Here is a 144,179-nt window from a genome sequence, read left to right on the forward strand (position 1 = left end):
ACTTTTACCTTACGAAAGGCGAATATAACGAACAGTGATCAATCTTATAACTCCTAAAAGCAATACAAAATAAATAGTTGGGCAAACACGGGCCACTGGAAACACCAGAGGTGGGATCAGGTGCCTAGGAGGAGTAAGCATCCTCTGTCGACCGGTCACACCCGCCATGAGCCCTATATCCTGATCAGGTAAACGGAGTTATCCGTAGTCAAAATCAGTGTGCCAACAGGCAATTGGGTCCACATCATATTCGCAGAAAACTTTACTGTGTTCCATTGAGAGTTTTACATACGTTATTTGAAGAAACCAAACCTAGTATATACTTGAAATTTTTAACACCAGAATATAGACTGAATTCTATGATCATGTATGTTGCCAACCACATGCTATTTAAACCATCACGAGTCATGGATGATATTCCTTCCGAACCCTGTCGCCAGTTCCTTAAGCTCAAATTTAGAAACAAAGGAATAGGTGCTGTCAACATTATACGTCATAAAAGAGTTCAGTCTTGTATTCCAACATATTTAAGTTCAAACGTACACCCTGTATTTCTTACAAATGTTTTTCTACTATTGCATCCAAACTTTTTAATTATGAACACACTTTGCAGTGCCTAGATATAGAGCATCTTATGCTTAATCCACCTACGTGTTCTTGTTCTTTGTCTTCGTTCAACTATAGTCCAGCTAAACATGTCATTACTGGTGATGTTGATATAGTTGAGACTGAGAGTGAGAACCTGAAATCACTTATTTAAAAGGTCCTAAATACAGAGAACCTCTGTCTTTCAATTGGCAACAGAACTTCATCTCTATCATGAATTCTGTCGAAGATTATGCCAGACGATGGGATAAATATGAACAGAACTTGATACTTTTTTTCAGAATGGATTAAAAGTATAAGAGGAATATTAAAATCCCGCAGTAGGTACCATTTATCGTTCTGTGTTTAGTAAACCAGAAGTAATAAAAAAATTAGATAGGTTACATGAGGAATATGTTTTGGTTCCAGCTGACAAAGCTTGTAACAAACTTGTCTTTGTGTTTAAGGCTCATTATTACAACTATATTTTAAACAAACTTGGTATTAATTCCACATTTCGTAATCGTACTTATACTCCAACTGCTCTTTGGAAAGATGACATTCTTCTTCAATGGGATGGATGAATAGGAGTTTCCGTACCGATACTGGAATTTCACAAAATCCCTTACAAAGAAAGGTACATTGCTGGATCGAGTAAATGTTCTACCAAGCCCCTATCTTTGCTCCTCACGAAAATATTAAAATCTGTGAAGGAAATACTTCAAACGTACTGTGGCACAACATATGCCAGAAGTGGTTTAATTTAAATGTGGATTCTAAAAAAATTCTAAAGAACTGTTAGTAAATTTGAAATCGCAAAACTTTTCTCAAATCAACATCAAAACGTATGACTTCTCAACACTTTACACCACCATTCCTCACGATAAATTAAAGACTAGTTTTTTTTTTTTTTTTGGTTTTTTTTTTACATCATAGACAGTTGCTTCCAACATATTCATTTCCTCTGTTCATCAGACATTCTGAAAGATTTACTGTTACCACTACTTAACTCCATACTTTATTCAAATAACTGACCTCTAATGCATGAACGGTGAAAATAACGAACGGTGATCATTCTCATAATGTATATTTATTCATTTATTTAATGTAACTAAGAAATGATTATGTCTATTTATAATAATAATTAGTATATTAACAGTTATTTTAAGGTAAGAAACCGTAAGTGGAAAGAACTTGTGTTCAGATCGTTTGTATATTATGCGCTTATACCATAAGATATGTTCAAATCAGGCTATTGCGTCTTCAACAAAAATGGAATTAGGAAATATTCGTATCTTGTGATCAGTCATCCAAAAATTACGTTGTTAAATACCACACAAGTACTCTGAAGTTGATACAAAAACATGTTGACGTTCCTCATTGACAATATCTTCGTAGTCTTTGGTGATCATTTCTTCCAAAACTCTGTTGGAATTCCCATTGACACAAATTGTGCCCCTTTGTTAGCTGACCTGTTTTTATATTCTTTCGAAGCAGAGCTTACTCGTGAAGATAGAAATTCTCTAGCAGTGGCCTTCAACTCGACATTTAGATATATCGGCGAGGTTTTATATAATAGAAGTAATCATTTTCACTCTTATGTGAATTCGAACACTGTTCGTTATCTTCACCTTTCATCCATGTAAACTGGAAATAAAAACACCACCAAGTCCTCTTTATCTGCCTTGTATTTGGATATTTTATTGCAAATGGACATTAACGGCAAACTAAAAACTCAACGTTATGATAAACGGGATGATTTCAGCTTCTCCATCGTCAACTTGCTATACTTATGTAGGAATATTCCATTATCACCTGCATATGGATATTCTTGGGATCCGGGTTAGAATAGGTCCTCAGTACCCCCTTGCTTGTTTGTAAGAGACGACTAAATGGGGCGGTCCTTCGGATTAAAGCACGAATGCTGAGGTTCCGTGTCATAACAAGTGTGGCACGATACAGATCTTTCCCTGCTCAATGGCCATAAGTGTCAATCATAGAACTAAATTTTGCAGCCCTTCACCGGCAATAGTGACGTCTCCATATGAGTGAAAAACTCTCGAGAAGGACGTTAAACAATATACAATCAATCTCCTGCCGGTGGTGTTTATATCTCTCAACTAATTCGACACAAAAGAGCTTGTTCTGCGTATGATTAGTTTTAAATTGAGACAAGCTCTTTACAAACAAGTTGATATTACAGGAGTTTCAACAATCTCGTTTAAAGTCAGCATTTCGCATATTCTATGGTTGTTATAAGGATCTAATTTGTCAATACAAACCTAACTTTGGGTGAAATGCGGTTTGACGTGTTTCATACCGATTGTTAGGTCGTTCGTGGCACACTGATTTTGACTACGAATTACTCCGTTTACCCAGTTAAGATATAGGGCTCACGGCGGGTGTGACCGGTTGACAGGGGATATTTACTCCTCCTAGGCACCCGATCCCACCTCTGGTATGTCCAGGAGTCCCTGTTTGTTCAACTCTTTATTTTGTATCCCTTGTGGGAGTTATGAGATTGATCACTGTTCGTTGTCTTTACCTTTCATCAATAAGTTTATATTGTAGGCCCACAGTAAATCACGGACGCCTTTCTAAAACCATAACATATAATCGCCCGCCTCCTCGCGGCTGATAACAAAATAGAGAGTTGGGCAAACAGGGACCCCTGGATACAACAGAGGTAGGATCAAGTGAGCATCACCTGCCGACCGGTCACATTCGCTGTGAGCCCGATAAGGTAAGTCGTACGTTGAATTAAATTTACCACTAAGAATCATTGTTTAGGAATACAAAAATCCAGAACAATACGTACAATACACAAATGTAATGATATGATTTGAAAACTCAAGGCCGAACGAAGTTATATGAGTTGCTGGGTTTTTTTTTTAAAAAGACAGTTCTAAATAGATGAAAAAATTCAATAATGGTCGTACGATTTAGAATCACTAGGTCGATACTCAAGGCGGAAACGAAATAAACTGAGATGCACGTTGAATGTTTTAGAAGACAAATTTACGTGTGAGAATCTGGAACAATACAGTCAAGGTACAATTTAAAAACTCGAGATCGACATCCACGGCCGAAACGAAAGAACATAAGTTCATAAGTTGTACATTCAATTATATTATATTATGCATTAAATAAATTCAATTGAGGCGAGTCAAACGACAAAGAACAATGGCAAACAAATGAAGTGTTTACATGTATCACTGTTCGTTATCTTCATACTGTGTGTGTCGCGATCATGGCTGGCCCCGCTCCCGCGTTACAAATAATGAACATCTCAACGCTAATCTTGTATTGTAAGCATATGATAAAATACATCAACTGTTACATAGTAAACACGTGTTGAACACAAGATGGCGAACTCTGAACTACTTTATTAAATCATTGCGCAAGGTAATTAGGCTACATATTAATATCGTGTTACAGAAACCAATTAAATTAGCTCTTACAAATCCGGATAAAGATTTAACATCTACTGCGTAGGGATTTTGGATTCGACCCCTTGTTAGTGGTGAGTGTAGTTCCACGATTCTATTAATAGCAAGGAGCTACGACATGTAAACCGTATACTCACTAGTTTTCTCTGTGTCGTTTTTTATTAGACGAAAAGAGAACTCTCTGAATCTTGAAATTCTTATTGAGAGCTAAAACATATGAAACAACAAAAAACGGAGCAATTGATAAATCTTTACCAAATTGCACATTTATTTTCTCTTGGGTAACGATATAACTACTGATTTTAACGGAAGGGAAAACCAAGTCTTAAAGTACATACGTGTTTACATCTCATAAGCAATCAACAATTCATTTCCTAATTACACGTGTTCTAGAAAGTATGGGTGACCTCTGCTTCCAAAAGTAAGACTCGGAATTGCTCTTTGTAGTCTAAAAGGCGCCCGAACTGGATTTATTTTACATGCATCACTTACTTTAGCCACACGGTGCATGGTAAGTGATTTATTCGAGTCATTATATATCATTTATCGACATTTCCTTAACCTTGACTTACATTCTTTGAATGATTGTAAATAGCTGTTAGCTAATAGAACGTACTTTAGCATTTGACTGCGATTATTTGTAATTCAACACACGTGACCCGAGGCGTCCATTACACTGAGTAGTGCCTTTGTGATAACTCTATTTATTTTGAATTGATATTTTCTTTATCTGTGAATAACTTATTGAAAATGAAATGGGCTATATAATGTTCAATCTTTGATTCATTTTTTTTAAAATTTGTAGTTTGCTTCCGCATCATCAAGGAAAACCTTTAAAAGCAAATTTTGGGAAAATTATCAACTAGTGTCAAACTTGGACAATTTGGGGATGTTCAATACCTTTGACCCCTGCTGTGTTGGAAAGCGATGCGCAGAATAGTCATCAATTTTCATTCATACATCAAAACATATGACTTTTTAACACTTTACACGATACTTCTTGGGGATCCGGGTTAGAATAGATCCTCAGTACCCCCTTGCTTGTCGTAAGAGTCGACTAAATGGGGTGGTCCTTTGGATGACACTGCAAAAACCGAGGTCCCGTGTCACAGCAGCTGTTGCACGAAAAAGATCCCTCCCTGCTCAAAGACCATAAGCGCCGAGCATAGGCCTAAATTTTGCAGCCCTTCACCGGTAATGGTGATGTCTTCATGAGTGAAAAATTCTCAAGGAGGACTTCAAACAATATTCAATACATATATATCCATCCATCCTTCTTCACGATAAGTTAAAGACTAGACTTTTTGACCTCAGAGAAATATTCAGATCTAGTGATCAGTCATTCAAATATTATTTTGTTAAACACCACTTTGGTTCTACGCACATTAAGTACTCTGAAGTTGATATCAAAAAGATGCTGGGGTTTCTCAATGACAATTTCTCCGTAGTCTTTGGTGATCAGGTCTTCAAACAGTTTGTTGGAATTCCCATGGGTACGAATTGTGTCCCTTTATTAGCCTTCTGAGGTAGAATGTATTGAAAAGCTTCTACATGAGAAGGAAAATCTTGCTCTGGCTTTCAACTCGACATTTAGATATATTGACAACGTTTTATCTATTAACGATTATTATTTTCATTCATACATGTATGTCGATTCGATAAATCTCGGTGAATTCGAAAAGACACCACAGAGTCTTTCACATCTGCTTCGCACGTAACGACTAACTAATAGCTCAACTTTATGACAAATAGGATGTTTTCATCCTTAATCTTTCATGGAAAATTAACGATGGAGAAGCTGAAATCATCCCGTTTGTCATAAAGTTGAGTTGGTACTTTGCCGTTAATATCTACTTTCAATAATTTATCTAAGCACGAAGTAATTAGTGTACAATTTCTCCTTAACAAGGTCATATACTTCATTAGAGTTCATATGTACATGTATCTGGAAATTATCAAGAAAAGGGTGAAGGTAACGAACAGTAATCAATCAAAAAATTAATAATTACGTTTATCTAATCAAGATATAAAGCTCATAGTGGGTGTCACTGGTCCACAGGGAATGCTTACTCCTCCTAGGCAACTGACCCCACCTCTGGTATATCCAGTGGTCCGTGTTTACCCAACTCTTTATTTTGTATTGATTATAGGAGTTATGAGATTGATTACTGTTCATTATCTTCACATTTTCATAATAAAGAATATAGAATTGACACGGACCCTAGGAAGCACCAGAGGTGGCATCAGGTGTCTAGAAGGAGTAAGCCTCCCCTGTCGATCAGCCACACTGTGAGTTAGTTATCTTATCCTTTAATTGGCGGATTCCGTAGTAAAAATTAGTAAGTAAAGAACGATATAACCTTTGGTATGAAACACTTTTTGGGACCTAATGATTGGTTATAAATGCAAATGAGATTATTCTAATCACCATATGGATGCGAAATGCTGACTTTGAAGGAGACTGTTGAAACCTCTTTGATATCAACTTATTTGTAAGCAGTCTGCCTCGGTTTAGAAATGGATGATGCACAGAAATTGCCCTTGCGTATCGAATCAGTTGAGAGACATGGACACCATATGCAGGCAAAGAAGGTCCCAGAAAGACTTGTGCCTTGTGCCAATCAGGTTATTCTCTATGAATAAAATATTATCTTGATCATTATTGTTATTATTGAATATTACTGCATCTCGTTTGCCCAAAATATGACTTATTACAAGCAGTTTGTCATTATATCAACGTCGATGTTCAGTAAAATATCAAATTGATGGAGTCTCTGAGTACAAAATGATTTTAAAATACACCTATACTGTTATGTTAGATCAAAGTTTATTATGCCATGGAATATCATAATTATGCTTACCAGTTTCATCTAAAGAAAACATTTATTTGACGTCAGAGTGCAATGCAATGATTCTTCTCTACTATAAATTGCTTCTCTTCAAAGTACATTGTGCTGAACTATTCAAAGTGGATTGTTACACTTAATATTGTGGTCCATCACTGCGACTAAATATACATGTAACCAAATTTAAGGTGATTTTGTCAAAAGATAAATGGCTGTACTATAAGAGTAAGGAGAACTTTATAAACACATAAAAGTCAAAATTGTGATCAAAAGAATGACAAGTATGACGTAATATGACATAATATATCAAAACTGCGGAGGCCTGTGTTGTATTAGGCATTCGGTGTTTTGCTAAGTCATTCGAAGTGTGATTCGGTGTTAATGAAAGATGAAGATAAGAACAATGACCTCATATCAAGAACATTACCCTTTCCATTTTTCTCAGTGTTTTCAGAAAATATCCGTTATATGTACAAATTGTCTCGAGATGAAAAACGACTGGATTGCTTCGTGTAACTATACCGTATTTCTAGGTCACCAGAGTAAAGTCATGTGACCTATTGTAATTGGTTGTCGTCCGTCGTCGTGCGTTAACAATTGGACATTTTAAAGTTCTTGATAAACTCCTGCACCCAGGGCCATAGGGGCGGGGCAAAAACTGTCAAAAATTGACCAATTTTCAAAAATCTTCTCTACAACCGCACATGTGTAAGGAAAGCTAATTCATAGCGATGAAGAACATGCGGGAAGGCCTCTACCAAAATTGTCAATTTCATGATCCCCAGGGTAGGGGTTCTGACTCCAGGGCGGAGCCAAACTTAGTATATAGTGTTTCTATGTAAAACACTTGCATCTTCTTTCATGCTATTGATACTTAAATGAAACTAAATGGATATTTAGAAAGAGTTGGTATTTCTTTACCAAAATTGTAAATTTCATGATCCTAGAGTCTAGGGTAAAGATTTGGTTTCAGGGTGGTGTCAAAATTATTATAATAATTTGAAGGACTTCTTAAAGTTTGCTGATACCGTATTAAATCTAAATGCATATTTAGGAATAGCAGAAAAGGATGTACAAAAGAATGGTGAATTTCACAACCCATGGTTTTGACTCTAGGATATGAGTCCAAATTAGTCATATCGTTTACTGTTAATACACATGTTATATAGTGTAAAGCCTTTTATCATTGTATGCACTTTTGAGGGCATTGAAGTTTTCAGAACACGTCTTGTTTTATACTGTTGCTGAATATTAGAATTTAGCTTTGATATTCAGAACAGCAATTTTTTCTAGATTCCATAGCCCTTGGGAGTAGTGATACTTTTAACTAGTACTCAGGTGATCGATACTATCTGTGGGCCTCTTGTTTAAATCAATCAACAATTGTCGAAAGCTTATAGGTATATGTGCTGTATCAAACCGTATTTTGTTCAGTGTTAAAACCAGACCCAAATTTTGTCAGTATGATTTATTGATTTAATATTGTTTAACGTCCCTCTCGAGAATCTTTCACTCATATGGAAACGACACCATTACCGGTGAAGGAATGCAAAATTTAGGCCTATGATCCGCGCTTACGGCCTTTGAGCAGGGAGGGGTCTTTATCGTGCCACACCTACTATGACACGGGGCCTCGTTGAGAGATAAATGTGCGCATCGAGAGCATCAAGTCAATTAAAGCGATCAATTCAATTGTGGATATGTTGAATTGAAGATACCTTTCATTATATACATGTAGTTGCTTTCTCTAAAAGAATTATTCAATTAATGATATCATTAATTCAATCAATAAGATAGTAATAATTGAATTATTGCGCACATTAATTGAATTAATGTGCGCATTAATGAAATTGTAGCTCATCATTTGAATTGTACAATTGTTGATATCATCCCTCCATTTGAAGACAACAATTCCATTATAACGCTCATCAATTCAGCAGAAAAATTACTGCTATCATCGATTCAATTTTAAATGTTCGCAATAATTCAGAATTGAAGATAACATTAATCAATCGAAAATATATCTAACTCAAATAAATTAACATCTTCAAATAATATAGAGCTATCTTCAATTATTTGAGGTTATATTAATTTGGCTCTCCCTACAAGTATAATACTTTTGTAAATATGTTGTAAATAGGTTTTCAAAAAATAATCCACCGATTTGTTGGTCATTTTTCGTAAATTTCGACCCAAAGGCAGTGGTGCCCCTACAAGAATACTATTGTAAATTGTTCTGAAGATTGCAACTGATCAAAATACCCCCCCTTCCAAAGTACTGCTGTGAAAAAATGTTGAGGCCAAAATCCGTGTCAAAATCGATGAGTGAATGGGATAATTGCTGTTTAAGCCAACTTTGAAGGTTAATTTCAGCCTTGTACATGTAGATAATAAATCATAGGTTTGAAATAAAAATATGAAATATTCATATACAAATACGACAGAAAATAACTTAAAGAAACTCAATATAACTGACTTTTCCCGGAAAACTGTTCTCTCCTATATAGGTCTTTTCGTTCGTTAAAATGAATCGATTATTTCTTAGATATAACCTTCATTATCAAAACGTCACCGAATATTGTTCCTCTGGATGCATCAAATATCAGAATACAACATGAAATAATTGGGAGAGGGCCTACATAGGCTATGCCTGTTGCCCAATCCTGTTGAGTTTCTCAATAAAATAATGTTTAATGAGCCACAGGCCGAGTTCTGAGAGGTAATAACTCTATCTGAATCCATGGCGACATTTACACAACAAAAACAACGAACAATTGTCTAAAATCTTACCTGTACCAAATTAGTATCTATAATTTTCATTTTAAAGTTAGGTGGAAATAAAAAATAAATTAATAAAGAGTACAATAATACGGATATACATTTCGTGGGCAATCAACAATTTATTTCGTAGTATCACGTGTTCTAGCAATATGGATGACCCCCGTCTTCAGAGATTTGTCCTGAGCAGCCTAAATGGCGCCTGGACTGGTTTTTCTACGCATAACCTACCACAACCGCGCGGTAATCGACATTTCTTTAGCCTTGACTCACATTCCTTAAATTACTGTAAATAGCTTTAGCTACTAGAATGTACTTCAACGTTTGACAATAAATATGCTACGATTACTAGTAAATTCAACACACGTTTCCTCGAGGTCTTCAATATAACGACAAGTGTCTTCTTGATCCTATATCAAAGACATTTATCATCGGGAGTTTTTTCTGTGAAATATACATAAAACTACAGGAATAGAAAAAGTCAAATTCGATCATAAAACACAGAAATGACGCGCGTTATATAGTGTCCATTCTTTATATAATGCATCATTATTTTATTCCATCTCATACTCGAAAGTTTAAAGTACATTTTCACAAAATCATAAATCATCGCTGAGCCTGACGAAACAAGGATATGCAGCGGTTATGAACTCTTTTCTGTTCCACTCCCCTTTAGCACAAAAACGTTATACACCTTTCTTTGTATATTTTAACAAAAACTTTTCTCAATTCATTGTGCATAGTAAAAACTTAATAAACTAGTATGTATTCAATTATTTCCTATATCAAAGAAATTGTAAAACAAATCAATTCAAACCGAATAATTCTTCGTTCCTGTTTAATCAACAGAAATTAGAAGTCCCCCCCCCCCTTTCACGTCACTTTCCCCATCATCCATTGGCTTTTACAATGAGCAGAATAAAAACTGAAGATATTGTTATCCATATCTCAAAAATCAACTAATCAAGCCAACACTCGTAATAGCATTATGACGTCATAATGAGTCGTATAATATCAGTTTTTAATAAAACCATACATCAGTAAATACTATTTCCACACAATCATTCGTAAACACAATATCACAAGACTTTCAGTAATATCGCAGCATCTCCTGAGGCCGGGTTACCCTGGTTTAGTGTTAGGAAAAGGAACATTGTTATTTTTATTCAGAAAAGAATGGAGATCGGTCTCTTTATTCTTCTCCAATTCGGAGTCCACAACGTTTTCAAACTTTTCCCTTTCCTTTTTTAACCTGAAATAATAGATAAATAAATAAATCTTATTAGTTAACTTTCATCACATTCTTTCGTTCAGGTGAGACCTAATTTGCCTTTCCGATCAGAATTCTAGGAAAACTACCACAGCACGTGACACACACATATCTGAGTGGGAGAACCCATCAGACATTGGGTGGAAAGGTCAAACGATGATGTCAATCTCATGTCAGGGTCGCACGCATCACAACGAACAGGAAAGAGATATATCATATTACTTACATAAAAAAAACTAAATGTATGTCTCTAAAGAATCCGACATGTTAATTAGCCCCCTCCCACATTAACTATTTAAAACTGCATCTTGACCTACATAAGGTATCCTCTAACGTACTATATACATAATACTTCTACAGTCACCGAATCTCGACCTTCAGTATCTAATTCAATTCTATAAGAAATATAATTTATAGTCAGAACAAAAAAGCAACATTAATTTCAATGTTATGACCAAACGACTCAAATGATGAAAATAACATATGCAACATGGCTATCCTGTGATGAATATATAACTCTGAATATCTTAAAAAGTAAGAAACAAAGCTACGTCCATTCAGATGATCGTTTGATATGAACTTCTAAACCCTGAATATAGTTTTAAAGTACTTAATTAAAAATAGGTTTAACTACTTTATAACAAATTGGTAACTTAAACTATATGTAGCTACTACACTGAAAATAGGTTTAATGTCTAGTTTGAAAACGGGTTTAATAGCTACACTGGAAATCGTTTTAAATTTCTATCCTGAAATTATATACTATCACCGAGTAATTCAAACATAGAATTTGTTTTTACAGGTATTCTTTGCTAAATCCTTTTTTTTTTCTCAATCAATTTAACTACGTCACTGTTTTAACATTTTGAACCATAACAAATATGAGATACATGGTACGTTTTTCATTAATTAAACTCGTAGTAGAATGCTATATTGCATATTGCATGTTGGTAAATTTTTGTGCAGAAGCGATGAGAAAATATTTGAAAAAATTTGATCTCTTTTCAAATTTGCATTCTGCCATTTTATTAATTTAGGATTAAAATGAGTAAATCTAAATTTCGCTTAATTTCTAATTCGATTATCAATTCAGGGTGAGGGCATAAAATGAAACTGGGGTCAAAAATTTCCCCAGAATGCAGTTTGCCTTCTCAGAAGGAATGAAAAGGTGCAGACTAAAAATTTCCCCCAAAAAGTTTGTCTTCTTAAAAAATATGAAAATGCGTGAAGCAAATGACTCAAATCTGATGCAATGCATTTCATTAAAAGGAACAAAGTGTCCCAAGAAAGAGAACAGAGAACATTAATTTATGATTAACATCAATAGGATTTTTTTGTAACAAATAGTAACAATTAAGTTTATTGATGTAAAAAAAAAAGTAATAAAAATTCATGGAGTTCGTGGCCTTCCATTTTTTTCAAATCAGTGATTATTACATTTCTGCTTAAATAAACATGTATGCCCAATCATGTATTGAAACATCTAGGAAAAATATTCAATTTCTTGGAAATTTGGGCATCATATTTAGATAATTTCCATTAATTAGAAGCCAAAGCATAATTGAAGACCAGTGAGTTAATTAATAAATGATAAAATTATTGTTTGTATGAATTAAAACCAAACATTTTCATGTAGAAGATACAGAATAGCTGTAGTGAGTATGTTGCAAACTGCACTAGAAAAATGAAGCCAGTCTGACTTTGATAAAATCATGAACCTGACAATACCAGACGTTAAACACAACAAGGACTGAGAGCCACCTTAATTTCCTAAAACTAGTACAATATAACAACACCCACAATTCTTCCAGCAGCCAAACACAACAAGGACTGAGAGCCACCTTAATTTCCTAAAACTTGTGCAATATAATGACTCCCACAATTCCTCCAGCAGCCAAACAAAACCAAGTTAAACGCATAAAACACCGAACTTGACGGTAATTGTTTTGGAAACAAGACAGACCGATAATTGTGACACATTACGATCATTTAACAGGCCTCATCTACATATTAAACAGATCACTGGGTGCAGTTTCTTTGTGGAATGTTCACACTGGAGCTAATCAAACAGAAGATCTGCAAGACCGGGCTCCTATTAGTATGTGCACGGGGAGAAGCCAGTCAGGTTTCCAAATTTTCCGATTTTTGGACATAAACCACAGTTAAAGGTGACCTGTCTTTTTCAAAGTAATCCATATATACATGTGGTGGGATGAATAGGTCATCCTTCGACTGACAGAATTTACTTAATTAATTACCTTCTTCAAATTGTGTACCGAAACACTCCTGAATTTAATAAACAGAAATGAAATTTACATGCTGCTAGGAGATTTGGTTCCGCAGGTCGTGAGTTCAACCCCGAGTAGGGGCGGAAGTGGGTATCCAAATAAAGTGAAATTTTCTGTGCTTTATATTAAATATTTCTTCACTTAGGGCAGTTAAGTTCATTTAAGAGTTCATTGCTATTTCCGTGCTTTATATAATATATTTCAAATGCAATGTGTATCATGTATGATCCTCTTTTAAAAATGTACGTTAAATAACTGTATCCCATTTCCATCCTTTATGACCGTGTAGCGTGTAACAGCGTGGCGAGAATTCCATCGTCATCGAAAACAAGTTTATAAGATTTGCCTAGATGGTCGAGCGGTCAAGCTCGCTGGTTACATGCTGCTAGGAGATTTGGTTCCGTACGTCGTGAGTTCAACTCCGATAGGGGCGGAAGTGGGTATCCAAATTTTCTGTGCTTGATATTAAATATTTCTTCACTTAGGGCAGTTATGTTCATTTAAGAGTTCATTGCTATTTCCGTGATATATACTGTATATAAATAAAGGAATGTTACTATAAAAAGCCCCCTGCCTTCAAATTTAAAATTGTTCAACAGAAGGTACTACAGTTATATAAATTTGGAAAATATTAGGGAAAACATTTTTATGGGACAATGGGTTCAAAATTAAGAGCAGAAATCAATCTGACTAAAGTACAGACCTATATTATTATATATATAATAATATAGGTCTGTACTTTAGTCAGATTGGAGCAGAAATATAATATATTATCAGAATATTATCTTCCCTATTATCATTGTATATCATATATCATACTATAGCTTTTATTACATGTATTACTGACGATTTCATACAGAAAATTGTATTAATGTTACAATGTTGCTAATCCATATAGTCTTTTTTTTTTTATTATGTCTGGCTTTATATGTCAACATATCATTGTATATAATTTATGTACATACATTAAACTTATGAACTGTATGGTTCTTGGTTATAATACAATACTACTATTGAAGACTTAGTAGATAAGCACTAACATGATTTTAGTGTTATATATTTTAGTGTTATATATAAACACAATGTTAACCTCAAGGTGTTTGTCTCCAGTTTTGACTTTGTATAAATTGTAGTGAAATAATAGTTACAACTGTGTTATATGTAAAATAGTTTTCCTTACTCAAATGTACAAAGTAAATTTTACTATAATCATATAGTGCACATGCATATCATCTTATATAAAATGCTAAATAACGATCTCATAATTTCTGTAAACATAATACATTTTAAAATAGCTCAATCAACACGAAACAGGGTTTCACGTTGCATTACGGATGTGTTTATTATTTAGCCAATAAAATGTAATACCGTAAACTTGATATTCACCTATGATTATAGTATTTCCAATTGTTTCTTAATCCAAAAAAAAAAAATTAAAAAAAAATTCAACATCAGATTTCAAGATTGTGGCACTTCCCTTGAGATTCAATCCTTATATACATTATAGTATAGTTTTAAAGTATGACGAAGTCGCCATTCATGCATGTCGAACATGAAATTGCAAGAGCTAATTAATTTATGATAATAAATAAATAAAAGCAAGAATTTTAAGAAACGAGATTCGTTTAGAAAATTAAAATACATGTATACTGGGTATATCAATTCCTAGTGAATAAATGGAATTTATAGCCTTTAGATCACTAATACAAAACATGAATGCGTCTCAGATTATGCATTAGTTGTTTAATCGTACCGTTTTTTAATCAGTGGACCAATAATTAATTTTCTGGAAAAAGGTAAATGTTTATGATATTTAGTGAGTAAGTCAATGAATAAATAAAACAACGTCTCGACCGTGTGGATTATTGTGTCTATCAAGTGATATTATTTTTGTTTCAACAATCCTTCGTAAAAACACGAATTCCACGGTCACACAGAAATAAATCACCCTCCCCTGATGGATCTCGTTGTCAATGTCACTTGCAGTGACTTTTTCTAACAGCAGGTAATCAAGTCATGACACATAAAAATTAAAACATTTCAGGAAGTTTCAACAAAGACCATAAATCAGATCGGTGTACTATTTTAGACTCTCCGAAAATCCTGATGTAAAAACGGGGCATCAAGAATGTCATAAAAATTTGTTTACACCTAAAACTATACAGTTGTGTCTAAATTAGCCGGTTCTTGTCTGCCAATGGCTACTCAAATACAACAATGATTGATTATATCTACCTTCACCTTACTGAACAAGTTCAACTCATACCAATATACATGTCATCATGATCTGCTGATTGGAGGAACCATTTTATGATCTTCCAAATATGTTCAACTGGAGACAATAATGACCCACCATAATTATGCATTTACAGTCCTCAGTACATGTGCGTAATCAACTAGTCTGCATCAAATCAGATCTTTAATGTAATCATTCACGGTGCCAAGCTCTGGAGTCTGAAATTCACGTCTTTAACCTATGAACTGTAATTGTAATAATCATGCAAAAATGACAAAGTTAATTGCATGTATTAGCAAATAGGAATTGGGTGTTTATATTTCTAACTTTGTTTTTAATCCCCTTTTTAAATCTGTGACCTTGTGGGATTATACCAATTTTCAAAAAGTGTAACTTAACAAACTTTGTGACCACTTCTTAATGTTTGTATATTACTGATATAAAAAAGTATTAATATACATGTAAATGTTTAAGCCATTGTCCAATTATAATATGTTTATCATACACAAATGTTAAATCATTGAGATTTTTGAATTAAAATACACAAAAACCTTTAAAAGTATAAAATAAGGTTGATAAAATTTTTAAACATCAGCAGTCATTTTACGGTTAAGTTAGCTACAATGAATGTTAAATATGTAAAAACATGGCTATAAAAATCTGTTGCTTTTCAGCCGATTCGTTGAATTTAAATAAACATGGGATTGAAAACCCATACATGTAACACAAATGACAATCAATTAACAAAAATTCTATTACATTTATTACCAAAGTTAGAAAATGCTCAGACATACAGACTTTAGAAATCTTACAGAACCAATAGTCAAAATTTTACGTGAGTCAAACCCGGTAAAAATGACATCTACATTTGGTGTTACCACAGATTTCTGTGAAATGGATCAGAATTTTTATCTTGGAGCTCATTGGGACAAGGAAAAGTCATTTCTAGAATTGAGTCAGTGTGGTTAAGATTAAAATTTATTGTCAGTAGAAGTAATTTTGAAATTCTATGTCCCCAATGCCCCTTAGATCCAAACACTCAAAACGTTATTATATAATTGCGTATATTATTTGAAATGTATTAAATCTTTCAAAATATATTGGATGATGAGACAAATGACACTGGTCTTTTATTGGATGATGAGACAAATGACACTGGTCTTTTAGAAAAAAGAATCCTAAGGTCTCAAACTAAACAAATGGCTATGTTAACTGGGGGGAAAATATGGGACCTACATTGTATTTCAAAGCACAACGCGAACAGTATCATGAAAGGAGTAGCTTTTAAAACTGTGGGAGGAGTTAGATGTACCCTCCAAATGACAATAAATTTTCAAAAAAAGGAGAAAAACTCCTGCAAGAGACGTCAAAATGGACCAAATCTGCAACATGATCTAGAGTGATCCACAAAGAAGATATACAGTAAATGTAATAATAATAATAATAATGATTAGTTTTATATAACGCCTTTTCCAGCGTATGCTGCTCAAAGCGCTTTACAATAATCAATGTACATTATTACCCGGCAGACCTTATATCAATCTAGAACTTTCTCAGCCTCCTAGGAAGCATACAGTGCAAGCTGCCATTACAAGCCCTAGAGCACTAACATTCTAACAATATCTTTCACTGTCTATAGCCAGGTACCCCTTTTACACTTGGGTGGAGTGAGGAAATTCATGTAAAGTGCCTTTCCCAAGGACACAACGTCACACAACGTGTGACAGAATAGAAACAGAAAACCCCTAATGAGTGGATGAATGGATGGAAAGATGGGCGATTGGATGGAAAGATTGACAGACATCACTCTTTCTGCTAAACAATAAAGTAAATAAATAAATACTAGTAAATTAATACAAACCAAAGCTTCAAACAAATTGTTCAATTACTTTCACTTAATTAGTTAAATATGCAAGGAATCTTAATTCTGTCATAAGAACCTACATGTCTGAGCCAAACAAATTTTATAATCCAATACACAACTAAAATGTTTATTTCAATATGAAACCATTCATATTAATCTCAACATTACCCAGGTAAGCACAGATTGTATCCATTCACATTAATCTCAACATTACTCAGGTAAGCACAGAAGGCAACTATTCATATTAATCTCAACATTACCCAGGTAAGCACAGATTGCAACCATTCATATTAATCTCAACATTACCTAGGTAAGCACAGAAGACAACTATTCATATTAATCTCAACATTACCCAGGTAAGCACAGAAGGCAACTATTCATATTAATCTCAACATTACCCAGGTAAGCACAGATTGCAACCATTCATATTAATCTCAACATTCCCCAGGTAAGCACGGAAGGCAACCATTCACATTAATCTCAACATTACCCAGGTAAGCAGAGAAGGCAACCATTCATATTAATCTCAACATTACCCAGGTAAGCACAGACTGCATCCATTCATAAATCACAATTGCCTTCTGGGTGATACTGTGTCGGGATGGTAATTACTTCCCTAACGTATGCCCTCTGTGTAGTGATGGTAATTACTTCCCTAATGAATGTCCTCTATGTACTGATGGTAATTACTTCTCTAATGAATCCCCTCTGTGTAGTGATGGTAATTACTTCCCTAATGAATCCCCTCTGTGTAGTGATGGTAATTACTTCCCTAGCAGAAAATTTTATGTCAAGTTTAGTTTTATTTGAATAAGATTCTGAAGATGCAAACCCTCTTTTTCCACATCACTTTCTAAGGAAATGGTTTATCTAAATCTAACAGCATTTCCCAACAGGATTATCTTATTACAGAAGAGGATAATGTGAACTAGCTTTCCATGGCACCAAAGGCACTTTATTGATGGGTTATCTATCATAATGCATGGAATTGTGTGTGGGGGTAGACATTAATCTTGAAGCAAATATTAAATCAAGGTCAGAGTTAAAGAGATGAACATAATTCAAACAAATATGCATGCAGAGTAAACTGTCATAATGATTGGTAGATTCTGCTGACATCATTAAAGGTTTTTTTAGTCCTCAGGAAATTTCAACTAGTTTGAAAATTCCAACATGATAGTGTTAATTATATGTAATACAGTTTACAACCACATTAACTACTTTCAGTGTAAGATAGAAAGTTAACACAAAGTTCTGTTCCACTACGTCATGGTAAATCAGTAGGTTTATATTCCACGCATCAGCACTTACCTCTCTATCTTTCTCAGTTCAACATCATCCACAGGCATAGCTAAACCACTTTCAAAATTTACAAAATTAAAAGTTTTAGTTTAAACAATATTTATTCAAATTATTTACGAATAAATATTGTTTAAACTAAACCACTTTCAATTTTGTAAATTGTATCTGTATTCCATCTTCAATTACTTACCACTTAAATCTCTGCTGTTTTACTTCCTCTATTCCATTACTTGCCATTATAATCTTCACTGATTTACTTCCTCTACTCCATTACTTACCATTCTAACCTTCACTGTTTTACTTCCTCTATTCCATTACTTACCACTGTAACCTTCACTGTTTACTTCCTCTATTCCATTACTTACCACTCTAATCTTCACTGTTTTACTTCCTCTATTTCATTACTTACCACTCTAACCTTCACTGTTTTACTTCCGCTATTCCATTACTTACCACTCTAATCTTCACTGATTTACTTCCTCTACTCCATTACTTACCATTCTAACCTTCACTGTTTTACTTCCTCTATTCCATTACTTACCATTCTAACCTTCACTGTTTACTTCCTCCATTACTTAACATTATAACCTTCGCAGTTTTACTTCCTCCAATACATACCACTCTAATCTTCACTGTTTTACTTCCTCTACTCAATTACTTACCACTCTAATCTTCACTGTTTTACTTCCTCTATTCCATTACTTACCATTCTAACCTTCACTATTTTACTTCCTCTATTCCATTACTACCACTCTAACCTTCACTGTTTTACTTCCTCTATTCCATTACTTACCACTGTAACCTTCACTGTTTACTTCCTCTATTCCATTACTTACCACTCTAATCTTCACTGTTTTACTTCCTCTATTTCATTACTTACCATTCTAACCTTCACTGTTTTACTTCCTCTACTCCATTACTTACCATTCTAACTTTCACTGTTTACTTCCTCCATTACTTAACATTATAACCTTCGCAGTTTTACTTCCTCCAATACTTACCACTCTAATCTTCACTGTTTTACTTCCTCTATTCCATTTACTAACCACTCTAATCTTCACTGTTTTACTTCCTCCATTACTTACCACTCTAATCTTCACTGTTTTACTTCCTCCATTACTTACCACTCTAATCTTCACTGTTTTACTTCCTCCATTACTTACCACTCTAATCTTCACTGTTTTACTTCCTCCATTACTTACCACTCTAATCTTCACTGTTTTACTTCCTCCATTACTTACCACTCTAATCTTCAGTTTTACTTCCTCCATTACTAACCTCTCTAATCTTCACTGTTTTACTTCCTCCATTACTTACCACTCTAACCTTCACTGTTTTACATCCTCCATTCAATTACTTACCACTCTAATCTTTGCTGTTTCGCCTCCTCCAATTCCTTCAGCCGATCATTGCTCTTTGCATCTGATAAATCCATACGAGCTTTCACCCACCTTAAAGTCAGATAATAAAAACCGTTACTTCTTTAATACTGCAGAGTTACTTATTTTTATGGGGTAAGATTTTTGTGGTTTGAGGAAAATAGAAAATGACTATAGAGTTGTTATCATAGTTCAGTTTCACTTGGTTAGATGGAGTATTTGAAATTGTCATGTCACTAAAACCAACAAAAATCATACTCCCACTAAATGAATAATTTTACAGTGGATAAAAAGAGATAAAATTAATGCTTCTACAGCAGAAAAAAAGAGATAAAATTAATGATTCTACAGCGGATAAAAAGAGATCAAATTTAAGATTTTACAGCAGATAGAAAAAGATAAAATTAATGATTTACAGCAAAGATTTTAGAGCGGATAAAGAATAAAATCCACTACACATATATTACACAACTTGTTTGTTTTCTTCCAAACGATTCAAAAACATTTAAATTTGATTATCTGAGTAAATAATTTTATTTTCTCTTGCTAATAAATAGAATGAATCAAAGGTCCCCTCCCCCTTCCTTTTATACATACTTATATCGAGCTATCTGTAAACCGATCCCCAGTGATATGGCCAATACGATGGCTTGTTTTGCCGTGAAGAAACGGAAGGGGTCTGGTACATTGGGAGAATGTGGACTCCCCATTCCATACTCCTTATAATACCAGGATCGGAACTGCTGGTCCTCCTCCTTGGTTCTCTGCCTAAAATTGAATATCATTGTAATCTGTACTGTACATAATCAAATGAAGAAAGATAACTCTTATATACAAATTGATATACACCATAAAATAAAAGTTTATACTTTTTAATAGATTTGATTTAATAAGAGAAATTCAAAATTCATGAAGTTAAATGTCATTGTGACATGCATGTAAAAGTTTCAGAAAATAAATTAATACTTCCAGCAAAAGACCTAAATTTCTTTAAAATATTTCTACATTTGTATTATTATCCACCTTTTCTTAATCTACAACCATATCACTCCAATACTAAGAGAACTACGCTGGCTACCTGTGCAGTATAGGACACAATATAAGATACTTACTTATACTTACAAAGCCTTACATGATGAGTGCCCAATTTATATCAAACGATTACTAGAGGTATATAAGCCTACCCGAAATCTTAGGTCTATAAAACAATCAGTCACTCTAGTTGTTCCAAAAAGTTGAACCGTTACGTACAGGGATGGGTGTTTCAGAACAATAGCTCCAAAACTGTGGAATGCCCTTCCAGAACATGTAAGGGACTGTAGAACACTGTGCATTCAAGAAGTCACTGAAAACACATTTTTTCCATTAAGTTTTCCAGGACTAGTTTCTATCATTTAAGTCATTCGTGTTTGCTGTTTCAGTGTATTAAGATTATCTTGTCTGTTTTGACTGTGTGTTTTAGTTTTCGAGTACCATATTGTGATGTTTTATATATATATATATAAAAAAAATTCTATGTTTTAATGTATTATAACTGAGACATTATATACGTGTGTGCATTTCATTATTATCATTATTTTAATACGCCCTGAAACTGATGTTTATTCTTATCTTGCATATTTATGGTATCTTGTGTTTTCATGTTTTATATGTACAATCAGGATAGGTACAGCTACGGACTGTTTACATGTGATAACACCTTTTATATCATTGCTTTTTAATGTTTTATTTACTTTCTATGTATTATGTGTATAACATTCTGTTGTAAGGTATTAAATATGCATTGTAAAGCACTTTGAGCGTACATAGTGTATGAAAAGGGTGCTATATAACTATGGTATTATTATTTATTACTATCTATCACTCCACACCAACTAGCCAAACAAAAGAAAAGATCACATGCTATACCCTCACCAGTAGTGTTTGTCTCTCCACGTCTCGTTTGCTTGTCGCCTCTCCTCTCGCTTTTTCTGTCCAGCTTGGTCTGGTCCATACTTCAGTTTCAAGTCATAGTCTCTTCTACTGAAAGGTTTACTTAGTGTTGTGAAGGCCTCGTTAACAGCTATAAACTTTTCATGAGCATTAATTTCTGAGGAAGTGTCTGGGTGATACTAAAAATCAAATAAAAACTATGATAAGAAAGAACTCCTATACTTCTGCATCTTCCCATAAGACATAAAACATTTGTCACTATGTATCCAGTAGTGTAGGGCATTCCATTTCCCAATTCTACAGTGTTAGGAAACTTTTAATTTAAAAGTCAGTTGTGACCTTGAACATGGACATATGGCCTTGAGTCAAAGTCATGATACACGTATGAACTTATTGCAAAAAAGCATGTAAAAACTGTGAGCCAGATGAATAAAAAATCACCGTCGTTCACAGTGACCTTGATTGTATGACTCTGAATGAAGGTCAACACACAATAGCTTGCAATATGGAACATTTCCTCTCAGGCAAAGAAGTTATGGCCAGAACAAGGCATCACGGTAGTTTTTTTTTTTTTTTTGCGTTTCATTTATGTTAAAAGACTCATATAAAATGGACAAGTTCTAACACCTGAATGATAAACGTATCTAACTGGCAATACTATGTATATATTCATCACTTTACTAAAACATATCATTTTGTTTATTAATGTTTCCCTGATAATAAGCACAAACCACAATGAGTTTCTGTTGCTATTGGAAACAATGATATTTACTTTTTTGGACAGTCTTTTATATGCTGCTTTAATTTCTTCATCTGTAGCTTCCTGGCTCACCTCCAGAATCTGGTAATATGTCTTGTTTTTTGAAAAAAATCTAAAAATTGAACAAAACAAACATAGTTATGAACCTAGTGATTTAAATTCATGTTATGGTGCTCCAAGCTCCATCAATTCAATCAAAACTCTAGAAAAAAAGTTGACCTTTGTGAGGCAATATTCAGGCCTGGTGATAATCCACATTTCCAACACAGCTGGTTGACCCTGCGATACAACATAATAGGTACCATTCTCTGTGGTCAGTTAGTGTCCATAGTGTACTTCTGCTGGTCACATGGTTAAGGCCACTGTCGAATATTAGGAGTGATACTTAAAAGTCAACATGGATTCACAAATTTTCTAATCTACTACTGTATACCTTTGTAATCTTAATACGCAATATCCAAGTTACTCAATAATTATTTCCCTTTGTGGAACTCTTATGCACGACAAGACGCACATGTTTTCGTATTGAGGCGGTGGATATAAATGCTTATCGCTGCATTCATATATTGCTTAAAGGATAATTGCCAGATGTCATGTAACCATCCGAACTGCAGGGACACACAGATTTAGTAAGTTTATGAGTATTTGCTAATAAAATAGCTAAAACAAAAATCGATAATCACCATCTTTCTTTGTTAAAAGTATCACTCTTGTAGAACAGGAAATAAATGATAATTTCATATTTAATTTAATGGCCAAATTTAAACAAATTATTATTGATATGATCAGTTTAATGTATACCAACGGCTGATATAAACAAAATTTACACTTTCATAACTTTTATCTTTTATAAATTGGTTATTTACATAGCCAGATTATACTATATGTATACATATTGTACCCACCCAAGCGTTGAAGAGAATACTGAACGTACCCCCATCACGACAGAACTGATATCACGGGAACTGCGCATTAATTCTCTCTCTCTCTATACACTGTATATATATTAATTTTATATATATTCATGCAATTCTGAATGCATGCTGATATATCAATAATCAGAAATCAAAAACAAACTCAAATAGCATCTGCACAATTATTTTTTCACATAATACTAATGGTTGGTGGGCAATGCACATGCTACCCACAAATGTAAATTAATGTTATATACAAATAACGTACTGCAAAATGTGTAAGCTTGTTTAACATCTTGTACAATTGATGGAGTAGGGGTCATTTATGTGGGAGGCAACTGGAATATGTGCATGTTCAAGCATCATCAGACCATCCTCCCACACACTACAACTGTAAACCACGAGGATCGCACTCATGTCACAGTGGCGAGAAATCATTGTGAAATCTATATTCTAACTGGAAACTCTAGGTTTCATGTACCACAGAATCAATGTATTACTAGTTCTTCCTACATGAATATTTTATGAACAGTGCAATGTGTACCCATATATCTGGTTGGGAACACTTCCTCTATACCGAGATATTCTCTCTAAAATGTGATTATCCCTCTTTAGTGAGAAAGTAAACATTTACCAAAATTTTAGTGTCTTTATTGAAAATAATCGCAAATTCCGTGCAATGCTGAATAAGTGCGACACACACTGAGCATAACGCGAATTGTCTAAAAATTGACAACACAGTCAAGAAATTTCATATCAATGTTGCTGCATAAGAGAGAAGGAGGGCAGTCTGAAATCCAATGCACATCATGAGTGTTTTTGTTTTGATTGATATATTTGCAGAAGTATCAGACATTTTAGCACTTTTTCTTCTTTTCACGTGAAACACGAAGAGATGTACTCCACGGGTGTTTTTCTTGGTTGTATGAGATATACGTGCTCTCGCTAGACAGGTTGGGAACACTTCCCCTATAGCGAGATATTCTCTCTAAAACGCGATTATCCCTCTTTAGCGAGAGAGTAAACATTACCATAAACAGGTGTTTTGGCGTCTTTATTGAAAATAATGGCAAATCCCGTGCAACGCCGAATAAGTGCGACACATACTCAACATGACGAGAATTGTTTCTATGAAATTGACAACATAGTCAAGAAATTGCATATCAAAGTTGCTGCGTAAGAGGGAAGCAGTCTGAAATCAAATACACATTGTGAGTGTTTTTGTTTTGATTAGTATCAGACATTTTAGCACTTTTTCTTCTTGTACTCCACGGGTGGTTTTTCTCTGTTGTACTAGATATATTTACTCTCGCTAGAGAGGGATAATCGCGTTTTAGAGAGAATATCTCGCTATAGAGGAGGTGTTCCCAACCTGCTACAGAGAGATAATTGCGTTTTTACGGGGAAGTGTTCCCAACCTGTATATTGCAAATCTTGTCTTGTCAAACCTAAGTTTAACATAGGTAGTGACTGCTCCAACGCAGAGGGACTAACATAATCTGACATAGAAGTCATCCTTACAAAAACAGATCTTGTGTCAGTGATAGGAAAAAATGCAATGTGTGGCACTTTAAGTGACCTAGGCCTAGTTCTTACAGAAAAACCCCCAAACAAACAAAAAAACTAAAACAAAAACATAACTACATTGCTCGATATTTTTCTTAGTCTCGGATACATTACCAGTTTGATCTGAAATGTCACTTATGATGATGTAACATAGGATTGCAAGCTGTCAGGAGTATTTTTGAGTATTTTGTTATGTAAAAATTAAACCGGAAACACGACAGAGCACCTAAACTGCAGGCGGCAACAGATTTACGATGTTAGTATTTTTTTACGTATGGAAAACAAAATGGAGTGATATACAAAAAGCAATTTTTGTCTATTGTAATATTAGAACTTATTACAATATAGACAAAAAATGCTTTATTATTTCGATTTTATTAAACCGGAAAATGTTATGTTGACTTTGAATTTTAGTTTCACATTGTTTACAAATGGCTGAATGTTTTGGGAAGCGGGCTGGGTTTAGTAAATACTGACCAAATTAACGCGTTAAGATGGGGAAAGAGCTTGGTCCTTTGGCAAAGCATCAAAAGGAGGTTGATGGACAAAAGAAACTGGTAAGTGAGAATCGCATATATTTTTGATTGGCGTGCACATGTGCACACATGTATTTTATATGTGCTCAAACTTGTTAATGAAATTTCAAGATAGATTTCAAAAGTACTTCATGGTTGTTCTGTTCTCATATACATGTGGGTGGGGGGGGGGGGGGTGATTTCGTAGGTACCTTCATACCACAAATACAATGGAAATTAAACATTGGGCTGTAACAATTAATGGTTTTACGGCAGATAAAGGGAGAATCTACATGCATGTTTCTTGCATTTACAGATATAAACTATAGTAATACCACCAAAAAGAACATCCATAACTACCACATTTTCTGCATATAATTCAACACGTATCTAAATGTAACCTGCTATGACTATACTCCAAAAATAACCCCAGAACATCTCCAAATTACCTCAGGTCAGCATTGACTCTTAGTTGCAGCTGTGTGGAAGCGAGACTTAAACTGAAAAAGAAGTAGCACCTCTTAGATTTCTGTATCTTAGTAGCTGCTATTGGAATATAAAGTGATATTGCTATTAAGCAGGCAATGAAATTAAGGGGAAATGCTTGCTAAATGTGAGTTAAAAAATCACAAGTGATTGCAACTTTTTGCGAGTGAAAAAAACCCCAGTCTTTTTTCCGGATTTCCTCGGTTTATTGGCTGTACTTTGAAATTTACAATAATTTTGTCTTGTGCATAGAAACGCTTTACAGAATGAATATACAAGCATTGAAAAAGTAAACATGGATTGAATAAATAACTAAGGGCAAGGTCATCTCTGTCAGTCCTACTTCAAGCACACTTCGGGCATCTCAGTGACGTCTGATTTAAATAGCAAGCATGTTGATTTCGTCCCTGTCTACATGAACCAACACATGACAGTGTTAGTGTCACTGTTTCACGCAGTGTCCTTCTATACTCTATAGTCAAACACTTCGAGTTCGCGGGTTTTTTTTTTCAACTAGAATTTTTTAGATGAAACTTCCAAAAGTTTTGAACATATAGTTTGAAATGGCACAAACAGAGTTCAAGATTTCAAACCACATGATGTTGTAAATAGGTAGTAGATCTCTGGTCAACGAGTGCACAATGTATGATGTCTTATAATTCATTAAATTTTAAATGAAAGAATTTTCAATCTTATTTTTATTATTGCACTTTAAAGAAGATTTTAAAAGATTTTCCCTATATTTTGATATAGAGACATGCTTGTTTTCTTAAATTCCTGTAAAACAGCAATCGATTGAAAAATGCTAGTAAAAGCTCAATTTTGCTATTTGGAAAATAATCCACCAGCTAAAATTTGCTAGTAGTGAAAAAAGTTAATTTCGATCCCTGTATTAAGGTCTCTGGGGACCTTTCAAAACAATATCACAGCGTGAATGTCTTTCAAAGTGGCTCACTGTTGAACAAGTTTCCATGTGATTGACTGCTGATCAGATGTAGCTGCAGATTCGATTTACAAAAGGTATGCGGCAATAATGCCCAAGCCTGCATAGATAAATACGTGTACATGTAAATTTCCAGGGGGTGGGGGTATATTGAATGTCTCTTCTTGCACGACGTTATGAAAGTATAAGTCTATATTCACCAATATAATGATTGAATGTGATAAGTCCTCGTGTACAGTGTTGGCATTGAATTAAGATTTCAGGTGATTTTTTTCTTTGAAGACCCATACCAAACATGCATTATAGTTCTTTTGGTAATCAAATTGAATGTTTAGATGATTATGTGTAATTCGTATATTATTTGCAAATTTTAGTTTTTTTAAATTTATAATTTAAGTAAGATGAATTGCTATTTTCTTTTGTTTCAGATTGAAAAACAAGTAAAGGACAGTACAAAGTTGTTAGGAAATTCTAAATTGAAAAATAATGAAGAAAAACTTAAAGAGCAGTTTAAAGGGTAAGAATGATGTAACGGTTGCTATTCAATATGTCATTGACAGAGGCTATAGATGAACAGTTTGATTTTTATTGTAGCTAGCATTCAATTTAAGTTCAGTTACTGTACCTAATTCCACCAGTATTTGCATGACACAGTGCAATATATGCTCAAACCAACCCATTTATGATTAATGCATGTTGGTAATGTTGAAAACAGCATTTTACTAGAAGCAGTTTCTGACTCATAATGAGCAGTTTCTTGATTGTAATGTGAGTATCATTTAAGATTATGTAGATGTTTTACTAATTCATATCAATCAGCATAGATTATAGATTGAATTTCATGTAAATCAAGTAAAAATGAATTTTCCAGGTGTTATGAAACAAAAGTAAAAGTAGAGGAATTTCTGGAGGCAGCCAATGAATTAGATGAAGTGAGTATTCAAACGAATTGTCAGCAGGCATTCGGATGATTTAAATCATGTGATAAATTCTATTTTATGCAGTAATGCTGTTGGAAAGTCTGAAAAACTCCAGTATAATGCCAAAGTCTCCCAAGTTCATATACACAAAAAACAAGAAGAAAAAAAAAACCCACCATACCATGTTCACACTTTGATAGAATATTGTAGAGATATGAATGAACTCCTATAGGATGGTGCTGTAGAGAATGGAAGTGTCAATCTAAAGCTTCATGATAAACAAACCGAGATAGACCTGAGTATTATGGATTTTACTTGTATGGTCGATAAGAAAAAGAACCACAGTTCAAACAAGAAGGAACTTTTTATATATTAGTTATAATTGTATTTACATTGAAAATAAGATGGTACATGCACTGGATAATTTCAGCTTTTCTTTCAAACTTGACAGGCAAATGAACCTTCAAAAGTCAAAGGTTTCGATAACAAAAAGAAAGCTGAGATAACAAGACTTGAGAAATGGCAGGTATGTACAAATGTGATGGCATAATCTATTGTTATATAAAGGTCTGCGTGGCCATACATGTATGTAAAGAAATTGGGAAAACAAATTTATTTTTGTCCTGGTTACCATGGATACATGTCATTTTGCAGACACAGCTAGATACACAGATGAAGAAACTTTTACCCGATGAAAAAGGAGAGGAGTACCTCAAGTAAGTGTAGCCAGAAGTAATGTGTGAGGGTCAGTCAAGACGTAAAGTTCAGCTTTCAAAGTACATGACGATAAATTGAGGGTATGAACTGCCGCAATACTTCCTGAAGCGCTGACTCTAGGGCCTCTTGAAAAGTATGCCAATGTGAAGCATTGCAATTCATACCCCCATGCATTTTCAAAAAGAAAATTTATATCTTATATTTACATTCTACTTTTTTTTCTGTCAGAATTCTCAGCTGTTAAAATAGACATACATGTAATACTATATTTATTAGTTATTCAGTACATCATGATGATTGCTTTGCCATAACAAGTTACAGATCGATTTTGAAGTTTTCCTGGTCTAGTCTTTGTACCTGAATAGTAGTTGATTTTCAAGCATTTCTATCTTGGTTTCCCAATCTTCCCTTTTACCATAACCTTGGTCTCATAATGAACTTCGAATATTGTTACAGTCCAATAATTTTTGCCTCCAGTAGGGGACTATGTATTGCTATGCAATACTCTCAGAATGCTTGTTAAGATTCATGTGTGCACTGTTCACAACTGCGACACATTTATTCATGAGGAAATTGATATCTTTACAATCAAAGGAAAAAACTTTGGAAATATAAATATTTAGGTATAATCTTTACTCATTACAACCCACACTTTTAAATCTACACAAAATAACTACCATAAAGCCGTAAGCCAGGCGAGCTTGTTGGAGCAGCCGGCGTTTATTATGTAACGCCATACAAATGCACATATATACATACAATGCTATATTTTATAAACGACACTAACTTGTACGGTATTGTGAAACGAAAACATGAAGTACTGCTTTGTTTAAAATTTTAAACCCCCATCACTGACGTTAAAAACCGCCCAGGAAAAACCATAGATGGTTAACTATGGAAACCTGTGTCCGCACAAGTGTAAATAATGTCTCTGGGGCAATGCCGGACGAGCATTTAAGCAGTATTTTAGTAATAAACATTGAAAAATGATAGTAATATGAGGTAATCTTTGAAAATTTTATATTTAAAAAATAAAGCTCGATCGCCTCGTGTGAAGCGTTGACTTAGAATGACCAAACACGAGACTATTACTCGAATTCACTACAATTCTATTGGCCTTCCTATGGCCCCGCCTACTTTTTGGCGCGTTGATACGTTTCTATCATACAATATTTTCCCGCTATTCTACGAAACGCGGGAAAAATCTAGTATAATCTTTACTCATTACAACCCACACTTTTAAATCTACACAAAATAACTACCATAAAGCCGTAAGCCAGGCGAGCTTAGAATTTAAGTCGTCCAAAAGTTAGATATGAAAAGCAAAATATAAATCAAAATGAATAATCTTTCACAAACATGAAAATAATGAACTACTGATGTTACAATCCCAGATTTTTTAAAACTGACATCCGATTTTCAATACTGACTTTGATATAACCGTCTTTTGAGGAATCTGAAATCCAACGTCCGTGCTTTTTCCAAATTCTGTCATTTACGTTAGAGTTCGCAGCGGTGGTAGCTCCGCCAGAACGCAAAGAATGCAGACCAATATTGACATTGCCCATAACTGATTTAAGTTTTGAAACCAGACACTCCCTTGTACGAGTATAACTTAATTTTTTGTTTTTGTTGATCAATTTTGTTCCTTCCTTTGATCTGAACAATGGTTTGAATAGAAAATCGTGTGAAGCAGAATCGATGGATCCTAGTTCGAAATATCGTTCTGTCATTTTAACAGGACAAGCTGCTGTAGTACCTCGCGCTATCAATACTTCGTTCCCTTGTCTGTACTGGTCGGTCTTACTTTTCCTAATGAACACTTTCATGTGGTCCGTGAATACGATATTGGAACAGGCCAGAGAATTGAGCTCGTCGAAACGCAAAAACCCGGCGAAAGAAATCAAAATCATGGACAAATCCCGTATATCGGCGAGATTTCTACTTCGTTTGTAAATATTGCACAAAGTAATGATATCACTTGTTGAGACACGGTCCTTTTTTATAACTCTAGGTTTGTTGTGTCGTTTTGAACTGTCCAATAGGCTTTTGATAAATGGATGAATTGTAGGATCCGAGTATCCAAGAATAGAGTGAGCCCATTTAATGGAATAAATTGAACTCGAAACAACGTGATAAGAAGATCCAATGTTCAAAAGATGTGTAATATATAAAGATATATGCACAGGGTTGGCTGGAATAGATTGCTTATTTTTGTTTTTAATAAACTTGCACCACTTGCTAAATGACGACATATATTTTTTACACGTTTTAACACTTTTTGATTTTATGAGAAATTCACATAGTTTCTTTGCTAAGAGGGCGTTGTTTGAGTTGTCCAGGGTAATTCCAGTGGCGCTCACAATGTCCTCTATGTTCTTCTCCAATCTTAACTCTGAAAATAAATACATTAACGAAAATAAGCCTTTAGTCAAATTCTAATCGTACTGTTACCATATCGAAGATGTTGGAACTCCCAAATATTCCGTTTTCTCCCTTGCCCTTTTGGGTAATATAAGACGTAAAATACTTTTTGTCTTTAACGCCATTCTCCCATGTATCTCCCTTTTTAAGCATTGGCCAAAAAGGTGCAGATTTCCACAACGGAGTAACTAAACTTCCTCTCCCCCTGTCTGATATGAGTTTATTTATTGTTTTACAAATAAGTCTAGGTGGAGGTACTAGCCAGTTATTGTCCTCTCCCCAAAATTGCTTAAAAGCGTCTACCCCACTGGTGTTAGGACACCACCATCTTGAATTAAATTTAATACACTTGGTATTATAATCTGTTGCGAACCTGTCGCATGTGTGAGGCCCCCATAGAGTATCCATTTCTTTGAAAATGTGATTTTTGATTCCCCAGTCATCACTATCGTAACATCTACTCAACGTATCCGCATGGACATTTTTATTTCTTGGTACCCAAACACAGTTAAGTGCGACGTTGCTGTGAGAACATTTCTTATGAATTTCTTGTGCAATCCTATGCAAATGAGGCTTTCTACTGCCCACCTCTAATATTCTACTGACATTTTTACTGTCTGTGTGCCAATCTACACTTTCGCCGTGAATACTTTCTCCTATAGTATTCAATGATCTATTAACAGATTCTAGTTCTCTCCAAGTAGAACTCTCACAAGATTCCTCACTTGTCCACAATCCTATAACTTTTGAATTATCATGGCCTTCTATAAATGCACCGTACCCAGTATCTGATGCATCGCTATAGACGTTCAAGTTCGAGTTACTCTTGCGAACTCGAATATGATCTGAATTAAGGCTCGACAGATTTTCTCTCCAAAATTTCAATTCCTCTACTGACCCTGAATTAAACTCAATATAAGAGTGCCAACTAAATCTTGACAAAATATCTTGATACAAACACCTTGTGTAAAAATTTACCACATGTCCTACCGCGGCTTCCATAGATATAAGCTGACCTGTGATGCTAGCAATAGCCCTAACGTGGAACCTGTTTTGACCAGTTTGAATTAGTTTTAAAACATTTTTTATACAATTCATTACCTTCTCAATTCACTCAAAAGTAACTTTCAAATTACCTGTCTCTGTATTCCACTCTAAACCCAACCAAACAACTTTTTGTTTTGGATGCCATTCACACTTAGATTCAGCAATCACAAAACCCAATTCAGAAAGATCCTTTCTTACAAGTCTACTAATAGACTCTGCTTCTGAAAAACTATTAGATCCTGCCAAACCATCATCCAAATACATGATCACTTGTAATCCTAAACTCCTCCAATACTGAACAACTTTTCTCAAAACTTTTGTAAAAATAAAGGCTGCCGAGGAAATGCCAAAAGGTAAAACATTAAACACGTAATATTTTTTCTGACCATCATGCTCCCAATGAAAACCCAAATATTTTCTGTGTTCTTCAAAAAATTTTATATGTTGATATGCAGACTTAAGGTCGAAACTAAACAAAAAATATCCTATATCAAAAAGTTCCCGAGCAGTTCTAGTATCTTCCAACCGAAATACAAAATCATGAATGAACTTATTGATGTGTCTGCAATCTAAGACTAAGCGTGGTTTACCTGATTTATTGAAAGCCACGGTCAATGGATTGACCACAAAGGGAATGTGAGTTACCTGTGTTATGCAAACTTTCTGAAGAAGCTTTTGAATTTCTGGGTAAACAATACTCACATTGTCTCTGGCAGATTTGTTGTTGTTAAAAAACTCACTTGATGGAACGTGCTTAAATGGAATTCTGTAACCATGCTCTATAATACTCAAGACATAATTGTCCGTACAAATGCCCTTCCATTTCGACAAATGCATTTTCAAACATAAATATGGACTGACATTTTCAGTATCGTGAACATTTTCAGAAACTATAAACTGACTATTTGTTGTATCAGCTTTAACAGAATTGCTATTGTAATGAACTTTAGCATTTTCATCTATAATACTAGTACTTATCTTTACTAGCGTTTCCTTGTTACAGTCCCGTGCCCGATGCCCCGGGAACCCGCACTTGAAACAGGTCCCTGGCTTCTTGTTGCTGTCACTTTTGTTTGACTTCTCAGATGTTGATTTGTCAGGAGTTGTATAAGGTGCGAATCTGCGTTGAAATCTGGCTTTTTGAGCTCGTTCTTCCTTCAACTTCTTTTCCGCGCGCATCTCTGCTTTAAATATTCTTTTCTCGTCTTCCTCGTCCGATGCGAGCTCGTGTTGAGTATATTCTTGTACGGTTCTCCAACCATTTTTTGACGAGTCAGCAAGTTTTACTAGCTTTTGTCTATCGTCTATAAGCTCTATACCTTCCGTAATGCTTTGGAAAGCGGCCTCGGCTTCACCGTCGTTGATGTGGGTGTTGGCCTGTACCATTTTATCTCTCACGGTGTTGTTAAACTTGAACTGTGCCTCGTTGCCTTTTCTTTTAAAAACGAAAGTCTTATCGGAAGCCGCTTGAATTTTGCACATTTGTTGTTCGTGTTGTTGTTTTTGTTGCTTCGAGATTTTCACCTCCAAAGAAGCCAATTTGGAATCTATAACATCTGAGACTCTAGATAACAATATATCCATTTGTTGGGACTCCATTTTGCTGCTCCAAAAATAAAGCTCGAGCGCCTCGTGTGAAGCGTTGACTTAGAATGACCAAACACGAGACTATTACTCGAATTCACTACAATTCTATTGGCCTTCATATGGCCCCGCCTACTTTTTGGCGCGTTGATACGTTTCTATCATACAATATTTTCCCACTATTCTACAAAATGCGGGAAAAATCTATTATGTATGTATTTCAAAGTCATGAAGTTATACATGTATCTGAACATATTTGATTTTCTTTTCCTGGCTTTTTTATACCAGATTAGTCTTGTGTACAACTATTCACCATAAGACATTAAAATGGTTAAAATCATATCGTGCTATTTGTAACATTGTGTTGTAATGCATCAAAGTTTGTGGCACTTCCCTTAGTGAAAACATCTTGAATGGGAGGTAAAACAACTTATGTACAAACAAGCAAAATTCATATCAACTACTGTATCAAAATCATGCTTTGATGTATGATTCAATCCATTGCATACATTTGATTTTATTGGAATTTTACTATTAAGTCTGTGCATATTATTATTGCAGAGAATTGAAGGGTGAAGATGAGGATGAAGATGATGAAGAGGAAGGAGAAGAGGAAGAGGAGAGTGAGGAAGAGGGTGAAGAGGAAGAGGGTGAAGAAGAGGAGGAGGAGGAAGAAAGTGAAAAACAAGGTCAGTTACTTTTCCATCAGATCAAGACATTGAAACAAATTTCAGTTTTGAAAATTCTTGAGAGTATAAACTGTGACGCTTCACGCTGATATACTTCATGTTATCATTTCATGAACAGTATTCCAATGAGAGACATTGCAGTCTAGGGGTTTTCCTACCATTTTCACACTGGGTCCAGGGTCTTTAGAATTGGGAAAATTCCTGTAAGACTGTTATCATATGTTTAAGTGTGTTCATAAAAATATATGCAGATTCAAAGGAAAAGAAAGAGGAACGAACAGAAACAGAGGGAAAGAAAAAGATAGAAGAGGAGGAAGAAGAAGGTGAGGAGGAGGAGGAGGAAGAGGAGGAGGAAGAAGAAGAAGATACCATGAAAACAGAGAGGTACAAGGATTTTTAGGAAATGCAATGGATAATGGAGTCTGGTATGTAAATTTAGTGTGAACAACTTTTTTGTATGTATTTCTTTCTTTCTATCTTTACTAAATAATAGTAAACCTAAAGCCAAGGCAAAAAAGGTGGAGGAGGAAGAGGATGAAGAAGAGGAGGAGGAAGATGAAGAGGGGGAAGAGGAGGAGGAAGATGGAAGTGAAGAAGAGGAAGATGAAGAGGAAGATGATGAAGAAACAAAGAAAAAGGAAATGGAGAATGAAATGGATTTAACAACTGTTGAAGTTAGTACAAGTAAATGATATACATACAATGTACATGATATACTATTACTTGCAGTCAGTTTGGGACATAATACGGAGCCATCCAGGGTGTGAAATGGAAATTCACATTGGGACACAACTTCTTCTCCGTGTTGTGTCCCAAATTGATTATGTAACGAATTTATCCTGCGGATGACCATACAAAATTTGTTAAGATTTGAGCAACATCTTTGATAAATATTATTCAATTATCAAATTGAATTCCATATATTAAATGTATTACATTGAAAAATCCTATTGTCACAATATCAAAACATCGCAGTTAAAATATGAATAATAACATTGAATGAATAAATCATGTGTGTTGAACCTGAATACAGACATACATTGAAAGCTATGGTACATGCTGTCAGACCAATATACACGTACCCTTGCATGGAGATTTGGGGCGTCATATGATTCGTAAGTGACATTGCAGTTGCCAAACTTTTTTGAACGGAGATGGCGTATTGAAATTTTCAGAGCGTGATGTGATTTGTTAGTTACATCACAGTCGTGAAACTAATACACCCTCGGTACGGAGACGCAATATAAAAATTTCAGGGCATCATGTGATTAGCCAGTCAATTATCTACAAATTTGTCTAAAGAGGGATAAAAATTAATATACATGTACATATATTGTACATGATACACAAAGTAATATACATACACTGTACATGATATACTTATATGCATTTGTCTAGTAACAAACGTTTTCAACATTACAGAAACATGTTTAGCTTTTGGAAAAGGCTAGAAAATCAGACCGTGCCTTTTATTTCTTTGGTCTCTCAGCTGATCAAAGAAAGTTGTCAAGTACAATAATGGGCTTATCTTTCTTAGATCAGCATAATTTCTCCCCAAATTTCTGTCTGAATCTTTGAGTATGCCCTGTTTCAGTAGATATCTATATATAATTAGCCTGAGGGCAGACTGATAAAAACTCTTGTGTTTTGTTGTAGGGCCTGCAGTTTGAGGGACTGTATGATGATTAGCCTGAAGGCTGACTGATAAAAACTCTTGTTTTGTTGTAGGGCCTGCAGTTTGAGGGACTGTATGATGATTAGCCTGAAGGCTGACTGATAAAAACTCTTGTGTTTTGTTGTAGGGCCTGCAGTTTGAGGGACTGTATGATGATTAGCCTGAAGGCTGACTGATAAAAACTCTTGTGTTTTGTTGTAGGGCCTGCAGTTTGAGGGACTGTATGATTATGAAGGAAGAGAAGAAGGGGATCTATCCTTCAAAGAGGGAGAGATTTTAACCATTATCAACACAAGGTGTGTCATGTAATGTCGTTGTTACTTTCAAAATCTGGAGAACTTTATTTTGCATTTAATAACAGTTTTCTGAAGTTGTTTGATGTTTTGTTTCCGGAGAGCAATATGACACTTGGTTACAACTGAAATGGAAGTGATTGTTTTTCTTGCAGAGAGGATGGCTGGTGGGAAGCAGAGAATAAAGATGGCAAAAGAGGAACTGTACCGAAAACATTCTTAAAGGTGCGCTTTATTAAATTTGTAACAGTACAAAATTTTAACATTTTGAGTCATAGTGATTTTGTTATTGTGTAAGTCTTTCATTCTTAAATGTTTTAAAAAGTTTACTGTAAGTTCAATGAAAAATAGCTTACATTTAGGATTTTAAAATGCTTTGTGATTCCCTGTAACACTTTAGGAAATTAGAATTATAAGAGCATGTAGTACAGTATGGTACCGGTAGTTATTTCTGTTGTAGATGCACAATAAATATAAACACGTACAGAAGGATGACGGTAAGTAGATATTCATGGAGTCTGATGTTTTTATGTTTAATTAAAGTATTATTATACCTCAGTGTGAGACTTCTATGCAACATGTAATCTAATTGGTTTAGACAGTCACGTGCCAGGGATGACAAAACTTCATATCTCCCTCTCAAACATCATATCTCCCCATCACATTTCACCCCTTCGGCAGCCTCGTGCATTTTCCATAAATTTTACGGCAAGGTAGACGTAGTTTGTTGTGACGTCACAATAAGTCCGAGTCGTTGTACTTGCATAGTTCGTAAAGCACAAAATATGCAGGTCTCTGATACACAGTTAAATTGCCTGCTTTTGGTTGGTACAAAAATAAGCAAGTAAATCAGCATTCAAGGAGAATGGAAATACAAAAACTGGTTATCATATCACTGTATTTCGTTGTGTGTACCTTCTAATACGTTGTCGGCGCGGTGTTTCCGTTAGGGCAATCTCAGCTACATAAAATGTATAGATGAACAGACTCTAATTTCAAATGCATTTTTGTAGTCTTGCTTTGTTTCAGTATAATAAACAATTTATTGCATGAATGTTTTGGAGATATGAAGATTTATTCACCCAAGAAAAATCATATTGCCGGAGGGGAATGTGATTTTTCTTAGGTGTATAAATCTTCATTTCTTCCTCACTATCATGTAATAAATGTATTATATTAGCCCTAAATCTGATTTTGTTTTAAAAATGCGCTATTATAATAGTTTTTCATGTAACTTTTATCATAGTCATGTCATTGATAAAATTAAAACTTAAGTTTAAGATTTTATCAAAATAAAGATTTCGGTTAAATTGAATATAAAGCATTATAAAGAAAACAATTTTTGTACGGGAAGACAATATAATTGTGCTTCTTTCAAAGCCTCTGGATAGGTTTTCTAACACAAATATTAATAACAAAAGTTTATAAACCTTATTTTTTTAAAGTTCATAATTCATATTGAAATAGTAAATAACAATTTTGCAACAAAAATTTTTAACACCAAAATGACAGGTAGAATTGTTTGAAAAAAGACTTATGGCTTGTGTCAGTTATTTCCCCCTGTTTAGATCACCATTACTCCTTAATTTCGAACAAACAAACTAGGTGTATGATTATAAAAAGTATAATGTCCTCTGCCTTAATTTTGAAATTCATGGGACATACATCTTTTGAAATGAGTCTGTGTTCATTAGATTACTGCAAGACGATGCATGTGTATTCTGATATTTTACACATCAATGTCCCAGAATGTATGATTCATATACTGCAATTGTCATGTGTTCATTTTAAAGAAGAGGAAGATGAAAAGGAGGAGGAGGAGGAGGAAGATGAAGAGAAAACAGAAACCAAGAGCAGGTAACTCATACTACTCAGTAAGAATAAAAAAAAAATCTAATGATGTAGTTTAGCAATGATTTTGATAATGTATGCAATTTTTTTTATTCCAATGTAATGGTGTAAAAAAAAAAAAAGAAAAAAAAAGTATGATATGAGTGATGTTCATTTAAACATATTATGTTGTAATATAATCTTGACTGTAACAATGGGTTTGGACACAGGTTTTTAAACTTTGACTGGAAGTTGTGTACCATAAATGCTGTATATTAATTTGATATAATGTATTTTTAAAGACCATATCAAACTTTTTTGTGTATTTCAGCCCCAGGAAAGGATGGGGAAGCATTAAGAAAGCTTTAGGAGAGGTTGGTGAAAGTTAAATCTGATTTATTTATAGCTGGTCTTTAGCTGCATTAATGAATTTATTGATATATGAAATTAACTGGACTACATAATACATGCATGTACATCTGTTTGTTATGTTATTAACCAGATATTTTTATGTGCCTAGCTTGACCGTGAGTTAGTAAGTAACATGGACACTTGTGTCATATAAAAAAAACCACATGGTGATCATGCATTGAAACTGCTTTAGTAGAGTCTTATACATTCACAGTCATTGATAGGGATATGAGTTACATGACACAAAGTATTTATTCCCCGAGATATGAAAAAAACATTACCTAGAATTTCTTTTAGTACTCATTAAATTGCCTTATACTGGTCAGGGGTATTTTGATCCTCTTTCTGTCACTGAGCGGATTTACAATGGGCCTGTTGTTATACGGGTAAATTCTGATTATTGGGGCAAGAATTCCACAGGGTATTAATGCTAATTCATTGACTTGTGTGAGTTGTAAGGAAACAATTGCTATAAAGGATGAAAGCTATGTCACACACTACAGTCTAATTTAAATCAGATCCTATGATCCGCTCAGTAGACATCTACTATCACTACACATACATGTAGGTAGCGAGGGTAGAGGAGTGGATCATAGGATCTAATTTTAATCAGATTGTCACACACTAATGCTGTGAATATTCTGTTATATTAGAAATACTCATTTCTTAGCAATATAACCAAGTACACATACTAACTAACAGGAAGAAAAAAAACCATTACATGTATACAAACACTAACAAAATTTAATGTAAGTTTAGAATGTGTTAAATCAGATAGCTTTCAGATTAAGGAGTCTCTATACACTAAATAGTCAGGGATGCTTTATAGAATTCCAGAGTAACATATCTTTCAAAGTTATGCTCAGTATAAAGAGGACATTTATAGTATTTTCTATCATACCCACAGGCACTTGTTTCTGTAAATGACTTATGACCTCTGTATACTAATAACAACACAAGGTACCTAGCTTCAAATGACACAGAATGGCACCCCCTGAGAATGTCGGCCTGTTGAGCCTCCAAGGAATATGCGATGCTAATGTATTTACTACCGTTGTATTGTACAATCATTCAACTTAAAAACCATGTATGACATGACTGCATTCATTGCCTCTTATCGCCGAAAACTGCAACAAAAAATGGCTTTTCCGTTTTATACCACGAAGTGCTATGTACTGATACCGCACAGAATACGTGGTCGATTTTGACTGGCTAGCACGCTCTTCTAAAATTACGTTTGGAATTCTTTAGAGTTATTTATAGTAAGATAGAACATCAGAGATGAATTAAAAATAACAGGCAAAAGAATTATTTTAATGGTGACCATTAACCACAATTGATCTTATTTTATATAATTTAGTTACTAACATTAGGGGGGGGGGGGGGGATGCTACAAAAAATAAAGGGGACTCCATCCCCCCATATTTTTTTCCACAGACACCTGATAATTATAATCCCCCCTTCTGATTTTTTTTTTTTGCGGTGACAATTCCTCCAAAATGTGTGGATTCCTTGTCTCTCTCAACCCAATTTCGATTGATGTAGTTGTTTCACGCTTTTCACAAGCTTTAGAGATTGGCTTTCTACTGGACTGGTATAATATAGAATATACTTATTATAAACAGTATAAGGTATTTTTAAAGGCTTACAAAAAAGCATGTTTACGATTACATAAATCGAAATTAGGATGGGATAGACGGGGAATCCACACATTTCGGAGAAATAATCGCCGCCCCAAAAAATCAGAAGGGGGGGGGGGGGGGGGGGGTGGCCATACTTCAGATGCCTGTGAATTTTTCCATATCGGCACAGATCCGTAATATAATTAGGGATGCGGGGGAGGGGGTTCGCCGGAGAAGTTGTAAGTTGCACATGGCTTGTTTAAATTTCCTAACAGACAATGATTAATCAGTGTGTGCATGGGGGGGGGGGGGGGGGGGGGGGGTATATAGCGTTCGTCATTGCTGTGTCAATTTTTTCTTCTCAGGCTGGGAGGGGGGGGGGGGGTCATTCTTTGCTCCAGGGCTTCAATTCATAACTTTCAAGCTTACACGCATTAATATCTTCTCATTCACTACTACATAGTACTGTCAAAAATAGTGGAGGGGCCATTCTCGCAATATATCTTCATTTGCATGCATGAAAATAACAGTTAATGTTAAGGGTTGGCCAGTCGCCTCCGAAAAACATTGATATGTGCCTGCAGCGTTCTTGGTACTTATGGTGGGTTTCATAAAACTTCAATGTAACAACAGGTACTTGCCACATCAATGCATAGCCTACCACAAAGTCAATAATACACCACTAAAAAAAATTTCCTTGCTCTATTTTGCATGCTTCCAAATAATCTTTTATCTGTATTTTCTCTGACTTTCCATAGATCTGCAATTGTCAGAAATATTTCTCATACTAGTTAACGAAGTTGTATTTACAGTAAGTCATAATTTCATTATTATCTTCATCAGAAATGATTCCGACACGAAAATATTTTTAAATCTCCACTCGGGAAGTCTTAGCTTCTATCTTCTGATGACATGTAAAATTCCGAAACGTACGAACAGCTTTGGTTTTTTTGAGTAACTAAAAATAGCGTACAGCGTCTTCAATTCAAAATTTTTATTTTGTTAATAAAGCAATATGTTCAAGATTTTTTGGTAATAAACATCGTATCAATTTATTATGATAATAAAAAAATGAGACTTTATTTTTCAACACAACGAATATACAATTTTCATTCTGTGCGGTATCAGTACATAGCACTTCGTGGTATAAAACGGAAAAGCCATGTTTTGTTGCAGTTTTCGGCGATAAGAGGCAATGAATGCAGTCATGTCATACATGGTTTTTAAGTTGAATGATTGTACAATACAACGGTAGTAAATACATTTACATGGCATATTCCCTGGAAGCTCAAAAGGCCGACATTCTTAGGGGGTGCCATTCTGTGTAATTTGAAGCTAGTTACCTTGTGTTGTTATTAGTATACAGAGGTCATAAGTCATTTACAGAAACAAGTGCCTGTGATCATACCATATCATTAAAGGACACATATCGTGTTTTCAAAGTATACAAAATTATATGGATTTTGTCTTCCTTATGCTTATAGAAATTAATTGTAATAGTTCGTTCGCTGAAGTACTGCGATAATTAGCCACAATACGGACTTAAATCTAAGCCCCGATTTCAAAAAGCCTAGTTAATATAGATAGGTAGTCACGTGGTACAGTGACGTCATATGCGACCTTCGTCGATCAACTTGTTGTAAAAGTAGTGTTAGATATTTTTAAAAACTCGGGGTTTGGGGGCATAATTTATTTACCATGGATAACATTTATTTCGATGTTGACAAATTTTCCGAGTCTTATATCTTTTAGCCACCAGTGCATACAAATAGCGACCCAAATGTAGCGAGGAAAGCGAGTATGAAATCTGCGAGTAAATAATGTTTACATGGGATCACTATCTAAACACTATTTGGTAATGTCACTTCTGTAAACAACTGTAATTAGCGTTGTTGCTTTTTGAAAATAAACAGTGCAAATATTATTAAATTTATTTTTGGAGAAGTTAGATAGACCTAAATTATGATACGATTATGTATCATTGACAACTAGGCCTACGGTCACGGGTGCATTTCGAAGAGAGAAAAAATAATAATAATAAAAATGATCAAACTTATGGTGAAAATCCCAATACTTTTAAATTATTTTATTCAAGCAATTTTATTAATCCTTATTTTTTTTTTGTTATCTACACGTTGTTACTTATATATAGGAAGTGGGAGCGCGGCATGCTGTTGTTGTAAACACGTACGCGTTCCTTAAAAAAAAAATGAAAACATTATCTAATTCAATTCAAAGTAAGGAAATATCATATTTTATTATTTATAATTGAAATTTCAATTATCTTTAAATTTCTTTTTTAAAACTACCAGTTGGTAGACACTGCTAGCGAAGTTCTGACGATATGTTGTTACAAGGTGAAGGTCAGTTGGTGCGAGTGTGTATTGAATTTGAGAGCAGAACGGAAAGCATAAGCCGTAGCCCTATATGTAACGGTGCGTAGCTTCGATAGAACCATTTTCTCGCAGTTTATTTACGTCTTTGTCCAAGTGCTTGTTTAAAAAAATCTACTGGGGTTTTTTATGGCAAAGTCGTTGTGCCGACAAAAAATATTCACGTCTTGTCCCTCACATCTTCCTTTGAAAAATTGACAAAAAACACAGTTCAAAGCCTCTCTAGTGACTGCAAGTACACTCTTAAACGGCACAAAACACCCTAATGCAGTATTATTTACAAGCCGTTAATGTGATAATTGTTTGTTTGTCAATTAAATCTAATATGTTTATGAAATGGCTAACAACTGTTTTCAAATCTTCTCGCTCGAGGTCGCATATGACGTCACAGATAATGGCACGTAAACTATCGAAGAAAATATGCATATCGCAAGATTTGAATTTCATCGCTTTCAAACTCGAAAACTACGCAAACTGTTTCATCTAAAACACATGTAAAGTAGTTTTAGGCATGAAATGAATTAATTTTGCTGAAAAAATTAAAAAGTTTAAAAACATGCGATGTGTCCTTTAAGATACTACTGCAAGTAAGTCTGAAAAGTGTGCGCTGCTGTCCCAAGCAAATACAAAAATGTAGATCTCATTTACATGCATTGTCTAACAGCAGATCACCCTCTAAAAAGTACCTGAGTTTAGAAGTGTATTTCATATTGCTTCTGTGAGAATAATTTCAGTCCCAGCACTCCTCCTATATTTTTCAGTTTGACATGAATGTATGTTTCAGTTCTAATGACTTGATATTTGATAATTTTTTAGATGATGCATACCTATCTCTTTATGTAAATAAATTGAATTCTTCAGTGTGCAGTGTATAAAGGTTCCTTAACATCATATTTTCATACTCCATCTCATTCAGTGCTTGTACATGTATAATAATAGACTGGATTGTCTTATTGAAGTTTTGACTGATCCATGCTTTTGTAGTAAATCAATGAAATTATATTGCAAGATTTGATTCACGGGCCTGGATTTCTCGAAATAAACTTCAGTCGAAATTTGGACTTAAGTCCGAGATTTTACTCAAATTGACTGCTCAAATAAAAGAAAATTCAAACTTAAATTTTGAGATGTTTTTGAGAAATCCAAGCCAGTTGATAGTTTATATACAATGTATGTAGTTTAAAACACAAAGGTATTTATAGATGAAATTTAGCTGCATTGACAGGTAGATACTTTTCCATCTTTGATTAGAAACACATTTCTATTTATTTACTGCCTTGTATGAAAGGTGCACAGATGAAACATAGAATTGAATAAGTTATTTAGTTTTAAAGGGCATTCTGTTCAAGTTGTGTCCAGCCTTTGGTCATTGTATACAGGCTGCAAATTTTGTATACAGCCTGTAAATGTTGTATACAGCCTGTAAATATTGTATACATTCATTGACTATTGTATACAGCCTCTGTCATCTCAATCTATAAAAGTGGTATACAGTCGATGGTTTATACTACTGTTTCTGTATACAGGCTGTAAAGTGGTATACAGTCGATGGTTTATACTACTGTTTCTGTATACAGTCTATAAAAGTGGTATACAGTCGATGGTTTATACTTATACTGTTTCTGTATACAGGCTGTAAAGTGGTATCTGTTTACAGCTGTGTACTACTCTAAACAGCCCCCACTTTTCTATTTCATTACAGCATTTAACTGCTGCAAACAACCTTTGATTATAATCACATGACATTACTGTATATACAGTATGTGACTCTATTTTATAGCCTTTAATTAACCCTTTTAAGAGGTTCAACATTTTGTAACTTTTATTGTAAATTGATATGACACTGCTTTTCATAAATAGAAGAAATCATTTCATCTAGAAAGTATTGAAGAAAAAAATGGCCAGTATGTTTAATTTGCCAGTACGCAGTGTTTGTGTGATTTTTCTTTGTTTACAGTTATACGCTGTAGAGTACTGTGGCGGTCAGATGGGTTCGATTGCCAGTGGCCAGGTAGCTCAGTTGGTAGAGCACCTGACTAGCTATTCAAAGGGCCTGGGTTTGAATCCCGGTCTGGTCCGTTGCATTTTCTCGCTTTCTGTTGCAGTACAAAGCTTAATAGAAATGCCTTATCAATGAACAGCAGCGCGTACTATGATTAGTGTAGAAACATGAAGGCAGTGACTATGTAAACATCAGTGTTGGGAGTAACAGCAGCGCGTACTATGATTAGTGTAGAAACATGAAGGCAGTGACTATGTAAACGTCAGTGTTGGGAGTGGTCTTGTTAATTGTTATGAACTGAATATATTATATAAGTATTTGCAGTACAATAAGTTGCACTATGCTTTGACCATTTCTTTAGGAAAAGCAAAAGGGGGTAAGCATAACTAATGTAATGCACAATGTCTTAAAGTGGCTGTGTCACCGGTGTGACATATCCTCCCTCTCACTAACATGACAAACCTTGAATCAATGTGAGTGTTGTTAACAGTCCGCGAATGCTGTAAACAGCCTCTGACCGCTGTATTCAGTCTGTGACTGCTGACATTCCGTGATGCTGTAAACAGTCTCTGACCGCTGCATTCAGCCTGTGACTTCTAACATTCCGTGAATAATATGACAAACATTGAATCAATTTGAGTGTTGTTAACAGTCTGTGAATGCTGTAAACAACCTCTGACCGCTGTATTCAGCCTGTGACTTCTGACAGTCTGTGATGCTGTAAACAGTCTCTGACTGCTGTATTCAGCCTGTGACTTCTGACAATCTGTGATGCTGTAAACAGTCTCTGACCACTTTATTCAACCTGTGACTTCTAAATACAGCCTTTGCCCATTGTATACAACATTTTACTGGTCTGTATAAGACTTTAAAACAACAATATGGTTTATGAACCTTTTGATGATTGTTTCCAGTTTTTGACTATTGTGTGAACCTTTTGACTATTGTATGAAAACCATTTGACTATTGTGTGAACCTTTTGACTATTGTGTGAACCTTTTTACTATTGTGTGAACCTTTTGACTATTGTGTAAACAATATTTGACAATTCTATGAACCTTTGGACTTGTTTAATACAGCTACTGACTGATCTAGTCAGCCTTTGACTATTGTAATGTATGAACATTTTGACATATGGTCTACGAAATATTGTTTTTGACATGGAAGAGAACTGAACGTCAATGATTCCTGAATATATATGTATGAGCTTTGTGTAATAAGTAGCAATATGCTTTGACCATTTCTGTAGGTAAAACGGCAGGTAAGAATAACTAACATGATACACCATGTCAGAAATTTGTTGTGTGGTATCCTCCCTTCACTGTGATGACAAATTAATGATTTTTTTTTTTTAGTAACTTACCATCCTCCGCACTCTCTACTGTTGTTGTTATTTATTATTAACTGAAATTGACACAGTTTATACAAGTCAAGAGGCTGCACATTTTAATGTTGATGCAAGTATTGTTAAATGTATGGATTTAATGGCATGATAATACACGTACATTTTGCTGTACTGTATAAAGCATGTATCAGGATGGATCCAGGAATTGAAAGGGCGGAGGCAACTTCATGAGGCTGGGGGCTGCTTTAAGGGGTCCAGTGGGCATAGCCTCAGAAACTCCTGGATTTTATTGAATTTTTAGGGCTTGAAAATGTCTCATATATAGTCATTTTTACTATTTTCTGTCATCTTTAATGAGGTGAAATTAAAAAAAATGACACATTTTTTACAATAAAATATAAGTTCTTTCAATAAAAGTAACAATAAATCAAAAGATCTTCGTTGTCATTTAATTCTCGGAGAGTGAAAAAACGCCTTGCTTCTTTTATTGAATGTTTATTTATTTATATTTTTTTGCTTTATAACAAGAGACCATTATTTTGCTTAGATTTGAAGATTTAGGGTGGGGGGTGGGGGTGGGGGCTGATGTACCCCCTCCCCTAAATCCACCACTTTGTATTCATTCATTTTTCTTTGAAATATTATTAATTAACCTTTTTCTGAAAGAGTAATTATTCCTCTTACTAAAAACCACTAGAAATCATTTACAATCGACTTTCCTTCAGAAGATTATTAACGCATGCTGCTGACTTTCGTTTATTATTTCAAAGAATTTCAATTTTTTTTTACCCATGCTTGAATATTCACGACCTGCTTCTGTAATCAACGGTTCATTTCCTGTTACTAAAACAACACATTATTTCCCGGAATGCCAGTTTGGTTTTCTATTCTGGTTCCCCATGCTTGAATCTTCATGCCATTCTTCGTATATATTAATTGGTATATTTCCTATGCGATTAGAACGATGTATTCTTATTGGCTAACAAGGTATGAATGAATTGTATGCTCAATATCACACCGTTATACCTTTAATATCATAGAAACCTAGATAATATCCATATATACACAGGTACGAGGAAATAAATTATGAATTTAATTATTTAGGTTTAATGAGGGGTGCATGAGATTCCGCCATTGGTCTTAGTTGGTATTGAAATATGATTATCCTGTACATCTTGAGTTACAGTGTATATGACTAAACACATCCATTTTTCATGGTTGATTGAATTGAAGATTTCTTGTTTCATAAGATCTTGTGTATTTATGGTGTATAGTACATGTATATTTCACATTTGATGTCAGAAATTCATGGTGTGTTAAATTTCTCCCCAGACCAGTGTAAGCGATGTTCTTCATGCGTTAGGAGCTGTACCTTCCGGATTCAGACCTTCAACACTGGGACCAAAGTTCTTCAAAGGTCAGTATAACTCCACCTCACTAGATTAAGATAATAACTGTAGGTGTAATTAATCCCACGGAATAACTCCACCTCACTAGATTAAGATAATTACTGTAGGTGTAATTAATCCCACGGAATAACTCCACCTCACTAGATTAAGATATTTACGGTAGGTGTATTTAATCCCATGGAATAACCCCACCTCACTAGATTAAGATATTTACTGTAGGTGTATTTAATCCCACGGAATAACTCCACCTCACTAGATTAAGATATTTACGGTAGGTGTAATTAATCCCACGGAGTCATAATTTTGCAGATTATCAATTTTGGTTGGGTCCGCAGGTATGAAATTCTGCTGAGTTGTATGTGGTTTACATGAAATTAGCTTACACATTTTAAGTCCGCTGGTATGAAATTATGCAGATTTTATGTGACCGCGGACGTAGCGGAAATAAGTACCACATGTAAAAATATACATTTACGGTATGTGGATTCAGCCATTTTCTCTTTCCTCAGCATGCACTTCTACATCAGACTAGCTAGTACACAAGGCTGTGCATTGCTTTAATTGGATAGATCCTTGATATTGGTTTTCACTACATACAATTTAGCAGTTAGAGAATGAAGTGTATTTTGGTTTTCATCCTAAGGAAATAAACAGTCACCAGCATTGTGGGAAAATTAAATGATGTACTTAGATGCAAATTTACAAATAGTATGTGCCGACGACTGGTATCCCTTGGGATGACAACAAAATGCGCTTGACATCAAAGCCAAATGTAATTTACTACAAAGCACATTCTGAGTCATATATAATGTATCAATTTACAACCATTTTATGTTACGTGTTCTTGCAAAATGATTACATTGAACGGCAAAACTGGCAGTGACATCTTCATTTTTTAGCTGCATGAACCTTGCTTGCTTGGACTTATATGATCATTAATTAAAACAAGTTAGGGCCCTCAACAATTATCAATAAAGACAGGTTATAGAGCAAGAAGAATCTGCGTTTCATTATATAACTTGGAGCATGGTCGGAACTGTGCCAGCAACATTGTCTGAATGCAAATACATGTACTAGCTGATATTGAGAATCTGTTCAGATTAAAGTTGTGTGGAAATTTATAATACATGGTAGTTTCAGATGATTTTCTTAACACTTAGTAGAAATCTTATTTTAATTATGTTGTTATTTCTAAGGAAAATGTATTGAAATTGTGAAAAGATTCGTAACGCCCACTTGTTAGTGAGAGTTATGCTCTGTGATATATTTACAACAGATATTTCCTTGTTAAAAAATGAATCTACACAAAATCATCACTGACTCTAGTATCATGTCCACTTGGTAAAACCCATGCGATATTTTTAGATGAGAAGTTTACCATGACCAGTTACCTGGCACCAAAGTTAAGTGATTCCAATCTGTCGTACCGGGACCTCTTTTACATTCCCAAAGAAAACAAGGTAAGATAACTCCACAGTGTTTTCTGTGTGATGAATAGAGATACTGAATTATTTCCCCTAATGATTTATGATATTTTTGAATGTTTTTCGTCATTTCAATTATGTTGTAAGTAAATGTATTTCTGGTCATTTTGACAGTTCGTAATTTCCTTTCATTCTCCCATGAGAAATATCAGTGTTATATTCAAGTGCACCTCCTTCTAGTAAACACTCGTCTTTACAAACGATTTTGACTACAAATAAAGTACTATAGTTGCATGTTGTGGATATATTTTGTTGGGACTCAGTTTTCGTAGATTTTGTGGGTATTTCTATTTCATCAATGAAACACTACGTTTTAATGTACAAAGTTTAGTTAACATTGACTGACAGTTAACTTACCATTAACTCTTACATTTATATAGCGTTAACTAGATGTTATCGATAACTGTCAGTTAAACTTAATTAACTTTTGAGCAGCTGGATCCAGGAGTATCGACAAAATTACATTTCAATGAAACTGTAAAATTGTAGTAATCCATGAAAATTAATCCCCTCAAATTTAAATGATGCTGCAGTATGTGTGAAAGTGATAAGCAAATAAAGCCAATGTTATTCATGACAACAGTAAGTAAAGTTGTCATATGATTTTAGATTCTGTGTCATTTATTTGATAGTTGAGGCCATTTTCCACAAAGATGGACAGAATTATCTTGATTCAGGGATGTAAGCAGATTCCGTTACCAGGAAAAGGTTGGCAGCAACACTCTTTTTCTTAGTGAAGTGTCGGGAACAATATCTTTGAATGCTTCTAATGTCATAAATATATATATTTAGTTTCTTCATACGTATATCTAAAGGTAATTGTTAAAATTCAATTTAAATTTTATAGAGGAAAAAGAGATACCAAATGAATATTTTATTGGTTTGAGATTTCATTTCAGGAATAGACATTGTTGGTCGTCATATCAGAATGTGTCTTTTTGACGGTCAGAATGTAAGTTCAAGGTTTACTGTATACAATAAACATTAAAATGAAATCAGCATCTGGTAAAGCTTACGGCTACATTCCGTGATGAAGAGCTAGATTTTAAATGTACATGTACTAGTAGTACTTGAGCTGGATTTGAAATGCACCTGTAGTACATTAGAAAGAATTTTTTTTTTTGAACCTGTCATATAATTTGTTTTAATTCTGTCCCACACAGATGTTGAGTAACATTCACACAGTGAAGGTGGCATCAGTGGACAGAGAGCAGAAAACCTGGTCGTTCTCCTCAAAGGTAAGATTTTAAACTTTCTGAAACTGTATTCCTATAATCCATGAAATACCCACGTAACAAAAACAAAACTCACATTTAAACTTGGTGTTGTGTAATTATTTTACATTGAAATGAATACTTTGCAAGCAGAAGAAGATATGTCAATTGCAAAATATGTTGAGTTCTTCAGTGTTGGAGGTGCATTCAGTGGTACTTTGGATGTTTATGTAGGACAATGACTGAGAGATTTAACTCTATTACCTGAGTATTGTTCAGTCTGCATACCTATTACTAGAGAAAGGCCAATTAAATGCTCGATTTACTGAGTCAAAGGTTAAGATCAATAAGGCACTTACTATTGACATCAATAGGGATCTGTTCTAGGCCCTTCATCTGATCACTGGAATATATACCATTAGGGATCTGTTCTAGGCCCTTCATCTGATCACTGGAATACCATTGGGGGTCTACTCTAGGCCCTTATTACTATTCACTGGAATACCAATAGGGGTCTGTTCTTGGCCCCTCATTACTGATCACTGGAATACCAATAGGGGTCTGTTCTTGGCCCCTCATTACTGATCACTGGAATACCAATAGGGGTCTGTTCTTGGCCCCTCATTACTGATCACTGGAATATCATGCTACTGCTTAGTAATGTCTATATTTCTGTTGTTAATGGGGCATGGACACAATTTGAACTGAACATTTTCAAATTTTATTTTTCCATTTTTACTGTTTACAATGCTTTACTAAAGTATTTCTAATGGTCAACCAAAATTTAAATATCAGTTGTTGAGTTACAAGTGAGATACAGCACTCACAATTCTTTCATAATGTAAGCAAGGCTCGTGTCATGTTTATGCTTACATATACGTATATACTGTATATATGTAGATTGCTTGATAGAAAATAGCATGTTTAAAATGAAATGAGATGTGCCAAACACTAGAATTATTTAATTGTGTTCAGAATTAAGTTATAAATTGACAAAAGTCTGCTTTAAACTAAACTTTTACTAGACAAAAAGTATATTTAACCTATGTAAACAAAATCATAGCTTGAGTCTTGTTTACATAGCAAAGAATTGTGAGCTCTGTATCTCCCATGTACATTGACAACTGACACTCAAATTTTTGTTGGCCATTAGAAATACCTTAGTTAAACATTCTAAACATTGAAAATGAAAAAAATAAAATTTGAAAATTTTCAGCTCAAATCATGTCCATGTCCCTTTAACAGATCAGTGATGTACATGTATATTTATGTTGTTTACAGATCAGTGATACAATGGACCCTTACCTCCACGCAGAAGTGTTCATGAGGTCCAATAACACATTCAGCTCCACGGTTGGTGAGTATCCATGGCAATAGGTGGCTCATCACTCTTCAGGGAAAAATCCTTTGTAGAATCGGAATTCTAAATATGAGATATACAATTTGTATCAAAATGAATTTTTATACCCACAGGAATTCTGTTTGAGCTGTGTGCTTCATATTGCAAATCTGTAAGTATAAAGATCGATTATTTCCGAAATTTTTACAATACTTAATGCTTGCATATCTTTGTGCATAGATTATTCAGTGTTGTAATGGTGTAGCACAATGGTGATTATTTAAAAAAACCATATGCTCATTCTATAGTTAGAATAATCTAGCTATGTCTCAGGACACCCCTATAAACTCGGTTCGTAGGACATTATCACTTTAATAATAGAACATTCTATCTATCTCATTCTGGTATTTTGATGCATGAACAAATGACTCTATGAATGTTGTTTTCAGTTGATGGTGTGCTAGATCTGCATATCATTCATTTGTTTTTTATGTCATTGTTTTATCATGGATTTGGTTCATGCTAAATGACATCATATCTTCATCTCAGTGTGATCAAAATGATGTGAAGGAAAAGTCTGTGAGTAGTGACCTTAGTGTGACCTTAGCATTTTTGAGTGATCTTTGCACATTGACTTGTTGGTTTGTTTCAAAGAAACTTGATGCACCAAGCTCACCTTATAATAATGTGTATGAGACATTGCATATTCCATACTCCTTACTAAACATCTGTCATATAATGGCATGAAAATTCAAAGACAGTATTAATTGTGGTATTTGGTGCTTCAAACTGTTGCTAAATGGGAAATTTAAGGTAAATCATTTTGTAGAGGAACTCTATAGGACAATGAATATAGAATGCCTAAATGACAGAAATGTCAGAATAGTGAATATGTCAAACGTGTTTACAAGTTATGATATTTATATTTCTGAAAATTTTACCTTTGATATCTTTACAAATTGTAATGATTGCCAGTAACTCATGAATGTACTAAAGTTGTAAACAATGTATAAAACTTAGTTTTCTTAGTTACATTCTACTTTATTTCTGTCAGAATTTTTAGCCATTAAAATGAATGTTCTAGATTTATCAAGATTCATATGTGCATTGATTACAACTACAGTGCATTCACGGGGAAATGAACATCATTAAAACTCATACTCTAAGATATCAAAGGTTAAAACCATTGGAATTCTTAATTAAAATTATTGATAAAGCATATATCCAATGAAGAACTCTACATTTGTATACTATAATCTTGTTTTCTATCCTAAGTTTTTCATTTCTATTTTCTTGCCTATCATTACTTTGAATTTGTAAAACAACCTTATAACCACAAAAACTGGATTTTCTTTTATTGCATATGCGAATGTACAGTATATGGCTTGTAAGCTATTCTTTTGCCTTCATAAATGTGCTGTATGATAGTGTATATAATAAATGATTCAGATCTATATCTAGCAGTCAACCTTGCCAACAACGTCTTGTGCAACCTCTGCTTTCATTTTCAGTACTCATGAAATAGATAATTTGATGCTATATACAAATAATCCCACTTAATTAACAGGTATTTGTCTATCAGTTTTTTTAATCCAAGTTGGGAAACATTTGTGGCATGACTTGTCTTAAGGCTCTTCACCGAAAGTCTCTAGCAGTACAAGTTAATAACACATTACTGAAAGTCTCTAGGAGTACAAGTTGATAACACATTACTACTTCCTTTAACATTTACCCAACACTATCAAATGTGGTACCAGCCATCAATTGTTGAAAAATAACAGTTTAATGAATTACCAAAATTGACCAAAAAAACCCAGCAACAAAAAACCCAGAAATACTTGACATATTTCTTAAAAATGTAGGTTGGAAGGAAATACTGGTATTTGCTTGAAAATACTGGGAATTTCAAATGAAATATAACAGCATGTTTCCTATTATTCAACCATCTACTTCATCTATGATATTAATAAAATGTCCAGAGACAGGGGTGGATCCAGGAATTTTTGAAAGGGGGGGGGGGGTTCTACCTTTAATTTTGGTTTTAAAGGAGGGGGGGGGGGGGGGTGTTGTGTTCACACCCTCAAAATGTGTGATTTTTACCCTTTTTAGCAAAATTTTCAGACAAAAGGGGGATGGGTTCCGATCCCAGGACACGTTCAATTTTCAAACACATATTGCCCTCAAACAAGGTCAATAAAGAGAATTATTTTTTTTATATCAGATCCCTATAATTGATGTTCATTTCTTTTGAAGAAAACAAAGGAGTATGGGGAATTTAGCTGTGGATGGGTTCATCTGCCTTTAGTTGAAGAAAATGGAGGAGTGATAGCAAACAGGTAATTCTTGTCACCGGAACACTGTAAAGATTTGATGATATCCTCTACTTTGCCAAGTATGTACACATGTTCATGAAAATAGTGTCTTTCAATCTTAAAAAAAGTCCACTGATTTTGACATTCAAATGCATTATGTGTGTACAACAATGAAATCATTCATTTCCATTGTTTGGGGGAGGTGGAAGAGGGTTATGAAATTTAAATTTCCATTAACAAAAGAGACTGAACTACAATAAAGAAAACAACTTGTCAACCTTGATAATAACCCCTCCCACAAAGTTTGTAAGGGGCATATAAGAATAACCCTGTCTGCCCATCCAACTGTCCATTCTTCTGTCTGTCTGCAACCATGCCCAGGCAATACTGTGAAACAGTGGAAATAGCTGTTCATATGTTATACAGTTTAGACTGCTTGTGACCTTAGTGTCCAAAGTAGGTCAAAATCACTCCAGCTGGTACCAGGTAAAAAAGTTAAGAATTTTTATCCAAACTATAATTTTGTAACAAAGTGTAGCAGTCAGACGGATATGATCACTGGTGGCCAGGTAACTCAGTTGGTAGAGCACCTTAATAGGGATTGAGGGGGCCTGGGTTTGAATTCCAGTCTGGTCTACTGCATTTTCTCCCTTTTGTTTACCTTAGCAACATTAGGTGCTTAATGATACTTGACAAAAAGCTGGCTTATGACTTGAAGTGTGTTTTGACCATATCTCAAGGTCGTTTGGATAAGGTAAAGGTCACTAGAAAGAAAGATTATGATTAATCTTTTTATAAGCTCTGTTACAAATGATAGTTGAATCAATTATATTAACTTATTTTGGAGATGCTGTATAACATCCTGAGATGTTTGACGACTTTTCATTCGCATCTATTTGTCACTATCCAAGACTACAGTCATTTTGATTATGTCAAGGTCATTTAAGAAAACTTACAAATCAGTTGTCAAGTTCATATATTGATAGTAGACAAATTTTATATGCTCATACTTAACTGAAAGGTTGCTTTTGACGAATAAACACAAGGATTGTAATTGATGTAAATCATTGATAAATGTAAGGGAAATATTTTATTTCATGAGAAGATTACTCACATTACAGTACATGGACACATTGTTTTCATTTTAGAACTTTTGACCTCTACGTCAATGGAGGGACTCCTTACGAGAAAGGAGTGGAAGTGGACCCCAGCATCAGCAGGAGAAGTAAGTAGGGGGATCTATCGGGGGTGTAATAGTACACGATTCACATGTGTCTTTACATATGAATTGAAGAAAATGTATTGCATTTGACTGTTTTCAATAATTTTTCATCTACTGAACCATGTTCTTGGTTTCAAGGTGATGAAAATGCACGTATAGTAGTCAAATTTGACTAATCATAGCCTCCCATATCTGGAAAATTGTCTTTTCAAAAACCTTCAGATTTTTTATACATTTCAATATGTTTTACCTTTACACTCCAGCAATCATTTGACATAAGAAGTAGATAGGGTATCAGATAATTTGAGAGCCCAATGACCCCCTCTAGGTTAAAAACCTTGTAAAAACGCATATTGGAAAATGGTGTCTAAAATTCCTATCTCTGCAAACATGTTTCATTCATCATTTACATTACTAAATTACCATTTCAAGAAATATTACAGGGTGGTTTTCGAAAAGCAGTTTAAAACATTAAAGCTTCAAATAGCTAAAAACCACTTTCATTGATTGCCATAAGCTTTAGCAATCGGGCTTGAAGTTAGAAAAATCCTAACTTTACTATGGAGCTTACTAAATCCATAGCCTACGTCACATGAACACTGACATGACGTCACAATAGATGAAAAAATTAAATTATGTCGCCAGATCTAGTTGGAACAAAGTGATGAAGATCAGAATGATTTTTACGTTTATAACGCTCATTCAGAGAATGCTGACCTATGCTCAAGTTACAAATTTTGGGAAATTTGAATATTTTAAAACACCCGAATTCTGCATTCCTTGCCCCCGTGATAATTTTTAGTTCCTGGTAGTTTTTAACAATATGCTACAGTCATGGGATGTGAGTGTTAACGACATGTATAACTAGGTACCGCGTACATGTATTCCGAGACATTTTAATCAAAACATCAGTAAAGGTCATGTCCAGCCAGAAAAGTGTTTTAGATAAAAGAAAATTACATTACAACACCCATGATCCATACTGTACGTACAAGAACACAAACGTACGACACCTAGGCCTAGAGATAGGGCCTAAATATGTGACAAATCTGTCAGCATATGATCTAAATTGAACACCCTGAAATCATTAGACACAACAGAGATATGCACATACATTGTACATGTATATGTATATGCACATTTATTATGGATTCGGAGGGCCTTGAAAGCAATTTTTGTCATGTAAATAAATATACAAAATTTGCAGGGGGGGAGGGGGGTTACAATGTCAGTATAGCTTTACATTATGCATATATTTTATTTAGATCATGACAACATCGATCATATTCTTTCAGGTTTAAATAAATTATAGGGAAAACATAACAAATATATGTGACTGTCAGTACAAGTAGCACACAAAAATTTGCATTTTGTTGAATAGAAGATTCGATATTTCTAGCCATCATTAATGATCAGAAATCACACAAAAGAAATGGCCTACAATAGATAGATTGAAAGTTGGCAACACGATTTAACATCAAAATTTGTAATATTTGCAGAAATCTCACGGGAATTACTGAACGACTGTGTGTCATAACGCAATGTGTATGGAGATTTTACGACTTCGCGATGTATATAACTATAAGCATTTTCTCTCCCGAGTGTTGTCTTGTAAAACCGGCTTGTTTGTATTATTGCGATTCGTATGTTGTTGTTTTTTAATTCTAAATTTTTGTTGTTTGCTTTCAAACAATCAGTCCCAATACGGTCTACAAAATTCACCAAAATGCCATCTGGTTCATTGAATGTGTGATAATGTTCGTGACTCGTGAATAACGTTTCTAACGTTATTTGACGTGGTCTGGGGAATTACCTTAACTCAATTAAGTTCTTTTTGGGAAATCCAGGCAAGGGCTGTAGATACATGTACAAGCAGGCATAATATCAAAGTGGACTGTGGGTTGATTCTAGGAGCGGGAACAAACTGTGCTCAATGACCAGTCACTACATGACAAAGCCATTCAGCTGAGATATATTTACAACTGGTAGAAAGCATTCAGCTGAGATATATTTACAACTGGTAGAAAGTATTCATTTTGCCTTTCAAACTGAAATTCTACAACTACATAATAATCTGATATGTTTCACAATGCATAACATGGTACGTAAAACGTGTATATATGAAAATAAACTTGGAGACAGATTTTCCCTGGAATAAAAAAAAATAGTGAATGCATGAAGCCCCCAATGTCAAATTTCTTTTGTACGTGTACTTTTACTTAATTCCATCTTTAAAGTGTATCATGAGGTAAGGTTTGGGAGGAGATTCCAGAATGATCCGTGAGTTTGGTGTGTAAATCTAATTGTGCATGATCATTTTTATTTCAGCTACCAGCAGTTCGTTTATGTCAATGCTGTCTGGTAACAAACAACCTCGTCTGAATGTCAAGGTCATGATGGCAAAAGCAGAACAGAAAACATATTTAGAGTGAGTTACAATGATCATTACAGTGTATATTAGACCCAACTCTAGTTATTAATTATCATAATTTAATGTTACTAAAATCAGTGAGACTTAAGATATCATCTGTCAGCAAGTTTTCTGAAAATATGGTATTTATTGCTTTTGTTGAATCCTTAGTTTTAAAGAGTATTGAATATAAAATGTATGTGATTATTTACAATGAATAGACTTGAAAATGCAGCAATAATCGAGAAAAAGTTCTACAAGAGATAATGAAGAGATACAGAAAGCAGTATTTTCTTCTGACATGTAATTTACATGTACACCTGATATGCAAGTTAAAAGTTAATGAAATGCTGTCAGAATCAATGAAAAGTGATTGAATATTTTCAGCAACCTCCCGGAAGTGTTGATAGGGAATGTTGCTTTCCTTCCTTTGTACTCGTACTACAGACAAATCTTAGCAGATGAGCTTCTTCGGAATCGTCTGGACTATGACTCAACAGGTCAGAATATGGAGATTTTTAAAAAAAAAATAATGCAATTAAAAATAATTTGCATTCTGCTTTCATAAGTTTGTAATTTCTTTGCAAGTAAACATCAGGATCCACTGTTCTATAAAACTTTGTTTACACTGAGGCTATATGTTTTTACAGAACTACTGCACAGCCCCGTTTTAGCTAGTTTTCCTAAGGCAGCTGATCAATATGACCTGATGAAGGTCTTGAGAGTAAGATTGTTCTTTTTTTAAGTTTTGTCATGAATTGTAATTACAGTACATAAATGTCTCAATTTGTACATTGAACATGTATTATCAAATGTTATTTTCATTTGCAAGAAAGTCTGAATGAAATTGTGTAATATTTAGATTTATAAAATTTACATATCTCTAAGTGAAACAGTAGCATATACCGGTACACCACATTTATTGTACTAAAAATTTGAGTTAAAAAATTCTGAAAAAAATTACACTTGGTTTGTAATCCAATATAAACAGTGCTATTTCGAATATCATGATGTATCACCAAATTTTATTTTCATTTGCAAGGAAGTATGAATGAAATGTGTACTATATTTAGAAGCATGGAGACTTTTACGCACACCTTTTTTTTCCAGGACACCTACATATCAAAATCTAAGACGGTGAAACGAGTGGAGATGGTAAGCAGATTCTTTGTTTTGTGTAGATAATGACACAAATTGAATTTTAATTCAAAGTTGAAATTGTACTTGTATGTTAGATTATATATATACATTAGATTTCATGCACAGGAGAGTCATTAAATATTCCACATCTCAGTAGAGTGACTCAATAGTACAGGTGACTTTCGATGGCTCAAACTTCGTTCTCTCAAAGTTTTTAATCGCTCAAAGTGAGGTTCCGGTTCTGATATTTTTCTGTATAGTACTAAGCAATATTACTCTTCATCTCAAGAACTTTTTGCAGAAGTACTTGATCTTTCCAAGTAAAATCAGGTTCCCGTTCTACACCGTTCATTTTATTTCTCAGTCATGAAAACTCGAGGTATCGGTTGTGTTTACAAGCTGTCAGTCACATAGATAATTAACCCCATGTGAACCATACTAGGGAAATTCAAGAGGCTTACACATGGGCAGTGTGTACTGTTCATTGAGTGTTTATACATGTGATACTTCACTGATGATATCCTACCTGTTCACTGTAGTTGTTAATTACGTAATTATAGAGATAATTAAATTTAGCACTCAATAAGGTACAAAACATAAACATGGATGTAAATTTTGAGGCTATAAATTTGAGATGTTAAAGTAAGTTGATAATTTGGAGAAGAGAATTGAGAGAAGTGTCATATTCAGCTGTCATAAAATACAAATCGAACATTACGTGTAAATCTGTCACTATGAGAGTATGGGAAAAATCGCTTGACGACGACTGAGCAGCAACACCAAGCAATCCTTTAGAGTATGAATTAAAATGATGAATCAAAACATATCGATGGAACAGATGATTCGAGATCTAGCCAATGCTCGATCGTGAGAAGGTTTTGGGACTTTGAGTCATCTTGAGTCACCTATTCAACATTAGAGATCCATTGATGAAATAATTATAGAGTAATTCTTCTGTTGTATAGTTTTGTTACGCATATTTTACACCTCTTGTTTTATGTAGTGAAGGACAATAGGTGATCTGTACAGCTGGTGTTTCATCATTCAGTGCAGTAGTGTATGGAACGGCAGCTGTAAAAGATCAGTAGTGCAGACATTTTAATACAGTACTATAGAAAGTTCTCATCAATATTTGACTCACATCTGTCAGTCTGTATACTGGTATTGCATGAACTTTTCACTTTCAATTTTTCCACTTTTATGTAGTTGCAAGCTCATCCAAATTTGGCGTAATGGCTGATTATCTATAGGTCCAGAAAAAGTTATATTTTGTAGTGATCAAGGTGTTTTACAAAAAGAATTTCTGATTAAGACCAAAAACTAATGACCATACACAATCGATTTATTAAAACTTTCATAGACAATTTTCATCCTGGGATTGAATTTTGGTCTTTGCTGTTTTGTAAATCCAGTGTGGATGATACAGATTGCAGTGATCTTGATTGACACCAATGATTTTTTAGTGTTGATCAGATTTTGTGAGTTACTGTAGACTTATTTGTGAGTACTAGATACAAAGATGTATTTATTCACAAGACATAATCATTATTTATTGCTTAGGTCTTCTATTTGACACGAGAGCTAAATTAATTTTGCAAAGAAGTAATATCGCAAATTTACGTGTAAATGATGTTCTTGCAAAAAAAGTGAGTTTTTACTTTTTTTGAATGACTCTGAGATACAAATATTAGTATGACTTTTGTGGCCTCTGATTAATTGATATCAAATAGATTTCTCTTCTGAATGAAAATTAAAAATGCTGAATTGGTCATCAAAGTCGAGGGTAATTAAAAAACTTAGAAAAGCTCACTTTTGATCCATTAGTCCCATTATATTGTGAGACTTAGATCAAAAGTGAGCTGGAGTAAGTGTTATGGCCCTGGAGCTTTGTGACACGGGTGAGCTGTGTGTTCCGATCAGTCTGATAGGAGAAGGGGGGCTGGTTTTAATCAGACTGGTGTTCCGATCTGATTTATTTCTGTTGTGGAGTTCAGCTACAGTGTGTTAGCATTTAAATCATGGCATGCATTGTATTTCATTCCAATCTGTATCTTGCTTTGCATGACAACAGCTGGTAAGTTGTGTTGGAGAGAAGGGTGTTGTTTGATTTTATACACTTATCCTGTATTATCATGCTGATCAATCGACCTTGAACTATGTACCCCACGATAGAGTGCCACCATTACTATATTTACTGACAGCACCAAAGCATAATATTTTTATTATTCCATAAATCTATTCATGATTATCTTCCTGGTAAATAAAGATACATGAAACATGTACAAAAATCAACTTAAAAACAGAAACATCACTTTTTTTATGTGTTTTCAGTTTTTTGGACACAGTTACCAACAGTAGATCATCTCATTGCCAATAAACATGAAATTTAGAAATTTGATACTGCTGTAATATATATATATATATATATATGTATACACACCTGTTGTGCGGTTGAGTGTTCAGGTGTGCAATACGATTGATCAGTGTGATTATAGCTTAACTTGCGACTTTTCTAACAATTGTTACATTGATATATTAATTGCTACTCTTCATAAAGTTTATTCTGAATTTTAAAAGACAAACAATTTGTCACACAGGAAGACTGCAATCTAAAGCATTCTGCTTGGTTTGAGTGTGTTGACACACCATGCATTGGTTTCTGGTATTTCTTATTTACAAAGAGCGACAAATTCCAAGGAAGCTTTACCTTGATTAAAGCACCACTTTAACAGAACAAGATCTTTCCTTCACACCGCCTGTTTTGAAATGGAAAATCTCAATCTCTACAGTTGTAATGTAAGGTACCCCCCCCCTCCCCACATGTCTTTCCCTATCTGTTATTTGTCTTTATTATTATATGTATCTCTATAATGTTTCTAACAAGAACATCATGCTTCATCAAGCACTTTGCACTGCAAAGCTCAACTGTATAATTTTTGAATCACGCCATAAAACCACAGTTTTTAGACAGCATTGTAATACACTACTAGTTAATCCAAAACTCAGTGCATTAAATTTCCAGGGAATTAGTACTTTTGTGTATGTGTATGTATGTACGTTTGTACATGTATAGAGTGTAAATGCATTCTAAAGAACACAATGGACACCATATTGAGTACCATTCTGGATTTTATTCCTGTCCCTGCTGGGCTGCTACACCATTCACATGAGACTGCAAAGGGGGAAGGAAGTCTCAGTCAAAAGATCGTAGGTCAAGGTCGCCACTGCTAGAATTCAAGGTCACCACTTCCAGGAATGCCCCATGTTGACAAAAGCATATGATGCATTGTATTTACATGGTTGTTTTATTGATTAATGTATACCCGTAGTTAGTGCATGATGCTTTATTATAGGTAATAGTAATTTTATTCCTTAAATTTAAAAGTAGTATATTGTATATATATATATATATATATATACAATGTATATATATATATATTTTTTTTTATAATTTTCAGTCATAGACAGTTTTGTAATAGGCTTTTTTAATTAACAATATTAATAAATTGATTTTTGCTGATAAGATTTGTCATACAATGTATATTCCCTCAAGATACATGTATGTATAGAAAAACCCAATAATAGTTTCACATGAGATCAAAACCCAAGGTTATTTGGTCTTTGTTTAATCAATGGCATGCAGTTTACCCCAAACTAACAATCTTGTATACTGGAGTGTAGGAGTCGTGGTTCAGCTTGATTTCATGTAAATGTTGTTTTTGTCATGGACAGTCTCTATAATAAATGTACAAACTGAACATACAACATCCTAGCTTTCATTATTTTCAGTTATGTATTGCTTAACAATTACCAATGTAAACAATGTGGCTCTAGATTTAGCGGATTATTTTAAACACTGGATTTTAAACTGGCCTTTGGTTTCTATATCTACTGTGGATTTTAAAAACTGAAACGGGTCACTTTAGAAGGACGTCGGTTGAGACTAAATGTTGACTAAGACACTCTGGTTTGTGAGAATACAAACTGATTGCAGTGGCATATATTTTTTGGTAAGGGTTAAGGTTACACAAAGTAAGAATGGGAGAAAATCTATCAAATCAAGTAATTTGTTTTAGATGATTCCATTTCCTGTGGAAATCACTTTTAAAAAGGGGAGTAACTCCAGCTAATCATGCAAAATTTCTGTTGAATTTTGATGACATTTTCTTGAATTTGCACAAAAATTAAGGAATTGCAAATGAAAAAATCCTAATCATTTTCACAATTGTGTTTAAAGATTTTCTTGCTGCTTAAGATTATGAAACTAATTGTGCTCACCATTGAAGTGTAACAGGAAGGGAGAAAATGCAACGGACCAGACCGGGATTCAAACCCGGGCCCCCTGAATCTCTAGTCAGGTGCTCTACCAACTGAGCTATCTGGCCACTGGCGATCAAACCCGGCTGACCGCTACAGAAGTATTTCTGTATATCTTATGGAGGGTGTAGGAATAATATGGACAATTTTTCTGTAAATCTTATGGAGGGTGTAGGAATGATATGGACAATTTTTCTGTAAATCTTATGGAGGGTGTAGGAATAATATGGACAATTTTTCTGTATATCTTATGGAAGGTGTAGGAATAATATGGACAATTTTTATGGTAACGTAGTGGAAATATAATCTTGTTTACAATCATTGCATGTAATATTTAATAATTCATAAATTAAGGTAGCTCCAACCTCATGTGACTTTGTCTTATTATGGGTTCAAAGTAGAAAAAAACAACTGAATTTGATTTAAGTGAAGGAAGATGTACATGTATGTATCACCAGCTTTATAAAGATGTCAGACATACATATAAAACTGAAGTATTTAATTATTTATCATACATGTCCCACTGGTAATGATTAGGCTGATTCTGCTCTGCGCGATTTGCAAATGCCTGGAATAACACCAAGTATCAACAACTGGTCCAAAACCCATATCACATATCAGACTGGTGTACAAAAATGCATATAAATCCAAAAATTACGGGCTGATGTGGGCTCACTTGGGCTGATATGATATACATGTATGATACAGATTTTAGCTTGTAATAATATTTTCTAGTCTTCAGGTATCTACATCAGAAAATTGCACATTTTCATGAAACAGCATAATAAAAAGTACACAACGCCCTTATAAATGAAATTGTAGTACAACGGACATGCAATTTGCAATAGAGAAAAAATCAGCACAGGAGTTATTGCCCCTGACAACATTTTTTTTATACAGATAATTCGCTATCTAATTCATAGAAAATATAAACATTTAAGGATGAAGTAGTTTACTATATTTTTAATTTACCCAGTAAATAAAATTCCTACAAAAGATATTTCTATAAGGCACAAAGTTTATAATGAAATAAAGATTTTGCAAGAAAACTATATGTGCAGACGTCTCAAATGGAGGTATAGATTTTTTAAGTTTTTGTTTGTTTGATTTTTGTTTGTTTGCATGTTGCTCTTTTTTTTTTTTTCTTTCTTTCTTTTCTTTTTTTTTTTTTTTTTGTAATGAGTTTTTGTCAGGAGGAAAATGAGTTAAAAATTGTTAAAATTTATGCAGCATTCATGTAGTTTCCTTGAATAATTGTAATTTCTAAACAGATTTATGCCATACTGCATAGTATTTAATATTTATCTCTTAATAAAATTTGTTGCACATTTTAGCATTGGATCTTAAGAGTTACTTCCCTTTTCAACCCAAAGGACACATTGCCTGGCAATTTACAAAATTCTACTGCATAACATTTTATGGCACTTTGATGAGCATTTGCTTAGAAATATACTGAAGAATATTTTCTATGCCAGAAGTTTTAAGGTTTATCGGTTAAATTTTTCTTTAGATTGAATGGGCTGCTCCTCGCCAGCAGTCTCAAATGCCTGGAATTTGTACCTGATATTTTGATGGATTTATTGAATGGTAAATTCTATACATTCAATAGGAATCATGGGTATAAGTTTTATTTCAGTGAATATCACATTGCTCTAGACCAGATGTTTTCCTGAAGACACATTTAGTTTCTTAATGTTATGTTTAATTGTTCATTAAAATGTTCATCAAGTTTTGTATGCTAATATGTTAATTTTGTTTTGTTTAAAATAAATTTTGCTTTAGAAAGCATTACTTTTTGACCTCGGTTGTATGGCATCAACTGGCCATATCAACAAAATGAATAACAATATAATGTTATTGCTTTACGACTGTGTTAACATTGACAGTTGATCAGTGAGGTTAAAAAATAAGAATTTAATGCTTATGTTAATTTTCATTAATAATCTTTAAAAAAAACAACTCATCATTACATCTTGCTTTTAAAAATTGTTAGTAGAGAAGCTATTTTTGGCTAATAATCCAGTAAAGATAATACAGACCACAACAGATTACAGTATTAGTAATTCATTAAGAATTGAATAATTTATTTTAGAAGGAATTTTTTTTTTTATTTATTGGCATTGTAATGTTATAAGACACTTAAATGATACAATGACTTATAGCATAAGAAATTTCAGCAGCTTATCAAGAAAAATTCTACTTTCGTTAGCTGTGAAATGTTAGGTGTGATTTGATAAAGCCATTTCCCACAGAAATGTGTATGCTTTAGGTTTCTATAATACATTGATAGATATATATATATATATATGGAATGTAAATATAGAGAGAAAATGAACAAAATATTCAACATTTAAAAAAGTATACATTGTATTTGACAGAGAGACAGTGAGTTTATGAAGAATTTCTTCAAGGACTGTGTGTTAGAGAGTATCTATCCACTGATGAATGATCTGAACCTGAAACCTTACAAAACTGGAAATGTTCAAATCGAAGAGGTAATAGAGTAATGAAGCTGTTCTCTATTTCAGATAATTTTTTCCCCTGTTTTCTGAGACAGTAATTAACCCAGGGTGCTCAACTAATTATCCAAATCACAAACATTTCCCAAGACTCAATTTTCCCAGAACAAAAAGATTTCCCAAGACTCAACTAATTACCCAAATCACAAACATTTTCCAAAACTCAACTATTTTCCCAGAACAAAACATTTCCCAAGGCTTAACTAATTACCCAAATCACAAACATTTCCCAAGACTCAACTATTTTCCCAGAACAAAAAGATTACCCAAGACTCAACTAATTACCCAAATCACAAACATTTCCCAAAACTCAACTATTTACCAAAGCACAAACTTTTCCCAAGGAACAGCAATTTCCCAAAACAGAAACATTTTCCAAGACACAACTATTTCCCAAACCAAACATTTTCCCAAAACACAAACAATTCCCAAGGCTCAACTAATTTCCCAAGGCTCTACTAATTCCCCTAAACACAAACATTTCCCAAGACTCATCTATTTTCCAAAGAACAAACATTTCCAAAGACTCAACTATTTTCCATAGCACAAATATTTCCCAAGGTACAGCAATTTCCCAAAGCACAGACATTTCCCAAAGCTGTATATTTTGGCAAAACCAGAAAATTGAATCATGAAAATGGACTGGTTTGTAATGCAAATTTTTGATTGGTAACATAATTATAAAAACACTTTTGCATTATAATAGTAAATATTTGCAATTTTGTAAAGAGGTCTATATTTGAGACAGAATTGTGCTCTTATTGTTGATATGAAATTCATTTTAGGAGAGACTTGAAGAAATTAACAGTTTCCTGACAAAAAAGATAGAAAGAAAGGGAATTCTAGCTTTGCTGTTGTCCTCTGAGATTGGGTTCTCTCCCTTGGACATACAAGAGGTCGCCTTCAATGTAATTGGACCGCATTGCTTGGTTGCTGACACACAGGTACAGGTCACTAATGACTCTTTTATCAAATTTAGAAACTGTTTTGGGGATCGTCAACCTAAACCCTTTCAAAGATTTAACTTCAACTGCTCTGAAACAATGATGTACTAAAGTATTATTTGATACAATCATGCTAAATTCCCATCTGTTATTTTCATCAAAATGGGTAAAATGTAGTGCATTTTGAGTTTTTTATTCTGTATGGGCAATTAACTTCTGGTTAAAAATTTGAAAACTATCGATGTTTTATTTGATGACAAATACTCTTCTCGTATCATTATGGCTGATACAAGGAATTTCTTAAACAAGACACATCACTCATCATTATCATGTAGAACTGCATGCAATAAAACTGAACAAAGTAGGAATTCTAAAGAAGTAAAACCATCAATTTCTGTCCTACCTCACTGACAAAGCATGAACAGATATAAATAAATAAAAGGATATATTGTCTGTATTTTATGTTAATTTGGCTCTCTATTGTGCTATGCTAACTTAGTGAGGTAATGAATATAAAGAAACAAAGGTTGAGGAAGGATAAATCATTTTTATATTATTATATTTCTTCAGTATATATTCTTCTATCACTAAGTATTAAATATATTCACATCTTTGTTTTCAGGTTGTTGTAAGTGGATGAAAAGGTATCAAAAGACTTTAATAAAGCTTTGACTGATCTGACTGTGATAGGACATCTCAAACCAAATATCAGGACATTTATTGGTTGTAGTTCTGAATAGAGAGAGATTTATTCCGTCCAGCATTGCTTATTAGTGTTGCAATAGAAGGGCATAGTACTAACAGAGAGCCTCGGATAAGTTCATGCCTGAGATACATTGACAATAACTGGACTATACGGCCAATACATGTATTATCAGATACTAAGATGTTACACTCAATAAATTCTTTTAATATTTTCTTCTTTGTGTTTTTTTTACGCCCCCCCCCCCTTTTTCAAAGAAGAGGGGCATATTGCTTTGCACCTGTTGGTTGGTCTGTCAGTCAGTAGACCACATGTCTGCTCAATATCTTTAGAACCATCTACTGATCATAATGGTATTTCATATGTACCGGTAAGTTGTTTATGAGTAAAAGAGGACCCCATTGATTTTTAGGGCCAAAGTTCAAGGGTCAAACTACTCTGGACATAGGAAAATACTCTCTGCTCAATGTCTTGAAAACCCTTTCCTTAACAGACATCAAAATTGGTACACTGGTACACTTTGTAAGGTGTAGATGACACCTCTTGATTTTGAGGTCACATGGTGAAAGGTCAGGGGTGGTCAAACTGGACATACAAATATACTGTCTGCCCAAAATCTTGAGAACCCTTAGCTTGACAAACATGAAACTTGGTACAACCTAAGAAGTAGATGACTGCTATTGATTTTGAGGTCACATGGTCAAGGGTCAAACTGGTCATAGGAATATACTGTCCGCTCAATATATTGAGAATCTTTCACATGGCAAACATCAAACTTGGTAAGTCCTAAGGAATAGATGACCCCTATTGATTTGGAGGTCAAGGGCTAATCCACTCATGACATAGAAAGATATTGTCTCAATATCTGAGAACCATTTGCTTGACAGACATAAAACTTGGTACACTGGTACATCTTAGGAGTAGATAACCCATAATAATTTTGGGTTCACATTGTCGAGGGTCAAACTGAACATATTAATATATTGTCTCCTACATTTTAAATATCATTTGCTTGAATGATACCAAACTTGGTACACTGGTTCATCCTAAGGAGTAGATGACCCCTATGGATTCTTAGGTCACATGGTCTATCCACTCTGGCCATAGGAAGATGTCCGCTCAGTATCTTGAATTGTTTTGCACTGCTATCAATTAAATGATGTATGTGCATTACCCTTTATGTAGCAGTACACCATCACAAAATGTAGCAGTCATGTACACCCATCAGGACGGCAGGTTTTTAATACATGTATATGTATCTTCACAGCAAATTAAGGGTCAGTGGGAGAGCGAAGTGACTAGCAAAGATGGGGTTTTAGATAAATATTGAAAAATAATAATATTGAATTCAATATCAAATTTTAGTTTTAATGACATCGAGTGTACATTTGTATGTGGGCTTTTACGTCATTGTATTCGTTTTCTGTCAGTTTGCAGTCTTGGGTTCGAGTCCCAAAGGACACTGTTTTTAAACACATGCGACACAAAATGAGCCTTTGGGTGATTTATCTGACAGATTCATATTCCATCACTAAAAAGATGTTCACGTTTTAGATGTCCAAAATGATATCTGTAAAAAACATGAGAACAAAAGAGCGAGACCTGCATACAAAACAACTGAACTATAGAAGAGGCGATGTGAGCAGTCATTGCAGATGTAAAAAGTAATGGAATATTGAAACGGAAAGCCGCGGCGGAATACTCCGTCCCACTGACAATCGTACCATCAGGAAAGTGCAGGATGGGTCCCTTTGTTGTAAAATTAAAAAACAAAGACGGACTGTTGGAGATTGCAAAGAAGACTGCGGAGGCGTAACATCAACAGAAGCACAAAAGCTCGGGCCTACACTTATCCCCCCTCCCCCAATTAAGTCGCCTGTGTCTATCTCCTTACTTTCTGGCTAGGGTCACTTTGGTTTGCTATTTCAATTCACCATTATATTAATACTTTGAGTTTCCGTCATTTGTTGAGCTTTCTCGAAAAGAGGTATATGTATTTCAGCCGGAAAGATTTATTGAATGTTTGTTTCTTTTACGTCCCTCTCGAGAATTTTTCACTCATATTGAGACGCCACCAGCTGTAGGTGAAGTACCACAAATTTAGACCTATGCTTAGCGCTCAGGACCGTAGCAGTGAGGGTTCTTTATCGTGCCAATGCCTGCCGCGACACGGGACCTCCGTTTTCAAGGGCATATCTGAAGGACCCGTGATTCTCACTTCTAAATGCCGAGCGTTTGGCGACAATCGTAACAACTCGGCCATTTCCGTTGTCTGTTACGGAAATGGCCGAGTTGTTACGATTGCGTTTGGCGAAGAAGCAATCACTACCTATGTTAACGTTTTAAAAGGTGAAGATAACGAACATTGATCAATCTCATAACTCCTATAAGCAACACAAAATATAGAGTTGGACAATCACGGACCCCTGGACATATCAGAGGTTTGACGCGGACATGGCACGAGCGGTACTCGAACTCACGACCTCCCGGTTACGAAGCGAACGCTCTACCACTGACCTACAGCGACCGGTTCAGCCGGAAAGCAAAGTCAACAAAATGGTACCGCCAATCTGTATGGAGCGCCAAATTAACATAAACTCAAATAATTGAAGATATCTTCAATTATTTGAAGATATCATCAATTCATTTGATGCGCGCAACAATTTAATTAAAGATCTCTTCAAATAATTAATGCTATCTTCAATTCTGAATTATTGCGCGCATTAAATGAATTGATGATAGCATTAATTCTTCTGCTGAATTTATGCGCGCTTTAATTGAATTAATGATCTCTTCAAATGAATTAATGATATCAACAATTGAATTGATGCGCGCTACAATTCAATTGAAGAGAGCAATAATTGATATAATGCGCGCATTAAATCAATTGATGAGAGCAATAATTGAATTGATGCGCGCATTAATTCATTTGATGAGAACAATAATGGATTGAATGCGCGCATTAATTCAATTATTGCTCTCTTCAATTGAATTAATGATATCTTTAATTCATTTGAAGAGAGCAATAATTCTTTTAGAGAGAGCAACTAAATAATTAAAGATATCTTCAATTCAACATATCCACAATTGAATTAATGATCTCTTTAATTGAGTTGTTGCTCTCTTTAAAAGAATTGATGCGCGCATTAATTCCTTATACAAAAGCATTGTAAATAATTAAAGATATCTTCAGTTGAATTAAAGAGATCATCAAATTATTTATACCGAGCTCTAAATCAATTATTGCGAGCAATATTTCTACGAAATTAATGCTCTCATCAATTGAATTGAAGAGAGCAATAATTGAATTAATGCGCGCATCAAATCTATTATTGCTCTCATTAATTCAATTAATGCGCGCATTAATTCAATTGATGAGAGCAATAATTGAATTGAAGCGCGCATTAATTCATTTGATGAGAGCAATGATTGATTTAATGCGCGCATTAATTCAATTAAAGAGAGCAATAATTGAATTGATGATATCTTCAAATAATTGAAGATATCTTCAATTATTTGAGTTTATGTTAATTTGGCGCTCCATAAATCTGCACTGTAAAACAGCCATCTTAGGGCATTTCAGGATGCTTAAATCCATTTTCGGCAGGGAGTTTCGCGCCCCTGGATCCGCTAGGTACCTTAAGCAGAACCCCTTGCCGCATAAACTTCCATTTATCATTTGTTACGCCCATGAAGAAGCCCGTACTTAACGTAAGGTATTCTAAGTACATCTTTTTTTTAAAATGTGCATCTGAGTTGCCAAAAGAAGAAACATTTTAAGGGTCCAGTGCCTTCAGATATGTGAAGACGACTATTTTTAAAAAGCGACGCCACGCAACTCTATTTTACTTTAAGACCGCCTGAATCCACAAGTATTCTCCGTCACCAAGGCATGACCAGAGAAAGAATGGGTAAACATCTAGATATGGATGAAACAGAGGTCACAATGACAAACAAACCAGGTAAAGTATAGTCGCCTAGAGAGGAGCCAAAACTCCATGGGAAGGCGGGATCTAGAGAAATGATCATGTGTTATTGCAGCTGCAAACCCCAGCGGTATAGATATTCCTCCCTATGCATATCATTATGCCAGTGAAGACAAAACAAGCCCTGCAAGGGAATGGGACAGAAAATACCCCGGAAGTCTGGCGCTGAAAATGCCAAAAGTTCAGTTTCCGAGAGTGGCTGGACAAAAGATGGTATTGTCCGCCTTTAGTTTGAGCAGACATTTCTGCCAAACACCACAATTGCTAAAATGCGATGAGTGTGTCACACATATGCATGGAATTCACAGACATGGCATGTTCGAAGAAAAATGTAGTCATGGAGCTATACCCAATCACACCAGAAACTGGACTCAGCCACTAGACTGTTCTTTTTACAAATCTTTGAAATCAGCATGGAACAAAGTAGATTCATGTACTTTCATCCACACTACGGGGGTAGCAGTTGGTCATATCGTTTTAAAAAAATATTTCAAAAGGCTTTGTCTGCAAAGATATCCAATGTTGTGTCTGGGTTTAAAGCTACCGGTACATGTATATATCCTTTAGATCCCAGTGCAATTCCTGCACTGTACATTCTGAATTGTATACCATACGCGAATGACAATGTTGTCCAAATATGTAGTCCAGCTCCATGTAACCCGGATGAGACAATCGCCGTCCCCAACACACATGAAATGGTTCCACCGATAGCTGAAACTAGCACAGTTCCTGACGTCAGCGATCCAAATCTCATGGAGTCGGCAATCGACTTCCAAACACCACCGTTATCTCTAAGAGCCTTTGCTGGATACAAACTTAGATGAAAACTTTCCTGCTAGCTCTGGGTCAATTTACAATATTATCGCAACTGTTCCTGTGCAGGAATATGTGACAGACTTGCCCTTGGTGGTTCGTTCCAACGGAAGCCTCGAGTTAGCAAGCTTGCCTGGTTTTGAAGAACCCCAGGATTACCGAGCAGGTAAAGACTTTGAAACGGTAAACAACAGCATTTCTTTCAGACCATCGATCCTCGGACCTGTCTGTATAGCAGATCACGTTTCCAATTCCAAACATAGTTTTAAAAGGATACAAAGAAAAGGAAGACAAAAACTGCATGCCAGTTTTTCGTCATAATAACATCAGACGAAGCTTTTCGGGAGAAAAAGAAGCTTGAGCGTCATAGAGGAGAAAAGAATTCAGAATGAGAGACACTGACAGAAAAAAAAGAATGAAATGAAAACCGTAGAAACGGAGAAAAAGAGGAATGAAAGAATGAACAGGAAAAATAGAATCGAATGATAGAATCATATGACAGTATACCTAAGATACGAACATTTGTTAGATTATTTCGGCTTCTCCATCGTCAACTTCCCATATTTATATAACAATAGTCCATCATCACCTGCATATGGTGTTTATATCTCTCAACTGATTCGATACGCAAGAACTTGTTCTGCGTATGATCAGTTTTTTAAATTGAGGCAGACTACTGACAAACAATTGATGAACACTATAGGAGTTTCGACAAAAATATAGTCATCTGTTTTGATACTTCTCGAGATTCGTCCAAAACCATGAATAAGATTACAGACGAACCAGATCTACATGTACATACATGTATGTCTCTGGTTGCATAGCGTGTACATAGCCACGGATCTGCAAAATTTTATATAGTCCTACTTGAAATTCTTAATTTGGCCTAATTATATCCATGTCCGATAGTTAATCAATATTTGTATGATAAATTTTGAATGCATGATATACTTTGCTGTGTTATAGCCTCTACACGACTTTTGCGGAAATAAATTGTCTGTTTTGGAATTTCATAATTTAGTGTCCGATACGTAGTATCCGTTGCAGCATGCCTGTCAGCAGTTGACATCAAACATGTCAAGTTCACTTGTTAAGTAATATTTGCACGATACTTTGCTCACTGTACAGACTGAAAGTTAGTAAGAAGCACGTGCAGGTAGCTGTTTTACCTATTCTGAAAACGACGACAATACGGAGGAATGTATTTGCAGAGATGATCAACTGATCAACCATCTATTTTTTTCTCCTTCCAGTTTTATGTACCGTCTCCAGCATGCAAGCTTAGGGAAAATCCTGTAAGCTTTCCTTAGTTGATTTCCTGTAATGCGACTCATCACTTCAATTGTTAATTGGTAAGTAATTCCATTTGATTTGCCTCATGGTGTGACAGTGTTTGAGGGCGAAGCAAAAAGACTTAAGATGTTGGTAATTACCAGTCTATGGAATGTAATCTCAGCGAGATTCGTCGAGGCTGGATATTTGGACTGACGCCTCTTCCGAATCTCAGACCAGTGTCACATAAAGTGATTCGGGAAATCTTGCCTGAACTTCAGCCGCTTGTTGCGATTAAAATGGGTTAAATTGAATTTCTTGTCCGCTTCAACTTTTCGCCTTAGACATCCTATTAACTCCCTATCACAATGAAACATGCATTTCTTACCTTTACAAGGTATAAATCCCACAGTAATTCAAGTTGGCTATTTTCGAAGCCATTGCAAACGGCCACCATTTCATATTTTACCTTCTCAACACTGGAGAGTTCCGATATACTACTTCATGACAATTTGTACTATGATTGAAAATACAGAACTTACTGGTTGACAATTACTTTGTACAAAGCATTTAAGCATAAAAATTAAAAGCAATAAAAAGAAAACTGTAATATTTAATCAATCTATTTGAAGGCGTCCTAAACTATCGGAACTCTTCAGTGTTGAGAAGGTAAAATATGAAATGGTGGCCGTTTGCAATGGCTTCGAAAATAGCCAACTTGAATTACTGTGGGATTTACACCTTGTAAAGGTAAGAAATGCATGTTTCATTGTGATAGGGAGTTAATAGGATGTCTAAGGCGAAAAGTTGAAGCGGACAAGAAATTCAATTTAACCCATTTTAATCGCAACAAGCGGCCGAAGTTCAGGCAAGATTTCCCGAATCACTTTATGTGACACTGGTCTGAGATTCGGAAGAGGCGTCAGTCCAAATATCCAGCCTCGACGAATCTCGCTGAGATTATATGGAATGCAGTGGCAGGTTCGGGACTTTTTAGCTGCAGAACTGTAGCTCTCTGAAAAAATATTGGGACAGAAAGCTCTCTGATCTTTCCCAATATTTTCTCAGAGGTCTACAGTTCTGCAGCTAAATACTTTTAAAATAATATGTATACGGTGTGACCGTTGGACCGAGCGAAGCATGTAATGGTCATTGTCCCAAGTGGTAATCATAATTCCGTTAAGTACGGTAGATTATGATTCATTTAAAAATATATATTTTTAATGAATTTTCCTTGCGCTAAAAACCCAGTAACATCTCAATATTAAAGGGGTTTATATGGGGACAACAGTTTTACAGGATCCGCCTATTCATTGAACGCGGGAAATAAAACGCAAGGCGACGTCAACTGTGCATTGTGACGTCACATTTAGCCTCGACTTTTTTCTCTTTTTCAAAGCAAACAATTATAAACAACAATAATACATTCCGTATGCAATGAAAAGGGCCGTTATAAAATTAAACAAAATTAACCAATAAATTCAAAATGATAAAAAAGTAACCATAATTTTATCGTATGTTCTTATTCAAAGAAACTCATGAACTTGTTCATCTATTTAGTCGTATTATGATTTTATATGTAATTATTTGCTAAAATCTGTTACAATGATAATTATACTATTCACTTTGAACAAACTGAGTATTTAAATTACAAATTGCACGTCAGAGTCTTCTATTATTGGCATTCAAAATAAAACACGAATAACTGTTGAAGCAGGTAATGAAAAAATAAATGGCGGCACCCATATGGATCACGAAAAATTCAGTGAACGTATATAGAGGTTATCTCTTTTTCTGTTGCTGATTTTGACTTTTTCTTTTATATACGTGTTACCTTTAGAGCCTTGCTTCGCGGACGGGCCTTTGGCCCGTCCGAGCTTTGCTCGGTATTAATTAATATGTCTTACGGCGTGACCGTGTTTGAGGGTGAAGCATAAAGTGATGGCATTAGTATCTAGATCCATAACAGGACAAAAAATATCCAAAAGTTAGCACCTAACGTGTGAGGACAGAGCTCAATCAAAGTATTCTAACTAGACATTTTTGATCTGCCTATTCATTGAATGCGGGAAACTCTATGCAACTGATGTAAACAGTGCATTGTAACGTCATATTCAGTGTTGGTGTTTAGCAAATTCACAAACATAGGAGACATGGTACAATCACGTTAATTGTCCCTCTTGAGAATACTTCACGCACATGGAGACGTCACCACTGCGGTGAAGGGCCGCAAAATTTAGGCCTATGCTCGGCACTTATGGCCATTGAGCAGGGAGGGATCTTTATCGTGCCACACCTGCTGTGACACGGGTCCTTGGTTTTTGCGGTCTCATCTGAAGGACAGCCCCATTTAGTCGCCTTTTACGACAAGCAAGGGGTTACTGAGGACCTATTCTAACCTGGATCCCCACGGGATGGATCATATGTAGAAGAAATTTGGGTTCAGAGGCTTGCTCATAGACTGGTTTATATCTATATATTTTTTTCTTCAGACTTAATTCTACAAGCTGGGAGCAAGCCTGTGATTCGAGTGAGTTGAAAAACACACATTTCACTCAGCATGATCAGGGAATGAAAGATCATTGGCTTAAAAGATAATAGGAAAAAAGAAGTTAGTGATATCTAGATTATGACATAACACAAATGGAACATCAGCATAGTTACAGCTTAAATATCCTTATTTTTGTTGAATGTGTTGTAAGGAAAATATCAAATAGGAGTAATGTCAAAGACACAATGAAGAGACAATATCGACAACCCAAACATGATATCGTACCCACTACCGATATCGATATGTGCCACTCTAATAATCACATACCTTTACTGACGATATCGTGTTAATATCGAATATGATCGATTTTGTAATGACTGTATGGGGACTTAACTAGGATTGATTTTTCTTCCTGTCAATATTTACAATATCATGTCGATATCGAGTCACGATCGTTTTGCTTAAGGTAGTGTTAAAACTGAAATAGACATTAATTCTATTTTTGTCAATATCGTGTCGATATCAAATCATGATAGTTTTTGTAATGGTTGCATGAGGATTGAATTAGGATTGATTTCTCTTCCTGTCGATATCTTGGATATCGACATCATAGGCAAACATTAGTCCATGTATACTAAGCCTATAAATTCACACACATATAGATTTAGAAAGCGTAGATACCGATACGATATCGTCAAGGGAATGTCGATATCAACATCATAGGCAGACATTATGCTGTGTATACTAAGCCTATTAAGTCAAACACATTTAAAATAGAAATTTTTGATATCTACATGATATTGTTCTGAGAATGTTGAACACAACCATTACAAAAATGATCATGATTCGATATCGACACGATATTGATGATATCGACACCGTAGGCAGACAATATGTTGTGTATACTAACACTATTAATTCAAACACGTTGAAAATAGAAATTGTCGATATCAATACGATATCGTTGTGAGAATGTCATACACAACCATTACAAAACGATCATGATTCGATATCAACGCGATATTGTCGATATCAACAATATCAACACCGTAGGCAGACATTATGCTGTGTATATTAAGACTTTTAATTCAAACGCATTTAAAATAGAAATTGCTGATATCGATATGATATCGTTGTGTTAATGTCTATATCGACATCGTAGTAAGGCACGACGATATCGACGAAATTGGATTAGATCTTGGACATGTATGTCAAATAGGGAAAAGCAAGTGATGAATTATTGACATGTGCTGTACTTCGTAATTGCATACAACATATTTCTGTTTGCAGAAGATGGCACCTACTATATAGCATGTTGTCGTATTCAGTCCATTGCGTCTTACGACGAAACTGTCCAAGAATTTTTCGCTGTATTAATCAAAAACCAAAGTATGCAATAGAAAGGTGAGAATATATACTTTTGATAATCCCAGGTCTTGTTATTGAAGGTCTTGTTGTACAGCATGCTGCATACTGTAGATTCGTTATTTTACTTGAGTACTATTACGCAGTATTACCTGTATACGTCAAATCACATGAATTCGTGTGTCATATCTGTTACATGTATTATAGTCACAGAAAATTAAAAGCGAGTAATTTTATTTCATGAGAGATGCCTCTCATAAAATTTTGGGATAAAAAATTCCACATATATCATGTATATTTTAGGGATCCAAAGTATACAAAGAATTTATGTATATATGTGAACTTTCATGAAGCCCCAATTCTTCAGCTGACTGTTAAGTTCATAATGTACCTGTAATGCCACTGATCTCTTAAAGTGTGAAACTATGTCAGAATATCTACTTTCAGTAACATAGACAGGAGTAGGGGATTTTTTTTCATTTTGAATGATCTATACATTTGTATGACAGTTTTAATTGTTTTGTATACTGTTTAGGAACTTCTCCCATCTTGGATCCCACTATGATATCCTAAGAGTTAGAAGAGATGCCTCTCTGAAAGACATAAAGACAGCATATATTTCATTGTGCAAAAAGGTAAAATAAAAACAGGACTGAATGAGCTCAATATAGTATTTTTTTTTCTTTTCTTGTTTACTTATCATCCTAGTCATCACAAGAAATGTGTGAGCAGTGACAATATCCCTGCAATATTGTACATATAAGATATGGACTAAATAATATCCCTGCAATATTGTACATGTAAGATATGGACTAAATAATATCCCTGCAATATTGTACATGTAAGATATGGACTAAATAATATCCCTGCAATATTGTACATTTAAGATATGGACTAAATAATATCCCTGCAATATTGTACATTTAAGATATGGACTAAATAATATCCCTGCAATATTGTACATGTAAGATATGGACTAGAGAATGTCCCTGCAGTATTGTACATATAAGATATGGACTACATCTGGGCAACATCTTTGCTAGCCAAGGGTGACAATACACGATATTGTCATCCTTCGCCATCGAAGATGGGGCAACAATGGAATCTTAATTTAGGATAACATGCTTTCATTGTCAGAATTTGGTAATCTTTGATAGTGAAGGACCACCAACAGGCAATATATCAACATAATGGCATTTCAGCTCCATCTGGACTTTAACAATATATCAACATATTGACATTTCAGCTCCATCCGGACTCTAACAATATATCAACATATTGACATTTCAGCTCCATCCGGACTCTAATCCAGATGATTCGGAAGCACAGGTGAACTTTGTGAGGTTGAATGAAGCCTACACTGTCCTCAGTGACCCGCAGAAGAGGTCGGAATATGATGTCACCATTGGAGTTCAACATGAGGACAAGCGCAATGAAAGCCGGGGTGCTCCAGATTTAAGTCACCATGATTTAATGTGAGTTCACTACAGTTTTTTGAAGAATTCACAGTGACTGTGCAACCTTTTATAAAAGTATACTTTCAATTAAAGTTTTAATATTTTTATTTCCAAAACTACAATGGAGTCTTCAGTTTGCTTACACCACGCACTAACCCTTATCAGATTGAAACACACATAGTAGAGTGTTTGAAGGCACAGCAATAAAATATCCACCCATATTTATGTTATAGATAGATGGATGGATGGACAGACATGGAAAATTTTGTTTGTCATATGTCTTTTAATAAGTGCTAACTGTATATTTAAATCATATTATATATGTTTTTTTGTGATGAGCTATTTTGGACAGAATTTTTTATTGTGTATATATACATATACACTTCAACAATTCAGAAGTACATGTAGATGATATTTTATCCGTACATATATACATATACACTTCAACAATTCAGAAGTACATGTAGATGATATTTTACCAGTACATGTATACAACGCGAGTGTTGTTAATTTGCAGATGGGAAATGAACTACATGTACGACAAACAAAAAAATATGTCGGACGAGGAAATCATGGAACAGCGTTTGAAAGAACAGGAGGAGCGATACAGGAAATGGTACGAGGAGTACAAAGTCAGACAAAAGGCAGAGAAAGCCGAGTGGCGGGCTCCACCCCCAACCGAGGAGGAGACGGCATTCAGAGAAACAGCATCAGAGTACAAGGAGGCGTTCCACAGAGAGGGTACTAAACATATCGAGGAGGAGGAGTTCTCCTGGCCTGTCTTGTTTGGACTGCTGCTACACTCCTCGGCTCAGCTTGGCATCTTTCTTGTCTGTATGTATGGAATGTACAGAATGGGACAGGAGTAGGTGGATTATCCTCATTATAGAATGTACAGAATAGGACAGGAGTAGTGGATTATCCTCATTATAGAATGTACAGAATGGGACAGGAGTAGTGGATTATCCTCATTATAGAATGTACAGAATGGGACAGGAGTAGTGGATTATCCTCATTATAGAATGTACAGAATAGGACAGGAGTAGTGGATTATCCTCATTATAGAATGTACAGAATGGGACAGGAGTAGGTGGATTATCCTCATTATAGAATGTACAGAATGGGACAGGAGTAGTGGATTATCCTCATTATAGAATGTACAGAATAGGACAGGAGTAGTGGATTATCCTCATTATAGAATGTACAGAATAGGACAGGAGTAGTGGATTATCCTCATTATAGAATGTACAGAATAGGACAGGAGTAGTGGATTATCCTCATTATAGAATGTACAGAATAGGACAGGAGTAGTGGATTATCCTCATTATAGAATGTACAGAATAGGACAGGAGTAGATGGATTATCCTCATTATAGAATGTACAGAATAAGACAGGAGTAGGTGGATTATCCTCATTATAGAATGTACAGAATAGGACAGGAGTAGGTGGATTATCCTCATTATAGAATGTACAGAATGTGACAGGAGTAGGTGGATTATCCTCATTATAGAATGTACAGAATAAGACAGGAGTAGTGGATTATCCTCATTATAGAATGTACAGAATAGGACAGGAGTAGTGGATTATCCTCATTATAGAATGTACAGAATGTGACAGGAGTAGGTGGATTATCCTCATTATAGAATGTACAGAATGGGACAGGAGTAGTGGATTATCCTCATTATAGAATGTACAGAATAGGACAGGAGTAGTGGATTATCCTCATTATAGAATGTACAGAATGGGACAGGAGTAGGTGGATTATCCTCATTATAGAATGTACAGAATAGGACAGGAGTAGTGGATTATCCTCATTATAGAATGTACAGAATAGGACAGGAGTAGTGGATTATCCTCATTATAGAATGTACAGAATAGGACAGGAGTAGGTGGATTATCCTCATTATAGAATGTACAGAATAGGACAGGAGTAGTGGATTATCCTCATTATAGAATGTACAGAATAGGACAGGAGTAGTGGATTATCCTCATTATAGAATGTACAGAATAGGACAGGAGTAGTGGATTATCCTCATTATAGAATGTACAGAATAGGACAGGAGTAGGTGGATTATCCTCATTATAGAATGTACAGAATAGGACAGGAGTAGGTGGATTATCCTCATTATAGAATGTACAGAATGTGACAGGAGTAGGTGGATTATCCTCATTATAGAATGTACAGAATAAGACAGGAGTAGTGGATTATCCTCATTATAGAATGTACAGAATAGGACAGGAGTAGTGGATTATCCTCATTATAGAATGTACAGAATGTGACAGGAGTAGGTGGATTATCCTCATTATAGAATGTACAGAATGGGACAGGAGTAGTGGATTATCCTCATTATAGAATGTACAGAATAGGACAGGAGTAGTGGATTATCCTCATTATAGAATGTACAGAATGGGACAGGAGTAGGTGGATTATCCTCATTATAGAATGTACAGAATGTGACAGGAGTAGGTGGATTATCCTCATTATAGAATGTACAGAATAAGACAGGAGTAGTGGATTATCCTCATTATAGAATGTACAGAATAGGACAGGAGTAGGTGGATTATCCTCATTATAGAATGTACAGAATGTGACAGGAGTAGTGGATTATCCTCATTATAGAATCTACAGAATGTGACAGGAGTAGGTGGATTATCCTCATTATAGAATGTACAGAATGGGACAGGAGTAGTGGATTATCCTCATTATAGAATGTACAGAATGGGACAGGAGTAGTGGATTATCCTCATTATAGAATGTACAGAATAGGACAGGAGTAGTGGATTATCCTCATTATAGAATGTACAGAATAGGACAGGAGTAGTGGATTATCCTCATTATAGAATGTACAGAATAGGACAGGAGTAGTGGATTATCCTCATTATAGAATGTACAGAATGTGACAGGAGTAGGTGGATTATCCTCATTATAGAATGTACAGAATAGGACAGGAGTAGTGGATTATCCTCATTATAGAATGTACAGAATAAGACAGGAGTAGTGGATTATCCTCATTATAAAATGTACAGAATGGGACAGGAGTAGTGGATTATCCTCATTATAGAATGTACAGAATGTGACAGGAGTAGTGGATTATCCTCATTATAAAATGTACAGAATGGGACAGGAGTAGTGGATTATCCTCATTATAGAATGTACAGAATAGGACAGGAGTAGTGGATTATCCTCATTATAGAATGTACAGAATAGGACAGGAGTAGGTGGATTATCCTCATTATAGAATGTACAGAATAGGACAGGAGTAGTGGATTATCCTCATTATAGAATGTACAGAATGTGACAGGAGTAGGTGGATTATCCTCATTATAGAATGTACAGAATAGGACAGGAGTAGTGGATTATCCTCATTATAGAATGTACAGAATAAGACAGGAGTAGTGGATTATCCTCATTATAAAATGTACAGAATGGGACAGGAGTAGTGGATTATCCTCATTATAGAATGTACAGAATAGGACAGGAGTAGTGGATTATCCTCATTATAAAATGTACAGAATGGGACAGGAGTAGTGGATTATCCTCATTATAGAATGTACAGAATAGGACAGGAGTAGTGGATTATCCTCATTATAGAATGTACAGAATAGGACAGGAGTAGGTGGATTATCCTCATTATAGAATGTACAGAATAGGACAGGAGTAGTGGATTATCCTCATTATAGAATGTACAGAATGTGACAGGAGTAGGTGGATTATCCTCATTATAGAATGTACAGAATAGGACAGGAGTAGTGGATTATCCTCATTATAGAATGTACAGAATGTGACAGGAGTAGGTGGATTATCCTCATTATAGAATGTACAGAATGGGACAGGAGTAGTGGATTATCCTCATTATAGAATGTACAGAATAGGACAGGAGTAGTGGATTATCCTCATTATAGAATGTACAGAATAGGACAGGAGTAGGTGGATTATCCTCATTATAGAATGTACAGAATGTGACAGGAGCAGGTGGATTATCCTCATTATATTTACATGTACAATGGTTTTGATATCATTACAAATTATAATGATGCTCATTTTTTCATGAATGCACTGCGGTTGTGTACAATGTGCAAATAAATAATTGTATAGTGTGTCTACTTTAACAACTGGGAATTCTGATAGATATGAAAGTAGAGTGTAAATTTCAAGAATGTATTTCATTTTTGAAAATACATGAGGGTATGAACTGCATTGCTTCATGTCAGCTTACTTTTCTTAAAGCTCTAACATGCTGCATGAAGTATGCCAGCGGCATGAAGTGTCGCAGTTCATACCCTCATGAATGTTCAATTCTTAAATGTACTATACATTTCATAATGCTATTAATTTAAGACCATAGACAATTCTTTTTTGAATGTTTTATGTTTATTGAATTGATCTAATTTAACGTAAGCTAAAGATACAGTGTCACATGCAGATCTTTATCATTTTCAGGACTGGAGTTATAGAGAAGAAGAAAAAGTCTGATTAGCATTAGGTGTAAGTTATAATTCATAAATTCTGTCCAGTGTTTGATGGAAAGTTGTTGAAAACCATTTCCATTGCGGATATTGATGAAAATGTAAATTGATTGATATTTTGAATTGTTTTTATGATATGTATGTAAAAGTGATAAATGTGTATGTACAGTGTATACATATAGTATGTTATTTTGAAAATATCAGGTATTCTTATAACATGAAAACTAAAAAAAAATCTAACTGAAGTCTCTCAAATGACTGTGACCTGATTTACATCAACTATCCACTTTTTACAATAGATTGCAAATAAAACTGCTCATGTTTTTTCTTATTCTATAGTCTGACAATGTGAAGGAGAGCTTATAATACTGAGTATAGATATATGCCCAACGTCCTGGATTTTAGTCTCTGTCTAATTCCTAAGCTGTTGTACACCCCACCTAGACCAAACGTGTATAGAATTTACATCTAGACCAAACGCTCATAGAATTTACATCTAGACCAAACGCACATAGAATTTACATCTAGGTATATGCTCAGCTATTTCAGCTTCAGGTGTTCTGTTGGAGTTTGGTGCATAGGATTCAAAAGCTGATCAGGAAACTACCTTTGAAGAAGATAAATTTTTTGGACTTAGTCACATTCTGAAATAACTTTCGGTCATACATGGACCAAACTGGCATGGAAGTTACGTCTAGGGATGTTTAATTTGGCGTGTATCTTCTGGATGACCAGATTTAAAGGTTTTGAAGCCAGTTATAGCTTCTGACACAATCAAAGTTTTGGACTCTGTTGTATTCCCAAGTATAAGTCCAACCTGGACATAACTTGGATGAAAGTAACATCTACAGATGTAAACCATCATACTTTAGATGAAGAATATCACTATTTTTCCAAGAGGATTTACCTGGTTAGTGGTTTTACAGCAGAATATATTCACATTCAATGAATCTTTTTTCTTGTATTTCTTTTGAAATTGGCATTGCTTTCATTTGAGACAATGAATACCTGTTTGTTGCAAACTAGTTTGACCCATTTTATTAGTAAATTGATGACCAAGCTAGGTCAAAGGGTGCATTGGCTGTTACGTTAAACGCAACGAATGGGTCAACCAAATGATATTTTAGTACTTGCATATGTACATGTAAGTCTAGTTAGTATTTTTTTTTTTTAAAATGCATAGAAATAAAAATAATAAAATGTCTTTCTTTTTTGTTTCATAGAATGACGAAAGTAGCAATCATTGCAGAAAAAATTGCTTAACCCGTTAATACAGGTTATGATTTTTTTCTGTAATGCTTGGTACCTTCATCACTCAATGAAACAACAAAGAAAGCATTCTATTGTTTAATTAAAAAAGCCATAGAACTAGTTTATATTTACTGATAAAAGTTAAACCTTCAGTTGTTCCTATTAAATAAAACTTTGATTGTGTAACTAGATATACTGACTACCTTGACAAAAACTTTCATTGTACATCAAGTATGAAGACCAAAGTTTGCTGCCAACTACAAGACTTCTTTTGTATACGAAGAGTGATTTACTCTCTTTCAACAATGACATTTATAAATAAATATTTGAAGAGCTTCCTTAATAACAACTGATTCTTATAAAGTAATTGTATACCATCTTCGAACAAGTGTACATGTATGTGATATGATGTTAATAATTGTATCTAGGTAAGCATATTTATATTAAATTCTAGGTTTTTGATGCCAGGCATGAACTAAATTTTCAAGGTAATTGACTCAGTTAAAATTCTTTGAGCAGTTCCATTTTCATAGGAATGCATTCTTCTAAAGAACAAGGTATGATTGTGTAAATAAAAGGCCCCAGAATTTATTTCTGTTTTAAATATGTCTTGAATTAAGCTTGGTCTCTGAACATTTAAGTAAATTTTAAAATGTATGCCATGCATACTATATCAACTAAACCAAAGTTATTGCTTATTTAATAGCATTATTACGTCATGAATAAGACCTCTTCCCACTTTTTTTTCTATAAGAGCTAAAAGGTGCGCCATCTGTCGAGCAAAATGAAATTAATATACATTGTGTATTAATAGAAGATGAAAAATGTATTTAAATATGAATTTGTTCGACGCATGGGCTGTATGTTTTCTGAAGTAAACCCCCCTGAATTTATTTCATTGATTTTGACAATTTATGCCAACTTCACGCTCCTGTCCTACAACACAAAACAGTTCTGGATCAAATTAAACATATTTTGGGTTTGCTTATATATTCCTTATTTGAATGTCAGATTTTAGGACTCCTGCTGAAATCATCCATTGTGTGGGCCAGATGACTGTAGAAACTGTACCCATTTCTTTGCAAAACCTATTAGTGCATGATTTAGATTTCTTTCAGTGATATTTTGCATTGTACATTTACGTGTATATACATGTATTAGTAGCTCTCCGGCAGTCTCCGCCCTTTGACTTTCACTAGGTGCTACACTAGCGAGTTGTCATTGGACGACCGGATTTATTCAATCATGTACATAACGTTTTATTATAGGATTTCATAATTCCAAGCTTTTTGATTAGCTGAGATCAAAGACCAAAAAGAAAATGATAATAATAATAATGATAAAAGTTACATTCACCTCCACTAGCTTTCGGGATGAATATAGCAGCGATTTTACAAAATCGGTCCAAAAATTAATTTGGAATTACCAAACTGATATGAATGGTTATACTCTTTGTTTAAACTTGCGTCTCCAATTACTTTCGACAAGGTCTTGCATTCTAGCTGCAAACAAAGATGACCGACCTCGATCAACAATCTCTACCCAGAGTTATCGTTTCTTACACTCGCATATGAAAGGTGAAGATAGCGAACAGTGATCAATCTCATAACTCCTATAAGCAATACAAAATAGATAGTTGGGCAAACACGGACCCCTGGACACACCAGAGGTGGGATCGGGTGCCTAGGAGGAGTAAGCATTCCCTGTCGACCATTCACACCTGCCGTAAGCCCTATATGTGTAAACTCAGATGACCTATTGCAATTGGTTTGCATCCGGCGTTGTGCGAAGTCTGTTAACAACTTCTTCCCAGAAACTACTGGACCAGCCTTGACCAAATTTGGTATGTAGCATATGTAGGTGAAGGAGACCTAAGGGGCCTTAATTTGGGGGTGGTGTAGTAAAATTGATGTATTTCTTTAAAATCTTCTTTACTCCTGGGCATCTAGCAGAGAAAGTGAGTATATAGCAGTGATGAGCAAGGAAGCTTCTATCAAAATTGTAAATTTCATGATCCCCGGGATAGGATTATTACCCCAGGGTGGGGCCAAACTTGATATATAGTGTTTATGTGTAAAACACTTAAATGACATCTCCTTCAGTGCTATTGATACTAAATTGAAACTAGATGGATATTTAGAAAGAGCAGGTAGTCCTTTACTAAAATTGTAAATTTGATGATCCCAGGAGTAGGGTTTGTGGTATCAGGGTGAGGTCAAAATGGTGAGTTATTAAATGTGTGAATAATAGAAATTTTTAACTTCTTCTTGATAACTATTTTTTTAAATTCTTTTCAAATTTGGTATGAAGCATGCAAGGTGAAAATAACGAACAGTGATCAATCTCATAACTCCTACAAGCAATACAAAATAGATAGTTGGGCAAACACGGACCCCTGGACACACCAGAGGTGGGATCAGGTGCCTAGGAGGAGTAAGCATCCCCTGTTGACCGGTCACACCCGCCGTGAGCCCTATATCTTTGGAACAAGAGGGACATCAACTGTAAATTTCAGGACTCCGGCACCCTAGGGGCGGGGTAAAAACTGCCCAAAATTGACCAATTTTCAAAAATCTTCTTTTCAAGAACAGCACACGTGTAAGAAAAACCAAATGCACCGAGATGTAGAGCAGGAAGGTGTCTACCAAAATTGTAAATTTCATGATCCATGGGATAGGGGTTCTGACCCCAGAGTGGGGCCAAACTTACTACATAGTGTTTATGTGTTTAAATAACATCTTCTTTAGTGCTATTGATACTAAATTGAAACTATTAAATGGATATTTAAAAAGAGCAGGTAGTCCTTTAAAAAGATTGTAAATTTGATGATCCCTGGGGTAGGGGTTTTTGGTATCAGGGTAGGGCCAAATGGTCAGTTATTAATTGTGTGAACAATAGAAATTTTTGACTTTTTATGCCCCCGAGATCGAAGATTGGGGGGGGGGGGCATATTGTTTTTGTCCTGTCTGTCATTCTGTAATTCTGTCTGAAACTTTAACTTTGCTATTAACTTTTGAACAGTAAGTGATAGAGCTTTGATATTTCACATGAGTATTCCTTGTGACAAGACCTCTCCGTTGGTACTAAACCTTTTGACCTTGATATTTGACCTACTTATAATTTTTTTTTACATTGGTCATAACTTCTAAATGGTAAATATCAGAGCTTTCATATTGTACATGAGCATTTCTTTTGACAAGATCTTTCTACTGGTACCAAGGTATTTGTCCTTGTGACCTTGGTCATCTTCGGAATAGGCCATTATCGGGGGCATTTGTGTTTCACAAACACATCTTGTTCTTGATAACTATAATTCCAGTTCTTTTCATTTGTATGACATATCTTTGGAACAAGGGGGACATAAATTGTAAATTTCAGGATTCCTGCACTCCAGGGGTCTAAGGGGCGGGGCAAAAACTGCCCAAAATTGAAAAATTTTCAGTGCACATGCTTAAGAAAAACTAAATGCATTGTGATGTAGAGCAGGAAATCCTCAACCAAAATTACAAATTTCATGATCCCTGGGGTGGGAGTTCTGACTCCAGGGTGGGGCCAAACTTACTTTCATTAGTGTATGCAGTTTTGAGGGCATTTAAGTTTTAAGAACACATCTTGTTTTATACTGTTGCTGAAAATTAAGATTTAGCTTAGATATTCAGAACAGGATATTTTTTTCTTGATTTCATAGCCCTTGGGAGTAGTGATACTTTTTCACTAGTACTCAGGTGACCTATAAGGCCCCTGGGAGTAGTGATACTTTTTCACTAGTACTCTGGTGACCTATAAGGCCTGTGGGATTAGTGATACTTTTTCACTAGTACTTGGGTGACTTATAAGACCTGTGGGATTAGTGATACTTTTTCACTTGTGGTACTCGGGTGACCTATAAGGCCTGTGGGATTAGTGATACTTTTTCACTAGTACTCAGGTGACCTATAAGGCCTGTGGGCCTCTTGTCATTTTGGTAGGGAGGTATGTTCTAAGATTTATACACGCTATCAACACTTTAAAAGGTGCCCGTGGTCTGATTGGTTTACACGCTGGTTTTATTTATTTTTTAAATGCCTACTGATAAAGTTCTATTGACGTTCATCTCTACCCAGAGTTGTCGTTCGTACTTCACGATAGCCTGTTGGAGATTCGATTCGTAGAAAATAAAACGAAACAAGAAAACTGTCGACTTAGGGAAATTATTTCTAGTAAAGAAGAATGTACTATACCACCTTGTCGGTTAAACACAGGGACGAGATGTAGCGGTGTGTGTAAGTATATATACATCACTATATAAATCCGCCCTTCATATTTCTTAATCGAGTGTCACAGATCCGAGGCTAGCGTAAATTCCTTCATACAGTTAATGTCACATTGTGTGATCCGAGCCTGAATATCTTCATACAGTTAAAGTCACATTGTGTGATCCGAGCCTAAATGTCTTCATACAGTTAATGTCACATTGTGTGATCCGAGCCTAAATGTCTTCATACAGTTAATGTCACATTGTGTGATCCGAGCCTAAATGTCTTCATACAGTTAATGTCACATTGTGTGATCCGAGCCTAAATGTCTTCGTACAGTTAATGTCACATTGTGTGATCCGAGCCTAAATGTCTTCATACAGTTAATGTCACATTGTGTGATCCGAGCCTAAATGTCGTCACCCTGTGTGATCCGAGCCTAAATGTCTTCATACAGTTAATGTCACATTGTGTGATCCGAGCCTAAATGTCTTCATACAGTTAATGTCACATTGTGTGATCCGAGCCTAAATGTCTTCATACAGTTAATGTCACCCAGTGTGTTCTAATTCTCGGAAGATTAAGTGAAAGTCAATATATCAATATGTAAGAATTTGTTGCAAACTGTATATTTGTGTGTTGCAACAAATTCAGTAAAATTAATCCCCCAAATCCATGAATTTTTCCCCCAAGTGAAAGCCGTTACTTTTGAAATATTCAATGAATGATTGAATATTTCACTCATATGAAGACTGTCGGTGAAGGGCTGCAATATTTCGGCCTATACTCGGTCTAGAAATTAGTGGTACTATGTAATTTTCATAGACAACAGCACAAAGCATTGTTTATCAAACGAAGGGGGGGGGGGGGTCAGAGAAGAAGGTGAGAATAGTTGTGATTATAATGAATATAGGGGAGGGGAAAAGGGAAATAACTCGGGATTTAGAATATTTACATGTACAGTTATAGCAAATCTATCTTGTGTGGTTTAATTCGGTGAGGGCAACTCCATCTGTTTGTAAATGGAGGATAGTTTACAGTGTTTTATGTAGCGTTCAAATACTATTAACCATCTTGGCTGGTAACAATTGTTTTGAGAGTAGTAGCCATCCTGGCTGGTAACAATTGTTTTGAGAGAAGTGACGTTGTTTTCAACATTTCATTGAGAGATCCGCGATGATACACAACTTTTATTTTTCCGGTATGTACCATGATTCACAAGACTACACGAATATTACGACAGGAAGATGTAACTTTTTGGAACATTCATTATGTACCTAGTTGTGTTAACCTAGCTTCATATATAATGATATGAATTACATGTATACGCTGTACATCGCTTATGACACAGGGATGTGATCTTTCTTCTGTCAAGGTCATATCCCGAAATAAATTTCATTTTGTATTAATGGTTTGAAACCAGTTTAGGTCATTATCCCCCCCCCCCAATCATTACATGTAACTAGTCTCTACTGAACATGCATACATCTAAGAAAACTGAGATATTGAGGTATTTATTGAGTAAAAATCTACAGAATTCATTGCTAAGTACACACCATTATGAGTAATAAAAGATGGACTTTTCTTACATTGTTCATTTCAGTGTAGAGTCCAGACAGTGACTGGTTGTTCACATACCGTGAGGAATGGCATACAATGTACCAAGAGAAATTTTAGTTCAAAAATCTTCGAAGTCAAGTTCACCACAAGAATGCTTAAAATACATCGCTTCTATTCTCCCGACCCTGGAGAATTACATTCAGAGAAGTGTATCCGGACCTCCAGCGTGCTCGGAAGAGGATGTTTGTATAATGAAAACAATTTTCAAAGCCTTGAACTGTCCATCAGACCGCGAATTAATTGTGGAGGTGCTGAACGTATTCAGAGAGACCCAGGCAGTTGACTATTTGATAAGACTGCTGAGCACGTTAGAGGGGGACTCCTGTACAGAAGAAAGCATGGACATCATCACTACCGTAGTGGAAATACTGGATCAACTACAATCGTGTATGCCCAGTTCCTCACTGCAGTTACAAGGCTTGCTCTTTGTCCTGGAAGACACAGCCGAGAAGATCAAATCATCCAAAAAACTTAAACAGAGAATTTCTTCCATAAAAGATACTATACATAGGTCGATAAATGCCCAGAAACGGAAAATTGTTGCAACGGAAAATGTTGATAGGCGCAAACCGCCCGGGGACTTTAGGAGAATACCCATATATCCGAGAAGAGACGATATATTTCCCGAACAGAAACCTTTCCTGCGAAAAGTGATCACAGATGGTCGCTATGATGATTTAGAGCACTATTTGGACGTCCAGTTTAGACTCTTTAGAGAAGATTGTATAGCCCAACTCAGAATGGGTGTACAAGAGTACAGACAAGAATATGAAGACGGAAACCACCCTAGGCGTCTTGAAAATGCCCGGATTTATGATGATGTTAGAATTTTATTTAGGGAAACGTCTTTGGATGGAATCCTACATGTCGCACAGCTTTCAAAGAAAACTTATGAAAATATTGACTGGAGCAGTACAAAGAGACTTATTCATGGCACTCTTGTTTGCCTGTCATTTGATCATTTTGAAACATTTGCATTTGCAACCATATTTGCGGCAGAATCGGACATTTTAAGAGTCCGAGGAATATTCAAAATTAAGATTGTCTCAGAAAGTATTGCATTAAAAGGGAACATATTGGGATGTCTGTGTAAGATAATAGAAAGTACAGCTCTTTTTGAAGCCTATAAATATGGGTTAGAAAAGCTAAAAAACACAAGACCAGGACAACTGGCTTTTGAGAAATATTTTGTGAGGTGCGAGACAAACATTGGAAAAGCGGACTACATGGAAAAGGATCAAATGTATGACCTGTCACCAATCATCAACAACTGTCCGGTAAAAATCGGCAATGTACACCGACATCAAGAATTCAAACGATTGTCGGACACAACCAACTGGCCCTCTACTGATGAACTTCACATGAATCCCTCTCAGTATGAGGCGTTTAAATCTGCGTTAACAAAGGAATTCTGTATTATTCAGGGCCCCCCAGGCACAGGGAAATCTTATCTAGGACTTCAAATTGTCAAAACTTTACTGGCAAACACTTCCTGCTGGTCTGCTGGTACAATTAGTCCAATAATACTGGTTTGTTTCACCAACCACGCATTGGACCAATTTTTAGAAAATATATTATGTTCTGTTGATCAATCATATAGGGATAAGATTGTTCGAGTCGGCGGTCGGAGTAAAATTGAAACTATTGAAGCCATTTCACTTAGGAAAAGGAGCGAGAGAACCTACAGAAAGAACAGGTTGAATAATTTACATATTCTACAGAAAGGGATTTCCAAATATTCAGAAATGATAAATCGAATTCCTTTTACCATTGTTGATCATGTCAACTTGGGAATGCGCATTGCACTACCGAGTGGACAGTTCTCGCTAAAGGATGAAAAATCGATGTTCAGATGGTTAAATGTTGATAAGAGGGGGATCCTAGACTCGGCGGAAAGGAACGAGTGGAATGGAAACAATCTGAATGTTTTGGAATGTATTAAGCAAGAAAAAGAGATGCGCAGAAATGTATATGAAGATGCATATTATGACCTTACATCAAGCGTAGAACCGAGTGAATTTCCTGATTTGAGAATTGAAGAATCCCCAAATGTGCAGTTTGGGATGAATATTCTTGCGGTATGGCGTAGTTTATCGAACGAACGAAACACAGATCTTCGAGACAAGATTAAATGCGAAATTGACAATATCCTAGGAGAGATGAATTCAGGCGATGACATTTCTGATATTGAGGCTGCACTGTACGAAGACCAGAATTTGTGGAACCTTTCCATTCCGAACAGATGGAAATTATACAGACACTGGAAAAATAAATTTTGCAGAAGTATAATGACCAAAATTGAGATATTTAAAGCATATCAGGATGATATACTAGAAGATTACAAAGACGAAAAATTTATAAATGAATTCAGGGTTCTTAATAGGGCTTCCCTTATTGCGATGACCACAACAGGAGCTGCAAAGTACCATATGATGTTACAACTACTTCAACCTCGCATTACAATAATTGACGAAGCAGCAGAAGTGTTAGAGGCACACATTTTGGCTTCACTCACGTCCTCGTGTCAACATTTAATACTCATAGGCGATCACAAGCAGCTTGAGCCAAAGCCTGCAGTTTACGAACTTGCTCAGAAGTATCACATGTCTCTATCATTCTTTGAAAGGATGATTCGTAATGGAGTACCCTATCACTGTTTGTTGAAACAACATAGAATGAGGCCAGATATTTCCATATTAGTGAAGGAAATTTATCCAGGTCTCCATGATGCTGAAAACGTGGGAAAATATGAACATGTTGGTGGAGTAGAAAAAGACATTTTCTTCTTGAATCACGATTTCAAAGAAATCTATCAAGACGAGGGGAGAAGTTATGTAAATGTGTTTGAAGCTGAATTCACTACACGTATGTGCGAGTATTTACTTTACCAGGGCTACGAGGCTTCTCAAATTACAATACTGACACCATATTCAGGGCAGGTGCGATGTCTGTCCAAATTTGTGAACACTAAAATGAGAGATGTACGAATCAGCATAGTCGACAACTACCAAGGGGAGGAAAATGACATTGTTTTATTGTCCATGGTTAGAAGTAATGATACTGGGAAATTAGGGTTTTTGGATAAGGAGAATAGAGTGTGTGTTGCTTTGTCAAGGGCAAGGATAGGTCTGTTTGTAGTTGGAAATTTTGATATGATGTGCACGTATGCGAAGAAAACGCAATTTTGGAACACTGTAGTTAAAACTCTAAAAGAGAAAGGCTGTTTTGGAACAGAACTTTCTCTTTTTTGTCAGAATCACCCGAAGCGTCAAATTCAAGCGAAAAATGCATCCGACTTTGATAGTTGTCCAGAAGGAGGGTGTCAGGTCAAGTGTGATGCCAGACTACTATGCGGACACGCTTGCAGAAGATTCTGCCATCCAGAAGACCAAAACCACAAGTCATACATCTGCTATGTACAGTGTCTTTCTACATGTTCTTCTGGACACACTTGTGACCAACTTTGTCATTTTCCAGACCCATGTAATTGTAAAGTATTTGTGCCTAAAGCGTTTAAATGTGGGCATGTCAACGAAATAGAATGCTATCGGGACCCCAACGAAGAACAATGTGATAAGATTATTACGAAGCATTTCAGAAACTGTGGACATAGTATAGAAATTCCTTGTCATGCCCCAGTAAATAACTATACGTGTGAAGAAATAGTTGAACGTAAACTCTTATGTGGACACACAGCCAGAGTTCAGTGTCACACAAAATTTTCAAGAGTAGAGTGTTCCGAGCTTATGGAAAAGATATGGTCATGCGGCCATTCAGCCCAAATACAATGCAGGAATTTCAATTTAGCACGTTGTCAAGAAGAAGTTGTTAGAATGCTCGAGTGTGGTCATGAAAATTGGATGAAATGTCATGTGGATCCCGAATATTTCGACTGTAAGCATATCGTTGAAAAATTCTTTTTGAAATGTGGACATGCAAAACAAGTTCCATGTCATCAAGATGTAGAAAAAGAGTTATGCACCGAAGTTTTGGTTTTGAAACGAGAATGTGGACATGAAGATAAGTGTCTGTGTTCTGAAATGAAAACAAACAGAAAGAAGAAATGTGAACATATATGTGGTCGAACATGTGAAAGGGACCACAAATGTAGAAGACCATGTCACTTTCCAGAGGACTGTAACTGTAGACAATCAGTACAAAAACAAATTCCCGAGTGTGGACACTTTGCTACTGTGGATTGCTTTCAAGACCCCAATGAATTTCCATGCACTGAATTAATCTGCAAAGAGGTTCCTTCATGTGGTCACCTTGTGGAGGTAGAATGCTCCAACACAATGGAGAACTTCAAATGCGTGGAAGAAATTGAAAAATATCGAGAAATGTGTGGTCATTATACAATTACAGAATGTTATAAAGACCCCGAGTCATCTTTCTGTACTGCATTAGTTTCAAAAAGACTAGGTTGTGGCCATGATTGCAAGGTAATGTGTGGGGAAGAATTTTTTGAAATTCAATGCATGGAGAATGTAACCAAATCTGTTCCGTGTGGACATGAAATCAAGGTGGTTTGCTATGATAAAGACCGAGAAAATCTTCTTTGTTCGACAAAATTAGAATATATTCTAGAATGTGGACATTTCATTACGATTTGTTGTTATGAGTATCAAATGGATGAAATTCGTGACAATATAAAGTGCAGTTCTTTTGTTGAAACAGAATTGTCTTGTGGCCATTTCAGTACTGTGCCCTGTAGCTTGTCACATACTAAACAAATATGTTCTTCTTTGTGCGAAAGTACACTATCCTGTGGGCATGCATGCACAGCTTCCTGTGAAACTTGTCAGAAACGTGGTTATCACGAAAGATGCACACAGTGTTGTAACATGCAGTTGCTTTGTGGTCACAAATGTAATAGTGAATTGTGCGAGAGTTGTGAAGTCTGTAACAGAGAATGCGAACAATTTTGTGACCATAAACGTTGTGGAAAACGTTGTTTTGAAATTTGCGATTTGTGCATATTACCATGCAGCTGGAAATGTCCTCATTATCAATGTTCGTTACTATGCCATGAAATCTGTGACCGACCTCGCTGCTCTTTGCCGTGCCCAAAGAAGTTAAAGTGCCATCATAAGTGCCTAGGTTTTTGCGGTGAACCCTGCCCACCGCATTGCTCTCAATGTGATTCATATATATTGGAAGAAACAGTTATCAAACTAGAAGGGAAATCATGCTTAGTGTACCTCCCAGATTGCAAACATTTCTTCGAATCAAGTGTACTAGATGATTTCATAACTCAAATGAAACCACACGAATCCCTGAAATGTCTCTCCTGTCCAAAATGTAGCACACCGATCACATGGCATCCGAGGTACAATAAAGTCATAAAACTACAAAGGAAAAGAATCAACTTATCAAAAGCCATCACTGTATACCTAACAGAATCCAAATCTTGGGAATTTCTTCCATTATTTTGTCCAAGCCTTTTGACATGTCAGGAATATATCGAAAACTGTAGGCAATATTCATTCTCAGTGGGTGGGAGTGTGTCGGAGAACTGTATGACTGCACTCATTGATCAAGTTTCTGATCACATTGACACAATACGGAATGCAATGAGACCATCATTTGATCAGTATAAATCAGTTTATGATGCCATTCGCAGAATATCACAACAGTGGCAGATGATTATAGAAGAAGACAATCCACATACCGAAAGAACAAACGAATATGACAGCTTCGTTGAGGAGTATTGCAACCAGAATCAGGAATCCAGTGATGTCGTTAATGTGGGCCATAATTCGGCATTGATGGATAGAGCATCTTCTTTACCAAATATTACATTAATGGCGGATCCACATATGGAAAATTGGAAAGTGTGCAAGGAAGGTATTCTAAATTTATATAATTTTTATTTATGCCTAGCATGTACGTATATTGCATCAGGTCTGTTACATGATTCATATGTTTTATCTTTAAGCAGTCAAGTAAATGGCTTCATACATATACTGATACTGAAACCGTATGAGTTTGACCGAATTGTCTGTAATTACACGTACGAAGAATTGCAATTTTTGATGTGAATTTTCTTTCCATACAGGGCACCCGTATTGCTCTATATCGAATCACGGCATCTGCGTTATTTGTGATAAAGAGGAGGATATTCGGTATGGCAAAAGGCTTAGGGAGTATTTATCCTCTATTTCTACAATAGACCTTATTGCAGAATGTAAAATACCAACAAGGAAATCTAAAGGTGTGGTCATTTAGATGTAATAACAATGATCTTCTGTCATTTCTTGTATAATGTTATAAAAGGTGAAATTAAAGCAATAATGATTAGAAAACCATCAACAAAAACAATTACTGGTATGCATTTACGCATGTATTTTATTGATTGTTTTATAGAAAGGGGCTTGGGCATGGAAAGTATGGGTGCACTATCAAAAGATGATAAACCGGTGTATGATGTGGAAAGCACAGGTGCACGACCTAAAGACTTGCAAAGAAATGTACCAGGGGGCCAGGGTGATAGAAAACCTGAGGCTAAACCAGAAAGTGCTAAACCTAGAAAGGGGGAAAAGTCTAGAGAAAAAACAGTGCCAAAATGGAAAAAGAAACCGTCGAAAAAGTGGTGGGAGGAAAAACTGTAAATTCCACTTTTGCATTAATAGTGATTTATTTTCAGCATATTAGCGATGCATGTTTTTATAACAAGCATGCTCATTTTATGTGACGGGCGAGACTGTCTCACATTTTTTAATATGAAATTTACAGCAACAAAATATATTGGCTACTGTAGACAAAACATTAATTCCCAGTAATGCCAATGGTTTTTATGTTCCAAAATCGAAGATTGAGGTCGAGGGGATGCGGTGGTAACATTGTTTTTGTTGTGTCCATATGTATGCAACATTTTAACCTTAGAACTTTTGAACCGTAAGAAGCTGCATAAATCTGGGTTCGAACCGTGTTTGCTGTCAAAGAAATGTAAAATTTACACGCTACCAATTTTGATACACCTGATGCGCATTTCGACAAATGTCTCTTCAGTGATGCTGAAGCCGAAATTTTGGAAATCCGAAATAACAATAAACTTGTAAGAGCCATAAGGAAAAGGAATATAGATTTCTCGTTTCTTAGTAATATCTCGAGAAGCCTTTGAACCTGGATACTCATATTTTTACCATATTCTTACCTTATTTGTGAACTTTGGGATTACGAATTCATAGATGTTGCCGTTTGCTAAAAAATAGATATTTGGTTTCTCAACGTTAACTTGATAATTCTTTGGACTTAGGTGTTCATATTTGCACTATGGGTTGGTCTGTTTTAAAGATCGAGTCCTCTGTAACTAAAATATGCATGAGAAGCACCTTGAATTGGATATTCATATTGATATTTGCACTATTGGTTGTTGTAATGAAAATTTTGTCTGGGATTTTCGAGGTCTAATTGCGTTTAGCCTCTGTTGCAAAAAATATACATATTTGCTTGCTCAGCAATGACTTGAGAGGGCTGTTCATATATCACCATTAGTTTCAATGAAAAGGTATCAAGAATACAAATACGTGGCCTTTGTTACTAAATAGATATTCGTTTCTCGGCAATAGCTCGAGTTGGTATAGGCTTGTAAAGGGAGAAAACGCCGTACAATTTCAGAAAATTGGTTTTGCACATACATGTGTAACCAACAGGATATGTCAGATAAGTCTCAAAGTCCAAAGGTAGGGGATTCTGGTATGACGCGTGCGTGTGGAGTTACGAGATTGATCATCATCAGATAACGAACAGTGGTCAATCTCGTAACTCCCACAATGAATACAAAATAAAGAGTTGAGCAAACACGGACCCCTGGATATACCAGAGGTGGGATCAGGTGCCTAGGAGGAGTAAGCATACCCTGTCGACCGTTCACACCCACCCTGAGCGCTATGCCTTGATCAGGTAAACGGAATAATCCGTCGTCAAAATCAGAGTGCTAAGAACAAAATACAACGTAAATCATGTGTCATATACTTAATAGGAGTTTTTGTGGATAGTGTATTTTCTGGTGGAACAAATCGTTGATGGTATTATTAAAAAAACAAATCAACGCCTGATATTTTTATACAGGAACAAATCATGCCTGTCTCTTCTGTCCATGAAAACGTTTTGTAATGCTTTAATTCAGTGTCCTATTGACTGGTACGAAGGCTTGACAATTAAGCTTAAAACAAACTACAGGTTATCTAAAACAAGGTTATTAGATTTAATTCAGATTTTCTCCCCGAAGTAGTATCAATGCCACAGTATTTGAAGAACTGGGGTACATGTATTTGAACATTCGAAATAGAGAAAAAACAATTTCGACTGAATCACGTCTTTGATATTTTTCATGATAGTGTCCAGATTATTTTTAGAAGAAACTTACTCTTCCAATTACATCGAGTAAGTTAAATTTCTTTGTAGCAAGGGTTGAGAAAATGGAATTCGAAACTTTCTATTATAACGGCATCAATGATTGGAACTCTCTTCCTGATCAAATCAAATGTATAAACAATAAAATTTCAAATCAGAAGTTTGAAAAAATATTTACTCAATGAAATGAAGAAAATGTCAGATGGTGACTATTTGTATTATTGACCTCGGTACATACAATAGTTATTATTTATGGTTCTGCATTCAAGAAATTATCAGTACTGTTGTCTTTAAGTTCGGATTAAAACATTACAAGGTTTTTCACTTTGAATGTCTTTCATCCTTTTTTCGTCTTCTCAATAATCACTCTCTTTGTTGTTATTATAATGTATTGTGTGTGTCATTTCATAAGATTAAAAGGACCCCTTGAAAATGAGCCAAGTGGCTTCCATGGGTGATCTTTGTCATAGGCCTATACATGTACGTTATATCCATCATATTTAAAAATTCAAATAGTTAAAATCATTTTCCTTTGTACATTATGTATTGTACAATATCTCTCGTTTTAAATGCATGTCTCTCTGTAATATTTTCTTGTATATACATGTATACCTATTCTAAAATAAACAATGGAGAAAATTCGAACAATGTCTGACAATATGTGGTGTTGATTACACTTGAATTACTTAGTTACTGCATATACAACATGTCATTTATGTCTATAAATAGTTTTCATTTATTTAGGAAGGCATTTAAGATTCTATAAAGTCAATATTTCCATATTTCATATGTAAGCTGAAGATAACGAACTGTGGTCAAACTCACAACTCCTATAAGCAATACAAAATAGAGAGTTGGGCAAACACGGACCCCAGAGGTGGGATCAGGTGCCTAGGAGGAGGAGTAAGCATCTTCTGACGACCGGTTACACCCACCGTGAGCTCTATATCCTGATCAGGTAATGGAGTTATCCGTAGTCAAAATCAGTGTGCCAAGAGCGGCCTAACAATCTGTATGAAACACGTCAGACAGCATTTGACCTAATGATAGGTTGTATTGACGAACTAGATCGTTATAACGACCATAGAATTTGCGAAATGCTGTTTTAATACTTGTATCTTCAACAACTGCATCGATCATCGTATGAACAGAACTTTGCTTTGGCAGCTGACTCATTATTAATACCCCATATAATGGCATCTTTGAGATCATATGAGTCCAGAATCTGTTTGAACAATGATGGAGGAAACCCGAAACAATATTACCAAAATGATTGAAATACATATTAAGGTGTAAATATTCTCTAGGTTTTATTTTCAACATGGTCAATCTGATTCAATATTAAATTTATTAAAGAAGAATGATGTTTTAACTTATTTCGTCTGATAGCAGCAAGTACTTTACAAAGTTGGATGCAGTCGAGCGGTTTTTCCTGAACAAAGCCCAAATATGTTTGTTCCTGTGTCCAACTGTCATTTGTGTAACCTGTAATTACACGAGTTATTTTAATGTTACTTCATGACTTTTTCTATAATGATTTTTTTCTCTATTGTCTTAACAATTATTTCATAATTTTTTTCTATCTAATATATAACTAAATAGAATATTATAAAGTTTAAAACTTTTCAGATTTAAAACAACCTCAGTTATACATACTATTAAGATTTCAGAACATTTCATATTGAAGCAGAGGTGCCTTAAAATCAAAATTTTGGGAATTTCTTTAAAAGCGATAAAACACTTTTATCTTAAATTTCTTAATTATAAATTAATCAAGGGAAGTTAAAACGTTTGTATAAGAATTTACAAAGCGTTTTACAAGATTTTTGCGATGTCGGCATTGACAGAGGTGTTAGCGAGCAGCGACACCTATGGGTAGAGAATGGAAAGAACACGTGTACTTTATACCCCCCTCCCCCGGTGACAAAACGTCATTAGCGCACATTTACATGCAAATTTACACATAATTCAGTGTATATGTGTACCTACAACAGGGATTGTGGTTTGTAGATCAGCACGTTAAACATTTTGTGTAATGTGACCTCCTAAATAGGGAGGACTTCTAGTTTATTTCAAAACTAAATACACTGTACTTGTATCTTAATATTTAGATTAGTAATGAGACGACCTTTTAATTTCATTCAAGCATAAATCGTCTGTTAGTCTTTTACATATTATAGCTACATGTATTTCATATCTGTTACATGTAATTCCTCGTTATAACGACCTAGTTCGTCAATACAAACTCGCATTGGGTCAAATGCTGTCTGACGTGTTTCATACCGATTGTTAAGCCGTTCTTGGCACACTGATTTTGACTGCGGATAACTCCGTTTACCTGATCAAGATATAGGGCTCACGGCGGGTGTGACCGGTCAACAGGGGATGCTTACTCCTCCTAGGCACCTGATCCCACCTCTGGTGTGTCCAGGGGTCCGTGTTTACCCAACTATCTATTTTGTATTGCTTGTAGGAGTTATGAGATTGATCACTGTTCGTTATCTTCACCTTGCATATAAAACAATAGCTTTTTTACAATTAGATTAATAGTGACATTTAAGTTCAATTTAAAGTTAACAAGCATTCTGAGTTTATTGCATGGCAATGCATAGTCTCCTACCGGTTGCAAAACTTACGGTACCACAACAATATTCAAAGTTCATTATGTAGGTTATGGTAAAAGGGAAAATTGGGGAACCAGGATAGGAATGGTTGGAAATCAACAAATATTTGAGTAGAGACTAGACCAAGAAAAAAGACAAATTTATAATTAGGTTTAAATCTTTAACCAAGTCAATAAATTGTGACATGTAGGTGACCATGAATAATTTAGCTAGATTGTTGTATTACTACGCTAGAAGTTTAATGAGTGTAGTACTCTTATCTACAGAGATAAGAAACTTGGATGTAAACTAACAACTCATACTATTTTTCAAAGTCCAAGGACCATAACTAAATAAAAAATCAACGGACCGAGACCAGATTCAAACTTGATCTGTAACTTGTTATAACAAAGCAATGTACCAAATATCATATGAATATCTGCAAGCACAACCAAAAAAAGTCTGGAAAACCGATTACTCATGCTATTTTTTCTAAGTCCAAGGGCCAGAACTAAGTGAAAAATCAACGGACCGAGACGAAATTCGAACTTGGTCTGTAACTTGTTATGGCAAAGCGACAAACCAAATATAAAATAAACATCTGCAAGAACAGAGAAAAAATGCGGAAAACTGGACTGACGGACGGAGGTAGGGGACTAATAACAGTTCATGTTTTAATCATTGAATATTAATTTCACTTTAAAGTAAAGATGTTTAAATGTGAGATTTGCAAATCATCAATTCTAATGTTCCAAAAGAAAAATGTTACTTACCTTAATTAAATAACAACTTTACTGTTCAGTAAAGTTAAGAAAAAGTGGGACATTATATCAGCTTCAAGTTGCAGTAAAGTAGATGTAAAGGTTATCTCTACTAACCCTTTTCAGTACAGATATGTAAATGTAATGTAAGTATTAATGTATTGCCTTTACTTTCTTTGTAAAGCTATCGTTTCAAGCAGTGAGTATTTAGACGAGATCGCAAAAACCGAGGTCCCGTGTCGGAGCAGGTGTGGCACGATAAAGATCCCTCACTGCTCAAAGGTCATAAAAGCTGAGCATAGGCCTAAATTTTGCAGCCCTTCACCGGCAATGGAGAATTTGTTCCCCCGACAAGAAAACAAAGAATTCAAATCAAAAGTCGAAACTAGATATATCAGTAGCTTAGTCAAAGGGTGTTTGATTCGCAAACTGGAAGTGATGAGTCATCCTGTTGACAATCAGTCCTGAGAATATAAAACTAAGGTGAGGGCTGTTCCTAATCAAACACGGTTTCAGATTTAAAACCTCATTCCATGGCTAGAATAGGCATTGACACACTGCACTGACTGGAGCTTCCAGCATGAGAAAAACAAAAAAAGTAATATTCCATATGGTGTACCGGAAAAGTGGTTATTTATATGTGGGGGACATCTACAATAATTACACGGTCACGTGATGATTGATTGCATATATTGCTTAACGTCCCTCTCAAGAATATTTCACTCATATGGAGACGTCACCACTGCCGGTGAAGGGCTGCAAAATTTAGGCCTATGTTCGGCGCTTACGGCCTTCGAGCAGGGAGGGATCTTTATCGTGCCACACCTCCGCGACACGGGACCTCGGTTTTTGCGTTCACATCCAAAGGACCGCCACATTTAGTCGCCTCTTACAACAAGCAAAAGGTACTGCGGACCTATTCTAACCCAGATAGTAAGTGCGTAAATTTCTCCCCCACGTATAATTGTAAATATTTGATATGATAAATATTATACACAGTTACCGCGTATTTTACCCCACGTGTGATGTTGGACGTATAAAATCGCGTATTTAACCCCCAACGTAAATAACCACGTTTATATTATAAGATTCATGCGGATACTGAAAACGTACGATATAATTTTATAAAAATAAATTTTCGGTCATTCTATATAGACAAATTCGAAAGATCGGTAAAGTTGGCTACTAGTAACCAGCTACTAGTAACTGGCTACTTAAAAAGAGAAAAGTTGGCTACTAGTAGCCAACTACTTAAACCAGGAAAAGTTAGCTACTAGTAGCCAGTTACTAGTAGCCAGCTACTAAAAGTAAGAAAAGTTAGCTACTCGTAGTCAGCTACTACAAAATATAAAAGTTATAATTACTGATAGCTCGCTACCAGAAAAAGGTTAATGAGTTTGAAAATTATTATCTATCAGATTTATTTGTGTGTCCAGGGGTCCGTGTTTGCCCAACTGTCTGTTTTGTATTGCTTTTGGGGGGGTTGTGAGATTGATCACTGTTCGTTATCTTCACCTTGCATTTCTAAAGAGGACGAGGAGTCGTATGAAATTTCATGCTCAATTATCCCCAATTACATAACGTTGCAATGCAAAATACGAATAAACTTTTTCAACTGAGTGTTTACTTTAAAAGTGAAACGGATTGAATTCAGACCTTCAATCATTTGATATACCATCCATTTTGAGATATCTGCTACTTTTACAATTTGATTCGAGTTACCTTGAAATTTCAACATAAGTGTGAATACCGTAAGAAACTTTATGTTTGTATTAGATATCTGACGAATTTACGACTATACATATGGCAAAAAGTGATAGATGGTGTTTTAGTACGCCACGAATTTTCAGATATCGCTCTTTAGGAAATCAGTTACTTATACATTTTGATTATCGGTACAATGAAATTTCAAGATCCGTGTGAATACCATAAAGAACTCCGTGTTTATATCATATATTTAACTAACTTGCAACGATACGTATGGCGAGTAGTGATATTGGGTATCGTGATATGTCATCAATTTTCAGATATCACCCTTAAGGAAGTCAGCTACAAATACCTTTTGATGGCAGGTAAACTGAAATTTCAAGTTTTTCGCAAATATCTTAAGGAACTCTGAGTTTGTATTAGATATCTGACTAATTTACAATTATCAAAGTGAAGAAGAGTGATATTAGGTATCTTGACATGCCATAAATTTCCAGATATCACGCTTAAGGAAGTCAGCTACTTATACCTTTTGATTCCTGGAATCCTGAAATTTCAAGTTTTTCAAAATATCTTAAAGAATTCTGTATTTGCATTAGATATCTCACTAATTTACAACTACCCACGTGAAGAGGTGTGATATTAGGTATCTTGATATGCCATCAATTTTCGGATATCATACTTAACGAAGTAAGCTACTTATACCTTTTGATTCCATGTAACCTGAAATTTCAAGTTTTTCATAAATATCTTAAAGAACTCCTTGTTTGTATTAGATATATGACTAATTTACAACTATCCATGTGAAGTGGAATGGTATTAGGTATCTTGATATGCCATCAATTTTCAGATATCACCCTTAAGGAAGTCAGCTACTTAGCTTTTGATTGCAAGTAACCTGAAATTTCAAGTTTTCTACCAATATTTTAAGGAACTCTGAGTTTGTATTAGATATCTGACTAATTTACAATTATTAAAGTGAAGAAGAGTTATATTAGATATCTTGACATGCCATAAGTTTTCAGATATCATCCTTAAGGAAGTCAGCTACTTATACCTTTTGATTGCAAGTAACATGAGATTTCAAGTTTTCTACCAATATTTTAAGGAACTCCTTGTTTATATTAGATATCTGACTAATTTGCAATTATCAAAGTGAAGAAGAGTGATATTAGATATCTTGACATGCCATAAGTTTTTCAGATATCACCCTTAAGGAAGTCAGCTACTTATACCTTTTGATTGCAAGTAACATGAAATTTCAAGTTTTCTACCAATATTTTAAGGAACTCCTTGTTTATATTAGATATCTGACTAATTTGCAATTATCAAAGTGAAGAAGAGTGATATTAGGTATCTTGACATGCCATAAGTTTTCAGATATCACGCTTAAGGAAGTCAGCTACTTATACCTTTTGATTCCTGGTCACCTGAAATTTCAAGTTTTTCATAAATATTTTAAAGAATTCTGTGTTTGTTTTAGATATCTGACTAGTTTACAACTATCCATGTAAAGTGGAGTGGTCCTAGGTATATTGATATGCCATCAATTTTCAGATATCACCCTTAAGGAAGTCAGCTACTTATACCTTTTGATTGCAAGTAACCTGAAAATTAAAGTTTTTAGAAAATATTTTAAGGAACTCCGTGTTTGTTTTAAATATCTGGTTAATTTACCAATGCACATATGACAAAATCTGATATTAGGAATCTTGATATGCCATCAATTTTTAGATATCATGCTTAAGGAAGTCAGCTACTTATACCTTTTGATTCCTGGTCACCTGAAATTTCAGGTTTTTCATAAATATCTTAAAGAACTGTGTATTTGTATTAGATATCCGACTAATTTACAACTAAATATGTGAAGAAGTATGACATTAGGTATCTTAATATGCCAACAATTTTCAGATATCACCCTTAAGGAAGTCAGCTACTTATACCTTTTGATTGCAGGTAACCTGAAAATTAAAGTTTTTAGAAAATATTTTAAGGAACTCCGTCTTTGTTTTAAATATCTGATTAAATTACCAATGCACATATGACAAAATCTGATATTAGGTATCTTGATATCACATCAATTTTTAGATATCACGCTTAAGGAAGTCAGCTACTTATACCTTTTGATTCCAGGTAACATGAAATTTCAAGTTTTCTACCAATATTTTAAGGAACTCCTTGTTTATATTAGATATCTGACTAATTTACAATTATCAAAGTGAAAAAGGGTGATATTAGGTATCTTGATATGCTATAAGTTTTCAGATATCATGCTTAAGGAAGTCAGCTACTTATACCTTTTGATTCCTGATAACCTGAAATTTCAAGTTTTTCATAAATATCTTAAAGAACTCCTTGTTTGTATTATATATCTGACTAATTTACAACTATCCATGTGAAGTGGAATGGTATTAAGTATCTTGATATGCCATCAATTTTCAGATATCACCCTTGAGGAAGTCAGCTACTTATACCTTTTGATTCCAGGTAACCTGAAATTTCAAGTTTTTCATAAATATTTTAAAGAACTCCTTGTTTGCATTAGATATCTGACTAATTTACAACTATCCATGTGAAGTGGAGTGATATTAGGTATCTTGATATACCATCAATTTTCAGATAGATATGTAAGATATCTGACTAATTTATCTTTGCCGTTATTACAGGGCTTTATATGAAGTGTCTTGATATGCAATCAATTTTCAGATATCACGTTCGACGAAGTCAGCTACTTATACCTTTTGATTCCAGACACCCTGAAATTTAAAGTGTTTTGTATATAGCTTAAGGAACTCTGTGTTTGTGTTAGATATCTGATTAGTAAACTACTATCCACGTGAAGAGGTATGATAATAGGTATCGAGATACCTAATATCACTCCTCTTCACGTGGATGGTTGTAAGTTAGTCAGATATCTAATACAAATGCAGAGTTCCTCAAGATATTTACGGAAAACTTCAAATTTCAGGTTACTTAGAATAAAAAGTATAAGTAGCTGACTTCCTTAAGGGTGATATCTAAAAATTAATTGTATATCAAGATACCTAATATCACTTCTCTTCATATGGATAGTTGTAAGTTAGTCAGATATCTAATACAAAAGCAGAATTACTTAAGATATTTATGAAAAAGTTGAAATTTCAGGTGTCGAGGAATAAAAAAGTATAAGTAGGTGACTTCCTTAAGGGTGATATCCGAAAATTAATGGCATATCAAGATCCCTAATATCACTCTTCTTCACGTGGATAGTTTGAACTAAGTCAGATATCGAATACAAACGCAGAGTTCCTTAAGATATTAACGAAAAACTTGAAATTTTAGGTTACTTGCAATCAAAAGGTATAAGTAGCTGACTTCCTTAATCGTGATATCTCAAAATTGATGGCACATTAATATACCTAATATAACTCCTTGTCATATGTGCACTAGTAAATTAATACGATATCTAATACAAACACAGACGTCCTTAGAATATTTGCTAAAACCTTTAAATTTTATGCTTTTTGGAATCAAAAGGTATACGTAGCTGACTTCCTTAAGTGTGATATTTGAAAATTTGTGGCATGTTAAGATATTTAATCTCACTCCTTGTAGTATGTAAGATGGTAAATTAATGAAATTTATCATACAAAGACAGAGTTCCTTAAGATATTTGCGAAAAGCCTGAAATTTTAGGCTACATGGAATCAAAAGGTATAAGTAGCTGACTTCCTTTTGGTTGATATCTGAAAATTGATGGCATATCAATATACTTAATATTCCTCTGCACGTGGATATTTGTAAATTAGTCAGATATCTAATACAAACACAGAGTTCCTTAAGATATTTATGAAAAACGTGAAATTTCAGGTTACCTGGAATCAAAAGGTGTAAGTAGCTGACTTCCTTAAACGTGATATCTGAAAATTGATGGCATAATAAGATACGTATTATCACTCCTTGTCATATGTTAGATGGTAAATTATTGATATATCTAATACAAACGCAGAATTCCTTAAGATGTATACGGAAAACTTAATATTAGTCAGATATCTAATACAAACAAAGAGTTCTTTAAGATATTTATGAAAAACTTGAAATTTCAAGATACCAGGAATCAAAATGTATAAGTAGCTGACTTCTTTAAGCGTGATATCTGGAAATTTATGGCATGTCAAGATACTTAATATCACTCTTCTTCACTTTGATATTTGTAAATTAATCAGATATCTACTACAAACTCAGAATTCCTTAAGATATTTGCGGAAAACTTGAAATTTCAGTTTACCTGCCATCAAAAGGTATATGTAGCTGACTTCCTTAATCTTGATATCTGAAAATTGATGGCATATCAAGATACCTAATATCATATTTTGTCATATGTGCATTAGTAAAATAATCAGATATCTAAAACAAACACGGAGCTCCTTAAAATATTTTCTAAAAACTTTAAATTTCAGTTTACCTGCAATCAAAAGGTATAAGTAACTGACTTCCTTAAGCGTGATATCTGGAAATATATGGTATGTCAAGATACCTAAGATCACTCTTCTTCACTTTGATATTTGTAAATTCGTCAGATATCTAATACAAACTCAGAGTTCCTTAAAATATTGGTAGAAAACTTGAAATTTCAGGTTACCAGGAATCAAAAGGAAAAAGTAGCTGACTTCCTTAAGGGTGATATCTGAAAATTGATCGCATATCAAGATACCTAATACCATTCCACTTCACATGGATAGTTGTAAATTAGTCAGATATCTAATACAAATAAGGAGGTCTTTAAGATATTTATGAAAAACTTGAAATTTCAGGCTACATGGAATCAAATGGTATATGTAGCCGACTTCCTTAAGGGTGATATCTGAAAATTGATGGGATATCAAGATACCTAGGACCACTCCACTTCACATGGATAGTTGTAAATTAGTCAGATATCTAATATAAACAAGGAGTTCTTTAAGATATTTATGAAAAACTTGAAATTTCAGGTTACCTGGAATCAAAAGGTATAAGTAGCTGACTTCGTTAAGTATGATATCCGAAAATTGTTGGCATATCAAGATACCTGATATCATACTTCTTCTCGTAGATAGTTGTAAATTAGTCAGATATCTCATACAAATACAGAGTTCTTTAAGATATTTATGAAAAACTTGAAATTTCAGGTTACCAGGAATCAAAAGGTATAAGTAGCTGACTTCCTTAAGCAAGATACCTAATATCATATTTTGTCATATGTGCATTGGTAAATTAACCAGATATTTAAAACAAAGACGGAGTTCCTTAAAATATTTTCTAAAAACTTTGATATTCAGGTTACCTACAATCAAAAGGTATAAGTAGCTGACTTCCTTAAGGGTGATATCTGAAAATTGATGGCATATCAAGATACCTAGTACCACTCTACTTCACATGGATAATTGTAAACTAGTCAGATATCTAATACAAACACAGAGTTCTTTAAGATATTTATGAAAACTTGAAATTTCAGGTTACCAGGAATCAAAAGGTATAAGTAACTGACTTCCTTAAGCGTGATATCTGGAAATGTATGGCATATCAAGATACCTAATATCACTCTTCTTTACTTCGATAATTGTAAATTAGTCAGATATCTAATACAAACTCAGAATTCCTTAAAATATTGGTAGAAAACTTGAAATTTCATGTTACCTGCAATCAAAAGGTATAAGTAGCTGGCTTCCTTAAGGGTGATATCTGAAGATTGATGGCATATCAAGATACCTAATACCACTCCATTTCACATGGATAGTTGTAAATTAGTCAGATATCTAATACAAGCAAGGAGTTCCTTAAGATATTTGCGAAAAACTTGAAATTTCAGTTTACCTGCCATCAAAAGGTAGATGTAGCTGACTTCCTTAATCGTGAAAATTGATGACATATCACGATACCCAATATCACTACTCGCCATACTTATCGTTGTAAGTTAGTTAAATATATGATATAAACACGGAGTTCCTTAAGGTATTTACACGGATCTAGAAATTTCATTATACCGATAATCAAAATGTATAAGTAACTGATTTCCTAAAGAGCGATATCTGAAAATTCGTGGCGTACCAAAACACCATCTATCACTTCTTGCCATATGTATAGTCGTAAATTCGTCAGATATCTAATACAAACATAAAGTTTCTTACTAGGGCTGTGCGGTGCACCGAAAATTTCGGTGCACCGCGATTCATACCATTCGATTCGATGCACCGATTACAAATTCCGGATTTCGGTTCGGTTTAGATTTTACTTACACCAAAACAACAAATATGGCGTCCGAGTGATGTTGAAAACATGTGGTTTTTTATGCAACAGAGATTTAAATCACTACTGTGTTAAGTTAGCATTTTCACCACTCAGATACCAACAGAATATGGTCCGTAAGATCATTGTAGTTTATCTTTACATGACATAGCATTTCTGTTAGTGGTGGAGTGAAATTAAATTAACATCGTAGGTAATGACACAGATTTGACAGTTAACATGAGAGAAGTAAATCAATAAAGGAGAGATTTTCAAAGACTCTCAATTGATAGAATTGTTGAATTTTTGCATATCAATGAAAACAATATCATATACATTTTAGATTCACTATAGATTTGTTTAATAATCCAAAACTTATGCAGCACATTAATATAACAAATTTTGATAGACTGTCAGTATTTTCCTTTTTTCTATCAAAGTTATAAAATGCCATTATGAATAGACATGATGTTTACAAATGACAACATATAGTTATATAACTTGAATTAAATCAAATCAAATATGCTACTCATTAAAATTGTTAATTTTTGTGGTGTCATTAGATAAATTGGACCTAACATGAACCGAATCGAAAATAACCGAACCGTGCTGTTCTGAATCGAAACCGAACCGAATCGAGCTGACCCTGAATCGTCCCAGCCCTATTTCTTACGCTATTCACGCTTATGTTGAAATTTCAGGGTAACTCGAATCAAATTGTAAAAGTAGCAGATATCTCAAAATGGATGGTATATCAAATGATTGAAGGTCTGAATTCAATCTGTTGCACTTTTAAAGTAAACACTCAGTTGAAAAAGTTTATTCGTATTTTGCATTGCAACGTTATGTAATTGGGGATAATTGAGCATGAAATTTCATACGACTCCTTGTCCTCTTTAGAAATAAATCTGATAGATAATAATTTTCAAACTCATTAACCTTTATCTGGTAGCGAGCTATCAGTAATTATAACTTTTATATTTTGTAGTAGCTGGCTACGAGTAGTTAACTTTTCTTACTTTTAGTAGCTGGCTACTAGTAACTGGCTACTAGTAGCTAACTTTTCCTGGTTCAAGTAGTTGGCTACTAGTAGCCAACTTTTCTCTTTTTAAGTTGCCAGTTACTAGTAGCTGGTTACTAGTAGCCAACTTTACCGATCTAAACTCGAATGGGTTATATATATATATATATATATATATATATATATATATATATATATATATATAAGCAAAGCGGAAGTTGTCTATTCATATTGTAATGGGAATCTATATCAAACCGCGCTTGCTGTGGATATTCATAATATCACTTCTTGCGACAATGACACCGTCAATGTGTAGCAATATGTCCGCCTGGACAAATCTAACTTCCTCAATGGATGACAAAAGGTTACCCGACTCGGTGCTTATATGTACTTTTGTAAGTTGTTCTCTGTCCATCATGGGATCAATTGTCGTATTTGTAACCTATTGCACGATTCCCGAGGCAAAGAATCAAACCCGACGTCTACTCGTTTATCTGACGATCGCCGACCTTCTGACTTCGTCGGGGAATCTTCTAGGAGCTATACGATATTCCTACACTCACCGGAATCACGAACTGATTACAGAACAACACATCCTTTGGCACTGTCATCACCCGGACGATGTTTGTGCCATTCAGAGTCTGATAAACACATTCTCTACGCTAGCCTCGTTTTCATGGACTATAATTATCGGACTACATATTCTCTTAGCACTTGTGTACCAATCAGAATGGTGTTTTACTACCATGCCAAAAGTTCTGGCCCATTCTGTGTCTTGGGGTATACCACGTAAGTTTTTTTTTTTTTTTTTTTTTTTTTTGGTTTTAAACCGAGGCAATGCTATTTCAACCGTTTGGATTTGAAAATAGTTGATAGTCGTGGGGCTCGTAATAAGCCCACTCCTTTATCGAACACCACGGCGACTGTCCGCCGCGTGCCATAAGAGTTGTAATCCCTGATACAGGACAACCGTTTAGGACCCAATCTGGCGGAGAATGGATATCATTATGGTTAAAGAAGTTAAATACAAAATAATAACTCGCATCAAGTGTTGTTCAATTACGATGTCTTCTTGTTCACTGAATTTGAAATAACATGAGATCTATTTATATATTCCTAGGGACCATTTTAGATGATTGCAAAGATTTTTCATCTTCATTGGGGTGTGTTTTTATTGATAAGAGGATCCTGTACTTAAAGCAATGTTATGTATTGTACATGTATATTCTGATGATGTTTTGAATTCACAAAATTTTTGAGTCCACGCATCGTATGCTAAATACAACGTTATGATTTAAAGATTGAATATCTATGATAAAAAATGTTTATTACTTTTTTCTTCCTGAAATAAATGTGTCCTTATCCGTCTAACTTTTGCTCAGTGTGTTAGTCAATAAAAGGAAACTACCACTTCATTTGTCTATTGCACTATCTTTTAAAGAGGAAAAAGTAGGTTTTCTGAAATCGAGACTCGCTGAAACACAATGGGTTGTGAAATCAGTAAACGGTGAACACAGATTAAACCGATTGTCAAATGCAAAAGTGTCATCATTTCCAGTTTAATAATTTCAATGCTATTATAATGTGCAGAAAAAGCATGTCAAATTACTTCGTGGATCCGCTAATATTTCCCACACCAAAATCAACATACAAAACACCTACTAATTAATACATTTATTACTACTAATTAATACATTTATTACTACTAATTAATACATATTACTACTAATTAATATATTTATTACTACAAATTAATACATTTATTACAACTGATTAATACATTTATTTCTACTAATTAATACATTTATTACTACTGATTAATAAATTTATTTCTACTAATTAATACATTTATTACTACTAATTTATACATTTCTTTCCATCTATCAGTCGTGATCACCTTGACAGCTGCCTTCAAGAATGTTCTCGGTGAGGATCTCTACATCGTAAGCGGCCCATGGTGCTGGATTAGGGGCTGTCTGGACCGGGAAAACATCATTCTTTGGATGACAGTGGGTGGGAAAGGCTGGGAGATCTTGACCTATATCGTCACAGCGTTCCTGTACATTTATCTCAAGTACTACATGATTAGGAAGGTAAGCAGTTCCTGGTTCAAGTCGAAATCTCGTTTTATTCGCGTTCAAACTTTTTACGAACGCTAAAGGAAATAACGCAAAAGTATCTAATTTGAAATGTTCTACAAATATGCACATTTTATGTATTTGAATGTCAAATATGGGTATGTAGAACTTTACGTGAACTATTATATATATATATATATATATATATATATATATATATATAACGAAATAAATTGATTATTTTCAAGTGCCATAACTTTTTATTGCACAATTTTAAGGTAGATCTATGGACTCAATCATGAAAAAATTGTTTTTATAAGATAAGATATAATAATAATAATAATATGCGGCATATATATTCCAGTAATAGACAAACATTGGAAAATATACATGTTAACATGCTATTTTCATTGTTATTGCTTCTCAAAACTAAGCACCCCATCCACATATAATCAGCATTAATGAAAATGTACCCCTCCTTCTTATTTTCTTAATAATTATTATTTTCCCCAAACAAATGGGCTGTAATAAGCAACATAGACTATATACCCATTATTCAATGATATGTAATCGTTTATTTTATTAAATATGAATAACTAGTTTCATAATGTACACTTTGTGAGCCTAAACATGTTAAAAGAAATACTGTTGAAAATACCAATTGATGTCAATATTGGGTCTTTTCCCCCAATTTTTTATGGACTAAACCTTGAATAAATTGTTTTAATTTAAAGATTATTATCACAAAAAAAGGATTTGACTAAGAAAATCATATGTTGTCATATCATTTTAAAAGCTATAAGCTCTACAACAAGTACCCCCCCCCTCCAAAAAAAATCTTGAATTATACATTATCATATTTGCATACGACATGTGAAATTTGAGTATATTCATACAACCTTGGATAATAATTTTAACTATGTTAAACTATAAGTATCATAAGATACATGTGGTTTGCAATTAGATTTTACATTTTATCTGAAAAGAAAAAAAACAACAACCCTGAAATAACAAACTGAATTTGATGGTTTCGCTTATATATGATTACTGCATGTGTGTAATGTGTGTTATATTTTATATCCTGCGACAAAGTTTTATATGAGTATCTACTTGGTCATGAAATCATTTACATGTACATAAATGAGATATACATGTATGTACATCACTTACTCCAATCTAAGTAGATGCAAACTCAACAAGGAACTAATCGCGTTATACAGATACCGACCCAATAATTTTGAAAAAAGGAGAGGGGATGAGGAAAAAAATATAAAGTGAAATAAAACAAATCATTTGCAGCCGTTCTTGAAGCTTGCGTCAATATCTGCAACATTGGAGCAGCGAACACAACTACGATATTATCTGTGGTCAATGGAGTAGCGAAGTGTGAACTTTGATTTTTACACAAGCTTACCATGTATTTGTTCACGATAATTTGGATTCAACAGCTGTGTAAGATGTTTGAATCAGCAATTATTACACTCGATTTTTTTTTTATTCACATGGAAACGTCACCATTGCCGGTGAAGGGCTGCAAAATTTTGGCCTATGTTCGACACTGACGGCCTTTGAGTAGGACTCTTTATCGTGTCACGCCTGCTGTGGCACGGGGTCTCCGGCCGTTTTTGCGGTCTCATCCGAAGGACCGCCCCATTTAGTCGCCTATTACGACAAGCAATTGCAAGGGGTACTGAGGACCTATTTTAAAGCTGACATGAATTAATAAATATGTACACCTTTCTCATCTTATCCGCCATATTTCTCTCAGGTAGCCTAATTTACTCTACCTGTATACACCCCAAATATGATTCTCACACCTGAGTGATTTTTCTAGGTGGATTCGACCAGTGTACATCTCCGATTGTAATATTTAGGGAATGAGAAACAAATAAAATAACATTTTAAAACATTATGCTTTGCTCAAAATTACAAAATATTTATTGTATACCAATGCACCATTCTGGAAATTTAGATAAGTTGGACGAAAATGCAAAAAAGCTTTTCTTGCATACTTGCAAGTGCATGCAAGTATTTGCAGTTTCTTATAAAATAAATGCGGCGAACTCATTTGCCAATTACATACTGATAGAATGGAATAAGCAAAGAGCATAAAATATATTCCTTATATCAATTCTTGCAAAATAAAGGTGCATGCCATATGCATAATATGTAATGCACACGATATATTCGCCAAAAAAAAAAAAAATTAAACCGTATCAAATACGGGCGTCTATTCAACAGGTATCGGAGATTTGCACTTACCGAAATTATTAGATTCTCTTTATTCTGATAAATCCACGAAACAAAATGATAAACTCCATTTGTATCTCGTTAGAACTTTACAACACGTTGTCAGACTGCAACACACTTCACCCGTGCCAAACAGGGTGTCTTCAATCAGGGGAGATGTCAGAGTCGAAATTTTTTTCCTGCATTGAAAGCTTGTCTGGTCGAGGTTTTGCAGTTTATAGAAATCGGGAATCTTTTATCTGGTTGGATATATTGCGTGCACAATTCAAAATTTATAGATGATCATATACAAACTTGGATATACAAATAAGGGAATAATGATCAAAAAAATATATCTGTGTGAAAATGCGTGTATTACATTTGCAATCCATGATAGACAGTTGATTACAAAAAGACACATATAAAAGGAAATATATAAACGAAAATATAGTTTTATTGTCTCTTTTGGAACCACAATTATTTACGGTCTCTGTATGTCCATATTCATTGATTGAACAGGAGAGAGAGAGAGAGAGAGAGAGAGAGAGAGAGAGAGAGACCTACTTCGATGTACAATATATCATATCACAGAAGGAAAGAAAATTGATCACTGATATAAATGTAAGCTTACAAGCAAATTAAAAAGAAAATATTAGTTTGAACTGTGCATGTAGAAAATACTGACTTTGTATGTTAGAATAACGGGAAAAAAGTGGGGGAAGCAGATTTCCTGCCAACCCCAACCCTCTGTATACGTGCCTGAAACAACATATCAATTCGTGTTGAAAGAAAGGTGCATATCTGCATTTCATTAAATTCCAAAGGAGCTCGAATTTATGTGTTCCCCTATTAATTATTTTGTATGCAAGATTTGTTCCCAAATTTAGAATCATGCTTTCAGTCAGAACAGAAATTCATTTTGAAGTACATCGAGTTTGAATGGAAATGTTGGGTTCCTTATTTTAATTTCATCAGACTTATTAGAACCCCCTCACCCAAACTATGCAGCTTTGTTTCTATTGATATCTAAATCAGTATATGAATCAGGATATAAATTATATAATGTTTTTTCGTGATCATATAGATAATGATACTAATAATGAAAAAGGAAAATGTTTATACTCTTGCCCTTTGCATATCCTACTATAATGCATACAGTATGTTGACATTGTATCATCAAATAAAACCTCAACACGAATTTTACTGATTTATTAATACTAACATCTTATCGAATACATTTGAATTTGAAATTTCGACATACAGCGGTATGGCCATTGCGCCAGATCTACGAAATGAAAATATCTATGAATAAATTACACTCAAGCCTGAAAGTAATCATTATGACATGCTACAAAAACGTTAAAACACACATATGCTATATTCCTGCAATGCATGCATGCGATTTTTCTGAATACATGTATTTATGTATTCGTGAATGAAGTTCCTACGCTTAAAACTATCTTGGCCTTTATGCATTTTGTTTTGTGATTTTGGTTTACCATTCCTTACACTGTGTAAATGAAGGAAAACTTGGTAAAGGATATAATTCTACACCATACAATAAGTATACCAGGGCTCGAAATTAGCGAGAAATACTCGCAAAATGCGAGTACATTTGAAAAATAGCGAGTAAAAATAATGGACACTCGAAAATCTTAGCGAGTGGTGATTTACAAACTATGATCGTATCGTATCCGTTTTATACGGTGATGCGCTATTCGCTTCTCTCAAACTTGCACTCTGAATCATACAAACGCTTACATGAACGACCGATTTCAATAACCGTTTTTATCCGGATTTTTCTTTTATGATTTTTTAAGAGACTCGGAGTCAAACAAATGCTTTAGAGATCGGACATCGCATATCGACATGTGCCACGAGTCCTGTTCACCTATAGGGGTGATTAAATTGAATAATTCCAAGTATGATGTTTTTGTTATTCATTTATCTACAAAAAATATCGGAATCAATGTTTTACCAAGTCTTTCGGTAGTTATTTTTATCAGAATCATGAGAATGTCATATCTAAATTTATTGTCATATTGAGGTCGGGTTGTAGTGACGTGCATTTCTAACCGCGTCGACGATTATCAAAAAAGTCATAGGACTCGTGATCGTGCTGCTTATAAAACCATGAGTCCTGTATTCGCTTTAAAAAAATCACTAGTGACAACCCTGATGTGGCATGAAATTGGAAGACTGGATCTAGACATGCGGTAAACAAGTCGCGGATTAGACTGTTAGAGGTGTGATAATCAAGAGACCTAGACATTGCACCATATGACTTACGTAACTTAGTGTCTTGTCCAAAAGCTGCCTGTTGACCCACTAGGCTCAGTAATGATGGGGGAAATCATTGATTGAAAAAAAAAATATATAAAAAGAGCACTGCTTCATTATTTTCATTTTAACTTGTAGGTTTTCATTTTAGCCTGTGGATTTTTTACCCACAGGCTAAAATTAGCCTGTGGTAGAAAAAGTTAATTTCGACCCCTGAGTATACACGCATGTGTTACAAAGCAAAATGTACTTGTAATAACCAGACATGTACCGTCATTTTTCAGGGGGGGGGGGGGGGGGTACAACAGGGGGAAATAATGGAAAATTGGATTCTTCAAAATTTCTTGTCATTCAAAATAGTAATTAAAAAAGATGAACGAAAACAGCAATGAAATCAAACAAAACACCCAAACAAACCAAGATGTTTTGTCCGATGTTCAAAGTTCTAAGGTGTTTTTAAAATAGTTTATTAATTTAGGAATAGGCACATATACAATATAAATACAAGACAAGGAAGGGTTAAAGGGTTAAAGAGTCGTTTACTTTGACTGCCTCAATAATTTCCCCCTACACTTCATTTTCTTCAATCGTTGGGGGTGGGATGGGGTGGTTAGAGTCCTCTACTATGAGTGCCTCATATCTTCATTTTCTTAATTGGTGGTGGTGTGTGTCTTCTACTATTATATCAGAACTTTCAAGCTGGGGTCAAGTGGGGGAGGGGTTGTCACCCAATATATCTTTTATTTGCATTACAAAATAACAAAAAATGGATATTGTTATTAAAGGTGGGGGACAGACACTCTTTTCCTCTCCCCTTGATTCTATGTGCTTGATAACGACGCATAATATGATAAACTCGACTATTACATTTTGCATTAGTACAATTTGCGTCGAGTTCAACGCAGAATGTAATAAGGCAAAATGGCATATAGATATATAAGATCTCTTGGGCGCCAAATTAGCATAAAATAAAGTAATTGAAAATAACACTATTTAAAGATATGTTTAATTTTTAATTATTGCGTGCTTTAAATGAATCAAATAAATCTGTATTATCAATTCATGAGAGCAATATTGAGTTACTAGTACTGTTCTCTTTTATTGAATTTGCGATATCATTTGTTTTAATAAGAGCGTGAGTATTACAAGATCGTTTGAATCCTCTCTCTCTCTCTCTCTCTCTCTCGGTAAATATTATACTGATACTTCCCCTGATTGAAGATAGCTGATCGGCACGGGCTAAGTGTGTCGCAGTCTGTACAATGGACAACGGTATTTACTGTTGGAATGCAAATGGAGTTTATCGTTTTGTTTCATGGATTATGCAAATAAAGGGAGTTTTACTACTACTTTAGAGTATTTTCGACAACTGTACCATAGTTTGGCGTGCTTTCTTTTGTTAAAAGTGTGGGTTATCTGTACATAACCCACACTTTTCTTCAAACCCCGCCCACATTCTCGAAAAAAAAAAAAAAAAACACCCAACAACATCACTGTCCACTGTATGAAGTTTCTCCAGATTAAAATTGCACATATCAAACACGGATAACTGACTCAGACTAAGTTCTCCAAATACATTATAAATATTTGCACTGAATCTCACTTAAACCTTGATACAAGATAATATCGTCAATGGTTTCGTCCCAAAGACTTTCTATTTCCATATTCTCCTCAAGTCGAGAAGCTACGCTCCCTCGTGTCATTATGACCACACCCATCGGGTATCTGCACATAACCAACAATATCATATGGGGTAATTACTACGTGTACACGTACATCTGCGGTCCTTTACAGATATTACGAGTAGACCCAGGTAAATAGTCGTCCGCATTCGATGCGTTTTCATGGCGAGCATACATGTCATGTAAGTACTGTACTTATAAACATGACTCATGTTTATAAGTACAGTAGTATTTATATATTTGCCTTTTACTTGAAGTAATTGTGAATGATATAGATTGTATACCCTTTGCTTGTTCCATTTTATCAATAGATAAGAGATGAAATATTTCTCCGCGTTTTTGTATAGTTTTGACATATTTACTGCAAATGTACGCACATTCACGTAAAGAAAAGGCATTCTATATATATTTATCCAAAGCTTTTAGAATGGTTTACTACTGTACGATATGTTTATTATAATTTTGAGCAATGCGTGGTGTTCATCAATAGATGTTCCAAAACGTGATTTCATTTCTTCTTGATGTTCTATAAATTAGTATCGGAGATGTACGTGTTACCTGGCGAAGCTACTCGCACAGGTAAATCGAAGACACTGATGTGAAGTGAAGCGTAGCAAAACCCGTCCCCTTATATACCATACGAACCCTAATACATATAACAATAGAATATCCAACTAATATGGCGGATTATCAGAGAAATATGGCGGACATATAGAATTATACTATATTTATTAATTCATGTCAGCTTTAACTCGGATCCTCTCAAAAGAAATATTATTAAGATGATTATTATGATGCTGGTGGAAATATGAATTGGTCCCCTCTTTCTCATCCGTCTCCCCAACTTTCTGATGCCCCCGTAATCCCAAATGTTGAACATGGATCATTGTAAAAGTTTAACACTACATGAACAGTCAATGTACCTCAGTCATGTACAATGCAATTCACAGGCATTTGGAGTATGGATATTACTACCCCCCCCCCCCTTTTTTTAATGATATTTTATGTGTGGCAATAAACACTGATAATTGTTCTGAAATGTGTAAATTCCCTGTCTATCTTATCCTTCTTTCGATTCATGTAATCGTTTCACGCTTTTTGTAAGCTTTAGAGATTGACCTTCTGCCAGTACCGGTATAATAAAATACACAAGGTATGAAACAAAAATTTGTAAACAAACGGGGTCTCCGTTTCGGGGCACATTATCCAAGTAATAGCAGCGTTACCTAAGAAATTTTAGCGAGCGGCAGGTCGTGGAGATGTCATACTACAAGTCTCTTCAACTCAATACCCATCTCATCTCTTTTATTTGACACAATCTTGCGTGCATTGATTGTCCGGAAAGGCCTTTATCTCTTTCACTCGCAGTCAAAAAGGAGGTCACAGAGTACGAATTTATTGTACGCAAAGACATTGCTTAATTTCGGGATCATCCGAATGGTCTCGGGATTATTCGCGGACCAATCACACGACACGTTATAAATGACTAAAATAACATAGTGCAGAATTCTAGACTTTTGGTATACTTTATATCAATTTGAAGGTTTGCTTGAAAACGTAATAAGTAAATGGGCTTATTTTTGGGGTGTGTAACGGGATGTGCGACGCTACAATCCAAATAACAAACAAGAACAGTACTGAAGAATTATTGAAAAAAATTTATTTTCAAATGAAAGGAAGATATATAGGTAACAGTCTCACACCAATCACACACCTACCAAAAAAAAAAAAAAACTAATATTCACGATAACAGGAAAACAGTACCTATCGTATATGTATAAAAATTCAAACAAAAGAAAACCCGGGAAAATTAAATTGCCAATAGAATGGATCGTTTTGTATCACAAAAAGTCACATCAAACTGTAGATGTCACACCCAATCCCTCCAGTCCTTCCGGGCTTTATATCCAAAGCTGGGAATGGTATAGGATGTCCGAGACAATCCACGTTGATATCATCACCATCGTCACAATTATCATCACCACGATGAAGTCACCATCACGATCATCATCATCACAGATATGACGCTACAACATTGATCGATTCATAAATCGTATGATCCCGTATTATAATGGCAAAATTTCATTGGCAATTAATGAAGCTAGGAAATAGTAAATACATGTCCACTAATATAACATCGTTTTATTGAAATGGCCGTTTATAAAATGGCGGATCAAACTTCCGGTCACTTACTTTCACCCAGCCATTTAAAAGAAAAGCAACACCCGAGAACAAAAATAAAATAAAGCAGAATAAGCATTCGTTTTACAGGTAGTGTATAACAGCTATGTCAAAATATCTATAGAAAACACCAATGTTATAAAAACACTCTCTCGCTTATGTCACACCTGAGAGCATATACAGGTAAGAGTCTCCAGTGAATGACAAGGTGCCAAGGTGAAAAAGTTGAAAAGTACATTTTACCACTAAATATATATACTACAAATATAATGCAAAAGATACTCACCACGGTCTGCTATCCGTGCCCAAGTCATAAGTTCCCTAACTAAAATTGAATTCTTGAACGAATGAAGATATTAGCCCGCTGTGACAATGTACCCGTCTGTCTTACATGGCGACTCTCCTGGAAATGACCCGGCCACTATTGTTCGAGCGCCACTGAGCTATTTGCGGAGAATTATGGGTAATTCAAATTTCAAGGGCGTATTCGATATGGCATACTCGTGATTGTTACAGGGAGCTCTTGTTGATTTTTTGCATACTATCCTTCTAGTAGTTCATTTTCGGAAAAAAATTTAAGACTTACTCTATATATGTTTGCAAACACTACGGCGAAATTGATGATGCAATCTACACCCGGAAACGACAACACGCACACGTAAACAAAGGGTCACCGATTCTGGTCAGTCACCGAAATAGGACAGTCGACGATACAACCTACCAAACAACCGTTTACCAGATTGTGATATAGGGCTCTGGGGAGGGGGTATGGCCGGTCAACAGGGAAATCTTACTCTTCCTAAGCACCATATCTCGCCTCTGGTATATCCAGGGGTCCGTGTTCGCCCTTCTCTCTTCATTTGAATTCTTTATGGTAATTATGAGATTGGTCAATGTTTGATAACTTCACCCTTTCATTCGCTGAGTACTTGCGTTAAAAGTGAAAATTGCATGGATGAAATATTGAAACTGAGGTCCTGGTGTCGTCCATTCGTTAGGTTATTAAATAACTTGCAGCAACACTAAAAATACACCCCCCTCCCTCAAATAATAAATTCTTAACAAAATGACTTGCAATCTCACCTATAAATGAGCACTTCTATCACAAGGACCCAAGCATAAGTATGATGTATAAATTATTTGTCATTGAAATAAGATAATTCAAATAAAATATATATACTTAATCAACAGGAAATAGATGTATCGTTGGACAATTTGTTTACATACGACTATTTTCCCCTAAGTAACTTAGTCTAATACATGTACCAGGAAATATAATTGTGAACTTCCCACTGCAATTCTCATGACTTACGTTTTTCATTTACGGATATAAAATCAAATAATACTCTATGCATTTATTTGCATAACAATTTTTAAACATATGTGTATTTCCACTTGCAAATTCTCGTTGTGTCTGTTGCAATCATAAACTGGAACTAAGTTTGAATCTAAATAAAACAAAATAGAAAAATAAAATAAAATAACGCTTCTCTTTCTCTCCGAATTAACAAAGATATTTTCTTTCATTCACAGCGTCGTAGAGAGGGCCAGCCCAACCTCCGTTATAGCCAAATCTCGTACCGTCTCCGTGATGACGACGAGAATTACGTGCTCTTGTGGTTTGTTCTTTACATCTTACGAATCTGGGGAACAGCAAGATACGTGAAATTTGTCTACGAGGCCAGTACGGGTCAAACGTCCGAGCTGGATTTTGACCAGACGGACATGGTACTCATGCACTTTCAGAGCGTTGGTGACAGCTCCCAGGCTTTTTTCAATTGTCTACTTTTTTGTGTTAAGGACAGTACGGTAAGGCATGGATTATTAACTAGGCTGTTCTGTCGACGGAACCAACTTCAAGGAAGACAACTGAATGAATACAACCAGATTTAAACAATTTTAAGCGATTTTCCTATAAATTTGGAAATCAAGAAGGACAGTACTAAATCTCTAAAATTCAAGGTTTTAACAGATCTTTTTCGAAATGAATATAATTATTATAGAAGTATGAACTATTTTCTGTGTTTCTATCATGAACTAAGTGATGATTTTGTTGTTTGAGAACAGTCTCCGCTGACGTCATGTAATTTGACTACAGGAAGTTTTTTTTCTGAACTAGTTTGGTTTCAATATTTTCCCACACTTTGCACTGGTAATCTAATTCTATGCATGCATGCAATATATCTACTTAAAGAGACACTACAGCTCATTTTCCACATTTTAATAAAGTGTTTTTAAAAACACGTATTGATAAAATGATAAAACTCATATCGATACTGACAATTTTGAACAATTGGATGCATTCATTTACTCTCAACTGCGCTTTGAAGATCCTCCGGAATTCAAACGTTTCTTCATGCTGACTCGGACTTTTGAATGCTTATTTACATCACGTGGTTTTGAATGACAGCAAAGGTGTTGTGTAGGACTCCCCTTCAAGGGGACCACACTCACCTTTCAAGTATAAGCTAGATTATTTCCTGCTCATTATAATAAGTAATTATATAAATCATAATTCAACAGAAACCCACCTATGTTCTTATTGACCGATGTTTTTACAACCGGTTAACACTTGTCGTGTTGAGATAAAAATAACACTTTTAAAGCAGTTCTTCGCGGCTAGTCCCAATAGCAGATTTAGGGAGGCCAGGATCCCCCTCCCCCTTTTAACCACAAATTGTGAGTGAAACTCCAAATTTTGCACCCAGAATGGCCGATTACTTTGGCTAATATTTGACTTTCACATCTTCCTTCGGAAATCCTAGATCCGCCAATGAGTTACAATCGTTTCTCCTAGCTCTTTGTTTTCCAACGGTCATACTGATCCCAAGGTAAATTTTATTTCACGTATGAGTTTTGTCTCATTTTATTTTTACCTCTTTTCTCATAGAATCTTTCAAAATTCTGGATCTATCGATATCCACTGCACTACACTTTCTCTCACTTGACGACATGCTACACTGTTTACTGTCTATGCGCATGCGTCTGAAGACCGAAGGAGGAGACTCGATATTTTTTGTATAGGCCATCAAAAAGTATTAATTTTTACGTTAAAACGAGAGTTTGTAACTTTAGATAAGTGTTATTTTCGCAAAGTTCATACATTCAACAATGCAACAAAAATTGAGAAAGCCCTGAGAAAATTGTCATTTCATGATTTTTGCGCAAAATGAGCTGTAGTGTCTCTTTAATTAATATTATTTATTAATTATTAATGATTTATATTGTTAATTATTATTAACAATATAATCAGTAAAATGTAAGTCCAATTATGTTTGTTCTTTGAGCTAACCTTACTGGAATCTTCCATAATCCCCCCCATTCCTATCATTCTACACAAAGAGGAATGGAGGATATGATTTGTATGGTATGGATAATAAATGTTCCCGCACACTTTAAGGAAAACTTTTTTTGCATCAGAATTCTACTAGACAAATAGGAAATGTCCTAATTCGCTCATTGATTAGCAAGCCAGAACAATAGACATTGTAATTTGCAGTGTTTATAGTGCTAGCTTGATCCTGCATCCTTTACTTATGTAAATATTGATTTGACATATATCACACTTCAGGTCGACTCCCCCCATCGATATCTTACAGCTACGTCACAAAAAGTCAAAGGAGGCGGATTAAAAATGTAGAACTTCTTAGTTTTTATAGTGCATTTAAAAGCTGTAGTAAAATTGAAATCACAGAACTTTTCCAAAACCACATCACCAAAACATGACTGTTCAACAATTAATATCATCATCTCTCACAGTAGACAAAAAGACAACATAGACAGCTGCTTCCGATCGTCTAACAGTTTGTTGCAGTTCCCATGGACACAGATTATGCTTCTTTATTAGCTGACATGTTTAATTTGTATTCATATGAAAGAGAATTTATCCAAAAACTTCTACATGTCTAGAAATATATTTCTGCAGCCTCTACCTCGACATTTAGATATATCAACGGCGTTTTATATATTGACAATACTCGCTTTCATTCATAAGTTGATTCGATACATCCTAATGAACTCAAAATACGTCACTTCTGTCTTACACGTCTGTTTCATAGTGGGAATCTATACTGAACATAAGCATTAACGGCAAACTAACAAGTTAGCTTTTTGACAAACGGGATGCCATCAGCTTTTCCATCATTAATTGTTTTTAATTTATGAAATAATATTCCATCATCAGCCTGTTTATGTCTCGTACAACTGTAATTGATTCGATATGCGAGAGTACGTTTTGCGTATGATCAATTTTTAAATTGAAGCAGTCTACTTTTTCTTGAGGATAGCAGTGACTATTCTTAGCCACCAAATTTCTTCATTAGTTTACAGTAACGATATGGAACATGCTCCCTTAATCTTAATACTCTTGTTTTTCTTCTGAAAAAAGGCTTTTAGATACTGCACATAAATATGCGTTATGTATGTAAGTATGTAGGTATGTATATATGGAGGTATGTATGTATGGAGGCGCGGAGTTGTGAGAGCATGTTGCTATCTAGTAAATTGAAGAAGGAGAGCCCTTCTTTTCCTCTGGGTGTAGCTGCAATAATGTAGCCCTCTCCGATTTTTTTTTTAGGAAAGGGCTACAAATCCTTAGGATCTCTGAAATGGTGCAGATGCGGGAGTGATTCACTCCCGCAACATTTTCGATTATTCTAAACATTTGCTGACTTTCTTTATAGGTAAATAAAATGATATTCTATGTTTCTTAGTCAGTATATAAATTTACAACCTGCAACTTACGATTTGTGAGGCTCTATTCTACCGTTTTCAACAATTTCGATATATTCCAATTTCTCGATTCATATTTGTGCGCCATGTTTGATGTACTGAAAGTTTTAACTTCCGATTGTCAAGTTATTTGCATATGCCATATAAGGTAGTATTTACATCAATGGACAAGTACTAAAGAGAAAGCTATTTCGTCGGTATTAAAAAGGTTTAGATTTGATATCAAGTTAAAAATACGAACAGCAGAGTGTATATTCTTTCTGCATACATATGATTTTCCTTTCTTTGTCGGATTGGCTCGAGTAACTACATTTTCGCGCAGATTGTCAATGTTTAGGTTTTTCAGTAGATCCACCTACGATATCTCGCGATAAAAATCATGGCGGAGCAGGCGAAAAATTTTGCATGCTGTACAATATGTTTAATGAAAAACACCTTTATTAGACATGCCCAAAAAAACAGAGTTGGTACTCCGTTTGGTGTAAACAACATTTGGGACTAATACACTGAGCTTATTATCGGTTATTCATAAAATTATTTTTGTTATTACGGAGATCCTATGGAATTTTAGCTCTATCCCGAAAACGTCAGAATAAAAAAAAAAAAATCAGATATGGCTACATTACTGTGGCTGCTCTGTGTGAAGTGGTCGAAATTCCTTCATACAAACTAGTAAGTGTTAAACTAGATCGGTAAACAGAAAATGGATTTGAAATAAAACGTGGTTTAGTTTACAAGTATGTTTCATCCCAGCTCATAGAACAATGCAAACCGTCCCCGATGCGGCTTAGTGTAGTACTAAGAATTTATCCTTCTCATAGTCATTGTGGAAATGGGAAGTTTTGTATGCAACAGCTCTAGAATATATATACATTCTTTTGACACACAGAAAATTGGGTATCATGAGGGCAAGGTTACTTCAAGGTCACTGTCCTTTTTACAGCAGGCATCAGTTGTATCTATTAGTGGTTTATCACGAGTTTTGTACTAATTTGTAGCATAGGAACAATGTCGGAAAATATTTCTATCTTTTTGTAAAGCAAGACTATAATCACTGTAAAGTTCAACACGATAAACCTTATATCCTTTGATAATCCTACACAATTATCTCACGATATAGAACTCACGGACACCGCCGCGGTGGTCTAGAGGTTAGAGCGTTTGCCCCGCGTGTGGAAAACCGGGGTTCGAATCCCGGCGGCGACAGACCTAAGTCGTTAGAACAGGTAGTGACAGTTCCATCGCCAACGTTCGGCATCAGGCGTGAATGTCAAGGGTCCTCGGGGATGACCTTAAAGACGGATGTTCCGTGTCACAGTAGGTGTGGTACGCTAAAGAACCCTCACTGTTCAATAGCTGTAAGCGCCGAGGGAAGGCCTAAATTTGAGGACCTTCACCGGTATTGGTGACGTCCCTATAAGAGTGAAAAATTCTCGAGTGAGACGCTTAACAAGATACAATCAATTAATAGAACTCACGGCGGGTATGACCGGTCGACAGGGTATGCTTACTCCACCTGTTTCCACCTCTGGTATATCCAGGAGTCCCTGCTTGCCTAACTCCCTATTTTGTAGTCCTTATAAGTTATCTTCACATTTCATCATTTACCTCTATTGCATATATTTTGTAAAAACCTTTTTCATATGTATTGATGTAACGAGGTAGAGAAGGACACAATAATAGATAAATGTCGGATCAAGTGAAAAAGAGAAAACTATGTTCCTATCCCCCCCCCTTAAAAATTAAAAGGATTATATGACAACGTGGAATTATGATATTACTAGCAGTAGTGAGTTTGACATGCATTGCATTATGTTTAATTGTTTTATCAATTGAATTTGTCCCAAAAACTCAAGAAATTTGAAATCATTGCTACTACTATTACAGCTGTATTTATAGAATGCTATTGTCCTGAAAATCATTAATTAACATTTTTCTTTTCTCTCTCAATAATGAAAATTGTTAATCAATGAAAGTCTTCTGCTCACTTCTGTCATTGCTGCACTGTGGTGAATTTGCAAAATTGGTTTTAAAGCTAAATTACACTGTATAACTTTGTTGTAAAATCTGAACTATTTCATTTGGAACAATTTCATTCTTTTTGTTGTCCTTCGTGATTTCCATACATGACAAACTCGTCTAGACCTGTTGATATAGACTAACTTGTAAATAATCTGATTTAGATTCTAGTTTATGGTTTTAGGCATGTTTTCGTTGTGTTTGTAAGGACAGCATATTTTGTTAAACTGAAAACTTTTGTAATTACAAATTAACATGATATCAGATAACTGTTTTACACACTGAATCACTAGTCATTTTGTTTCCAAGCGCAGAACCGAGGAGGAGCTAAGCAAGATTGACTGTTTTGACAACCACATCAGATTAAAAGTTCGTGCACACAAGGTGTCGTGATTGGTTTTGTCATGCATTGGGGAAGGGGGAAGTTTTATCAAATGGAAATACAGTTCAGGGAAATATGGTATAGATGTATTTTGCCACAAAGAAACAATCTTTTTGTGTGAAAAGTGCAAAAGACACACTAAACATTACTTGATAAATATTGAAAAGTTTTTATGAAATCAATTTTTTTTTTAATAACGGGGTTTATAGTAAAAACATTTTTGTATTCCCTGATGGAATTGAAGCATGTTCATAATATATATTGTATGTACATCAATTATTTACGAATATTTATATACTTACGACAATTATGCACAGAAGAAATGGACAAGCATTGTGAACAGAAAGTATGAGTCACAAAACCTGAAACCAAAGAAGATTCAAGGATATGTTAAGAGCATTTTGAAGATGACAGATGTGCTACCTTAAACCCCTTCCCTACACTAAACTTAGGTTACACACCCCACAAACCTATCACGTTTAGGTCTCCACCTACGGAATAATCAGACGTTCACCAAAACAACAAAGGAAAACCAAAGAAACTTCATTCTGCAGCAGATTTACATCCATGTTTGACCCAGCAATCCATTTCAGACTTAAATTTTGAAGTTGAGCAAAGTTTACATGTATTCAAGGAAATTGAAAACTGAAATTCCAAATACATTATCCAAGATGTATGACATAAGAACACATATTAAATGAATTATAAATTTATTATGTTAATGGCGTTACTGGCCGCGGTGAAGTAAATTGAGGCTACCAATGCATAGGGCCGCCTCGCACAAAAGTTCACACAAAAGTGACGGCCCATCAAGAGGCTCACTGTGCAATGGGTTATCGCAAATGCACAAGCGTCACGAAAACAACAAATCACAAATATGACGGCCCATCAAGAGGCTTAATGCGCATTAGCACAAACGTCACTCAATCAACAAATTCACAAAATGTGACGGCCCATCAAGAGGCTCATTGTGCAATGGGTGATCGCAAAAGCACAATCGTCACGAAAAACAAATTCAAAGCACAAACTTCATTGTGCAATGGGTGATCGCAAAAGCACAATCGTCACGAAAAACAAATTCAAAGCACAAACTTTACAAATAATCATTCAAAATGTCAAAGGCAACAAATGTTCATACAAGTATATATATGGGAATGCATGGTGTCCATTCAGCAGGTTCATGGTAGTTTAGTCAACTGCATAACGTATTTACAGGATGACGAATCAACATACTCAAAGCTAAATAGACAGTTCGAATATCACATCAGAATTTGTTTCCAGATGGTTGACACTCTTCCATTGGAGTAGGGGTGTGACGAAACACGCCACTTGCAAGGGCCATGAACATGGCTCTTCAACCGCCACCAATGGAGTGCCCACAATGGTGACGGCGGCAGCTCCCCAACTCCAATGGTCACCGCTGGCCAGTGAATACGTTGCCCTAGAGTTAGACTGGAAAGCCTATTGCATCGCAACAAGTGAAGTTTAGAAGGGCCCCCTGGAAGTTATTTAAGAACAAATCATTGCCAAGCTGAGATAAGTGAACCCCATTGGAGTCAAAGAGGGACAGTGGTTTGGCGCTGATTTGGGGTGTTTAATATAACGGCCACCCCGAACTGACAAAAACCTGATAGCTTCCCTATCTATTCTACCTCTGATCCTGTTCATTGCCCTGGTATTATTTGAAAAACGCCACGAAAACCTTGGCAATGACGAGGACCAGACGATAGAGGTGGTAGGAAACATGGCACGAATTTGTAACAAAGTAGAAATTAGAATTTGCAGTAGGCGCTTCGTTGTAGTCTGTCCCACATTGTTGGCTCCACAATGAATAATTAAGAAGGCGGGTGGATTTTCGTACCGTAATAAGGTCGTTAGTTTGGGAGCAAGGTCCTGCAGCTTCATGCCACTATAGCCCTGCCACCAAATGGAGATATTGTCCAAGTTGAGGTTGAGCCCCCCAAGTCTAGTAGCTGCAAAACTGGCCGCTCTCTTTATAATTGAAGATCCCACAATCCAAACATTTGTTACATCTAAAATTCTTGGTGTGAATTAGCTTGGGGTAGCAAATACTGGCATATAAATGAATTAAAGCCAAACAATGACAATAAAAGTATATTCAACGAATATATGAATGGAACACATTGGAGCACCATCGCCCTGCTGCTTGAATAACATTACTGTGGGCCCCTTGCATAGCCAGGGTAGTAGCTGCTCCTATTCTGAACGAATGGGAGTTATAATTTGTGGTGTCAATCCCAAGGATAGTCAAACACCTGTTTAATGTTGCACAAAACTGATAACGAGTTAGAGGCTGTCCCCCAAAATGAACAAACAAGGGGCCCTTTTTCGCAGGGTGGGATTGTATATAAGCCCGCATAGAGGCAAATGGGCATGCTGTGGCATGGGATGCTGTAATACTGAGAATTGTACCTACACCTAACTGGTCGGTCTTTGAACGCTTAATAGTGAGTTGAATTTTGGACTGAAGCAAAATAACGTCATCGAACTGTAGTATTGATTGAGGATTGTTGCCTTTAGATAGTGCAATTTCGCCTATGCGCAAGAAAGCATGAAATGTCAATGTAAAGGCCGCGGAAAATAATTTGGTTTCATAAAGGTTGTGATATGCTGAGTGTAAAATTGAAACGATACGGTTCAAAAGCTCCAATGTAATGGGCAGTCGCGAGTCTTTACTATGCGTGCTAGTTCTTTGCATGCCCTGCAAAAGTTTTCTGATGATAAACTGACCAGTAGGGTCAATATTGTGCGAGACTTTGGTATAAAAACTAATTGCCGCAATGTACGATTGCGCTGTGGAGTGTTTGTAGCCCATTATTGACAAGTATGCAATAAACTGTGTGATGTGCGAGTCCGGTGGAGGCCAAATCTGTTGGAGATTATGTATTCTACGAAAGGCCTTGATGCCTACACGATGTGATGATTTAGTGTTGGTTGCTACCGAAGCATCTAACAACTGATGGATCTGACTTCTGAGAGCCTCTTCAGGAATTGGACTGGGATTGACCGGGGGTGTTCGTCTGCTTGTGGCGCAACCAACTTCATGATGTCCCACTGTTTACGAGATATTGCGTCAGCAATTACATTAACTTTGCCTGGTATATGTTCGGCTTTGAACTGAATATTGTGTTTGAGTGCCATAAGTACTAATGGTCTAATAAAATGCATTACCCTATGTGACTTAGCAGACTGTTTGTTTAGAATGTGTACCAGGGCAAGGTTGTCCACGTGAAGAATAACTTTTTTGTTTTGCAAACTGAGGCCCCATATTGTAAAGGCTAGGACGATAGGCACTAATTCCAGAAAAGTTATGTCCCTCAAAATTGGGGTGCTTAACCAACTGGTTGGCCACGATAAATGAGCCCACTGACCTTGAAAGTAACACCCACAACCCAGGTTGACAGAACCGGCACTATCTGTGAAAAGTCGCAAGGTGTCTGGAGTCGCCCATTCACTTTCAGGAAAATACACAATGCCATTAAAATTATTCAAAAATTCCAACCAAATATACAAGTCCTGACGTAGGGGCTCAGTGATTCCAATATGATGGTAATGCCTATATGTCCCTGATAATGCATTGTAAAACCGTCTTATAAAAGCCCGACTTCCAGGTATAGCTCGGCTGAAGAAATTGAGCTTACCAACTAATGTCTCCAATTCTGCAAAACGGATTTTTTTGCGAGAAATCCCACTTTGTAATAGTTGTTGGAGTTCAACAATTTTGTGTACTGGTATCAGCATTTGCATCTTAACCGTATTTATATCTAACCCCAGGAAAGTGAGGTGCGTGGTAGGCTCAATGGTTTTGTCTGGGTTCAGGGGTACACCTAACTCGGCGCAAATATCTTGAAAACTATGGAACAAGGCGAGGCAGTGGTTTGAATTGTGTCGACCGGCAAATATGAAATCATCCAAGTAATGATGTACTGTGTTGAGATGCGTTTTGAATTTAACGACCCATTCCAAAAAAGAGGAAAAAGTTTCAAATATTTTACATGATATTGAGGAACCAAAGGGGAGGCATTTATCAATGAAATATGCACCCTTAATATATAGTCCCAAGAGCTCAAAATCACCAGGGTATATGGGCAATAAACGGAATGCATTTTTTATGACAGCCTTTGTTAGGAGAGCTCCCTTACCTAATGTACCTATGGTCTCAACTACTGTGTCAAATTGGGTATACGAGACAGAGGTGAAAGCCGGATCTATGTTGTGATTGATACTAAAGGACGGGGGGTAAGATAAATGCATAATCATTCTCCAACCCCCATCTGACTTGGGAACAACCCCAATTGGGGATACATGTAAATTATGCATAGGTGGCCTAGGATAGGGACCTCCCATACGACCAGCTGCAACCTCACTCAAAATTTTTTCATGAAGCACTTGCTCATGATCCAAGGCCGACGATAAATGTTTTGAAAAAAGTGAAATTCGGGGCCCAGAGTATTGAAGCCTAAATCCATGACAAAAACCATCTAACAAATATTCAGCCGTAACTAGATCTGGGTAACTATCCAAATATTTCAGTAAAGAGTTAATAATTACTGGGGAAAGGCCTAGGTCCCACGTGCTTGTGTTGTGCGGGGTTTCGATTCCATGACTGTTGCGCTGGGCCTGATTTGTGGCGAAACGACTTGTTAGTGCTTGCTGTTGGTGCCCGAAAAGCATGATTGAAACTAGCATTGGATTGACTAGAGGTTATGTTGGGGTTGGTGCACGACAGCGATAGGTGTTTGCCATCGCATTTCAGGCAGCGGTGGGCATACCCACATTGCACTTTGTCACATGCACCCTTATAATTATAATCGAAGCACTTGTGAAGGGGATTAGTGCCTGGCCTATCTGGTGTGGGGGTCATATAGAGTAGCCACAGTTCACTATCTACTGTTCCCCAGTCTCGAGAAGAGTTGTGCGCCATTCTTAGACGAAACTGTTCGTTGTAGGTAGCCCACCCCATGGATTTCATAGAACCTAAGCGAATATCGTGCAAGTATTTAAACAACTGCTGTGTTCTATGTGGGTGTGCTGCCGTGTAGATGCTAGCATAAATAAGGAATGCATCAGACCATCTCTCGATTGAAACAATTTTGTTGGAGTACTTTGGCTGCGTAACGAGATTGCCCTACGAGTCAATGCTTAGAGTGGCAGCTGACTGGGTATTGACTGGATTCCTAACGAGCAGCACCGCTAAGTTGACAAATTCCCCCGCGATATTTTTTTGCTTAGTAGAATGGTCTACATGGTACCCAATGGGAAAATCAATAGAATCATGCAAGGGGGGAGAGGGAAGATGGGCATTTTGCACATTGCTAACATCAGGTGCTATAGGCCTAGGTAAGCTAGATGAGCAGGCACTTACCCCAGTATCAATTGTGTGAAATTGACTAGCTAAATTTGGAGGGTGTACAACTGGGGGAACAAAATAAGCCATACCCGGATTCTGTTCTGTGATTTCCGAGTCCGAGTTGTCCAACTGTGGGGCCTGTGAGGATGCCTGGGAGCCTCGACTTGCTGTCGTGGACTCCGTGCGTTGGTCCTGCTGTCCGCGACGCCGGGTGTCGTTGCCCGCTGCTGAAGTCAGTGGAGCAGACTGTCTTTTTCCGTGGCTCAGGTGTGGTCACCGCGGATTGATCTTGCCGCCGGCGGTGACCGCGTGTGACATGAGGTTCCGGCTGGGGCAGAGTTCTAGCTATCCGGCTGGATCTCTTGGGTTTTGTCTTAGGCATGGTTACCAGTAACAATATAGAAATTAATAATAATAATAATAATAATAATAATAAAATAGGAAATACAAGTTATCGGTATAGATATAATGATATTGTAGTTGGGAACGAACTAAATGTGCAGCGAGGGATGGCACGTTGGTATAACGAATTTCCCAATCCGTTCCAATCTGAATAAAATCAAGCCATCCGTACACCACTAGCAGTAAAACGTTAAAATAAATGTCTAAATAAACTAATTCAAACACATTAGCTGCATAAATGTTGATTTCAAAGGATGTTTTCAGGAGCGGATTTTGGTACGTCTTCCCGATCTAAATATAGGTTTGAAAGAGAAAGTGGCGAGAATTCTAACATCCGGGGTTGGTTTGCTCAGCCGCAAAATTTCCGGAATTGCAAACTGATACCCTTGTATAAAATTCGCATATATTAGACGAGCTACCATATGCGATATTATATTCAGATGGTAATCTGGGAAAAGTTGCCCATTTAGAAAAGACAAAAAGGAATTTGAAATCAAACTTGAAGCAAAGTCAAAGGAAATGTCTTTATATCTTATATTAACGGCAAACTAACAACTCAACTTTATGACAAACGGGATGATTTCAACTTCTCCATCGTCAACATCCCATATTTATGTAGCAAAGCTGCAATATTCCATTATCACCTGCATATGGTGTTTACCTCTCTCAACTGCTTCGATACGCAATAGTTTGTTCTGTGTATGGTCAGTTTTTAAATCGAAGCCGGCTACTGACAAATGGGTTGATGGTGCAGGGGTTCTAACAGTCTCGTTTAAAATCAGCATTTCGCAAATTCTATGGTCGTTATAATTAGTATATATACTACTACTGGTCAGTTTTCGGGCAGTGCGAAGTTCGTTACAAGCAACGAAGGTCGCTTTTGTATTTCTGTGCCTTGTACCATAGTTTGGTGTGCTTTCTTTTGTTAAAAGTGTGGATTATCTGTACATAACCCACACTTTCCTTCAAACTCCGCCCACATTCTCGAGAGAAAAAACAACAACATCACTGTCCACTGTATGAAGTTCCTCCAGATCAAAATTGCACATATCAAACACAGAAACTGACTCAGACTCCAAATACAATATAGATATTCGCACTGAATCTCACTTAAACCTTGATACAAATTAATATCCTCAATGGTCTCGTCCCAAAGACTTTCTATTTCCATATTCTCCTCAAGTCGAGAAACACGTGTACGTAGAAATATAAAAGACCCAGTCATGTGATAAGAACGCGTTTGAGAGATAAACTTGTTTAGCGGACAGAGTGAATCAGACTTGTGTTTCTTTTATGGTTTCGCATCTTACAATTCTTTTTTTTCTCTCTCTCTTATGTTTCACCATTTTTTAAAATCTATTGTATATACATGTAAATGGTTTTCCAGCCAATTTAGTCAAAATATGTATTAGAATAAAGGATATCAAATAGGATTTTCAAAAGAGTAACTACAATCATCAGTTGAATATATTGATAAATTTTTAAACAGAAAAATGCACGAATATGGGTTCTTAGAATTTTATTTGAATTTTTAAATTTCAATTCTTTAAAGCCAATACCGGTACTAAAAGTCGGAGAATGCGTGTAAATGTTAAATAAAAATATGGTGTACAAAGTTTAATGTAAAGGCATACAATTGGCATCATATTGTAAACAGGCGAACGCGCTTCCGAAAGCTATAACAAAATATAATGAATAATTGTAAGCTATGGTACAAGTCACTTACCCCAAATAATATTGTTCATTATGTGCAGATACCCGATGGGCGTGGTCATAATGACACTCGGGAGCTACGCTCCCTCGTGTCATTATGACCACACCCATCGGGTATCTGCACATAACCAACAATATCATATGGGATAACTACTACTTAGCCTTGAATATAATGTCGTCAGACCACGAGACAAATAACACGAGCTGAAGGATATGGAAAAACCACGAGCTAGGTCCAATATCATGGGTGAAGATTTCGACATTGTAATTTTGACCCCATGTTCAAATTGAGATTTCAGTGATGCATTTAAATTCTAAGAAGGAAGCTCTCCTACCGGAATATACTTTTATGCATAGCAACAAATCATATTTGGAACACTGTTAAAATATAAGTTGTTTCCGACATTGCTGATAGTAGTGAGAATGCCGCCAAAATTTTCTCGGCTATACCAAGAGCCACCGCAGCTAAAATAGAAAATCCGGCGCATTCGATGGTTTCTCCAATCAGCAGCTATTTCTCAGAAATGCCAAGTTCGAATTTCGACAAGAGTATTCTTTAAGAGCATTTCCACCGAGTTATAGGAAACCTCTGCCATTCCTGCAGGCTCTCGGTTCATTTTGTCAGGTTTTGTCTGTACACCGAGCAGATGCAAGCCATGCGTCAATACACAATCAACTTTGGAACCGTTCCAACTCAACATATCAGCAAACCACAGCAAGTCAGCAGTGAAGTTGAGTACTTTAATTTGAATAATGAAAATTGCAGAGCTGAATTTACTGCTACATGTAAAATTTATACGGTACCAATTTTGATGCACCCGCTGCGCATTTCGACAAATAATGTCTCTTCAGTGATGCTCAACCGAAATGTTTGAAATCCGAAATAACAATGAAGTTTTAGAGCTATTATAGGGAAAAACAGTGTGCCAAAATGTGGAGTCAAACCTATCGTAACCATCAATCATTGATATACAATTGTTGAAATTTTGGAAAACGTAAAACTGATTTCTACATAGTCAACGTTGTTACTTTTGGTTATAACTTTACACGGTAAAGTATTTTTATTAAATAACAAATACAGAATTTTTTGAAAGGGCTATCCTTGGTTTTTTAGCAAATTTTGTTTCTAGCCACCCTATTGTGTAAACCCACTAACCATGTACATGTTATCAAGAAGAATACCAGATTGACGTTTGACCTCATACACGTTGGCAACTGCTTTCTAGCGTTTCAGTGGGTTTGGCAATTGCGTATGATAAATCCTAGGACAAGTGGTTTTCCCCATATCAATATTTACCCAGATCATTTTAAATACACAGGGTTTTCTTCGAATTTCAACGGCACGGTACGACATTTCACTTTTACAGTCCTGTCATTCGCGTTAAGAGGCTGCTTAAATTTTCACATAAAGTCTTACGACCTGTAGTTTTGCACTGGCGAACTCAAGCATACATCTATAAAATCACATGTAAATACCACTGGATTTGCTATTTCCAAGCTAACTGCAATAACATATCACCAAGTTTTAAATATTTTTAGCCATCAAGAAAAGTATTTCCACCCAATAAAAGCTTAGAATGGTTCGCCTTTGAATGGAAGTAAAACTCGGTTTTATAGGTATATCCGTGGAAAACCCATAATGATTACGTGTTAAGATTAACACTTGGAGAGATTAAAAGCGGGTATGGTTGGGTAACTTCCTGCAAATTGCATTTGGTCCGGATTGTTCATACTACAACTAAAAAGTTATCTACTTTGATTTCAAACATGCTTTCTCAGGATGAACCAAAATTTTGATTTTACAACGCTAACAAATAGCTAGGCAATTTTCTGGAAGGAATTTTGATTGGTTTTATCATAGACATTTTGAAGTTTAAATATTCTAAAAAAAATTATTTTCCCCTGGATCGAAAGGCATTTTTGAAGAATGGAAAACTGCACTTTGGATATTTTAGTTAATAAATGTATGGCTGTTATCTGTTTACAGAGGACTGCTCTTCTACATGTATATCAACATATATAATAACGTTTGATAATTGGTTGTCATGGGAACGGAGGCCTGCTTTCCTACATGCATATCAACATACATAACATTTAATCATTGGTTGGCATGGGAACAGAGGACTGCTCTCCTACATGTATATTAACCTATAGAACATTTGATCATCGGTTGTCCTGGAAACGGAGGACTGCTCTCCTACATGTGTACTAACATATATAACATTTATTCATTGGTTGTCATGGAAACGGAGGACAAATTCATGGTAATTTGCTGAGCTCATAATTTATGAAAAGTAATTCCTTTACGGAACTTAATCTGATGCAAGAGAAATATTCCTTGACTTTTCTTTTGATAAAGTTTTTGACTTTCGTATTGACATTAAAATCTTGCTCAGTGTAAAACTTATATGATACCAATGTGAACAAAACCACTCAGTCTCAAAACATCAGAAAGGTTTTCTTTTTCCGTGTTTTTTTTTTTTTTTTACGATATCATCTCTGCCATTGTAATTACACACAAACACTGTATATACTGCTTGAAATGATTGTATTTATTGATTGGTGAAATCAATATAACAAAAACATGGATTTAACAATTTAACAATTGAATGATAAATCAAAGTTAGTATTAACAGTGTTTTTCAGGTTAACGGCATTTGCTGTCAACCTCCCAGCTGTTAACGAACGGATCCACATCGTTTACAGTTCGCCGTGATGATGTCATCATGTCGTCATACACTTCATTGTTGTTGGTTCCAAAAAGTCCACCTACTTTTCCGTGGTACCATCCACTTACAACGAGTTTAAGTTGATCTCTTGGAATGTTGTAGGTGACGGTGAATCCACGGCCGTACACGTTAAAGGACTGCTCCTCTGAAACCACACTTAATTCTCCAGATCTGTATGGGGTGCTGATAATTTTTCCATCAACACGAAGCTGCAATAGAATTTAAAGTTTTGGAAATTGGTCAAGGATCTTAATTTTTTATGTCGGGGTAAAGAAGAATGATACCCAATTCAAATTCCATGCAGATTAATTTGATTATTTAAAGAAATTCATACCTTCCCATTAGGGGCGATTTGGAGTATCTGATTGGCTGTCATGATGATGAGTTGTTTCTTGTCTTTTCCGAGGACATTCATGATGACAGAGAAATTTCCATCAGTGTAGTCTCGTGCTAGAACGTATGAACATTTTCCAGAGAAATCGTACTCCTCACCATCGAAAGTTGTGACGCGGTTGCCATTCAGAGTAGCAACAGCTGAAATAGAACGATGATATTAATTCAGAACTGAATATATACTAATTACAACAATGAAATAACAAATTAATTCCAGAAGATATACATGTATTACGAAGACATTTCAGTACCTCTGAATGGTGGAATCCAGTTAGAAACATCAGAATCGGGAATGTACTCCGACAGAGATCCCCATTTGTTGGAATATTTTGGGACATAGGAGTGGAGTCGATTGACATACTTGGCGACCGATATTTTAGGAAGTTCCCTCAAAGACGGCATAGCTACAGGCAGGTAAGTGTCCATTTGTATTTCCCCTGATTTTGGGTTGAAAACAGTAATCCTAGAGTTTTGAAGGTTGGAAATGGAATTCTTGAGAATCGCAAACTCCTCCTCAATGTCTATTTTGATCATATCAAAGATGTTGGTCATGACAGATTTGATATTTTCCTCCACTTCCCAAAATTTGTATGCGTTTTTAGCCTACAAATGTATGAGATACATGTAATATATTCATTCCGAAACAGAGATTTAATATTGCGATTTTAAAATCTTACGATAAAAGCAAATTGTCCTAACCAGTTGATAACTTTGATCTCCAGCCTGTTTAATGGTTTTTAATACAGGTCCATTCATTCTAGAAGCGATTTGGTCCCTGGCATTGTAGATGGCGTTTGTATACTGACTAGCCATATCTGGCACTTCCATTTCACTAAGTGTTCTTGAATATACATCGTACTTTGATTTTAAGTACTCAGATACGTGGTTTCCTGATAATTTGGACACCGCAGCTTCAATGAGGAAGATGGAAATAATAAATAGAGGGAAAAGGTGCAACATAAGCATTCATTTAGATCAATATTAACCTAGTAATAAAAAATCTTAAAACTACCTTGGTATTTTTTCATAGAACTTTCAATGACAGCAGACAATTCAACAAACTGTTGTTCAATGAAATTCATCAGTTCAGCATAATTCTTGCTGCCTCTTGATTCCATCAGCTTAAAAACAAAACAGAAACAGTATACTTTCTGCATAATATCACCAAACATAGCATACAACTTTTGGGGAAAACATGTCTTACTGTAATTATTTCCTTGGTGGCCTCCACGTAAACGTTGTACGCTTCTTTACCGGGAAAATTCTGCCATTCAACAGGGTTGCTTTTAATTATCTTTCTGAAATGAAAGACAAACCGAATGTAAAATAATAAAGAAGTCTTCCAAGCTTTATTTCGTATTTTGTTGCAGTTGGATTGTGTTTTCTTTTCTCATTTCTTGAATGGTGTGTAGTGAAATACCTGATGAGTGTCATATCAACAGTGGGATAGTTCTTTTCGATTTCAGTCATGATCTCCTCCATAAATTTACCATATGGGCGGTATCCCTCACTGGCAGCCTGACGGATCAAATTGTATTTGGAATTCAGTTCGTCACCCACGGCTTTGGCTGCTTCAGAGAAAGCGGTGTTCATTTGCCTGCTGGTCAGAGCTATCTTTGCAAGTCCAGATACCTTTGAATATGAAGATAAGAAATAAATTAGAGTGATTTCAAACACAAGAAAAGAGTCTAGCGAAATAGAAAAAAAAACTTTTCCTTATAAATGGAATCCAGGTATTACTTACTTTGAGATCCTGGATCATGGAAGGTCTCCAATGAATACGAGTGTGCAGGATTCTTGATGTATTCAATCTCATTGCTAGGAGATTATCTGTAATTCTACGAGAATTTTCATCTCGGTACACCTCGGCAAGAATGGCACTGTCGTTCACGTACTTAGCAATGAAGTGCAACACATTCGCTGGGTTATCTGAACAAACAAATATTTTGTTAATCTTTCAGAAAAAGTAACCAGTATATTGTCGAGAGTATCCAATGAAATTACACTTTACCTATGTCATAGTTAATTTGTGCATCCAGTAATTTGTTTTCAGGGTCGAAAGTGATGCGAGAGTCAATTTCCTTTGTGTTATCGTACATGTTGCGCAAACTCAGTCTGTATGGTTTGGTTTCGATCTTTCCGGACATAATCATCGATTTAATGGGTGAGGTCACCTGGAATATAAAAGAATATTGCAAAATAATTACAACAAAATAGAAGCAAAGATATTGGAAGGAAGTCCATTAATTTAACCTACTATTTACCTCAACATTTATTTGGCGACGAAGGCTGTCGATTTCTCCCATCAGAGCAAAGTTTTTATTGATACGTTTCGATGTTAGGTAGTCAACCTTGATTCCGCTGGAGTACTTTTCATCTGACATTCCAACATGTGATTTAAACTGAACATCAACACTGCTGAAGATGTGCCTCAGTCCGAAGCTAAAGGTATAGTTTTTGTTGGATCCTCTTGAGATGTCCTCAATTCTGGAGTTGATGACAACGGTCTTGTCTTCGTCTTTAGAATATTTGAATTCTGTCTTCCCATCGAAAACAACGCTTCCTTGGTTCAGGGTCATTTCAGAGTCTAATTTCACATCCTTGTAAAAAAGAAACATTTAATATTTATCAGTTAGTAAAACAATTTTGATTCAGTCTTTAAATGTTCAAAAACGATATTTTCACAATTAATAGTAGTTACCTTGCCAATGCTTGGGATTTCAAAGGACACATCAGCTTTCATAGAGTCTCCTTGAGGAGTAAGGCTGGCACTGGCACCAATTTTCTTGGATGTGTCTCTGTCTGCATCCCACATTACAGACCCATCGATAGACTTCTTGCCATATTTAGTCTGATAGGATCCAGACAAAGCAATGCTTCTCTCTGGAAATCTCAGCTTCAGGTTGTTTCCATTTTCATAGTTGCTTCGACTGTGGACTAGTGAATGTTCAGCATCGATTCCAAAAATTTGAGAATCATCAATAAGGATATCCCATGACGAAAGCATGCGGGAAGATGACATTTCTCCTGATCCCTTGATTTCAACGGATTTGGATGGTGTGGAAACTTTAACTGTAACTTCTTTTCTCTGATTATAAGAATCGGTGACATATTTAGTTTCAAATTTCGCTTGTCTCTCTGTTGATGCTGTGTCCAAGTTAATGGAAACAAGGGCATATTTGACGGACTCGGACATCTCTGCTTCCCCATCGAATTTCATTGGTTGTGGCTCTCTCATCACGAAAGACATAGAGTGTTTTGAATCTTTAGCATAAGCAAATTCCGTGTCCAGTAATTTTTCATCATTAATTTCGGCAAGGAGGGATTGTTTGGCAGAGTCGCTGGATTTTTCGCTGCTTCCTTGGATGTTAAGACTTCTCAATTTGCTAAAGGGGGTGCTGATTGTTAGTCCAGCTTTGTGGGTGGTGATTCTCCATGTCTCACTTGTGGAATAGGTTGCATCAGACACAATGGTATGTCCTTTCATCCATGAGGCTTTCATGTGGTTTCTGTATTCATTGCCATTTTTATCGTTTTTAACACTGAACCTGACGTTTTCAAGTCCACTAATATCACTGTTGAACTCAAATGAGCTGTCGATATCTGACATAGACATGTATCTGAATCTAGCATCAGATTTTGCATTTCCAATCGATGTTTGTACATTGACACTAGTGGTGAAGTCCAGGGGACGTCCGTTGTGAGAAACCATCAGTTTTGTGGATTTCAAACCAGAAAACGGAGTAGATAAAGCAACATTGAATGACATGGGTGTTGATTCAAGATCGATCGTAGACTGCAAATTGATGGTATGGTCTTCCCTAGACAAGGTCATTTCGGAGTTGTATTTTCTTCCAGTTGTGGTAGTTTTGACAGTTGCTTTCAGATTTTTCATACCATCGAATGGCGATTTGAAAAGGATATCTACTTCCATTGGACTGAGGGAGACCTTCCATGCAGCTCTGATATGTTGATCGTTGCCGTATCCAACAGAAACAATTGATTCGATGCTGTTCCTGTTTGCCCCATGTTTTACAGTAAGCTTTGTTTGCTCAAATCCACTGAATGGGGTTTTAATAACCAAGATAGAGCTGATGCGACGCCAGTTTCGCCTGAAAAAATTAAGTGTTCCCTCCATTTTCCCCGTGTTTTCATGCTGGAAATCAGCGCTTGTCCTAAACTGGTCAAGGTCCCCGCTATGTGAAAATTTAGCATCAATATTACGAAGGTATGGTACCGGTGATTTGACTGACAGTGAGCCCTCAATAGCGTCTGTGTTTTTGAACTGTACTGATACAATTGCTTCCTCAGTTCCATACCTTGTGGAGAAATCGGTCTTGAAGTCACCAAGTGTTCCCTCATGATGTAGTTTGGTCATTGTAGTGGAAGATATTCCGTCTATGGTGTATGTAGTTGTCGCTGTGAAGTCAACCAACGAAGCATCATTGTACTGTAAAGTATTTGTTTGACTGAAACTGTATTGACTTCCAACGGAAAAGTCCGTTTGTGATTGAAATATACCGTTATCTGACGACTGTGTGTACGTGGTAGAGATATCATTATAAGGACTTTGGAGTTTCAAGGAGTGTTCTCGTGAAGAATCGCTGACTATGTTACGCAATGAGACTGATACAGTTTGGGAGGATCCATAGACAAGGTTGCTGGACACTTGTAAGTTTTCCAAAGCTCCATCTTTGTTCAATGTAAAAACTGTAGATTCGAAACCAGTGAAAGGAGTCTTAAGAGACATTGAGACTGATACTGCGTCAGAGGTATCCAAGGAGCTATCGAATTCGATCTTTTTTATATTGTTTCCAACTTCCAAATGAGTAGTGTATCCATTGGAGGACCATGTGTTTGATGTTGAAGCACTCAAAACTTCAAAATCATTGATAGGGGTCTTCATGTTAAAGTTGGCGTTCAGGCTTGAATCTCGAAGAGAGACAGATAGATCGGCTTCTAATTTTTGATTGCGGAATGTTCCCTCCAGATGGGAAATGATGTCCCGTGATGTCAGCTCATGGGTGAACTTCATGTTTTGTTTCTCAAATCCCACGAAAGGCGTCTTTACGACGAGATTGGCTGACATTTGGGGTTGAAGATCAAAACTGATGTCACTTTCAATTTTCTTTCTATTAAAGTTTCCTTCGGCATGTCCTCGAAGACCATCGGAAGATTTTACAATATCGACACTGAAATCCTGCTCTTCGAAATCTTTGAATGGGGTTTTCAGAGATACCTTAAACTTCTTCTTTAATCCA

The 144,179-nt window shown here is 35.4% G+C and overlaps 6 protein-coding genes and 1 long non-coding RNA gene across 19 annotated transcripts in view; 4 read left to right on the forward strand and 3 right to left on the reverse strand.

Moving 5' to 3' along the window:
* Window positions 1–10,639: 10,639 nt before the first annotated feature.
* Window positions 10,640–25,411, reverse strand: LOC125652444 (dnaJ homolog subfamily C member 10-like). Its single transcript, XM_048881658.2, has 7 exons — window positions 25,284–25,411; window positions 22,909–23,051; window positions 22,702–22,801; window positions 21,912–22,108; window positions 20,595–20,765; window positions 19,980–20,069; window positions 10,640–10,910 (listed from the first exon to the last, which is right to left on the reverse strand). Exons 2-7 carry the CDS (start codon window positions 22,992–22,994, stop codon window positions 10,781–10,783), a joined length of 774 nt encoding a protein of 257 aa, XP_048737615.2. The 5' UTR covers window positions 22,995–23,051; window positions 25,284–25,411; the 3' UTR covers window positions 10,640–10,780.
* Window positions 25,412–25,415: 4 nt separating this feature from the next.
* On the forward strand, window positions 25,416–67,294 carry LOC125652442 (nephrocystin-1-like). 5 transcript variants are annotated; one of them, XM_048881639.2, is made up of 31 exons: window positions 25,416–25,726; window positions 27,542–27,630; window positions 27,985–28,045; window positions 28,485–28,559; window positions 28,688–28,749; window positions 34,367–34,494; window positions 34,746–34,878; window positions 34,988–35,168; window positions 36,371–36,465; window positions 36,618–36,687; window positions 36,923–36,959; window positions 38,256–38,319; window positions 38,624–38,666; window positions 38,813–38,827; window positions 47,398–47,482; window positions 48,840–48,934; window positions 49,591–49,666; window positions 49,858–49,910; window positions 50,122–50,196; window positions 51,454–51,529; window positions 51,646–51,683; window positions 52,061–52,090; window positions 53,765–53,847; window positions 54,972–55,048; window positions 57,374–57,473; window positions 57,843–57,955; window positions 58,106–58,179; window positions 58,566–58,610; window positions 65,291–65,407; window positions 66,217–66,375; window positions 66,998–67,294. In XM_048881639.2, the coding sequence occupies exons 1-31, from the start codon at window positions 25,664–25,666 to the stop codon at window positions 67,013–67,015; spliced, it is 2,430 nt and encodes an 809-aa protein (XP_048737596.2). In that variant the 5' UTR covers window positions 25,416–25,663; the 3' UTR covers window positions 67,016–67,294. The 5 variants fall into 5 exon arrangements, with proteins under 5 accessions (XP_048737596.2, XP_048737597.2, XP_048737599.2 ...); XM_048881640.2 differs by lacking the exon at window positions 38,813–38,827 and adding an exon at window positions 45,970–45,981; XM_048881642.2 differs by lacking the exon at window positions 52,061–52,090.
* Window positions 67,295–72,889: 5,595 nt separating this feature from the next.
* On the forward strand, window positions 72,890–83,260 carry LOC125652445 (chaperone protein DnaJ-like). Of its 7 annotated transcripts, XM_048881661.2 has the most exons (8): window positions 72,913–73,033; window positions 73,131–73,229; window positions 75,642–75,679; window positions 76,931–77,044; window positions 77,541–77,640; window positions 78,296–78,480; window positions 78,980–79,327; window positions 82,904–83,260. In XM_048881661.2, the coding sequence occupies exons 4-8, from the start codon at window positions 76,953–76,955 to the stop codon at window positions 82,938–82,940; spliced, it is 762 nt and encodes a 253-aa protein (XP_048737618.1). In that variant the 5' UTR covers window positions 72,913–73,033; window positions 73,131–73,229; window positions 75,642–75,679; window positions 76,931–76,952; the 3' UTR covers window positions 82,941–83,260. The 7 variants fall into 7 exon arrangements, with proteins under 7 accessions (XP_048737617.1, XP_056021694.1, XP_048737621.1 ...); XM_048881664.2 differs by having other exon boundaries at window positions 72,900–73,229; window positions 78,980–79,296; XM_048881663.2 differs by lacking the exon at window positions 75,642–75,679 and having other exon boundaries at window positions 72,904–73,033.
* Window positions 83,261–88,281: 5,021 nt separating this feature from the next.
* On the forward strand, window positions 88,282–99,038 carry LOC125649089 (NFX1-type zinc finger-containing protein 1-like). The gene is made up of 4 exons (XM_048876315.2): window positions 88,282–88,442; window positions 90,019–95,882; window positions 96,094–96,249; window positions 96,402–99,038. The coding sequence occupies exons 2-4, from the start codon at window positions 90,062–90,064 to the stop codon at window positions 96,644–96,646; spliced, it is 6,222 nt and encodes a 2,073-aa protein (XP_048732272.2). The 5' UTR covers window positions 88,282–88,442; window positions 90,019–90,061; the 3' UTR covers window positions 96,647–99,038.
* Window positions 99,039–110,947: 11,909 nt separating this feature from the next.
* On the forward strand, window positions 110,948–123,190 carry LOC125649091 (G-protein coupled receptor 157-like). The gene is made up of 3 exons (XM_048876317.2): window positions 110,948–111,517; window positions 112,616–112,821; window positions 122,712–123,190. Exons 1-3 carry the CDS (start codon window positions 110,965–110,967, stop codon window positions 123,069–123,071), a joined length of 1,119 nt encoding a protein of 372 aa, XP_048732274.2. The 5' UTR covers window positions 110,948–110,964; the 3' UTR covers window positions 123,072–123,190.
* On the reverse strand, window positions 120,638–134,473 carry LOC125649092 (uncharacterized). 3 transcript variants are annotated; one of them, XR_008803145.1, is made up of 4 exons: window positions 133,771–134,473; window positions 128,613–128,672; window positions 121,465–122,626; window positions 120,638–121,024 (listed from the first exon to the last, which is right to left on the reverse strand). It is a non-coding gene; the product is annotated as an uncharacterized LOC125649092 (long non-coding RNA). The 3 variants fall into 3 exon arrangements; XR_008803146.1 differs by lacking the exon at window positions 128,613–128,672 and having other exon boundaries at window positions 133,771–134,472; XR_008803144.1 differs by lacking the exons at window positions 128,613–128,672; window positions 133,771–134,473 and having other exon boundaries at window positions 121,465–122,716.
* Window positions 134,474–138,327: 3,854 nt separating this feature from the next.
* LOC130054805 (uncharacterized) overlaps window positions 138,328–144,179 on the reverse strand; it is a 20,318-nt gene continuing 14,466 nt past the window's right edge. Inside the window, exons 19-29 of the mRNA XM_056165720.1 lie at window positions 141,620–144,179; window positions 141,183–141,518; window positions 140,930–141,092; window positions 140,663–140,847; window positions 140,339–140,550; window positions 140,123–140,216; window positions 139,931–140,039; window positions 139,618–139,829; window positions 139,170–139,521; window positions 138,860–139,059; window positions 138,328–138,734 (exon numbers count right to left, since the gene is read on the reverse strand). The exon at window positions 141,620–144,179 is cut by the window's right edge and continues 7,505 nt beyond it. Of these exons, the coding sequence (XP_056021695.1) occupies window positions 138,444–138,734; window positions 138,860–139,059; window positions 139,170–139,521; window positions 139,618–139,829; window positions 139,931–140,039; window positions 140,123–140,216; window positions 140,339–140,550; window positions 140,663–140,847; window positions 140,930–141,092; window positions 141,183–141,518; window positions 141,620–144,179 (4,714 nt within the window). The 3' untranslated portion in view covers window positions 138,328–138,443. The remainder of the gene's footprint in view (window positions 138,735–138,859; window positions 139,060–139,169; window positions 139,522–139,617; window positions 139,830–139,930; window positions 140,040–140,122; window positions 140,217–140,338; window positions 140,551–140,662; window positions 140,848–140,929; window positions 141,093–141,182; window positions 141,519–141,619) is intronic.

Source organism: Ostrea edulis, chromosome 5 (genome assembly GCF_947568905.1).
Source record: "Ostrea edulis chromosome 5, xbOstEdul1.1, whole genome shotgun sequence".
Classification (NCBI taxonomy): Eukaryota; Metazoa; Mollusca; class Bivalvia; order Ostreida; family Ostreidae; genus Ostrea; species Ostrea edulis.

Excerpts from the sequence above, each read along its gene's own strand:
- LOC125649089 (XM_048876315.2), top strand. The coding sequence starts at position 90,062 with ATGGCATACAATGTACCAAGAGAAATTTTAGTTCAAAAATCTTCGAAG. Across the intron at positions 95,883-96,093 it reads TTGGAAAGTGTGCAAGGAAG|GGCACCCGTATTGCTCTATA; the intron begins GTATTCTAAATT and ends CTTTCCATACAG. Across the intron at positions 96,250-96,401 it reads ACCAACAAGGAAATCTAAAG|AAAGGGGCTTGGGCATGGAA; the intron begins GTGTGGTCATTT and ends ATTGTTTTATAG.
- LOC125652444 (XM_048881658.2), bottom strand. The coding sequence starts at position 22,994 with ATGGTACCTATTATGTTGTATCGCAGGGTCAACCAGCTGTGTTGGAAA. Across the intron at positions 22,109-22,701 it reads ATAAAAGACTGTCCAAAAAA|TATCACCCAGACACTTCCTC; the intron begins GTAAATATCATT and ends TTTGATTTTTAG. Across the intron at positions 10,911-19,979 it reads AAACAGCAAAGATTAGAGTG|GTTAAAAAAGGAAAGGGAAA; the intron begins GTAAGTAATTGA and ends CTATTATTTCAG.
- LOC125649091 (XM_048876317.2), top strand. The coding sequence starts at position 110,965 with ATGGGAATCTATATCAAACCGCGCTTGCTGTGGATATTCATAATATCA. Across the intron at positions 111,518-112,615 it reads TGTGTCTTGGGGTATACCAC|TCGTGATCACCTTGACAGCT; the intron begins GTAAGTTTTTTT and ends TCCATCTATCAG. Across the intron at positions 112,822-122,711 it reads AGTACTACATGATTAGGAAG|CGTCGTAGAGAGGGCCAGCC; the intron begins GTAAGCAGTTCC and ends TTTCATTCACAG.
- LOC125652442 (XM_048881639.2), top strand. The coding sequence starts at position 25,664 with ATGGGGAAAGAGCTTGGTCCTTTGGCAAAGCATCAAAAGGAGGTTGAT. Across the intron at positions 36,960-38,255 it reads ACACGTACAGAAGGATGACG|AAGAGGAAGATGAAAAGGAG; the intron begins GTAAGTAGATAT and ends TTCATTTTAAAG. Across the intron at positions 53,848-54,971 it reads GGAGGAGTGATAGCAAACAG|AACTTTTGACCTCTACGTCA; the intron begins GTAATTCTTGTC and ends TTTTCATTTTAG.
- LOC125652445 (XM_048881660.2), top strand. The coding sequence starts at position 76,953 with ATGTTGTCGTATTCAGTCCATTGCGTCTTACGACGAAACTGTCCAAGA. Across the intron at positions 77,641-78,295 it reads ATATTTCATTGTGCAAAAAG|CTCCATCCGGACTCTAATCC; the intron begins GTAAAATAAAAA and ends TTGACATTTCAG. Across the intron at positions 79,328-82,903 it reads ATGTACAGAATGGGACAGGA|GACTGGAGTTATAGAGAAGA; the intron begins GTAGGTGGATTA and ends TATCATTTTCAG.